General features: G+C 46.4%; 10 protein-coding genes, 4 non-coding genes and 1 pseudogene across 25 annotated transcripts; 4 read left to right on the forward strand and 11 right to left on the reverse strand.

The window, feature by feature from the left end:
• Positions 1-9,792: 9,792 nt before the first annotated feature.
• LOC120660630 (NAD(P)H-quinone oxidoreductase subunit L, chloroplastic-like) lies at positions 9,793-12,718 on the reverse strand. 3 transcript variants are annotated; one of them, XM_039939229.1, is made up of 5 exons: positions 12,346-12,718; positions 12,109-12,218; positions 11,921-12,028; positions 11,712-11,806; positions 9,793-10,096 (listed from the first exon to the last, which is right to left on the reverse strand). In XM_039939229.1, the coding sequence occupies exons 1-5, from the start codon at positions 12,701-12,703 to the stop codon at positions 9,967-9,969; spliced, it is 801 nt and encodes a 266-aa protein (XP_039795163.1). In that variant the 5' UTR covers positions 12,704-12,718; the 3' UTR covers positions 9,793-9,966. The 3 variants fall into 3 exon arrangements, with proteins under 3 accessions (XP_039795163.1, XP_039795165.1, XP_039795164.1); XM_039939231.1 differs by having other exon boundaries at positions 12,141-12,218; positions 12,346-12,587; XM_039939230.1 differs by lacking the exon at positions 9,793-10,096 and adding an exon at positions 10,199-10,767 and having other exon boundaries at positions 11,680-11,806.
• A 2,910-nt stretch (positions 12,719-15,628) lies between these two features.
• LOC120660632 lies at positions 15,629-18,011 on the forward strand. 2 transcript variants are annotated; one of them, XM_039939233.1, is made up of 7 exons: positions 15,629-15,845; positions 16,101-16,373; positions 16,471-16,526; positions 16,820-16,898; positions 17,009-17,147; positions 17,242-17,355; positions 17,460-18,011. In XM_039939233.1, the coding sequence occupies exons 2-7, from the start codon at positions 16,183-16,185 to the stop codon at positions 17,649-17,651; spliced, it is 771 nt and encodes a 256-aa protein (XP_039795167.1). In that variant the 5' UTR covers positions 15,629-15,845; positions 16,101-16,182; the 3' UTR covers positions 17,652-18,011. The 2 variants fall into 2 exon arrangements, with proteins under 2 accessions (XP_039795167.1, XP_039795166.1); XM_039939232.1 differs by having other exon boundaries at positions 15,631-15,845; positions 16,465-16,526.
• Positions 18,012-18,095: 84 nt separating this feature from the next.
• Positions 18,096-20,450, reverse strand: LOC120662661 (annotated as a pseudogene).
• On the reverse strand, positions 20,368-22,723 carry LOC120660633 (fructose-bisphosphate aldolase-lysine N-methyltransferase, chloroplastic-like). 2 transcript variants are annotated; one of them, XM_039939234.1, is made up of 6 exons: positions 22,169-22,715; positions 22,041-22,069; positions 21,700-21,917; positions 21,361-21,483; positions 20,827-21,231; positions 20,368-20,737 (listed from the first exon to the last, which is right to left on the reverse strand). In XM_039939234.1, the coding sequence occupies exons 1-6, from the start codon at positions 22,648-22,650 to the stop codon at positions 20,525-20,527; spliced, it is 1,470 nt and encodes a 489-aa protein (XP_039795168.1). In that variant the 5' UTR covers positions 22,651-22,715; the 3' UTR covers positions 20,368-20,524. The 2 variants fall into 2 exon arrangements, with proteins under 2 accessions (XP_039795168.1, XP_039795169.1); XM_039939235.1 differs by having other exon boundaries at positions 20,378-20,737; positions 21,700-21,911; positions 22,169-22,723.
• A 561-nt stretch (positions 22,724-23,284) lies between these two features.
• On the reverse strand, positions 23,285-26,700 carry LOC120660634 (peptidyl-prolyl cis-trans isomerase NIMA-interacting 4-like). Its single transcript, XM_039939236.1, has 4 exons — positions 26,437-26,700; positions 26,080-26,189; positions 23,805-23,947; positions 23,285-23,568 (listed from the first exon to the last, which is right to left on the reverse strand). The coding sequence occupies exons 1-4, from the start codon at positions 26,576-26,578 to the stop codon at positions 23,526-23,528; spliced, it is 438 nt and encodes a 145-aa protein (XP_039795170.1). The 5' UTR covers positions 26,579-26,700; the 3' UTR covers positions 23,285-23,525.
• Positions 26,701-36,859: 10,159 nt separating this feature from the next.
• On the reverse strand, positions 36,860-37,895 carry LOC120662662 (NAC domain-containing protein 92-like). Its single transcript, XM_039941762.1, has 2 exons — positions 37,359-37,895; positions 36,860-37,246 (listed from the first exon to the last, which is right to left on the reverse strand). Exons 1-2 carry the CDS (start codon positions 37,893-37,895, stop codon positions 36,860-36,862), a joined length of 924 nt encoding a protein of 307 aa, XP_039797696.1.
• A 1,925-nt stretch (positions 37,896-39,820) lies between these two features.
• TRNAI-AAU lies at positions 39,821-39,894 on the reverse strand. Its single transcript has one exon. It is a non-coding gene; the product is annotated as a tRNA-Ile (tRNA).
• Positions 39,895-53,974: 14,080 nt separating this feature from the next.
• Positions 53,975-54,047, reverse strand: LOC120663185. Its single transcript, XR_005670404.1, has one exon. It is a non-coding gene; the product is annotated as a small nucleolar RNA Z267 (small nucleolar RNA).
• Positions 54,048-54,151: 104 nt separating this feature from the next.
• Positions 54,152-54,229, reverse strand: LOC120663201. The gene has a single exon (XR_005670420.1). It is a non-coding gene; the product is annotated as a small nucleolar RNA snoR122 (small nucleolar RNA).
• Positions 54,230-54,341: 112 nt separating this feature from the next.
• On the reverse strand, positions 54,342-54,432 carry LOC120663188. Its single transcript, XR_005670406.1, has one exon. It is a non-coding gene; the product is annotated as a small nucleolar RNA R44/J54/Z268 family (small nucleolar RNA).
• Positions 54,433-60,030: 5,598 nt separating this feature from the next.
• On the reverse strand, positions 60,031-61,001 carry LOC120660635 (calmodulin-like protein 7). The gene has a single exon (XM_039939237.1). It carries the CDS (start codon positions 60,821-60,823, stop codon positions 60,263-60,265), a length of 561 nt encoding a protein of 186 aa, XP_039795171.1. The 5' UTR covers positions 60,824-61,001; the 3' UTR covers positions 60,031-60,262.
• Positions 61,002-77,031: 16,030 nt separating this feature from the next.
• On the reverse strand, positions 77,032-89,631 carry LOC120660637. Its single transcript, XM_039939238.1, has 3 exons — positions 89,469-89,631; positions 89,040-89,343; positions 77,032-77,396 (listed from the first exon to the last, which is right to left on the reverse strand). The coding sequence occupies exons 1-2, from the start codon at positions 89,533-89,535 to the stop codon at positions 89,156-89,158; spliced, it is 255 nt and encodes an 84-aa protein (XP_039795172.1). The 5' UTR covers positions 89,536-89,631; the 3' UTR covers positions 77,032-77,396; positions 89,040-89,155.
• A 9,374-nt stretch (positions 89,632-99,005) lies between these two features.
• LOC120660638 lies at positions 99,006-100,755 on the forward strand. 2 transcript variants are annotated; one of them, XM_039939239.1, is made up of 3 exons: positions 99,006-99,495; positions 99,572-99,667; positions 100,333-100,751. In XM_039939239.1, exons 1-3 carry the CDS (start codon positions 99,402-99,404, stop codon positions 100,488-100,490), a joined length of 348 nt encoding a protein of 115 aa, XP_039795173.1. In that variant the 5' UTR covers positions 99,006-99,401; the 3' UTR covers positions 100,491-100,751. The 2 variants fall into 2 exon arrangements, with proteins under 2 accessions (XP_039795173.1, XP_039795174.1); XM_039939240.1 differs by having other exon boundaries at positions 99,280-99,495; positions 99,597-99,667; positions 100,333-100,755.
• Positions 100,756-103,862: 3,107 nt separating this feature from the next.
• Positions 103,863-108,442, forward strand: LOC120660639. Of its 3 annotated transcripts, none has more exons than XM_039939242.1 (9): positions 103,871-104,026; positions 104,686-104,773; positions 104,857-105,220; positions 106,610-106,681; positions 106,771-106,835; positions 106,951-107,101; positions 107,198-107,275; positions 107,370-107,459; positions 107,892-108,442. In XM_039939242.1, the coding sequence occupies exons 3-9, from the start codon at positions 104,963-104,965 to the stop codon at positions 108,015-108,017; spliced, it is 840 nt and encodes a 279-aa protein (XP_039795176.1). In that variant the 5' UTR covers positions 103,871-104,026; positions 104,686-104,773; positions 104,857-104,962; the 3' UTR covers positions 108,018-108,442. The 3 variants fall into 3 exon arrangements, with proteins under 3 accessions (XP_039795175.1, XP_039795176.1, XP_039795177.1); XM_039939243.1 differs by having other exon boundaries at positions 103,874-104,026; positions 104,625-104,773; XM_039939241.1 differs by lacking the exon at positions 104,686-104,773 and having other exon boundaries at positions 103,863-104,026.
• Positions 108,443-110,594: 2,152 nt separating this feature from the next.
• LOC120660640 (pentatricopeptide repeat-containing protein At2g36730-like) lies at positions 110,595-113,991 on the forward strand. 5 transcript variants are annotated; one of them, XM_039939246.1, is made up of 4 exons: positions 110,595-112,376; positions 113,299-113,405; positions 113,485-113,549; positions 113,689-113,991. In XM_039939246.1, the coding sequence occupies exon 1, from the start codon at positions 110,833-110,835 to the stop codon at positions 112,345-112,347; it is 1,515 nt and encodes a 504-aa protein (XP_039795180.1). In that variant the 5' UTR covers positions 110,595-110,832; the 3' UTR covers positions 112,348-112,376; positions 113,299-113,405; positions 113,485-113,549; positions 113,689-113,991. The 5 variants fall into 5 exon arrangements, with proteins under 5 accessions (XP_039795180.1, XP_039795178.1, XP_039795182.1 ...); XM_039939244.1 differs by having other exon boundaries at positions 113,712-113,991; XM_039939248.1 differs by having other exon boundaries at positions 113,322-113,405; positions 113,712-113,991.
• Positions 113,992-140,413: the final 26,422 nt, after the last annotated feature.

Genomic DNA, 140,413 nt, shown 5'->3' on the forward strand with positions numbered 1-140,413 from the left:
AATATTGTGAAGGCAAGCCTCTTAAACCATAATATGATGCTTAGCACTTACATTTTAACACTTAATGCTTATATCTTAACACTTATATACTAAGCACCAAACTTAAACACATAATGCTCAACACTTATGTCTTTAATACTTATTTGTTGAGTACTAAAACTTAAAATCTTAATACATCATTAAGGCCTTGAAACATGTAATGTTTGATTCTGGAATGATTCTTTCACAATGTCTTGGACCTGGCAATATCCTTTGACATGTTACTCGAATAAAAATGCACTATTTGCATAATAAGTTTCGGGATAAATTTCTTAAGAAATCCCTTATTTTCTCAAAATAATATGGATTAGGGACAAAAAAACCCATATATCAGCTTTTGGGATTAAACATGCCACAAAATAATCTACATCTTTAATGATGTTCTGAGTTGGGTGAAGCCATTCCACAATATGGCTCCCCCTACAAGGGTGCAACTTTTGTGGACATTAATTCACCTTTACTAAGAAACATTATTGTCTGAACACCCCATAACTTGGTGGTTACCAGACTTTCTTAAAAGTGAGCATGTAATTTCTTAGTGCTATATTTATAGCACAAAACTTCTTTAGCACTTATGCCAACAGGCAGTGCATTCTAAACAATTTTCTAGGGGTCCAGTCCTAGACTTATGTTTGCCAGATATCCCGGTCTTTAAAATTTAAGGGCATATCATAACTTAGGTATATCCATCACTTATGTCTGCCACAACATAAGAGAACTTATTGTCCTTAATGGGAGTAAACATAGTTTTGGGGATAATACTTAATACTCCCATTTTCTGGACCAATCTTGGTGAATCTTAATACTCAAATAACGTAAGGAACATCACCAAGAATAAACTTAATTCTCTGAGGATAAAACTCATTTCTTATAATATACAATATCCCTATTGCTTGTTGTCAACAAGACGTTGACTAATCCAAAATTTCTTATTGAACTTTATTTCATCATTCTAAATGCTTATACCCTCAAAGTAATGTGCAATAATAAGCATTTATTTTCAATATATTTTATCATAATAATCAATTCCTTATTTTACATGAACCTTATCTAATGAACATAAAATTCTATCTTTCATTATTCCATTTTATAGTAATATTTAGGCATTGTCTCCATTAGAAGAAACTTAACATAACTATTAGAGACTTACAAACTTCCATTCCATGAGATGGAAAAGATTCTTAAAACTATATCTTAGTTAGGAGGCCATTATGTGAGGTTTACCATTAAAAGATGCACAAGTATTAAAAACAAGGCATAACTAAGATTACCATAAAAATGAAACTAATTATTCTTAATCACCCTTGCCTTAAAGCTTCTAATCCTTTTGTTACTATCTAAAACTTAATTCAGTGAGACAATAATACTCCTAAACATAATGGAAGCTAAGTAATAAAACTAAGATACTAATAAATACAAAATCCCCACATATACATAAGTGTCTTAAATTTCAATATCTTTCATAATATAATTATGTAAAGGAATTACTTAAAGAAATGAAATATAGACATACCTGATAAAGTATTTCCTTCTTTTATTCTTAGTGGGAAGTTCAACTCTCCCCCTCGAAATATGGGCTAAGCGATAGAGTCATATTTCGATGAACTTTCATAACAAAAATTTCACATTATTGGGATGAAGGATGCAAAAACTTTATGCTAATGAAAAATATTTCCAATAGCCTAACATTAACCTCCGATCCACTTTTTAACACTTGAGAACTTTATCTCAAAGCTTTTATATTCATGAGGCCATAATTTCATCATACTCATAATATCTTATGAGTAGAAAATTCATTTAAGCTTCAATCATAATATTTTACGATTGACACCATAATAAGATGAACTCAAAAGTTCTAATGATTCTTTATATCTTAGCTTCATACTTATGATCTTTAGGCTTTGAGAACAACTTCTCCATTATTGCCAGAGAAATCATAACATAATTGTATTGAGGAATTTGCTCCCCCAGATCCTTACTGGCATTGATCATAAGATAGATTTCTTTAGATTGCTCCCATTAGATATTAATAGACAAGAAATCTATTAGATTTCTTATCAATTTCTTAATTATCAAGGCTTCTCTAATAGGAGCTTATTGCGTTTGTCCATGCAATCATAATTAATGACCTCATGAACAATGTATTCTTATGAACTTAGTCTATTTCTTATTGAGGGTACTTAAAACAGCCAAGAAAATTATGGCTAAATTCAAACCATCATCAATAGGGACACTTTAATTGATAATTTTTTTTATAAAACTTTAATTATTCTACTTTGCATCACCTGTGGACAGAAACAAAGTAGAGCTTAATATGAAAATAAACATTAATAATTCTTCATCTTATTATAATAGGTATAAAAATTTCTTATGCAAATATTAATACTCAGGGAATGTCATATCAATATAATCAACTTTGATCATGCTTGAGACTTGGAAACTTAATTGATCTGGGAATTAAATAATGACACATGGCTATAAATAGCTTTGGTCATAATATAGTCATAAGTCACATATATAATCATAAAACTTATCAAGTCTCAAGAACACTTTAATCAGAAGCATTTATTTGCGGAAGCATAAATATTTGTTGCTAATATTCACTTATGGTTACTTAAATCTTTTGCCTTTAGCATAATTCTCCAATAATACATCAATTATTCTTGTGGCCTTATATAAGAAAGGATCCATAAGCCATTCATGCATTAAGATTTTTCCAGATCATTAATCTTCTTTTATTGATCCAATCCACATCAGCTTTGGCCAGAAGTAGATAGGAACAATAAAATTCTGTGAACAAGTCACACTTTATTTGACTTTAATCTTCTTTCACTGATCTAGTCCACATCAGCTTTGGCCAGAAATGGACAAGAGTAACAAAATTTTGTGGTCAGATATTCATCAATCAGCTTTGGCCAGAATGACAAATATAAGCCACACTTAATTAAAATTACATGTCTCTATGTACTTCTTTTATTGATCTAGTCCATATCAGCTTTAGCTAGAAATGGATAAGAACAATAAAATTTTGTGAACAGGTATTTATCAATCAGCTTCGGCCAGAATAATAAATACAAGCCACCTTTATATAATTTGAGACATGTTTAATGAAAATAACCTAATTTAATATGCATGGCTTAAGGACATGAATCCATTATTAATGGGTATTAAATTATGACACTCCGTTATACACAACTTTGGTTGGTATATAACCATGAAAAGTTAACATTAGGTATACTTAAGTCCAATACTTTAGTTCAGAACTAAATTTTCTATTGATTTGATCATAATCTTGACATATGATTAATCATAAGAGGCCACTTATTTTTCTTAGGAATAAATCAATTATTAAAATTAAATTTAACAAACTCATTTATCATAAAAGGCATTATTCAAATTATCCATCATTTTGGGCAACAAACATTAATTACTTTATTTTGGGTTATTTATTATAAATAAAAGGATCATGATTTCTTATTATGGAGAATAAGCATACATGGGTCAAAAACCCTAATTTTATTGCCCAAAATAATAATATTTGATCTTAAATCATGAATCATATTAGTCTATGACCCTAATATTCTTATGGGCCAAAAAGCTTATAATTTCATAAAATAATACTCAAAAACAAAATTTAATTTTGTATAATAATATTTAATTAATTTTGAGCATAAGCACAATAATTAATTCCAAAAAAATATGGAAATTTCATCACATAATAAATACATTTATTATTCTTGTCATAATTTACTAAGGTATGACAAAAGATCTTTAAATATAAAATTACAATCAGAATCATAAAACTTAAGAGTGAAACAATATTTATAATCTAAAAGCAGCATTATCTTAGCCCATCAATTCATTTGGCCCATCACTATGAAGCCCAATATTTATTTCATAATTTTTCAGGAAAAATATCAAAGAAATTCGGCCCAAATCCTCTTTTCTGAGCTGGGCCGATTCCGGCCGGCCCATTTGGCCGAACCGCCTTCCCTCCTGGGCTCCAGGCCCAAAAACCTGGGCCTGGGCCGGGGAGGTGGCGCTCCCGCGCCTGCCTGCTAGACCCGTGGAGCGCCGGCCACCGTGAGCCGTTGGATTCTGATCAGACGGTTCGCGTTGCTCCTGGCCGGATCAAAACCCGGCGCTCAGCCGCCTCCCCCGAAACCCTAATTTTATTTCTTTCTCCTCCCCTTCTCTCCTCTCCCGATGGCGGCGGCAGGCGAGTGGGAGGCGACGGCAGGCGACGCGGCCGGTGGCAGAGGATGTGGCGGCACCGCCGAACTCTACTCGGCGGAGGTGCGCGCGGCCGTGGCTGGCGCGCAGCTCCGTCGAGCACCGCTCGTTGGTGCCCTAAGGCATTGCTCCCGCGTGCGGGCATGGTCCGCAGGCGGCGGCGGCGGCTGAGCCAGCGCGCGGTGCGGCAGTGCGGTGAGGCCTAGCATGGCGTCGACTTCCTCGGCAACAGCAAGTGCACGAGGAGGCCCCCGGCCCCGAGCCAGCGCGGCGGGCTGCGAGGCCGCTCGGGGACCAAGTCCTCGAGCGTGCGCTCACCTTACGTGGCGTCCATGGTGACACGGTGGTCGGTGCCGGCCACCGTGGCCCTCAGGTAAGCCCACCGCGCCCTTTATTCTCCTTGATTTTAGGGTTAGGGTTTCATAATTTTGGGGATTTCACTGTAGCTAGGGTTTCGGATTTTGGGAAAACTTAGGGTTTTGCTTTAATTCGATTTTCCCCTTCCATTTAGCATGCATGGACCGAAACTCTAGATTCTTATGCTCACTGATGCGGCATGTTTACATAATTTGGGCATGAACATAAGCAATTTTGGACTAAACAGGGGCATGTTTGCATGTACTTGTTGAATATGATGAACAACATGAACTTGGCCATAAATTGCTCAAACAGAACACAAACTTAGGGCGAGAACATAAACATGATCACATAGACATGAACATGAACACTAACAGTAGCTTGTTGACATGAAATTCAACACTTAGAGGGTTCAATCTTGAGACTAGGTGGCTCTGGTGCCATTGTTAGATGTGCAGGATCATCTAGCCCAAGAAGGAACCACAAAATTAATATGGGATGTTAAACATACCTTGATTACTTGAGCCTCTTATCTTTCTTCTTTGTTGTTCTTGTTTCTAGTGCTAGAATTAAGTAGAGAATACAGTCCTCCTGTGATTTTTGTGATTAGCTGAGATTGGGCAGCTAGGTTTTTTTAGGGGAGAGGCTAAAACGTAGAGCTTTATGTCCATAAGGACTCTCTCCTATTTATATTCACAGCATCACAGGTGGGACAACACCTTTCAAGGGCCTTCTAGTGCCCTCCAATCAAGAGGTCAAGTCCAATTTGGACTTATTCATTAGCAGCTATTGATTAGCTATGATATTTTCTAAATGTTGACATCATCGCTGACATGATCAACCCAACATACATCTCATGTGGTGGCAACATCAGGGAAAAAAAAGAGTGAGAGGGCATGCAGAGTAAAAAACTAAAAACTACGTCATTTCAATTCAATTCTGGAAACCATCGTAAAACTTCATTTTATTTTTTTCATGACTAATGTTTTTAACTTTTTGCAGTGATGTGGTTTGAAGGTCACAATAAAAATACGCACGGTTTACAACCAAATCGAACACTAGTTGAAAAAAAAGTAAGACGCTGCCTACGACAATAATCTTCACTTCGCATATCCTTTGTCTTTTTTTTAAAAAAAATAAAGGATGGAAGAGGGCGAGGTAGATGCCTGCATGCCCAACCTGATGGTTTGGATCCACATATTATGCAACTGATGTTTAAAAGGCATCATCTAGATGTCCAAAAAGACCCAACTCGTCTTGGGCAACAATTACGCTTAGTCACCTAGGTGCCCAACCGTATCCAACTCGTCTTGGGTCGCCTTGTTATTTTTAAAACACTTTGAACAATAGTAAAACATCCAATGTTTACATTAACAATGCATATTGATAAAGTAGAAGATTCAGATTAGAAGCTTAGGTTCGCTTCCTAGAACCGGTTAACTCGAAATAAAGCTAGTATATATCTCCACTTAATGTGGTCTCGCTAGGCTCTTTGTGCCACATCTTATAAACATCAAAGTTCAAAAGACAACAATATGTTACTTGTAGAAATACTAGTAATATTCTTGCATTGTTTTTGAATGTGCAAACTGCCTGCTAAAATTGTGTTTTCTCTATTTGTACACTTTATTTTGACGAGCTGAGCTGCTATACAGTATGTCCATACGCTGGGTGATGGAGCAGCTGAGTGTCAGGTCCGGAAGCGGAGGCCGAGCGAGCCTGCGATTTGACAATTGAGGGGGGCAGTTTGAAACCTCCGGGACGGACCAGCGCGGCGGCCGTGGACCCGACCACTGCGCCCCTCGCCGAGCATAAAGCCGACCAGCGCTGCGGAGCAGTCAATGGGAAAAGGCGGCCCCGCTCCGGCGTGCCGCCGCCGCGGGGAACAGCGCGGCGCTGCGTGCCCACCGCAACCCAGCCGCGAGCGCCGGCTAGGCCACGCAGGCAGGCTGAGAGGCCTACTAGGCGGCTAGGCGCGCCGCGAGCCGAGCCGGCGGTCGGCCGGGAGCAGCAGCAAAAGGCGCACGTCTCGCCCTGCCTGGGGCCCGTCCCGTGCGCCCGGGCTGCCGCTGGCTCCTGCGTGGGCGCGTGATTGTGTCTCCGCCCGGGCGGGGCGCGGCCTTTTGGCAGGCCACGCCGCCGCCCTCCCCCTCGTGCCGCAGTCATTCCCCCCCCGGCCGCGCCTTTCCTCCTCGTGCCGTGCCCGGGCGTCGGGCGAGCCGTGCTGCGCGCGCGCGGCCCGAGGCGCGACCGGATGATTGCGTTGGACGTGTTTGGTAAAACTTACAAAAAAAAGACGAATACACGCATGGAGTTCTAACTTTATTAGCTACAGCACATACTACAGTACCATAATAATAAAGATTGTTTCATAATTAGATTTTATTTAATATCTTTAATTAGTGGTCAAAGAGGCGACCCCTAACTAAACACGGCCGTTGTGTCCCGGGGGCTGACACACTGCCGCTGCGGGCTGCCGCGGTGCCGCCCCCGTCGCGTCCGTGCCTGCCGCGGCAGGGCAGAGGGCACGCACGCACGCACGCGCCCTGAGGAATATCGCCTGCCGCTGCCGGGGGGCCGAGGAGGCGCGATGCGAGGCCGCCGCGGCCGTTGCGGCGATCTCCGCCGGCGGCGCGCGGCAGGCGGCCGACCGGCTCTCCCCGTTGGCTGGTTGGTTAGGCTCGGCGCCCGATGGACGACGGAGAGCTTGGCTTGGAGAAAAAGATCGCGCTCGCGAAAGGGCGGCCGTGTCGGGCAGAAAGCTGGCTGCTGTGCGTATAATTTGCTGGCCCGTCTCGTGCTGGCGCGCTTTCGCTCTTCTTTTTGTCCAAACTCGTATCGTATGCGTGGAGCATCTTTGTCAGGCGATCGAACCACTGGCTCGTGACGGTGTCGAGCTTTTGCTCAGCACGTCGACCGTGCCCCGGATCGGACCGGCCGGCCGAGACTGACTCGAGTGAGTCTCCGGATCCTGCACCCACCACAAACGTGACAGCCCAAGCCAAGAGCCAACACACTCACCGTACCGCCACTGGCAGTAGTATGGAGGAAGAGATGAGGAGCGTTCGTTCGTGTGGGCACTAGTGAGAGACGGACGGGACCTCCTGACGGGATGGATCGTGGAGTGTGAATCGGAGGTGATGAATGATAGCCACCACCGCATGCAGCACCGAGCGGAGCCCTCTCTCGTCTGGTGTGTCGTGAGTCGTGACAAGGTTCACCAAACCGGTGGGAACCGGTCAAACCGGTCCGGCCCGGTTCCGGTTTGGTCTGGTACCCAACCGGCCAAAATTCAAAATTTAAATTTAAATTCAAAAAATGAAAAATTCCCAAAAAATTCCTAAAAATACTTCAAGGTGCAATGAATCTAATAATGTCAAATTTTCTTAAAAATTCGTTCATTTAGTATAGTTTGCGGGGATTTAAAGTTAAATCAAAAAAGAAAAAGAAAAAATGGGCCGGCCCATTAAGGCCCACCGGTCAAACCGGTTGGTAAACCGGTAAAACCGGCCGGTAAACCGGTTGCACGGGAGCTTTTGAATTTGAATTTGAATTCAAACCGGTCAAACCGGCCGGTAAACCGGTCGAAACCGTTGCACGGGATTTTTTCAATTTATTTGAATTTGGATTTGAATTCAACCGGTTTCCACCGGTTACCGGTCAAAACCGGTCCGGTAAACCGCTACCGGAGGGCGGCGGTTTGACCGGACCGGTCGGCTTGGTTAACCCTAGTGTCGTCTCGTCTGGAGCGCGGCGGCCGTGCCGGGCCCCGCGTGCTGCGCTTGAGATCATCGCCACGCGATTATGACGCGGCGGCCTTTTCCCCCTTGCTCTGCTCCTCCCCGCCGGAACAGGATTTCCTAGAAAGCGTGCTCGCCTTTTCTCGGCCAAAAGAGACAGCGGGGCGGGCATCAGAGCGACGAAAAACAATCACGTACGTACGCACCAGCAGCTACGCTCATGTGACGAAATTATAATGCCCATAGGTAGACCCCCCATCCATCCATTATATATTGTGCACCAGCCATAGTGTAAAAGAGCTTGCTAATCTGTTTTTTTGTCATCCTCTTAAACGTAGTTCTCCTACGTTTTCGAGAAAGAAAAAAGAGCTTGCTAATCTGATCTTGCTTAGTAAGCATGTTATAATCTATTAAGGCTCTGTTTAGTTCCAAATTTTTTTTTGCACAATACTCGTCACATCGAATATTCGGACACATGGATGGAGCATTAAATGCAGTTGAAAAAAATAACTAATTACACAGTCTAACTAATTAGCACGAGCTGAATCTTTTAACCCTAATTAGTTCATAATTGGATATTATTTGTCAAGTAACAACGAAATATGCTACAATAACAAAATCTAAACTTTTTCACCAACTAAACACACCCTAAGAATATCGATTTCCATGGCTTAGCTGCCATGACAGTTATTTTCTTTCAACCCATAACAAAGAATCACGTAAGCTGCTAGTACTTTCTTTAGATAAATCTATCGCATACTTTGACTAAAAATTGTAACATTTCAATTCTCTTGGAAAAAATTATAAAGCTGCATAGTTATTTGACAAAGAAAAAAAAAAGATGTCTGATACACTGTTGCAACCGTTTGTTCATAACCACTGGCGAGAGTGTACTGTCTAGAATATACTCCTAGACGAGCTGAGGTACACCATGTACTAATATATAATTCAGCACGTTTCTGTGACCAGGAGTGCAAAGCTCAAGAAGATCATGAGCCTCAGGTGAGCAGTACATCCCGTAGGGTCCATACCCCAATAAACATAGCGGCGGCGTAATCTTTTGTCAAGCACAAAGCAGTATGCTTCGACGCCTGCGTGTACGTACTGCACAAGAAAATAAAAACGCACGCTCCTTCCCCTTTATATGCAACTGCAATAGACTCGAGAGTCGAGTCTCCAGAGTTCCCTTTTACATGCAACCACGTACTAGTACTGGATTGTCATATTGTTTTTTTTCTTCACATACTCGAGAGTCGAGTCTCCAGAGTATTCAGGTAAAGGCTGTGTTCCACAAAAAGTTGGTAAAAAGAGTGACATTGGATTCTGTAGCACATTGTAGCACTTTTCGTTTGTTTGTGGTAAATATTGTCCTACCATAGACTAACTAGGCTCAAAAAATTCGTCTCGCAACGTACATCAAAACTATGCAATTAGTTTTTTTATTTACCTACATTTAATACTCCATACATGAGGTAAAAAATTTGATGTGATAGATAAATAGTGAAGTTTGGAGAGAAAGATTTTGCAACTAAACACAGCCAAAGAAATCTTTTGCTGCAAGCCCATGAAGAGCCTATACGAGTACAGGTATTTGTCTCTAGGAGTCTATAGGCGGGTATCTGTCCTTGAACAACGGCGTGCCTTCCTTTGGCTTGGACCAAGGGTACTTCATGGTTGGGTCCCTCGGGAACTTCCTATAGTTGATGAATGGCGCCCAGAACATCATCCTGTAAACACAAATCATGTATAATTAAAGAACATGGAGCTGAATCTAACTGGATAAAAAAAAACAAGTAGTTTACTATTCCTCCCTTTTGACTATGAAACTAACTGGATTTAGTTTGAAACAGAAATGAAGACTTCTAAAGTTGATAGAGGAATAAGGAATTATGAATACCGATCTTACTGCCAGGCAAGACAACGAAAAGGAAAAGGAAATGTGAATTTTTCTGTAAACAGTCGTTCTCTAGTTCAGCTGTGTGTGACAGAAATTGATGCAAAGGAGCACCTGAAACAGAAGCTCGCCCTGGCATCTTGGAAAGAAGTTGGACCATGTGTCTTTGCGGCTAGAGCCTAGAGGTTAGATTCGATTCAGACCCACTACGTTCTTAATCTAGATTAGCAGACTCATTTTGGTAACCCAACAAATAAACACTTTGGGATGTCTGCGGCTCAACTCAATACGGGATGTTTGTTTTTTTGTTGTTGCTAGTGTTCCAATCCCTAAACGGATTACTATGTGTTACAAGAATACTTATATATATATATATATATATATATATATATATATATATATATATATATATATATATATATATATATATATATAATGGATTACCTTAACTAGACTCTAGATTCTAGAAACATTGCCTGAGGTAGGTGACGTGTCATGGTTCCAGTGGCGGAGCTAGCCAGGAATTTTAGCTGGGGCAAAACTCACCTTTGTCCCTGCATGCCAACCACAGCCGCCGCTTCCTAGCTCTCCCTTCCCCTCCATCCCTTGGTTTAGTGTCACCTACTTTGCCAAATTTATCCTAGGCATTATTATCAACCTGAAATTGCTTCCTCTTGCTCAATTCCATAGTTTCCCATTTGCTTCCGAACTGAACGGAAGGCTTTGACAAGCATTGCACCAAACACAGTGTGCACTTGTTTGCATTGGCATTTCAACGAACACTTGAGGGACACACTGTGTAGCAACTAGCAAGCGACTGCAGCAAAACGAGAGGTCGAGAGCTCATATCTTCTGAAATGTTTTTGGCTCGGTGAAGATGGAGGAGTAGATAGCCCGGCTGCATTACCCTTGCTGCCTGTGCTGTTGCCGCCGCTGACACTCCACGTCCCCGGCCGTGTCCAGCAGGAGCATCCACGCCGCCGCCGGCACCTTGCTCTGCCGCCTCCCCATCCATGAATCAGACCGGGGCACGGCCAGCGCACAATGCGGAGGCGCGGGGCAGCAGATGGAGGGACCGAGGGAGGGGATGCAGGGAAGGGAGCATGGCCGCAAGGAGCCGGCAGGCGGCGGCCGGTGAGCTATTGAGCGGCCGAGAGGATTGACTGAAAGGAGGAGAGGAGGTGTCGGGCCACGAGCTTCATTCAGCAGTCACTGGGCCAAAAATAAATGGGCCTACTAGCCAGGCACCGGCCCAATGCCGTATCGCCGTCTTCTACCTCTAGCAGCATATAGCGCCGCTGCTTCCTAGAACGCCATGGGAGGGACCGAGGGGAGGTTCTGCGCTTCTGCTCCGCCAGTAGCTGGGGCAGCTGCCCCACCCTGCGTGATCGGGAGCTCCGCCTCTGCATGGTTCCATGACACATCAGCAAGTAAAGCAGTGCACTCACGCGGGGTAGAAGAGGTAGGTGAACATGAAGTGCAGGTACGTCTCCACGAAGTCGCGCTTGTACCACCTCGTCCTCAGCCAGTTCATGATCAGCGGCTGCACGAAACAGCAACACCCAATTCAAGAGCACAACATCCAAGATTAAAATTCAGTGTCGCTTCGCGAGCAAACAAGGAGCTTGATGAGTAACCAAGTAGCCAGCTCACGCACAGGAGCGACGAGGAAGTAGAAGAAGGAGAACGCGGCGATCGGCGGCAGGATCCCCAGGAGGTCGATGTCCTCCTCCCCGGTCACCGCCAGCGCCGCCGGCGCCTCAACCTACAGCATTCGCAGCGTCACGTTCGGTTCAATTACTCGCAGGCATCCGAGCAGAAGCCCGCAGGAGAGGAGGGGCATACGGTGTCAGATCGAGCGAGGCTCTCGTACGTACGGCTGCCCAGACGGCGCCCCACTGCAACGCCGCCGCCAGCCTCTGCAGCGGCGAGTTCTCCGTGGCCGGCGGCGCAGGCTAATACGCGCGCAAGAAGGAAACAAACAAGGGGTCGATCAGTAGCTAGCCCGGACCGATGCAAGCTGAGAAATGGATGGAAAACGCAAGCAGCAGCAGCAGCAGCAGCAGCTTGCCAATGGATGACCTTGCCGTGGGGCAGGCAGTGGAGCCTGAGCCTGGACGTGGACCTGGCCAAGGTCGCCTTCCGTTTGGGCGCCTGCCTGACGCGCAGCGGCGGCGAGGAGGCCGGGGCGAGGAGGCCCCACGAGGCGGCGGCGGCGGTGTCCATCGATCGACGGCCGCGGCGAGGTTCCCTTTTGGTCAGGCACGGGGGGTTTGCGCGGCGCTGCGGGCCTGCGGCGTGGCCGGTGGCGCCTTATCTGGATCTGGATAAAGGCAGCAGCAGCGCCTGGCGGGGTTGTTCGAACGTCTGGCGGCGACGAATGCAGCGCGCCTGCACCGTGGGATGTGGATCCAGAGGACGGGGGTTGCCTGCCCGTCATCGGACTCCCTGCTAGTGCTAATGAGCTGCACTGCTACATGCCATGCCTTGCCAACACAACCAATCCCGAGATTACCCTGATGTGCACAGCGAATCCAAAATGCTATGACCCCTGAGGTGATCTCTGGCAAAGGCGCCTCATGCGCGGACTGAAAACTCATCGCTGACGGACCTGGGCGGAGTAAGAAGGCATCAGCATGAGGGAGGGTAGTACAAACAAGCAAGCAGAGGAAGAGCAAGCAACTTTTTGCTGTCGAGTTGACATGTCAAGCGAGCCCGGGCCGGGCCACAGAATATATCCCCTCAATTAACTAATTAAACTTAATATAGGAAAACTGCTGGGCAGCATGTCAATGGAAATTCTACCCTCCATGCATCCAAACTCCAAAGCCTTACAACTACATTATATCCAAAAAGATCAGTGACTATTTTTCTGTAATTTTGCTGATGGAGATGTAAATCAACAAAGTCAAATTAGTCGTGTGGATTTGAATTATAACAGAGCTGTGCTGTTTGATGAAGGGCAATTATTCTTGATGAAAAGGGCCATATCAAGGTTCTTTAAGGCCCTGTTCTATGTTTAAAATGGGCCCTGCCACAAAATGCTTAACCGACAAAATTAGAATTCATTTTATTTAGTGCTATGGCCATCATGCATTTTTTACTTACTACTCCCTCCTTCCCAGTTTATAAGGCATACACGTATATCAAGATTCAAACCTTCTCATCTTTGACCAATAATTTGACTATTAAATTTTTGTTTTTATAATGCAAATTTCATATGATTGGATTCATAATCAAATATAGTTTACAATGATTATAAGCTTATAATCAAAAGTGATATAATATATGATAAATAAATGGTCAAAGTGTTGTTTAGAAGACCGTGTCATGTTCCACCATGCCTTATAAACGGGGAAGAAGGGAGTAGGACAGACTTTATGCCAAAAAATCCCAATTTTGTTAGTAATGTATCAAACAAATGTCATAAGTTGAATGGGGTGTCAAGTTCAACACAACAGGAAGGACCCCAATTAAACAGCATAGCGCGCAAGCTAGAGTAGTAGAAAAACGGTTTGCTTGATGTCAAAAAAGGTAAGCACAATAATGATGGACTCCTTTGTTTCGTTATTAGTAGATGTTACATTAGGGGGACTCGGGAGAGTTAGCTAGAAAGGAAAATAGTAATTTCCTAATTGGAGTTGTTCTTTTTGTTGCACAAAAGAGAAGATTTTGAGTCCCTAGAAACTTGACAAGACTAGAGAAAGAGAGTTTGAGACTGAGAGGTGTACAAAGTAAATTAAAAAGCTTCCAGGCAAAAAGGACAAGGTCATGCTCACATTATTACTTTAGATAAGGCATTAATTATTGAATGTTAACAATAAAAAAAGAGTGGGGGGGGGGGGGGGGGGGTTGGAAGGAGCATTAGGCTACACCTACACCATTGTATGGCCCTGGCTTGGAACCTGGACTTCACAGTCTTGAGTTTTGAGTTTTTTGAAGAGCTTCTTCCATGAACTAAGCAAGCAGTGATATTCATGAAACATGAGTCCCTTGACCTACATAAGAGAAAGCAGTGCAGTTAGAACATAAGAGTTACACAAAAAAATGTCAGTAACTGAGGTCCAAGCGCCTACCAACAATAATGGTTGCAAAAGGTGAATAAATGATCTAGATCCCCTTTCTGTAGTCATGGATATGGACAGTGTTGATAACAGCTCACATGTGCTGCTGCTGACAGAGTACATAACAACGGGGTAGAAGTCTTCAGACTCGAAGTAAATGACATTGCTGATGATGGAAGGCACATTGTGTCGACTGTCGAGACACAGAGAGGCATCGGTCGCGGCTGAGAAACAGAGCTTGGTCATCAAGGCTACTTACCGGTGTAAGCTGTTGGTGGCTGTAACACTCATGTGTTAATCCACTAGTTAGTTAAATTAATCTCCGATCATTAGTTTCAAACCACGTGACGAAGCACCAAACTTGTTTCTGTCAGCCCTGAGCCAGTTCAGCCCGGACCGGTCTGACCGGTATGGGCGATCGGTCTGACCGGTCTAGCCCGAGTTGGTCGGGTTGGGCCCCACAACGTTTAAATCTTTCTCTCACTCCCACACCAGAACCCATGTCCTCAGTGCCCAGCTCCCTCCTCCCCAAACCCTCCTAAATCCCTCACCCCAAATCCATTCCAAGGCTAGGGGAGCTTCAAATTGGAGTCAAGGATCATCCCCTCCATGTTCTCCTCCATGGGGTGACGCGGGATTTCAAGTTCTTCGTAGGGAATGAGCCATTCAAGATAAATTAGAAGTTTGGATTGATCTCTTGTTCTAGAAGGTTTTAGGTGGTGTTCTCTGGTCAAAAGCGTCCCCATGAACCCTTGAATTAATCCTAGAAGCTATTTGGAGTTGGTAGTCAATTTTCGCCGCGCCAAGGAATCCTAGGTTTTCACTGGTTAGGAGGCCGGCGCGACAATTACCAATGGGAGGCGCTGCCGGCCGTGGGCGAGCGTGACCTGACACCTCCAGGTTTGCCGGTCTGCAGGCACAACGTTGCACAACCTTTGCTTTCACTGGGAACAGTCAAACAGGTTCTTTGCTTTTTGCTGCAGGATGATTCCCTGGAGCCCTGGAGATGAGATGAGGGGCCAACTTGTATTTTCCCCCGATTTTAATGGGCCGGCCTATTATTGAGGCCAGCCTTCTTCTGGTTTCAACATTTCGGCCCGTCACTTTAATGGGCCGACCTCGCGCTATCGGCCATGGGGCCTAGCACTGCACCGCCGCGGCGGCGAGCAGCGGGCGGGAATATTCGGGCGGCACGAGAGAGGCTGCCCCGCTTGTGCGCGTGCGAGCGAGGGAAGATCCCCACGGAATCGGCATCCCGCGCTCCCATTTTCTTGGCGTCTCGCGACGCGGCGCGGCGCGACGCCGTAGAATTCCAAGTTTCCAGCCCACCACCACTCCCCGCCGGCACACGCGAATGCCTATTTATCGATCGACCTCCTCGCCGGCCGTACGTGCGGGCAGCCAGCGACGACCGGCGGCGAGGTGGGGCGGTGACCACGCGCGCCACGGCGCAGGCCGTTCACGTCCCGGGGCACTCTCGCCGTGGCTAACAGCCTAGCTAGCGCCTGCGATCTTACGGTGCGCCTCCGACAATCCTACTAGATCGAGTACTAGCTCATTTCATTCTCCTGTCATGGACAGCACACAGCACACAGCACACAGCACACAGCACCCAATCTTGCGTTAGCTTGCCTTAGGACAACTTGTTTATCAAAGGACAGTTGGTTTGTCAAAGTTTTTTGAGGGAAGAAAGTTTATCTACTGTAGCAACCTTCGAAATTCTTCACGAGTGTTGTTCAGAGTTGGTAATAATCAACTGCATCTGATCTGCAGGGCAAAGGGCGTAATACATATCGATTGCTCCGTTCAACATACCTGCTAAACGGGAAAGCACGAAGTACACAGGATAACACAGATGGGAGCCCGGAATGGTAGAAACCGTTCTGCCGTCTTGGATGACCTCTACGGAGTACAGCTTTGGCGCCCGTTGCCACAGTCGGCACAAGTAAGTGAGGACGAAACTCCACGAACCACCGCTGAAGGTGTAGAGTCATCGACTTGTCAACTCCAGAAGGGTGGTAGAACACAACAAAGGCTGCTGATCCGGTGAGCAAAATATTTGCAGCAATGAACTCAACATCCACGGCTCATGCCTTTATGGCGCTAACAGCTGCTTCATGCCTTTTTTTTTTGGTAGCTGCAGAAGACTATGGCAGCACAGGCCTTCTTGCTTGAAGCCCATCCACTGCAGCATTACATGTACGGCAGCTTCCATCAGTACAAAATCTTGGCATCTATCTGCTAATCCAAATAATATGACAATATCGATCTACTCCCTCCGTCCCTAAATAACTATCGCTTTTGCTTCCCGAGAAAAAACTTTGATTAATTTTATATAAAAATATATTAACATTTATGATACACAATTAATATCATTAGATAAAAATATATTAACATTTATGATTAACTTGTGGCGCACACACCGACGACGACAGTTAAAAAGGGACAGAGGGAGTACCTTCCAGTAAATAGAACAACTTATTTTTGAGCAGGTGACAAGCATGCTGGCGAAACTATTGCGAACGTTGTCACCTCACTGCCCTTCATAGTTCTTGGACTGCAGACTCCAAGGCAAGGCATTTCCTGATCCTGAAGCAAAAGACGCGTTCTGCTTTGTTTGCTGACAGCTGAGTATTAGGCTATAAGGCACTTTACTAATGGGCTGTGAAATGATGCTGCAGGAAGAACTTGAACACTGCTATTTATGCGAATTCGCTGGTCGGGGTAGGAATAGCCTCGAGCTTGTACCATTCTTCCAAAGGAGAAATCCGAAAGTTTCTGCGGTGGGCCGACTACACAATGATCGCTACCACCACACTGGTAAGTGAACATGTCCTTGCACTAAGGATAACTATCACTGATAGACTGTCGGGATTTGCATATCATGACATGATGGCAACTGTGTTTCATGCAGTGTCTATCAAGAGCACTTAGGAATGAGAACCCAAGATTACTAATGGCGGCATCAGCGTTGCTCCTGCCATTTCAGCCATTGATGGTTTCAGCTGTCCATACTGGATTGATGGAGGCAAGTAATTCAAATTATCCAGCGTATCTTTTCTAGATTAAAGAGAACTCTTCAATAAACTACAGAACAATTTGTTTGTAAATCTAATGATTCCTAAATGCCAGGTTTCCTTTGCACGAAGGGCATCAATTGAACCAGAGCTCAGGATGGCACATAACCTGCACAAGATGTCATCTCTGCTGGGAGGCGCACTGTTCATTGCTGATGATTGCTTCCCTGACACTCCCTATATCCACGCCGCATGGCATCTTGCCGCCACAATTGGCATTGGCACATGCAACAAGCTTCTTGAATGACACTGCAAACATTCCTGCTGATATCAACGAGTAGTTGATTTCAGTGTTATCCGGAAGTTGAAGTGCATCCGATGATAGCAACTTGTCGACAATTAAAACAGTAAACACCATAGGTCTATAATGGAGAGGAGATTGAAGTTTTATCAGGTTGATGCCCCATACTGTTTTCCTTCTTACCTCTCATAAAAGAGTTGTAGGTAAGTGTAGATGAACTAGGTGTCTAGGTTGGCTTATGTATGTATTTCTGCTAGGATTTTGCATTGATTTTTCATCATTATTGTGACAATGAGGTGAGCTGTTGACCTGTTGTAGGGAGTTTTCACCACAGAATAAAGATGAAACAAGAGATTTCTCGGTGTAGTTACAATATATTTAGCCATAACTGTTTCTACCAATTTTACCATGTAAGTGCTACCAAAAAAAAGTAAGGCAATGGATCATGTGTTAACCTGGAATGGAGCAACAGCGGTGCATTAGTATCACATGCTGACCTGAAGGTGGTGAAGATTGTTGCAGACTATCCTTGATCATCTAATCTATACCCGAAAATTTTCAACTACAAGCCTCGTACACTGTTGTGGCAATAATGTTGACTTAACACCTGATGATCAAATAATTGCTTTGCTTGTTCAAGTACGGTGGCTTAGTACTCGACTAAGGTTGTGAGTTGGCTTAGTGCTCGACTAAGGTTTTGAGTCACTGATCAATCAAATGGGTTTATGCTACGACCATGCTGGACTCATTCTGATTCACCCAGCTTCTTCCAGCAGGCTTCTGTGCATTCAGTGTGGCCACTCTTTCCTCACCATCCGAGCCTGCTCCCACTGTTCAATGCCAGCATACATGTTGGACAGCAGCACAAGGTGCCCAGCTGCTCGTTCTGGCTGCAGTTCAACTAATCTATCTGTCACTTTGGCTGCAAGCTCAAGATTACCCTCCCTTCTGCATCCACTCAGTATTGCACCCCACGCACCCTCATTTAGCTGGAATGGCATTTTTTCCACAAGCTCAAGTGCTTTGTGCAATCGTCTCCAGCGACAGAGCATGTCAACCTTGCATCCATAGTGCTGTATCTCTTGAGTTATACCATAAACTCTTTCCATGCTCTCAAAGTACCGCTGTCCATCATCGATCCTCCCTGCATAACTGCACGCCCGCAGAACTGCGAGCAGCGTTGCACTATCAGGACGCTCCTGCATTCTGTGGAACAAATCCAATGCCTCCTGGACACGACCATGCATTGCAAGACCTGAGATCATAGTTGTCCACGAAATGGTACTCCGCTTTGGCATTGTCAGAAACATGTGGAGTGCATCCTCCACTGCACCACACTTGACATACATATGGATGAGAGTATTGTCCAGCAACACTGTCCGCTGCCGCCCTTCCCTGTCCACACGTGCATGCACCCACCGCCCAAGCTCCAGGTCACCCAGCTCTGCACACGCCGTCAACAAAGCAACCATGGTCGCCGCATCATCTTTGACCCGTGACTTCCTCATTCCCATGAACAGCTCAACAGCCTCCACGGCCCTCCCGGAGTTTGCGCACCCACCAATCGCCGTCGTCCATGCCACCGCATCCCGACTAGGCACCTCATGGCCAAAGAACCGCAGCGCAGCGTCCAGCTCGCCGCACCACACGTACGCGGAGAGCATGCAGTTCCAAGCAGCCACCGACTTGAACGGCATTTCGTCGAACACCTTCCGGGCGTCCCAAAGCTGGCGGGCCGACGCGTACACGTCCATGAGGCTGGTCATCACATGCCCGTTCTCGCCGGGCGGGGCGAGCGCGCCGCGCGCGAGAGCGTGCGCGTGGAGGGCGCGGCCGTGGGGGAGCGCCCCGGCGCCCGCGGAGGCGAGCGCCGCGAGGAGGGTGGAGAAGGAGAATGCGTTGGGGCGAAGCCCGTGACGGCCCACGAGGCAGGAGAAGAGCGCGAGCAAGGCCGACGGCGTGGCGCCCGACCGGGCGGCGGCGCGAAGGAGGAGGTTGGCGAGGGTCGGGGACGCGGGGCTGCGCGGCGAGGCGGAGAGGAAGAGGGACTCGGCGCGGGGGAGGTCGGCGGCGGCGACGAGGGAGAGGAGCTTCGCGAGGAGGAAGCGCTTGTGGGTGAAGCCGTTGAGGAGGAGCTGCGCGTGGAGCTGGTCGAGGCCGCGGCGGGCGGCGGAAGGGGAGCCCGCGCGGCGGCTGAGGAGCTGCGCGATGAGGTAGAGGCGCTGCTGCAGCGCGCGGGAGTACGGGATGAGCGGGCGCGGGAGGGCAGCGGGGGGGGGGGGGGGGGGGGGGGGGGCGGGTTTGCCGCCGTCCCAATGCCCGGGGCCATGGCACTGGTCCCGTTTTTTTTTCCAGCGTGCAAGTGAGTAGTGACAGTTTAATCACTAATTACAGTGTCAAACAAAGTCAGTTTATAAAACCAACTTCAGAACCCCCGCACTAGCGACCCTGAAGAATCTAATGAGACCTTTGATCACGCGATTAGATGATGGTACTATAGCATCACTGTGGCAACCATCGATTAATTACCGTCGTTAGATTCGTGGCGAAAAATTACACCCATCCCTGAAAAATTTTTACAAATAAACTTCATTTGGTCTTTCATGTGGAGACTAGAAGAGGCACGCTAGAATCCTAGCGCGCCAAGCCGCCAACCAAACAAGGCCCTATCTCTGCCGCCTCCACCTCGTCGACTAGGTGAATGTGACTATGATTGATGGTATTCTTTTGAATGCAGATGATGGTTTATTTTTTCTCAATCTTTTTGCTGATTATGTCACAGAAGTGCACATAACATTTTACCATGCAGTTCTTGACAGTATCAGGATGGATTTCTTGCAGTAGCGTTATTGGACAAATAAGAGTAACAAAAAAAATCTCTAGGTCTCCCAAAAAATAATTTCACCATTGTCACCGACTAAACCAAGATCCTTGAGTCTTCTCTCCTGGTAGTACTCTAGGCCATCCAATTCCTCCTCCCTCTGTTTGAAAATATCATCAATCTGCTGCAGTACTTTTTTTTCGCCGACCCTTACTCCAATTGCGATTTTAAGTCTTGACTGCAAATTTTCTGTTTCCAATAGTTCTTCATCCTGAATATTCCATGCAGTTTCATAAGATTGATTATGAGATAGAATAAATAAGAATGAAATGAACAGCACTACCAAGTTAATAGGCAAACCTCTTGTATTGTGGTGTGATAGGCATCAAGGGCAGATTTGCAAGCATCTCGCATGACCTTGCATATTGATTCCTCATTGTCAGGACTGACCGGCAGTTCAAGGTGGCCCCAAACTGAATTCCTGAAGAGTGCTTCCATGAGAAATGCATCTGTTCCGCCAATGCAAAGTAATCGCAGGTAAGTGATCATTTGAGGCGGAAGGGGTTCATTGAGGACGATATCGAAATAGGCACTCTCCCCCAGCCCATTTAACTCTGCAATGTCAAGCTTGTCTCCGTAAAATGGATCAGATTCAGAGATCTCCAGGGTCACAGTATATGAGTCCCTTGATGGATTTGATTCGATGAATCCGTAGTCAAGTGCTAGTTCAGCATTACTCTTGTCCAGGTCGTACTGAATATATATCTGTCAATGCAAAGCTCAGTTATAAATTGCATTTTTTTTAGCTTTTTCACCTGAAACATCCCATGTGGTCTATAAATGCTGAAAGCCACATAAACACTACACCTAGTGCAGAAAAATAGTAATCTGTACCTGTTCTCCAGTTTTAACGTCCACTGGTGTTCGCAATGAGAACATGACTTCCCTACCAAAAAGGCCCTTTCCTTTGATCTCCCAACTGGACCCTTCTGAGGTAATATGAGCACTGTGATTAACCTGATTTGGCAAGGTAGTGAAACAATTATAAAAGAATGCAGTCCCAATTTGCCGAAAAGCACTGTCAAACTGAAGTTGTTGGATCTTTTGACATGGTAATTTAATAAAAGAAGTCACAGGAAGTCAGAAATGTCCATTGCAAAAGTAAGTAGAGGTTCGCGGACTGTTGGACATAAACTAGAAAAATGCCGATATGCTTGCATTTTGAGAACTTACCAGATCAGCAAATGGTATGAGAGCAAGCTTATCTCCACGGAGCTCTGGAAATACCCTGGACCTTAGTATTCCAAATGCCCATAGGAAATCATCAAATGTTATGGTACCGGGGAAGAGGTCCTTGTTCGCATTTATGATCTCAGCTTCAACGCTTTCAAATTCACTCTGCACATAGTCTTTGACACCCATTGTTGTGCTCAGTAATTGTGTTCCTGCAAGTGATAGAAGCACAGGATATTAATCCAGCAAGCAACAAATCCACCAGAGCTGCTGGAAATTACAGAAGAAACGCATGGATTTTGGTCTCAAAAAATGCATGGATTTTTGCATCGCACACGCACCTTGTATCTCTAGGAGCTCTTCTTCTGACCTGCACTGGAGGCACGAAGCACCATCCAAAAGCATAAGAACGGCGCGGAAGAACCATTTCAGCAAACACAGGGAGGGCGATCAGCGTCAGCTCACTCACCAGAAGATGGTGGAGTCGGTCTGGCGCGGGAGGACGGCGAGGTAGGGCGCCCACGGCGAGTCCGCCCCGCGCGCGACTTCCCGTAGCAGCAGCAGCGCGACGGCGACCCACGGCCGGAGGCCCCCATCGCCGCCGCACGCGCGGCCGATGTCGGAGGCTGCGACGGCGTCCGCGTCCATCCAGAGCTTCTTGGGCACCTCCGCGACGACCTCCCCGCGCGGCAGGTCCCGCGCCGCCACGAGGCCGAGGCCCTCCGGGACGGCGGCCGGGGAGGCCTTCCCCTCGACCGCGCCGTGGGAGGACAGCCACCGCCGGAAGTCCTCCAGCGCGGCGGTCGACGCTGCCGCGCTGACCGCGCGCGCGCGGGGAAGCAGGCGGTGGGACCTCGACGGCACGCGGAGGCGAGGAGGAGGCGGTCGAATGGAGAGCAGACGGTGCCGCGGCAGGAGGAGGCGGTGGTGTTGGGGTTGGAGCGCGGCCATGGTCGCGGTGGCGCACGGCGAGGAGCGCGGGGCAGGCTGCGGCGAAGGGGATAGATGGATTTGGACGCCCACGACCGTTGGTTTCGTTATTTCCGGCGGGAGTGGATATGCTAGCGCAGCCTCCCAGGCCCGCAGGTTGTGCCGAGTGATCTTCGGCAGTAGAACTTCTTTTGATTGAAGCTGAATTCCTGGCAGAACTAATCAGATTTTTAAAAGCTGGGTTTTCAACTTCTAACGTGTTTGCCAGAAGTTTGCATAATTCAGTTCAAATTGGAACACAATCAAGATAGAATTAAATTCCGAGCATTGAATAACAGGGTAGTGCTAGACCTCTAGTCTGGCTCAAACAGTTGCTCATGCATCGTCAGTTCATAACGTGCGATGCACATCTACGCCTCGTTCGGTTTGCTGGCTGGCTAGTGGCTGAGCTGATTTGGCGTGAGAGAAAAATACTGCTGGCTGGCTGATTGGCTGAGCTGATTTGACGTGAGAGGGAAACACTGTTGCTGCTGGCTGAACCAGCCAGCCGAACAAGGCTCTAGCTTGAACAACATATGGCTCAGAACGTAACCATATCGCTCAGAAATGAAGAGGCGTGGCGCCCCTGGTCGTTACAACATAAATGGCACAGAAATGCTAGAACCGCGCTTTTAACCAACCCTGATAGATATGGCATATCAGCATCATAGTTAATAGGTTAGTTACAGCGAAGCACACTTCGTTCTGTTTTGGCAATTTCTTTGGGACAGCATGCCAATAGCCAAACACAAAATACACATGTCCAGCCCTTATTAAGCCAACAGAGAAGAAGAGGCGTTTGCATAGCATCTCATATTGCTTGATGAGGTCTCCCCAACCCCGAGCACACTTCCAGATCAATTCTTCCTTCCTTCACAGAGGATAAAGTGGTACCCGTGCCTTCACCAGAAGAGAGAGCAGCGTAATGAGTACCAGATAAAAGATGAGGTAAGAGCAAGTATCTTCAGGAAAGCGAGATTTTGAAGAGCGTGTCAGTGTTTTCCTCATACATGCATCAAAAGCATATGAACCTAATTGTTAAGTCCCAAGGAACAATGCAGGACTTATGCATTGCAAACTACTGCTAGGATATTCAGTAGGCCAACAATGGAAGAAAAGCAGTGGCAATGACATACGTGGACTTGAATGGTGCGCTAACAGCTCCCACGGGTGTGTTGAATGCAACCTCCTGGAAAGGGCCAGCCATCTTGCCACGCGGGAACCAGCCAAGATCGCCACCTTTCTTCCCTGATGGGCATTCAGAAAACTCCTGTGCTACCTGCAGCATGAAGAAGGCGCCAAATTACGCATCACAATTTGGTGTCTAGTAGTACTGAATTTACAAGAAACTATCCAGACCAAATAGTTGGCCAGATTGTACATGACAGAACACTATCCAGACAAAATTGTTAGTATACATGGCAGATCGCTGAACTGATATTGAAGTTGGTGACATATGAGGTCAATACATGGACCGGAAACTCTACTGAATCATTTAGAAAGTTCATCAACCTGAAGGAATATTCACCACTATTGACTATTTTTCAGCACTTGACTCTATGCAAACTGGAATCGCTAATTGGTGCTATGAAAACCAACCACCAATCGCAATTTGCAGGTGCGGGTGCGGATCTTGATTTCCACCCGCGGGTGCACCCGCACCCGCCCGAAACTAACAAGGCCGAGCCCAAATGGAGTAAGCCCAGCCCAATATGCGTGATATATATATATCAGAAATCCTAGTCTATCTCTCACTCTCATCTCACCCCTCCCTCACCCGGCGGCCGCTCGGCGGCTTGGCGCCCATCACCCCCATTCCCCATCCCAATTCCCTCCCCTAACCTCTCTCCCTCGGCTTCCCGCCTTGCCCCTGCGGCGCGGGATGGCCAGCGCACGCCGCTTGCCCCTACAACGCCGGATCTCCCCACCTCAGGCGCGACCCGCGGCAGCCGGCGGCTTGCACCTACGGCGCGCGGCGGCCGGCAGCTTGCCCCGGCGGCCAGATCTCTCTACCTCCGCCAGGACCGCCACGAGCACGAAGGCGTGCGCGGTGCGGGAGTACCGGCACATTCGCTCCTTTATGTCGCAGCCGAACTCCCAGGGGACCATGGCGGCGAAGGCGCCGGGGCCACCGTGAACCTCTCCTCCTTCCTCTTCCTTTGATCCTTTCCCCTTTGGCGTCCTCCTCCTCCTTGGCCTGGTGCTGGTCGGCGGCGTCGAGCTGCGGCGGCAGTCGCCCTCCTCCTTGGCTTCCCTCTCCTCTGTGGTGGAGAGATCCGGCCGCCGGGGCAAGCTGCCGGCCGGATCTCCCCAGTCCCCTCACCAGCACAACCGACCGCGTACACGGCGCGGTGGCGGAGGTGGGGCCTGCGGGCACGGCGCGGTGGCGGCGGCCTCCAACACGGCGGAGGCAGCGATCTGCGGGCATGTCGCAGCGGCTGCGGCCTCGAGCACGACGAAGGCGGTGGCCAATAGGCGCGGCGCGGTGGCGAAGTCGACGAAACCCGCGGGTGCCCGAGACCCGCCCGAAACCCGGCAGGTGCGGGTGCGGGTCCAGAAATCCACCCGCGGGTCTTGCCGCGGGCGGGTTTTCCCCTGCTCCGCGGGTGGGTTTTTGCCAAACCCGCACCCGCACCCGCGGGTGCCATCCCTAGCTGCAACCAGTGTGTGCATAAAAATGCGGCTCAGATAGCTATAATAGGTGGGATAACTTCAATTTGCTTCAAACTAAATGCTAGAGCTACTGCATTGATTTTTCATTGCATGTATTTTGTAGACATAGCTTGTCAAAGCTTTGATCTCTCATGCTAGCCCAGTTCTTCGGACAGTAGTACCCAAAACCAATTCGCAGTCCAAAACTGGCTCAGTCAAGTATATGTTTTAAGATTATGCCATTACCATTTTTTTTTGGCCCTGCCAACTACAAGAAAAATTGCCCAAACCTATGTAGTCTCATTGTCTCAATAGATCTGCATGCATCATCTAGAGCCAGCAACGCCACCCAGTCTTTAAATAACTGTTCAATCATATATTCATATGTGCTTGTTATGAGACAAAAGGACTTAAGGCAGTAAGGGTCTTTAACAAAGTGCAACAAAATCATCAAGAGTTCATTCATAGTCACAGAACAGAATCAACAGAAGAAAACAATGATGCATACTGCAAACATAACATGTAAATAAGGACAAGGGTCGAATGTCTGAATATCATTGTATCCCTAAACAATTAATTCCCCTCAAGGCCCAAATACAGACAGGAAATTTCACAAAAAAAGAGACATAAAAAACTTTGAAGTTTTATCGGTATCTATGTGCAAGATGCCAAGATTCCTCACTACCCTTTTCTTTTGAGCAAACCTAACTAAGTTTTAGCTAAGCTGTATAGAAAAGTGCTCATCGATCGGCCCTTTACCTTAGCGAACTCAGCTGGAGGAACCTTATCCCCATTGTCCAGCCATCCATCCTGTAACTTCTTATAAGCCTCATTGATCTTCCCCTGCTTCTCACACAATACGTGCCTAGCTGCAGATGCGGGGCAACACACACAACAAGTCAACAATCCAAACAAAAATCTTTGAACAACTAAACATGAATAAATGGAATTACTAGTAAGAATAATTGCAAGTCAATTTCACAACATATCCTAGAGGGAATCACAATCAGTCACGGACGGCCCATCCACTCAGAACCTGGGGAACCCCCACAATCGCAAGATCTCACCCAAATTCAGTGAGCTTTCACCCAATACTACAAGAACAACACGTGGTACCTTTGACGTAGGTGCAGGTGCCGAGGCCATCTGCGGACTTGCCTCCCTTGCCCTTGCCCCCCTTGCCGCCGGCGTCGTCGCCGCCCGAAGATGCGGCCTTGCCCTTGCCCTTCGCGTCCTTCGGCTTCGAGTCCTTCCCCATCGGCGGCCACGAGGTGGATCGGATTGGTTTGGAGAGACCAAAACCCTACTTCCAAGTAAGACTGGCTCAGCTCAGACACGACGGCGACGATGACGGCGACGCGAGGACGACGAAGATATTTGGCCGGGACGGAGAAGGGCCTTATTGTAAAGGCCGTATTGGGCCGATTTAACGGGCCAGTCTAATTGGGTTGAAACTGGGACGACTGATCTGTGTTATCGCTTTCTCTCCCTTTTCAGAAGCCCGTTAACTCCATGATACGACTCATTTTTGTTCAATAAAAATTTGGTTCCTCAACCAAAAAAATGGCGCGTAACTGGCGGCAGTTAAGAAACCGACACAGGAATTTTTCCGCATTCATAACTGCATGTTGTATCCAACTACACGGTGGAGCCTAATGTTTGAAAGTTCACATATAATTCGCCTCAAATTTTTAATACCTGTGAATGCTCTGTCGAAACTTATTGAATTATGCTTTCTCGTTATTTCGAATTAGTATTGAAGAAAATACATCAGGTTTTCCTTGCTTGTGAAGAGAAAGGACATTTCAGTTCCTTTCCTCCTAGTGTTTTTACCTTGGCATGATATTTTTAATAGCAGATACTAGTATCAACTTGCACTAAAAATAAATTATCAACCTATAACTATGTACCGACTTTTAGGTACTATATCTCTGCTACTAAATTCCTTTTCCCACTGTCTGGTGCTTGTAAATATTCAAAGGATCTTCATAGTTCCTTCTGCTGCCTGCCTGCATCAAATACGCATGCATGCATTGCATGACCTGATGAGTAGAGTAGCAGCAGCACTTACCTGACCGTGCACTGCACCGCATCTGCGTGGTAGCTCGTATAGTTTGGTAGAGCTGTCTCCATCTCTCCTAGCTTCATCAAATGTTAACCCCCATTCTTGTTGTGTGCCTGGGGGAGAGAGAATATTCTGACGCCAGCCGCAATCTAGCGAGATCTCGTGATCTGACCGCCGCCGCATGCAGGAGCTTGGCCGGGGACGATGAACCTCGCCCGCTGCTCCTGCTTGTGCTGGACGGCTCCGGCGCGGGATTATCAAAGGCTGGCAGCCGCCGCCGTGTCCCCCGAGCCACTGTGCAGCGGTCAGGCAGGCCTCTCGCCTGGCCCAATCGGACGCCGCCATCGTATCAGCGACGACCGGGCCTGACCGGGCCGGGGGAGAATAATATGGTTTATTCTGCGAGGGGAATGGAATGAATGTATAATAAACCTGTTTAATTGCGATCAGCAAGTTGCTGTGGTAATTACTAATCAGCACCTGAAGGCTAAAGCAAGTTGGTAGTATATAAATCTACACTGGAAGAAGTAATTAGCCAGCTACTCCCTCCATTTTTATTCATATATTGTATTAGGTTTGTCTTAAGTCAAATTTGACTAAGTTTGACTAAGTCTATAGAAAAATATAGTAACAACTGTAATATCCAATATATGCACTATTAATATATACATCATAGTTGATTCAATGAAACAATTTGATATTGTAAATATCATTATTTCTTTCTATAAATTAGATCAAAGTTTGCTAAATTTGATTTAAATCTAATACGACATGTAAATAAAAACAGATAAAAGTATTCAACAGTACATAATTAATATAATTAATGGATGCCATCCAGGGGTCGGATTAGGTAGGTGATGTGGTTGTCCTTCCGTGCAAGCCTCGCTCGGGGTCTAATACACTGCATGCATGCAATGAAGCCTAATGATATGATACCAAACTGGAAGAGGCTACTTACGGTGCATGTGATTTGAATTGTGATCCAACATTATTAGAAGGACCATATACAGGGATTTCAGAGCTCGATCCGTGATCCGTGAGCTACGCCGAGTTTGCTAATCCTGATTATTTTCTGCGTCGATATTAGGAAGGTAATATGTCTGCAGCATTTCCTACTTTTTTCAATCATTGTAAAATTTCTCTTCATAGAATTATTCTATGTGGACATCATCAGTAGCACCCTAAAAATTTACTTAAGATCTTTTATTCCTTAATCTTCTGTTCACACTATTTATTTCCGGTTGGTTCGTTGTCCTGCTGCATCAACCGTAAGCTTCTGCTTCTTTCCAGCCCATCTCTTTCTGCGGCTATATTTTTGGCATATATTTTTTTATTTGATCAATAAATTCTATACTTGTCTATTGGCATGTTATGTAAATGGTGTTATAAACGTATTTCTTTTACGTATATTATACCGTTTCCCTTCTAGCTCTAGCCACCATTAGTAAGAGCTGCTAACACAAGAGTGCATGCCTACCCCAAGATTAAAACAGATCAACTATAGCTGATGACAAAATCTTGAGAGAGACAACCGCATACCCATCAAGATCTCCATGCATGATGCATAGACCATTCAGGGTAGTACAGTGCAATATTTGTAATGCCTAAGGATCTCTTGCAACAAAGGGGATCGAACGAGATGTTGTGTGAAGTGTTTTATTAGCTAGTAAAGTCGGCGACAACACATCTGCCATCTTTTAGTTTAGGTTTGAATTAGTCGTCTCTGTCGCTCTAGTTTAGTCTCTCTAACTAGGCGGTGTGTCGTGAAGTCACGCAAGTTGAAGTTTAAGAAGCCGTTCCAAGGTGATGAAAGCAGAATTAGGCTGCAGTGCCAGGGCTATCTTAATCCACAGCTCGCCCGGAAAGAAGCAACAGGCCGTAACCACAAATCCCTATAGATACTAACGTGGCCATCAGGACCCAAATAAGTCATACCAATCTCTCTCCGCCTACGTATGCAATGTCTACTGACTACTACAGATGTGTAGGATCCCATTGAAAGTTGCTTAGATGCCCTTGAGAAGTTGAGATACAGTAAAGAGTCCGACACTGCAATCCCTTGACATTATACAGTGAAGAGCTGGAATGAGACCAGGGTTGTTGGGAGGAAGCTAAGCTTTAGGCCCAGTTTATTTCAGCTTCTGTTAGATTTTGAAGGTTCGATTTTAGCAAATCCAAAAATCAGATGACTCCTAGAATCCAGAATCTAGAATTGCATTATGGATCCTCATGATTCTAAATTCTTGATTTTGTATTATGTGAGTCATCTGACTTTTGGATTTCTCAAAATCAAGCCTTCAAATCAACTAGAACCTGAAACAAATAGGGCCTTAAACCAATTGATGAGCCTATGGAACTCTGTTTGACCAATCTTCTTTATCAAGATTCAAACATCATGTATAAACACTACTGCAGAAACGGTTTTCACGGGCGGGTAGAATGGCATTTGTAGGGGCGGACGCGCCACCCGTAGCTGTCTCCCGCAACTAGAAATCATGCTTTCCAGGGGCGGGTAAAGGGCCCTGTGGCGGAACCACCCAAAACTACTGGGCCCGGGTGCACTGATCTTTGTTGCTAAGCAACTCTGACCCAAATTGGCACTCACTGGTAGTTCCTCGAGTGAAGCCTCGATAAAAGCCACGTTCTTCCAGGATCAGCAGACAATACTCACACGAAGGTGAGCCCAGAGATTACAACACAGAACATTTCATACATCTCAGAGTTTGCAGCGGAAAAGAAATTTATTACAAACCATGTTCAGAGTAGTGAAAGTACTATAGAGTTCCTTCTACTCAAATTATTCAAGTCTCATTGTTCAGCGGAAGAAGTAAAAGATAACTAGTGAAATAACGTGACGCATCGATAAAGCCCGTACGAAAGCGTCATTCAGCGGGAGGGTGGTCAGCACCAGCTGAAGGGCCATCCCACTCAACAGACCAGCCCGGAGGCAAGGTACACGGCCAAGTAAGACTTGCAAACAGATCTTCAAAGTTAGTACCTGAAAAACAGTGCCACAAGCAAGGCTGAGTATATTAATACTCAGCAAGACTGACCCGTCAACGGATATAACATAGTCCGATAACTAGACATGCAAGGCTTTTTGGTTGGTGGGGTTTGTTTTGCCAAAAATGCCACTAAATGTTGATCCTTATTTTCAAATTTTATCTAGCCATCTTTTAGTTGGGTTAACCGTTCTAAGTTTGCATCTAACTCTACACAAACATGGTAGAGCAATCATTTAATCAACCAGCAGTATTATCATCATCATGTTCCACTTGTTACTCTGTGTGACCGAAAACATTAAGCAATCTCATGCCGTGAGAGGCGGACGATTCCGAATCGAATTTCAACCTGGCCAGGGGAACCTAGACCACATGTATGGGAACCAAGTCACCCACACAACATTTCCCCTTTCTTTCCAGTCCGTGGATCCGGAACACCCTCCCCGACTACAGAGCCCGACGTCTCTGCACCCGTACGTCCGGACAAAAAAATAAACCTACTTCTACCAAGAGGGTGCGAGATCGTTCCACTCGCTGGTCCAATCAGGTACTTCAGCTTACCGATTACCATATTTCTCGGTATGTGGCTAGTACTTTCAAACGCTTAACGAAATGAGCCACACACCGCAACCTTAGCCATTTTTGACTACACCAGCGGGGTATCACAACTACACAACCCCGCCTGTTGTCCTTATATTTCAGCAAGAAATTAAAGTCAGTCGACTCCTATAATCTCGCGAAAGGCAGGAAACCTCTCGACTTTTACCGTACCTAGTTAGTGGGGCAACTAGTCGAGGAAAAAGGTCCGTATAACAAGCATAGGTACCTAGGGATCATGCACCTAAGGTTTTCGATCAACTCCTAGAAAACGTAAATACGCAATAAAAATTATTACAACATATATAAATAGTAAGATGAATATAATGTGTAAAATAATGGGATTATGCACCGGGGCTTGCCTTCTTGGGCATTGTTCAAAGGTAGCCTTGGGCTCTTCCGAACATTGGTTCGGGTCTTGATTCAAGTCAGTATAAATAAGAGAAACACTCTCCGGAGTGGTAGTATTCGCGGGCACCAATTCGTAATCACCGTCGAGTAGATTTACCGTTTCTATATGCATGCAGAAATGATATTGTTACAACATGATATAAACATATTTCTTTCCTTCACTATAAAGTTGTAGTCCGGTATAGCATGTGTTTGTTGTGGTGGTCTTAGTTAACTTTATTTTCTGGGCAATCGTTTATAGATTAGTTCTTAAATTCACTTTACTTCATAAAAGAGGTGTGTGGTTTGGTTTTCATTTTTATCATTAAAACATAGCATGCTTTCACTATTTCCTAACAACAAATTTACTCATGAGCTAGTGATGAAAAATTAAAGTAACACAGATCCCAAACTTTAACATCTATGGTATAAAATTCAGCATCTAACCATAAAGCAATTTACCATAACTATTCATGTAAGTAGATTACTCTAGTTGCTTCACCTTTTTGCACAGAACGTTTGACATGGTTTCTGGTGCTACAAATTTTATGGTAGACTCTACAAAGCATCTACTCAGTACTGAAAATTTTCCAGATTTTATATACTTATACATCAGAGGTGATAAAATGAACAAATTTAGCAAACTATTAAATAATATTAATTCTACAGAGAGTTATACTAGTGATATGGTTCTCAAATTTTTACCAGAACCTAGTCATGGACTAAACATGTTCCATAAAAATTATTAAGCTTCATATCAACAAGATAAATTAGTTATGCATTTAACTTATCATGAGTTAGCATAAATTTTTTAAGGTCCATTTGATCAGTACTGCATGTGAACTTTTTATTATAGTGAGAATATACTCTAACTAAGAACATGTCCAAAGATGAAGACCAAAACTAACAGATTTCTTCCAGAACAAAAATAGAAAATCTAAACATGATATCTCAAGCATGGATTATAAATGTAAGAATATTCAGTAAATGGTGCTCAAACTTTGCAGGCATGTTCATATGACTAAAAAAAAGTTTCAGAAATAAACCTAGATTTTTCTAATTACAGAAACTATATATACCAAATAAAGCCTAGTTATCAAGCATTAACTCAAATATATAGTTAGACTGATCTAAAATTTCTCAAACTTTCGCAACAGTAAGTATTTAGTAACATGCATACACAGAAAAAGTTTCATACGCAGATCACTAACAGTTCTACCAGAATTAATACATGAGCAATACTAGTAGATTTAGGAATCTTGATCATTTGAGCAAGCAAACGATTTCAAACAGAGCTCATATTTTTACCAGGTTCTTATAATAGTACTAAGTTCAACCTATCCAAAAATCAAGCATAGTTACTGAACCAAACTCCTAGAACAGTTATGTGCCATTTAAACTAGTCTTTTTCTTAGATTAAAATAAAAGCAAAAAATTAACATGTGACTGTAACAAAAGTTGTAGTTCTTGTTCTAAGGATTCCAGAACATTTTAGTTTGCATTTTTATGATTTTTATACGATTTTCTAGGAATTTTCAAATTTTGCTGTTTTGAGGTTCATGTACATTTTGCAGTTTGACCCCTGGAAGTTTTGGTTCTTTTAACTTGGGATCCCTGGCAGAAATACAGAACAGGGGAAGGTAAAGGCGGCCGGATTCCGGCGAGTTTCCTTGCCGGCGGCGAGGGGAAACAGGGGGAAAAGAGAGAGGGGGTCAGGGCGGACCTTAGGGTGGTCTCGGATGGGTCGGGGGTGGCCGGGAGGTGGGTCACCGGCGATGTACAGGGGCGGCGGCCATGGGAGCTCGGCTCCGGCGAACTTCGGTGAGGTAGGGAAGGGGTGGGTGGGCTTGGGAGCACCAGCGTTCCGAGAGGAATCCATTCAGGGGCTCGGTTTGAGCCGAGGAAGGGTGGATGGGGGTTGTCCACGGAGCTCCGGCGGAGGCTGGCCATGGAGGCGTTGTACTGGGTGGACAGGGCTCGGGCGCGCGGAAGGAACTCGAGTTCTGCCTTTTATAGGCCCAGGGGGGAGGGCGAGTCTGGGCTGGGCGAACTGGGGGCTAGCTGCCCGGGGAGGGGCGGCCAGAGGTGACCGGCGTCCTGCCGTGACGGGCTTGCGCAGGCGCGTGGCGAGCTCGGGTGCTACCAGTGAAGGCCGGGTTCAAGCAAACCAGGGGCGCGGGAGCGGTTTGGAGCTGGGGCGCGACGCGTGGGTGGCCAGGTGGCCGGCGCCGGCGTACGGACGCCGTCGTAGGCGCGGTGCAGGAAGGAGCAGAGGTACGAGATGAAGGCAGGGCAATTTCGTAAATAAATTGAAGTTCCAAAATCAGTTCTGTAATTTCAAATTTTCTCCCTCTTCTTGGCCTGAAATGAAAAAATGTTGAATACCACTTTTGCTCAGTTTTTCGAGATCTACAACTTTTGTGTTATGCCTTTTTCATTAGAGCAATGGTTTGAGAGTTATTTAATTATTTTAAAAACTGCCATTTAAAGTACTTATCATTTCATGTGAATTTTAGCACTTTTACTCCTAGGCTTCAACTAGGTTTTTGTTTAACATGACATGGTGAATATGTAGATTCATTTTCCTATGCATAAATGCATTGGTTTGAAAGTTATTTTTAACTTCCTTATTACTAGAAATTGAACTCTTGTTGATTTAATTTGTTTGAATTAGTAGCTCTTCACAAATCAAAGAATGGTTCCAATAATCATTTCATGTGATGGTTTTCCAGTTTGAATTTGATTTGCATAGAAAGTTTATAAATCATTATGAAAGGTGTATTTTATTGCCTTATTACCACACATGGCAAGTCAAGCTTAAAAGGGTACCAATTATTATTTTTCAAACACATTGCACTCAAACACATGCACTCATACATTTACACATAAGTTTGCAAAAACTAGATATAGGATTTCTTATTTAAGTTTTCTTAGCTCATTCGTGTGTGAAGTTATGCTAATTTCCTGGCTTTGGTTAAACTGACACCAGAGGTGACCTGCCCCTGAAATTCTTTTCCCGCCAAGTCAAAATTTGAAATTCCAGATCTGTTTCCGCTGTATTAAACCATTCAAATTTCTGTTTCCCGCCAATTTATTCTAATCTATTTTCTGCTATATTTAATTATTTAAATTTTTGTTTCCTGCCAATTTTCACCTGTAAAGCTATTGCGCGATTCGATTCAGCTTTTCAAAATTCTATTTCCGCTTTATTTAAATTTCTATTTCCCGCCAATTTTCACATGTCAAGCTAGTGCGCTATTGAGGATTTTGTATGATCGATGATGAATATATTTCTTAAACATTACTAATCATAAATTCAACATAAAATCATATAAAAGTATCATTACATGCATCATTAGAGTACAACCATCATGGAAGTGCGTAGAGTACAGACATCATTTGCGTTGAGTAACGCTACTAGTGCCGGCCCGAAGTTCCTGATTCTCCCAATGATGGAGGCTTGCATATTTTGGGTCGGTTGATAATTCATGCTCAGGGTGAACAAATTCTCCATTTATATTGACCACTTCATGCAAAATGAAGCGACATAAATCGTTGACTATAAAAAGAAGTTGTTGCCGCCTTAGAAGAGCATATGCCGCCTCAGATATTCTACTGTTGGGTAGTTGTGGAAAAAAAAAGAAGTTCAATGCTAAAAGTGATCGATAACATGGTAAAGGGGTTTGCATGTGTGCTATTTTGCACGGACCACTTAGCTAGTTTCGAGATACTTTTTTGCAAAAAAAATGTGTACGTGTAGGAACCCCCAGGTTATAGATCAAATGTTTTGAGGCCAATTCACTAAACTGATGTATCTCCTAAAATATCAAGTTTGCTGAATGAATTGTATGCATGTGATTTATTCAATAACACATATATAATACGATCATCTATATTTAGTTGCTTCCATGGTCTTCTCCTCTCACGTTGCCACCTCGCCGGAGACATAAAGTGCTAAATCGAGAGCGAAGGTGATGCGTGGGTCATTCCTTTTTGTGAAAGAAATATGGTTGCCGCGTTGTCCAAAACCACTTACTATACAAAAGCAGCCAAGGATGAAATTTACACCGGCATATAGATTGGGACGGATTATACTTGGTTTTGAAGTTGAGGTGCTAGAGTATTAAATTCAATAATTGGAGGCCAAGAGATTTTTTTTTTGTTTCGTATACTGGCATTGCAAGCTAAATACATATACAGTGGTAAGTTCCATACCTCTGAAGAATAAAAAGACGTGCTCCCTCATCTACATTGTAGGTCGTTTAGATTTGTCCCAAATCAAACTTGTCTAATTTTGACATATAAAAATGTATTAACATCTACACAGTATCAAATAAAAGCACTACGAAGATATATTTCATAGTCTATATAGTGAAACAGTTTGGTATTGTTGGCATCTGTATATATTTCTATAAATTTAGTTAAAGATAAAGATTTGACTTAGCACAAATAAAGCTAAAACAACTTAGTATAACAGAAATACATGACAATGGTCGTCCATGAAATCCATTAACATACGGCTGAACCCTGCCACATATGGCAGCCGTCACTACGGGAGCCGTCTAGTTTGCCGTGTGCCAAAAGCATACGGCAAATGCCGAAAAACGGCCTTTGCCGTGTGTAACGCGAGGCGTGGCGGCGACCACGCCGGGAGGGGTCTGTCCGCGCGCCAGAGGCATTCCGAGCTGCCGTCCCCGCACCGGATCTGGGCAGCGGTCGGGCCGGCGGTGGCATCGGAGAGGAAGGATTGGTGGCGGCGTGGGCAGAGAGGAGGAAGAGAGAGGGGAGCGGCTGTGGGGTGAGAGATGGGGGCGGCGGGAGTGGAGTGCGTGTGAGGGGGTAGGGTTAGGGAGAGGGTGTGTTGGGCCGGGCCAGATGGGGTGTTCGGGCGAGGGGGAATTTTGTTTGCGTGTGTTGTATAGGACACACGGTAAATACATTGTTTGCCGTGTGCCCTGATCTGTAACACACGGCAAAAGTTTTGCCGTGTGTTTTTTGATAGGCACACGGCAAACAATGTGTTTGCCGTGTGCTCGAAATGCTGCACACGGCAAACAAGAAGGCACACGGTAAACACATATTTTCCGGTAGTGCGTTCACAATACATATACATAATCATATCAAACTAAGCGTATAAACATATATACTACTACTATGTTGTACACAAACGTATTACACTAGGTAGTAGACCCAATGCGTCTGAAGAAGCAGACATGTTGACGTAAATACGTATTATGTACATATGCATGGTCGACAACAGATCAACATTCAACAACGATTAACTCGGCAGCATACCGTACGTTGAACTAGGTTCACAACTTCACAACAACATGCCACTCGTCAATCATTACTACTACGTGGTTGACATGTGGGACCTGTGAGCCCATGTGTCTTCTTGCGCAACAACTTAGTATAACAGATATACATGACAATGTTCGTGCATGGACAGAAGGACTTGCATTTTGAGTATGGCATCAGGATTCGATCAGAAGTCCTGAAGGAAGGGAAGGCCTTCGTAGTCGAGCAGCTGTGGCAGCAGATCATCAATGGAGCCTGAGCACAGCTCGTCGTAGCAGTTCTCTGCTGCTGATGCCGCCGCCGCCGATGCATAGTCCGACACCGAGTAGTTCATCAGCAACTCCTCATGGTTCAGCTGCAGCACACTCTGACATGCACTCTCGTGCTGATGATCGGCCGGCGCGACTGCGAGAGCACCGGGGAAGTGGTTCGTCGCCGCCGGTGTCTCGCCGCCGTTGCAACTGTCGATTGACGGCCTCAGATGAGGAGGAGGGCGAAGAACTGTCTCCTCCTCCAGCAGGCTCGTTTCGCCGGGTGGCTTCCTCATGAACATCCTGCAAATCACCCACTCACTCTGCCAAACCAAAAAACAATCACACAGGCAACCAGAATTTATCATAATAGATCGAGCCAGAATATACGTAGAATGGATGGTCAAATGGACAAGTAGTTGTGCAAAAAATTACTTGCGTTCCTGCTGCAAGCAGAGGGGACGTGTAGCATCCATGGCCTTGCACCAGCCGGTACTCGTGCATCACCCAGTTAGTCTTCTCCCCGGTGGGCGCGCGGCCCCTGTAGAACACGAGCGTCTTCCTCATCCCCAGCGGTTCGCCGTGGCCGCTGCCGATGCCGATGCCGCCGCCGCCGCCGCCGTGCTGGCGTAGCACCACCTTGTCCTTCCCCGTGGACTTCCAGTACCCGGCCCGCGTGGCCCGGTTGGTCCTGAGGCCGGACGGGAACTTGACGCTCCTCCTGCAGAAGAAGTAGCCGCCGCCGCCGCCTCCTCCGGCCGGCAGCAGGTCCCACGGCTCGGCCCTGTAGAGGTCGACCTCGCGGACCGCGGCGGGGGCGAAGCCGGCGTCGGCCGCCTTCGGTGCTAGGTAGTGCGTGAGCAGCTCCTCGTCTGTCGGCCGGAACCGGAAGCCCGGCGGCAGCCGGCCGTCACCGCCTCCCGTCCTGAAACGCACGGACATTGTCACACATGCAGGATGCAGCATGCTCATCGTCAGGCACCGAACGTGCCCGTACATGGCATCAATCGATCGATGGATCGATCACAAACATGCATGCCAACTGCCCAACTCACATGCGATCGATGCGCTTGCTGAAGCAAACCAGAGAAGGAAGCGTGCCTTCGTGTGTGTGGCCGTGCCTGCGAGGATTCAACGAGGAGATCAGGAGAAGCTAGCTAGGCGGCTGGCCGGCCCGGCAGAGTCGTTGCCGGTGGATGGACGCGTGAGACCGGTTGGCTAGGGAAGAGGAAGCGATCGAGGCACTACTTTATAGTGGCGGCCTGGCGGGCAGGGGAATATGGAGGCAACAGCAAGCAGTTTCGTAGTAGCTTGCTTGCTTGTTGCCTAGGTGGTCGGCGGCCTTCACGTACCTCGCAAACTGAATAATTATCGTCGCAATCCCTTTGGGCCCCGCAGGAGAAGAATGTACATATCCGTTTTCTGTAGGCGTTTTCAGATAGAAAAATTTTGATTTTCACCCTCAACCTAGCATAATTGTTTGATATTCAATCTTTAATTATATATAAATCGAATAGCAGAGACTATCCAACGGTCAAAACGAGACAGATTTAATAGTTTCAAATATATATGTAGTTTTATATTTTTTAAAAAAATCTTCTTAGATCTAATTCATATTAATCAGAAAAATATGAAACTATTTTTTCTTAAAATGCAACCTATCCATCTATTGCTTCTCTATTTGAAGCTTATTATTTCAATAACAATAGGTATAACTATAAGCATGAAAAAATTGAATCCGAATAACTGATAAGTAAAGTGCCACATTATATTTTTATACCTATAATGTATTTTCTAATCTAAAATAAATTATTTGTAAAGTTTTTAGTATAAATTTGAATATTGTAATTTTCACAAAATGAAAAAACCCATCCAAGGGGACAAATATACCTAATTCCAATAGTTGGATGGCCTCACTATCCAGTTTTGCAGTAAAAATTGAAAATCAATTTTTTTTCTAATAGTTCGAGGATGTAAAGTGGACTTTCCATTTTAGATAGTACTCCCTCTTCTCTTTCAATGGATCTATTTTTCAAAACTGAATTTTTCTACTTGTATAGTTTCATTTGAGTCCCCTTCTCGAAAGCACATGGAGAATCATTTCAATTCCTGTGCAGATTAATTCCTAGAAGAAAGATTGGTGCGTGCATCTGGTAACGCTATTGCCAAATCAGCAATTTTGCTGATGTGTCATAGTCTTTAATACCTATGACACTAGCACTGAGACTGACAGTAAAAACAAGTAAGATGATAGTGGGATTCTTCTCCTTAGTTTTTGTGCCTAGATGAAATAATAGATATATCAGCTGGTGCTGATTTGTTGTCAGAGAAAAGTACTACTGACTTGTGGCTGATGCTGATTTGGTACGAGAAAAAAAACACTGTTGGTTGGCTGACAAGCCAGCTGAACAGAGCAATTAAAATAGAATGAAGGGAGTAATGCATATTCTATGCGTGACTTGCGTTCGAGTAAATGTATCCTTTCATTGTTGTCTTTCCCACGTCGATTATTACGTACTTACGCCGCATGCACGTCGGTATTATACGGGTGCTAATCTTCCTAGGGCTTTGGATGTTACTTCTGGCGGCTCAGCATTAAACCAAGAAGATATGCTTTGCCTTGATGGTTGATTTGTTGTGGTATAGCGGCTACAGACTGTGTTCTTGTCTATCTCCGTTTGAAATTGAAATGAAATTGTGGTGACACGCAAAATCTGAAGAAGCCAGCCAGGGCCGCGCTCTCCAGATTTTCGCTGCTTGAAAGGCCCATGAAAACGAGCAAAGGGACTGAGTGGGTCGTAAAGCCCTAGGCTGCCCAAGTATGCATGGGCCCTGGAATGAAGGCCCGTGGGTCGTAAAAGAAAACAAAGAATAATAAAGAAAAAGTAAAAAATTTGTGGCCCATGCAGGTCTCGAACCTGCGACCTTCGCGTTATTAGCACGACGCTCTAACCAACTGAGCTAATAGGCCTTTTTACTGTCGACGTGTTGTCCATTCTCATACTCTGTACCGTCGCCTGTCTCAAATTCATCCTCCAGCTACATCCTACAGAATCAATGGCCGTTGTGCCAAATAGGGGCTTTTTATATACTGGTAATAGATTTCCCTGGGAAATGAGATCAGTCAAATGAAAAAAGAAGATGATGTACTTTTTTTTTTGAAACAGAACCAATCCTGCTTATATAGAAAGCATATAGTGTTTACAATCATCCACGAGCTGGGGTTACCAGCTTAACCAAAACAGTACAGGAAACAAAGACCAAACAGAACAGCACCCTAAATCAACCAAAACAGAGAAAACTTAGAAGGAGCAGACGTCTGTTGCCGAATTCTGCTCTCTGGTCTTGGTGAAATCCTCCGTCCACTGCTTGAGCACATCGCAATACTTGTTAATACGCTCCCTGCCCTCCACCTGCAATAACACTCCCCAGTTCTGCAGTTTGTAAATGATAGAGAAAAGGACATCAGTTGGCTGCGAAGGGAATTTCTTTTCTAATCTCATTTTGTCGCGGGATAACCAAAAGGACCACCAGATGATGGCAAAGGAAAACAGTTTTATGTCATAATTGGAACACCCCAACAGGATCCAATCTGAGAACACCTCCCCTAAGCTACTCGGAACTCTATCCCACCCCAAGGCTTCTTTGAAGCACGCCCAAACAAAAGATGCTAGCACACACTGAAAAAAAAATGTGATCAACCGCTTCAGGTTTATTGCATATCTTTTTAAGTACCACCCCACTTTGTAGTCTGTTGTGTAAAGCTTGCCAAACAAAGACTCTAAGTTTTAGTGGCATCTTGTTTTTCCAAACCTTCTTAGCTTGTCTGTCAATCACTCCTCCAAAAGTAATGAATCTGTACATCGATTTCGTCGAGTAGTGGCCTTTCTTTTCCAACTTCCAGATCACATGGTCTGGAGCATTTGTTAATTTGGCTCCATTTAATTCTAGCAGAAGTTCATCCCATTGCAGAGTCTCTGCCTTTCCAAAGGTGCGTCTGAAGATGATGTACTTGATCCAAGAGTTAAATGTGAAAAGTGAAAAACATATATCATGACGAAATTAGATAGCAGGTAACCCAACGTTGTTCAACGGAAAGCACAAGGGAAAGCCGGAAAGGGAAAACAAAGCAACTTCCTCGTCTCAGCTGGAACGGTAATCTGTGTGTTTCTACCACTTCTCCCACCGATTGCACTCCGAATCACTCTCACACATTCCAACCCAAATGGCATCTTCAACCGCTCTAGCATGAGAGGAGGAGGCAAACGCGTAGCCTCGGATGACTTGCCGGCTCCCTCTCTCCATCTCCAGACTTGCAGTTCTCCGATCCAAGAGCTGCCGCAGGCAAGTCATCCTTGGCTACGCGATGCGCAGTTGCGCGCGCGCGTACACACAGAGAGCTAGCTGCTAGCCTCCTCCCCACATGCAAGAGCTAATCAAAAGATGGCGAACGCGATTGTCGTTGCGCAAAGGAGCTTCAGGTTCAGGTTTCTTCAGAGCGTGCTGGGAAGACGATGGCTGGTGGCTTGGTGCGGAAGCGCGTGCCTCTGTCTGCAGCTCTGCTTCTTATAGGGGGCGTGCGAGCCTTCCGGCCGGCGGCATCAACTGGCGGTGCATGTGACATGAACATGCCATGGCCTCGGGGTTAATAGGATTGGACGCGGGACGTGGGGAGCAGGGGGCAAACACGTGTGACGGAACCACCAAATTAAAACTCTAATTAATCGTAATGGTCGTCATTTGAACACATCGGGTGCATTAGCTTAATGATTTAATTTGGCGATCCTTTCTCAACCCACGGCCCGATCGAAACAACACCGGTAGTCCCAAGCGAAGGTGGACGCAGATGGTACAAGCACGACACATTACTTAAAATACAAGAGCGAACAAGACATGAAACATTAAATTTTACAAACCGAATTCAAATACATAAATAATTTACAAACCTAACTTTACAATAGATACGACTGAAGTTCAAATATAAAAGATCCTACCACTACTCTAGCTTTCACCAGTTCTATCTATCAAGACCGGTCAGACCGGTTCTCCCAACCGGTCGGACCGGTCGGCCCTACCTGCCGACACCGCCGGTTAGACCGATCCCACGGACCGGTCAGACCGGTCTGCGCAAAACAGAAATGCTACACACTCAGCCCCAAGTGTACAACTCGACCAAGCCCTAGCCTAGGGGTCTCTCTCCACCACTTCCCACCCCTCTGCATCTCTGCGGATGAATTTAACGCAGCAGGATCAGAAATCGACGTCCGGGTGTCCTGAAATAATAATTGTGGCAACAAACCCTGAGTATACTAATACTCAGTAAGACTTACCCGACCAGTGGGTATAACTTAGCCCACATATCTAGACATGCAAAGCTTTATGGCTGGTGGTTAGTTTGCATAAAAAGCTTCTAAAATAAGTCCTTATTTTTCCACTTTTAGCTCCAAATTTAATATACCAGAATCATTAACTAGTATTTGCACCTGCTAAGCAAATCATGACAAACATGGGAAATAATTCAGGATAGTCATTTCCAAACATCACTTAAGATTTCATATAACATTACTACGATGCGGTGCTGCGATCATGGTGCTCATATCCGAGAGCGACTGACGGCGAATCGATCCGTTTTAACCTTGCAAGGTGGACCTAACCAACACGGCACGCAAAAGCCCCGTCGGACCACACGCACCAACATTTCCCCTCCTCACCTCGAACTACAGGAACCAGCCCAACGACATATGGTCAGCCGAGCTCAACGTGAGACCACCCAAAATAAACATATGCATCTCAATTCTCCGCGACTACTCGACTCGCCCCAGGAGTTGGGTGCGGGTTCCTGTACTTTCGAAGCAAAGTAGTACTCGGCTTACCGGTTTCGACTACCTCCTACTCCCGGTATGCGGTTAGTACTGTTCAAACTCAATCACAGGGCCAGACAACGAACGGTACTTAACCGACACAGACGGGGCTAACTTTTCCCCGCCCGGTCTCCAAATTCTTTTCCTTTCTTACCTAATTCAATATTCCATATATTCAAAATAACTAAATACCCTAAATCTAATGAGTGACCCGAATTCACTCGTCTTCTACCGAGTTCTATTAAGCATAGCATTTCTATCGTCCTCTACATACTAGTACAACTCGAGGGAACCTAGGGATCATGCAACTAAGGTTCCAAAAAATTCCTAAACCTAATGCACAAGTAATAGTAACATAAATATAGGAGTCATAGTTTGAAATAAAAGGATGTGCACCGGGGCTTGCCTTGCGTCTGCTGCTCAGTACTCAGGTGAGATGGGCCTTGGGCCGACTCCCCACGATCCTCCTGCTGTGGGGCTTGCCCCTGCAGCTCCTGTGGCTCCGCAACCACCTCGTATACGACCTCCTCTGCCGCGGCTGCTATACGTATGCATAATGATATGAGAATGCATGCATGGGTTGCAATCTTAAAATAGCCAATGACTAGATGCAACCGCAAGTAATTTACACAAAAATTGCATTCCCTGGCCCAAAACATTCCCCAAAAATCTGGAGTATCCGGACGAATACCCGGAGTATCTGGACCCCCAAGTCTGGAGTTTCCGGGCCTATACCCGGAGTTTCGCCCGGAGTATCCCAAACCCGGAGTATCCGGGCTTATACCCGGAGTTTCGCCCAGAGTGTTCAAAACCCGGAGTATCCGGGCTTATACCAGGAGTCTCCGGGCTTGACAGCATTTTCGCCCCAAAAACTGAAATCTTGATTTTGACAAAACCAACCCACCAAAATCAAAACCCTTTTAGATCCAAGTTGAGGGATGCATATAGAGTTGATTGACCAACAGAAATCACTTAAAACCTCCTAGAAACATAGATCGGGGCGGCACAAGTTGATTACCTAGAATGAGCTTTTCTTGGATGAAAAACTTGAAATCTCAAGCCACCCCGAGGAGGAGCACATGGGGGAAAGGGTTCTCCACGCCGATTGAAGCTTCTTTAGCCTTGGAATCAAGTTGAAAGGGAGGATTTGCACTCTAGGGCACTAGAGAGAGAGGGAGCTCAAGAGGGAGAGGGAGAGAGTGCACGTGAGGGGAGAGGGAGAGTGAGCTGTGAGGGAGAGAGAGAAAGGGTGAGATCCCTGTTTTAATGATTGTGGGTCTAGAGGACAAAAATTACATGGACTAAGAACTCCATGTCCGGAGTATCCGGGCCTACGGCCGGAGTATCCGGGCAGGGTGTTACAATCCTTCCCCCTAAAAGAAATCTCGTCCCGAGATTTAATGGAGGTGCTAAATTAAGAAAAATGGAAATTGGTGAGTACCTTGATATGTTTGTAGTAATTCCGGATATTTAGACCGAACAAAGTCCTCCGTCTCCCAAGTAGCTTCTCGCTCGGAGTGATTACTCCATTGCACCTTATAGAAATTGCTAGCTTGATTCTGAGTGACTCTGGTCTTGTGATCCACAATTTTGATTGGATACTCGGAATAGACAAGATCGGGCTCCACTTGTAGTTTTTCAATGTCAATCACCTTTTCTGGAACACGGAGGCACTTCCGGAGCTGAGAAACATGGAAAATATTATGAACTGCGGATAATTGGGCAGGAAGTTCCAGACGATACGCTAGCAGCCCACATTGCTCTATGATAAGAAAAGGCCCAACATAGCGAGGTGCAAGCTTTCCTTTTATGCCGAATCGTTGAATCCCCTTCATTGGAGAGACCCGCAGGTAGACATGATCTCCCACTTGAAACAGGACGGATCGACGTTTCTTATCCGCATAGCTCTTTTGTCGGGATTTTGCAATCTTTAAATTTTCTTGAATAACCCGAACTTGTTCTTCAGCCTCATAGACAATATCGGGTCCGAAAAAGTTCCTTTCTCCGGCTTCCGACCAATTCAGTGGGGTCCTACACCTTCGTCCATACAATGCCTCAAATGGAGCCATTCTGATGCTCTCTTGATAGCTATTGTTATAGGCGAACTCGGCTAAAGGTAGGCATTCATCCCATTTTTGACTGTATGTGAGTGCACACGCTCTAAGCATATCTTCCAAAATTTGATTGATTCTTTCTGTCTGACCATCTGTCTGAGGATGATAGGCTGAACTGCAGATCAGTCGAGTACCCAAGGCGGCATGAAATTGTTCCCAGAACCGTGCAATGAATTGTGCGCCCCGATCCGAAATAATTGTCCTGGGTACCCCATGCAAACTCATTATACGACTGATATACAGCTCAGCATAGTGTTGTGCTCTATATATGATCTTCACAGGAAGAAAATGAGCTGACTTCGTAAGGCGGTCCACAATAACCCAAATAGAGTCGTACCCCTTGGAAGTTTTGGGTAAGCCGACAATGAAATCCATACTGATGTCCTCCCACTTCCAGGATGGAATACTCAAGGGCTGTAAAAGGCCGGCTGGTCTCAGTGGCTCGCCTTAACCCTCCGACAGGTGTCACATTCTGACACATACCTAGCGATTTCCCGCTTCATCCTTGTCCACCAAAATCGTTGTTTTAGATCCTGATACATCTTGTTGCTGTCAGGATGAATAGAATACCTAGAGAGATGAGCCTCATCGAGAATCTGCTTTCGAAGCTCCAGATCTTTAGGCACCACTAGTCGGTCCTTAAACCATAGAACACCCTCGTCATCTAGATGGAAACATGCCACTCGAGGGTCATTTTCTCTGAGCCTTTGTCTAATCTTCTCCATGCCTACATTATTTTTCTGTGCATCAACAATCTGATCTCTGAGTGTAGGTGTGAGGGTAAGATTAGTAAGCGTGCCTTCAGATACAATAGCCAGATTTAATTTTTCCATTTCTTGGCACAAGGTTTCATGCACCACTGAGGCTGAGATGCAACTGCAACTTACCTTGCGACTCTGTGCATCCGCAACGACATTCGCCTTACCCGGGTGATAATGAATCTCCAGATCATAATCCTTTATCAACTCTAACCACCGCCTCTAGCGCAAATTGAGCTCACTCTAGGTAAAAATATACTTAAGACTCTTGTGGTCCGAGTATATGTGAACAGGATTGCCCAGAAGGTAATGGCGCCAGATCTTTAATGCATGTACTACTGCTGCCAGTTCCAGATCATGAGTGGCATAATTCTCCTCATGTCGTCTGAGGGCTCTAGAAGCATAAGCAATCACCCTTTGATCTTGCATGAGAACGCAGCCTAGGCCTATACCTGATGCATCACAACAAGTATTAATGGCCGAATAATATCCGGCGGAGATAAACAGGGATGAATACGGGGCCAAGACCCGTACCTGATGCATCACAGTACACATCAAAAGGCCGGGTAATATCTGTCTAAGCAAGGACAGGGGCAGACATCAGAAGTCTTCTCAGAGTCTGAAAAGCCTGCTCACATTTGTCATCCCAATTAAATCTCACCCCTTTCTTGAGTAGTTCAGTCATGGGTCTAGCAATTTTTGAGAAGTCCAGAACAAACCGCCGGTAATACCCTGCTAGCCCAAGGAAACTCCGGATCTCTGAAACAGACTCTGGAGTCTTCCAATTCAGGACATCCTGAATCTTGCTAGGATCAACAGAAATCCCCTTGTCTGAGATGATGTGGCCCAAGAACTGGACTTCCTTGAGCCAGAAATCACATTTACTGAATTTGGCGTACACCTTGTGCTCCCGCAGGCGCTGAAGCACAATGCGGAGATGCTCTGCATGTTCTTCTTCATTCTTGGAAAATATCAGGATGTCGTCAATGAAAATCACGACGAACTTATCTAGCTCGGGCATGAACACCGAGTTCATGAGATACATGAAATGAGCAGGGGCATTCGTTAGCCCGAAAGACATGACCAGATATTCAAAAAGTCCGTATCTGGTGGAAAAAGCTGTCTTGGGAATATCCTCAGCTCTAATCTTTATCTAATAATAGCCAGAGCGGAGATCAATCTTGGAAAATACTTTGGCCCCGAATAGCTGATCAAACAGAATATCGATCCGGGGAAGGGGATATTTATTTTTAATTGTGACGGCATTCAGAAGTCTATAGTCCACACACAACCTGAGGCTTTCATCTTTCTTTTTCACAAAGAGTGCAGGACAGCCCCAAGGTGATGTGCTAGGACGGATATAACCCTTATCAAGCAATTCCTGCAATTGTTTCTTTAACTCCGCTAGCTCATTGGGTGGCATCCGGTAAGGCCTCCTAGAAATCGGTGTCGTACCCGGTTGCAATTCAATTGTAAACTCCACGTCACGATCAGGTGGTATTCCAGGCAAATCATCCGGAAAGACGTCCGTATATTCACACACCACTGGTATGTCTGCTAACTTTTTGCCCTCAGCCTGATTGACCGTGGGAGTTACTGACATGTGATCCCTCAAGTTCAAGGTCATACTACCATGGATAGAAGATTTGATGTGCACAGATTGTGAGGTCGTGTCCAGATTAACTCCCTGACCTTCCATCCAATTCATGCCCAATATAATATCTATCCTTTGTGTTGGTAACATTATCAGGGCTGTAGGAAAAATTTTACCATGCAATTGCAGGGGTACATGCTTGACAAACTGATTGGTGATTAACTTTCCCCCTGGTGAGTAAATATGATACGGTTTGGGCATGCTCTCTATCTTCAGCCCTAATCTAACCGCACATTCTTTGCTAATAAAAGTATGGGATGCCCCTGAATCAAATAATACTGTAACGGGTCGATCGTTTACTGAGAACGTACCCGCCATCACTGGAGCGCCCTCAGGAATACCCTCGAGGGTGGTGTAGTGCACCTGCCCCGGCTTGAAATGAGCCACGTGCTGCTTCTGGCTCTGCTGACCGGACTGCTGGCCCTGTTTTGGTGGCATCGGGCAGTTCCGTGCAAAGTGCCCCGGCTGCCCACAGTTGTAACACGGAAACAAATTGGGGCGTACCCCCGGCTGCTGCACCCAGACCTTCTGCTCGCTCTGCTGAGGAACAGGAGGCCTGACCGTCCCCTAAGGCTGTGTGTACTGGGGTGGCCGATACCCCCACTGCTGTTGTGGCTGGTGCTGAAAGGGGGCTCTCTGTGAGCCTGACTGGGCAAGGTGAAACCGCTGTGGGGCACTGCTCGAAGATCCTGCTGCCGGTGCTTTTCTCTTTTTCTCTGCCTTATGAGCCAGGTGGGCGTCATCCTGAATGATAGCCCCATTCACCAGCTCACTGAACGTGTTGAACTTGAACATTGCCAGGCGATCCTGGAGCTTGCTGCTTAGCCCCTGCCTGAAGCACGCCTGTTTCTTCTCATCAGTGTCTACATGATAACCAGCATATTGGGATAGGGTGTTGAACGTCTGGGCATACTGCATCACACTGTTGTTGCCCTGCTTTAGGGCCAAGAACTCAGTCAATTTTCTTCTAATTACCCCTGCTGGAACATGATGTGCCCTGAAGGCTTCCTTGAACTCTGCCCACGTGAATTGAGTGCCAGCAGGAAACATAGCCACGTGGTTGTCCCACCACGTACGTGCGGGACCTCGGAGCTGCTGTGCTGCAAAGGCAGCTTTGTCCCCATCATTGTATGGGTATAGCGTGAATTTGGACTCGATGGTCTTAAGCCAGCTGTCGGCTTCCAAGGGCTCGTCTGCTTTGTGAAAGAGCGGCGGCTGGGTCCCCAGGAACTCTTGGTACCCAGGAAAAGGTGGTGGGTGGTGTCCTGGCCGTGGCGCTGCCCCCTGCTCCACGAGCCGACGAAGGAGTGCCGTTTGCTTGTCGCGCCCAGTCAACATGGCCGCAATGGCCTGAGCCAAATCCGGAGGGTTCGGTGGTTCCCCCGTTCTGCATCCAGCCATGGTTGGATTAGTCCCATAATTTTGATTATAAAACAATCAACCATGGAAGAATGCAGGAAGCGTAAATTAAATCAAAAAGCCAGGAATCTATTGCAACCAAATCCGGATTATCATCCGGAATATCCGGACACCCCAATCCGGACTATCCGTATTCTATTCCGGAATATCCGGACAACCCACCAGAACTATTCGGACCTATGTCCGGAGTATCCGGTTACCCTTGTGATGGTTCGCACCGTTCCCACCTCCAAAAATGCATGAAATTTTAAAACAATGAATGACATGATGCATAATCGCCCTACGGTAACCTCTCAGCCTAACCCCACCGTCTACACGTGACTCTAATACTAACTCTATAGGGCTTAGTACGAATAACCCCACCCAATTTACATAAAATCAGAAATTCACTGTGAACTTAAGAAATTTTAACAAAATAGTCGTACTCGTACCACCCCCAGTGCGTTTTGGCTCTGATACCAGCTGTGACGGAACCGCCAAATTAAAACTCTAATTAAGCGTAATGGCCGTCATTTGAACACATCGGAGGCATTAGCTTAACGACTTAATTTGGCGATCCTTTCTCAACCCACGGCCCGATCGAAACAACACCGGTAGTCCCACGCGAAGGTGGGCGCAGATGGTACAAGCACGACACATTACTTAAAATATAAGAGCGAACACGACATGAAACATTAAGTTTTACAAATCGAATTAAAATACATAAATAATTTACAAACCTAACTTTACAATAGATACGACTGAAGTTCAAATATAAAAGATCCTACAACTACTCTAGCTTTCACCATTTCTGATCTATCAAGACCGGTCAGACCGGTTCTCCCAACCGGTCGGACCGGTCGGCCCTACCTGCCGACACCGCCGGTTAGACCGATCCCACGGACCGGTCAGACCGGTCTGCGCAAAACAGAAATGCTACACACTCAACCCCAAGTGTACAACTCGACCAAGCCCTAGCCTAGGGGTCTCTTTCCACCACTTCCCACCCCTCTACATCTCTGCGGATGAATTTAACGCAGCAGGGGCAGAAATCGACGTCCGGGTGTCCTGAAATAATAATTGTGGCAACAAACCCTAAGTATACAAATACTTAGCAAGGCTTACCCGACCAGTGGGTATAACTTAGCCCACATATCTAGACATGCAAAGCTTTATGGCTGGTGGTTAGTTTGCATAAAAAGCTTCTAAAATAAGTCCTTATTTTTTTCACTTTTAGCTCCAAATTTAATATACCAGAATCATTAACTAGTATTTGCACCTGCTAAGCAAATCATGACAAACATGGGAAATAATTCAGGATAGTCATTTCCAAACATCACTTAAGATTTCATATAGCATTACTACGATGCGGTGCTGCGATCAAGGTGCTCATATCCGAGAGCGACTGACGGCGAATCGATCCGTTTTAATCTTGCAAGGTGGACCTAACCAACACGGCACGCAAAAGCCCTGTCGGACCACACGCACCAACCTTTCCCCTCCTTGCCTCGAACTACAGGAACCAGCCCAACGACATATGGTCAGCCGAGCTCAACGTGAGACCACCAAAAATAAACATATGCATCCCAATTCTCCGCGACTACTCGACTCGCCCCAGGAGTTGGGTGCGGGTTCCTGTACTTTCGAAGCAAAGCAGTACTCGGCTTACCGGTTTCGACTACCTCCTACTCCCGGTATACGGTTAGTACTGTTCAAACTCAATCACAGGGCCAGACAACGAACGGTCCTTAACCGACACAGACGGGGCTAACTTTTCCCCGCCCGGTCTCCAAATTCTTTTCCTTTCTTACCTAATTCAATATTCCATATATTCAAAATAACTAAATATCTTATATCTCGCGAGTGACCCGAATTCACTCGTCTTCTACCGAGTTCTATTAAGCATAGCATTTCTATCGTCCTCTACATACTAGTACAACTCGAGAGAACCTAGGGATCATGCAACTAAGGTTCCAACAAATTCCTAAACCTAATGCACAAGTAATAGTAACATAAATATAGGAGTCATAGTTTGAAATAAAAGGATGTGCACCGGGGCTTGCCTTGCGTCTGCTGCTCAGTACTCAGGTGAGATGGGCCTTGGGCCGACTCTCCACGATCCTCCTGCTGTGGGGCTTGCCCCTGCAGCTCCTGTGGCTCCGCAACCACCTCGTATACGACCTCCTCTGCCGCGGCTGCTATACGTATGCATAATGATATGAGAATGCATGCATGGCTTGCAATCTTAAAATAGCCAATGACTAGATGCAACCGCAAGTAATTTACACAAAAATTGCATTCCCTGGCCCAAAACATTCCCCAAAAATCCGGAGTATCCGGACGAATACCCAGAGTATCTGAACCCCCAAGTCCGGAGTTTCCGGGCCTATACCCGGAGTTTCCCCCGGAGTATCCCAAACCCGGAGTATCCGGGCTTATACCCGGAGTTTCGCCCGTAGTGTTCAAAACCCGGAGTATCCGGGCTTATACCCGGAGTCTCCGGGCTTGACAGCATTTTCGCCCCAAAAACTGAAATCTTGATTTTAACAAAACCAACCCATCAAAATCAAAACCCTTTTAGATCCAAGTTGAGGGATGCATATAGAGTTGATTGACCAACAGAAATCACTTAAAACCTCCTAGAAACATAGATCGGGGCGGCACAAGTTGATTACCTAGAATGAGCTTTTCTTGGATGAAAAACTTGAAATCTCAAGCCACCCCGAGGAGGAGCACATGGGGGAAAGGGTTTTCCACGCCGATTGAAGCTTCTTTAGCCTTGGAATCAAGTTGAAAGGGATGATTTGCACTCTAGGGCACTAGAGAGAGAGGGAGCTCAAGAGGGAGAGGGAGAGAGTGCACGTGAGGGGAGAGGGAGAGTGAGCTGTGAGGGAGAGAGAGAAAGGGTGAGATCCCAATTTTAATGATTGTAGGGCCTAGAGGACAAAAATTATATGGACTAGGAACTCCATGTCCAGAGTATCCGGGCCTACGGCTGGAGTATCCGGGCAGGGTGTTACAACACGCCACCTATGGCTACGGGGCCAAGCGCCCGTAGGAGCAAGCAGCGCCATCACCTATGAACACGAACACGCCGGTAGGCTCTTCCGTTCGGACACACAGTACAGTTGGATCTAAAAATTGCTCTGGTACACATGTGATGACCAGGTATGCTCATGGCTCATCACTAAGCAGCAGCTATCCGGAACCAGATGTTGCAGCACATAGAAATCTCAGAAATGAATTAACTTGGATCGGAGAACATGGATTCGAGGCTTTGAGTAGTTAATAGTCTTATTACTTCCCTCTGTAACGATCAATTCAATCAATGAAATGGTACCCTTTACTCAAAAGAAACTGAAGTCCGAACAGTGGCAGCCTGTTGCTGGGACACTCGTAGACTGGTCGCCGGTACATGGAGGCTTCAGCTCCGACTGTTCCTCGGTAAGCCCCTGCACCGGTGCAGGTACCTCTCGCGCTGTGTTTGCGTGCGGCGAACCGGCCGGTGACTGCACGGCAGCAAATGTTTCGGATGGAAAAGCCGCCGAAGCAGGGGCCTCGCCCTCGCCGCCTCGCCCTTCCGCCGGTTGGCCGGTCACAGGCTGGGCAAGCACGGAGATCGGTCACGGTTCTCGTCCGCGCGCGGGCGGATCGGATATTCGGATCACGGCGCCAGCCCATATCCTCCGCTGTCCGAACGAACGAGAACGACGGTGGCACGGTGCCGTCCCGTCCTCGGTCCCCTCTTAGGGCGGCTGCACTGCGCGCGCCGAATTCTTTCCAACAACGGACGCTTGGTCAGGAAGAATCCGAGGATCAGTTGAGTTTTTTTTTTACGCCTCTCATCTGGATACCGAATCTGTTCATGTATAACACAGCCCACACATGTACACCTCACTCACACCGTATATACATGACCAAATCTGCAGCTATACATAAATAACATCAATGTGTCCTTGCTGTGATCACCAGAACACTCCAACGTCTTTTGTAGCTCCACATGTGACAAGCTTCATAGACGCTTGGGCGCATCACTACCTCCACTAGCCACCCGAGCTCAACTCGGTTCTCACTTGGGCATTTTCTTCAAGTGCTGCATGCACCACGAGGTCCAGAGTTGAAGATTCTGAGCTGGAGTACGATTCAGCACTTAAGGTCTAGGAGCGTGATTGGTTGGCTGCCAAATTGTTGGCATTTAGTTAGGTAAAAGTTGCCATTTTTTTATCAGCACTTGGTTTGCTACCAATAGTTGGTAATATCTCACATTTAACTTATCAAAATGGTGATAAATTTTTTTACCTATATTTTGGCTTGCTAAAACTTTGGCAGCCAAAATTTAGGTACCCAATCCAATCAGGCTCTAAGTATTTTCTCAAGAATAGTAGCACAACATATTGCATTGTTCAAACCTTGTAATGAGTTTTTTTTTTGAATAATAAGTTTTTGTAATGAATTTGAAAACAACGGTTGCAAACCAAATACGTTTGTAAATTGATCTCCACTAGATCGGAAATCATACACAAAATATGATACTAGCTTGCTCAGCACAATATATTTAAATTATTTTGAACTGTCTAAAGTCCGATTGAAGCATTATTCACACCGTTCGGCTGCTTGACCAGCGCAATTTATTAAAATTATTTTGAACTGTCGTCCGATTGAAGCATTATTCACACCGTTCGGCTGCACTTTTTTTTTCCTGATCTCGGCTGAAGCTGTTTCAGCCAGCTAAAGAAGCTGCAGCCGTCTGCTGCCGTCCAGCAGCACGGTTAACTACTTCCAGCCATCGACTGTAGCAGCTATTCAAACATTAGAGGCCAGCTGAACGGCTGCAGCCCACCAGCCGGACAGCTGGAGCTGATCAGCCCAGTCCAGTCGGTGGCTTGTGCAGCCGGCTTCAGTGCTGATCAAGTGCTAACTTCGATCCCCATGGATAATCAGTAATCGAACCGCCGAAATAAGCTCGTCTTGGCGCAGCAGTATGATCATCACGATGGCTGCAGGACTTCAGGTCCAGTTCGAACGATGATCATTTATTGCTGGTTCTAAACACGGTACGCTGTTGTACTGCTCCCAATAAGATTAGATCTTGGGCACCTCGCAATCTTAATTTCATAGTTTTAGTTGTTAGTTATTGTGTAAAAGTCTTCAGGAAACAGCTAAAACTAAAACCGACGAACCAGATGAGAATTTGCACTGACACAAACAAATTTTTGTGCTGCTCAAAATCGATGCGAAGATACTGGGAAAACGAGAATTGAACTGCCAATGCCTCAGCTTTAGGTTTATTTCACAGCGAAAACGCTACAAAGTATATTTAACACCATCATCGGCGATTTGCACCTGAACAAACATAATGAGGAAAATAAAGGTTTTAAACACCACAAAGCGGTCCGATAGATTCAACAAGTCCTAACAAAGAAAGATTGCAGATATAAGAATCTGCCTCAGTGGTAGTGACAATTTTTAGATCGTCATGGAACAATCCAATAATACGTGCGTTTTTTATGCATCATCGGCAGCCAATAAAAAGAGTTACCTGAGAACAGCAGATTCAAAGAGACTACAGAACAAACATCAAGCGAACCAAAAAGACGCAAAAAAAAAAAGATCGATTCGGTTTTGGGAAAGCAAAAGCATCAGAGAGATTCCCATTGAAGACTTCAGTCTATCATGCCCAAAAGAGGGTTCTGATGTCCCTGTCTTGTTCTCATCACCTGCTCCCGGCGAATCCCATCCAGATCGAAATCGAATCCCTTCCAGATCGCCAAGAAATAAGATCAAACGAAAAGCAAGATGCGGAGCAAAATCAGAGGAGAGATCAAGGGAAAGAAAACCAAAGCCGCTGCTCGACTCGAACTGAGAGCAATCAAAAGCACAGCAGAGCAGAATGGCGCAGGCCCCGCGGCGGCGACGGATGAGGTCGGCGATGCTAGGCGAGGGTTTGGGAATGCTCCGCCCGCCGTATATATAGGTGTCATCGAACATCTAGGGTTTTCTGGTCTCGCCTGGGTGACTGGGTGTTCTGTTCGTGGGCTCGGCCTTCTTTTTCTGTTCATAAAAAAGAAACGGGCCCAAGGCCCCCTAAGGACCTCGTGTTGGGCCGGTTTGGCAAAATCGTGCAGGCAGCAGCATTTCCAGGGGTTCAGTCCAAAAGGGCCCTTCCTACTCAATATTCGCCGGTTGCATTTGCAAGAAGCACGAATTGGGTCAAATGACATGGTGGGCACGATGGTTTGGGTTCTGGCAGAAGTTATGTGTGGGTTGCAGTGCACCGTGCAGAAGCTCCGCGAACATGCCGCCATCGGCGAGTCGTTTTTTCTTTTTTATATTTAAAAAATCAAAATTTCAAAAATATATGTCCGTTTTGAAAAATTTCAAAAATACCCCCGGTCGCCCTATGGGGGCGACAGGCCCTAGATATAATTTTTTTCTTCAAATTTGCAACGAGATCCATGGTCGGGAAAAAAAATGAAAGAGAGGCCTGTCGCCCCCAGAGACGACAGGGTCCCTCCCCCCTATATAAGAGCCCTGGCCGCCATTCGCGCCTATTCCTGAGGCCCTTATCTTCACTAGCTCTGTAGTCAACTGATTAACCATCTGTCATAATGCATTGAATTTTCTCTGTTGATTTTGGGTGCACAACCTCTTAAACAGGTTCTTAAGATCCTTGTTCTTGAAGTGGTCATAGAAGTTTGCACCCATATGCCTAATGCACCATCTGTTTTGGACATCGGGCCACAATGGAGGCGTTGTCGCAGTTTCACGTTGCAATTTCAGTATTGATTGCAGCAGACCTGCATGCCTATCACTAATAAGGCACACATCTGGACGTGCAGCAACAACATGAACCTTCACTCGTTCAAGGAACCAATACCAACTGTCTAAGTTCTCATTCTCAACAAATACAAATGCGAGCGGAACTATTTGGTTATTGCAATCTACCCCGATTGCAGTGAGTATCTAACCTTTATACATTCCAGTCAGAAATGTGCCATCAATGCAGATCACCGGAAGACAACACTGAAATGCTCTAACACAAGCACCTATGCAAAAGAAGGCTTGTTGCATAATTCATTGCCCCCTAGTCACGGCTGGTACCAGGTATGTGTCATAAAAGCTTTCAGGATTTCTAGCAGCAACCTGCGATAACATACGATGTAGGTTATCATATGATGCCTCGTATGTGCCGAACCGCATCTCGAGCACCCTTTGTTTAGTCCTCCATGCCTTCAAATAACTAATGGTGTACTGGTAAATCTACTTAATGTGTCGAACAATCATTTTTTGCTCATAATTTAGGTTGTCCATAATCAACCCATATATTTTCTTTGCAACAAGTCGCATGATATATTGCGATGCGAGGGAAGAATTTCTGACAGCAAACAAGTGTGCTCTGTCACAATAGAACATTTCCAGTTCGACTTCCATTTTCCCTTGAATGCATGTACCCGCCATAGACATCCATCATTCACACACTTCACCTCATATTCTTTACTGCCAGACTTTACGACTCTGAATTCTCGTTTCAATGATATTGCCCATAGTCTCACAGCATCTTTTACGGCTTTAATGTTTGGATATGTTGCACCTTGCACTACCTCATTCCCTCTGTACTCCCAATCCTGATTTCGTACGTCTTCTGCGACATGACTGTCAAAACCATACTCCTTCCACTCTTTTGGCAATGAGTACTGCTCGTCATCAGATGAGCCCTCATATTCTTCCATCTCTATTGCGGTTTTGTCTTCTGCCTCCATCTCGTCCACAATGCTATGTATCCTCTCTCCCTCATCAGCAAGGCCATGTGGTCCCATGTTTTGGTTCTCTATCTCTTCTGACTCATCTTGCTCAACATAATTGGTCTCTCTTCGAATACTCGGAGTTGCTTGATCTGCACCATGTTGGATTTCATTTTGTGTCTTCTCCCGGATTTGAACAAGAATGGCCAGAGGCCACCCACGCTCTAGAGCTGCTTGCATGTACTTCTGCCAGTCATCAGTGTTGTGTATTATCATCAATTCCCATAAATCACTTTCTATCTCCCAATTAACAAGAGACTGGACGGTCATGACATGTGTCAACGGATCAACACGGAACCCTCGCTGCAGCCACTTACATATGGAACCAAAACTGCTTTCCAGAGGTTTATCTATGGCGCGAGATGTGCACTTAAATGCAGAAAGGTTTACTCCATTTGGCCCATACAAAATATTGTAGTCACCATAAAATACTTGAAACTGCATCTTGCTCGACATATCTGTATATCACAGAATACTTATACTCTTTACTTCACTACCTTATTCAATAATCCGTAAAAACTAAGTATGGAATTCAACTACAACGTATAAGTATTCATAACTACGTGATGACACTCAAATTCTATACTGCATATGCTAAATTATATTCTAAATCGTAATTAATTTATAAACACATCTCTAATAGTACTGCAATTGTAATAATAAATGTGTAGTACTAATTTTCTAAACTAATTTAGTACTACGTAACTAAAGTATCATTAAACTCCTACTTAAATGGTTCTACTATAACACTAATTAAATTAAATTACTCTACAATACCAATGAAAAAATACATAAACTAAATGTCCTGACCTGCATATCACAAGTGCGGAATCCGGCAGGGCTTCGACGCTTTCCTTCTCCTCAATCCTCTCTTTTTTTCTGGATTTTTGGTGAAATTTTCAGACTCAAATAAGGAGAAAATGGGGTCGGATGCTTATATAAGGGGGTATAGCCTAGTCGCCCGAGGGGGGGCGACAGGCCCCCCCCCTGTCGCCTGGGGGGGAGGGTGACAGACGCTCTTTCATTTTTTTTTCGGCCATGGACCTCGTTGCAAATTTGAAGAAAAAAAATTACATCTAGGGCCTGTCGCCCCCCATAGGGCGACCGGGGGTAGTTTTGAAATTTTTCAAAACAAACATATATTTTTGAAATTTTGATTTTTTTTAAATATAAAAAAAACGCCATCGGCGACGGATGCGACGCTCAATGTCCTATCTAGTCCAGTGTGCATGCCCGTCGCCAGCGGAGCACTGTTGTTTGTTCATTTTTGTAAAATGGATGTGGCCACAGTAGAGACAAATATGTGTTGTCGAACTGAAGAAAACAGGATGCAGTGAGATAGCAAGTACATCTGCATAGACTGTATTATAAACAGAGGAAAAAAGATATAGACCATGTTTAATTCCCAAAAAATTTCCTAAAGTACCCGTGACATCGAATCTTCAAACATATGCATGAAACATTAAATGCAGTTGCAAAAATAACTAATTACACTGTTCAACTGTAAACGACGAGACGAATCTTTTAAGTCTAATTAGTCCATGATTGAACATTAATTATCAAATAACAACGAAAGTGCTACAGTACCAAAATTCAAAAAAAATTACGAACTAAACATGTACCCCACAGGGATCTCAAAATTTACATGGGGTCGAAGAAGGATTGTCTTCGTGGAGGCTACATGTCAAGTTCGTATAATCTAATATTCAACTGAATGAGCTAAATGACTAAACCACCAAACCTAGCTGATGGTCTATCAGAACTAGGCCTGATCATAGGTCGGCGCGGGCCGGGCCGGGCTCGGGCCGGGCCAACAGAAACCCGATATTCTTTTTGTCGGCCCGTGCCCGGCCCGACCCGAGCATCGGGCCAAAAATCTTGGCCCGCGCCCGATGCACGGCTTGATGGCCTGCGGGTCGGCCCGGCAGCCCGACCAAGGAGGACGCCCGCCGCCGCTCCCGGCCCCATCCTGGACCCGCTTGGTGACCCGCCGCCGCTCCCGGGCTCGTCCTGGCCGCACACGGCTCCTCGGTGCTGCTCCAGGCCGCCCGCCGCCGCTCCCGGCCCCATCCCGACTGTGCTTGGCGACCAGCCGCCGTTCCCGGGCTCGTCCTGGCCGTGCACGGCCGCCCGCCGTCGACCCTGGCCGCGCGCAGAGAACACAAGCGAGTAGACGGAAGGGGAGGAGTCGCAGATCGGAAGGGAGGAGTTGCGGCAGCCGCCGATCGAAGTGGGGTGGGAAAGGGAGGGATGGAGTGGGAATTAGGGTTAGAAGCTATTTATGTACCCTGTTGTTGGGCTGGGCCATCAAATTCTCATGGGCTGCATAGGAAAAGGAGGAGGTTTTTATATAATTTCGGGCCATCGGGCCGGCCCGCGGGTTTAAATTACGGCCCGAGCCTGACCCGAATTTCTGGCCGGGTCAAAAAAATAGGCCCGTGCCCGGCCCATGCATTTTTCGGGTTGGTCCAGGTTGGGTTTTTTTTGGGCGGGTCGGTTCGGGTTCATCGGATCGGGCGGCCCATGATCAGGTATAATCAGAACTCTTGAGCTCCGTGTGCAGCAGAACCTAGTACAGTAGTGTTTGATGTGGAATTTAGCAGTCTACCCTTGGCACATACAATCTGGGGTTAGGATAGGTATGGATAGACTGCTTTGGCTTCCTCAGCCTGATTTGCCCGTATCTTCCTTTGAGCCCTGCCTGTACAATGAAGTTCTGACCACTCCATGCTCTTGTTCACATCTGACCACTCCATGTTTGGCCTTCTGGTCTTCAAGTTCTCGTATGTCCGGTGAGCCAACTAAAATGAAAACTTGTTAGTCAAGACCACAGATTAAAGGAATAATCTAGCTAATGCTGAGGCCTTGAGAATTTACCAAAGCATTGTGCATATTCCCAGGAGGTGCAGAGATGAAAATATCCCTATGCATGTTGATGTAATAGTCAAGAGCTGCTAGCATAGAAGCCTTCCCTTCAACATCAGCAAGCTCCTCTTCGGATGCAAGACTCCTTTTGTCCTCCATCAGTGGGAAAAGTTTGCGCAAGCTAGAGATCCTGGCTTCCCCACCATATACCTGAACATGTGTTGCATGTTAAAACCATGCTATTCCTTGGACGAATGAATTAGTTCAAAGAGAGTCAAATAAACTTTGTGAGAAGCAAGATAGAGTCGAGTTCAGCGGTTGAAGCTAAGGGCTACCAGTAACAGCCCAATCTCTTCTGGGGTCAAGGGGCAACGTCCTGTGTTCCGAAGCTCTTCATCAGTTAGCTGTGTTCCCATTACCAATAAAATTGGAAGGTTGTTCGCTACTTGGAACAAATGACTTGTACAAGAATTTATACGAATTTCACCAGAAGAAAATTAGATCCTCAGTTCCTCACAAGATGTTAAAACATAACTTCTGTGTTCTGGTTGGAACTGGGAAACTTCAATTTGAGAATCATTTGAATGTAACCATTGAGCATCCTATGTGCACTGCATATGCGTAATCCTGGTGTTCTTTCCCTTGCGATTGAGAATTGAACCACTTCCTGATGATCTTTGTATCTTTTGAAGAACAGTAAAAATGATCTTCAGAAAATCGTGTATCCATATCTAGATTTTGAGTATACACATGTACTGTATGCATCATTCGGCTCGATTCCGGCCAAGAAAAACATAGAAAGAACAAACGAACAAAGAATCTCTGAACAAATCCGACCGAGTCATCCGGGCCTCCGGCCCGGCTGTCCAATTAGTCCCTATTCTAACTCACGAGCTCGTCTCCATGAGCTTGACGAACTCGCTGAAGTCGATCCTGCCGTCCCTGTCCTCGTCGTACGCGTCGATCATGCGCTGGCACTCCGCGGCGCCGGCGCCGGCGCCGAGCCCGAGCGACCCGAGCACGCTCCGGAGCTCCGCGGCGTCGATGAACCCGTCGCCGTCGCGGTCGAAGACCGCGAACGCGGCGCGGGCCTCCTCCACGGTCGCCTCCTCCTCGTCGAACAGCGCCGCGGCCTCCTCGAAGCCCACCGACACGGCGGCGCCGCCGGCGCCCATCACCCCGAGCACCACGTCCATGTCGATCGCGCCAGCGGCCGCGGCGGCGGCGGGCTTAGCCGGAGCCGGCGACGCGGGTGCGGCGGCGGCCGCAGGAGCAGGAGCGGGGGCAGCCTCGCGGCCGCGGGACGAGGACGATGAGGAGGAGGTGGCGGACTTGATGACGGCAGTGAGGAAGACGAGGACGGCGTTGATGGAGAGCGTCAGCACGGCCTGCGCCAGGGAGATGTTGTGGGAGGAGGTGCTGGGCGCGGACGCGGAGGCCATGTCCATGGCGGTCGTCGGAGCCTATGAGAACCTCGCTCGCTTGCCCTGGTTCCTTGCTTCCTTGATCCCGCCGCGTCGGCGTCCTGCAGCGCGCCGCCTTGGATCGACTCCCTCTGGCCTTCCGCGACACCGATGGTGGCCGGAGGGTTTGGCGTTCGATGGTTCGAATGGATCCGTGGGCGGGCGCGGCGCATATATAGGAGGGGACGGCGGGAGGGGACGGCGCGGGGCGGGTGCGACCGCGCGGTAGGCGAGAGGAGCCGGGTCGGAGCAACCGGGGGGGAGACGCGAAAGCGACCGGGGAGAAAGCGAGACGGTTCGTGACGGATGCGCGGGCGGGGGGCAGCTTCGCGGAAGGAGGCGAGGGCCGAGGGCCAGGCGGCAGGTCTGGGTGCGGGACGGCACCGGGGGTTTTCCGCGCGGCTTCGCGGCGTGGGTGGTGGGACGGGGCGGGGACTTGACCGACGGCGTCCGTCTCCCGTCTCCGACCCTTTTGGAGTTGGAACAGATAAATTCCACGCAGCCGCAGCACCCATTCGCCGCCGCTGCTCCTATGGTTTCGTTTTGCCTTTCCCGTCTGCGCTTTGGAGTTGACTAAGGGTGTGTTTAGTTCATTTTGCAAAATTTTGTAAAGATGTAAACATGGCATTTAAAGTATTAAATGAAGTCTATTTGCAAAACTTTTTGCATAGATGGGTTGTAAATCGCGAGACGAATCTAATGATGCTAATTAATCCATGTTTAATCAATAATTAGCGGATGGTTACTGTAGCACCAATGTTGCAAATCATGGATTAAGTAGGCTCATTAGAATCGTCTCGCGATTTACAGCCCATCCATACAAAAAGTTTTGTAAATAGACTTCATTTAGTACTTCAAATTAACAAGATACCGTTTCACTTTAATGCGTTTACGGCTTTTTTGTGTTTACATGTAAAGAACTAAACATGGCCTAAGTAAATTGCGCACTACGCCGCGCCCATTTGAAAATATGGAGCAAGAATGGTTGATACATTGATGGTTACGTATATTTTGGTTGTTGCGTATGAGCCAAATCCATGTCCCGTGTCGGCTTCCTCTCTCCAGGACACGAATGGGCTGACTATTGTGTCGGAACATGTATTATATGGGCCACGTGTAGTATATGGGCCGTAGGTTTTATTTGGTCGGTTCGGTAGGTGGGAGCGGCAAATTCATGAGCCACGTCGGGCTTCTCTCTCCAATGCTGGGGATATGTGTCGCTCCGAGGGCAGTCAGTTGCTCCCAGAGCTCCTTCTCCATGGTGTATAGTATGTAGAATATTTGATTTGATTTGGTACGGCGGCTGGACGGTCGTGGGTGGAGTGGAGCACGGTTCGTGGTCGGGTGGTTGACCGGATTTTTCGGTCGGGTGGACCAAGTAGCGAGGTAAATTTCTTCGTGTCCACATCTTTGCTAAACAGGGGTTACCTCCTCTTCTGGTAATGGAACCATGCGAAACGTGTTTACTACATTATAGCTGGGGTCGTATTAACTTTTAGCATCGTCAATGTATTAAATTTAAAATACCATACAAAACCTTATCATGCAAATGTTTTGTTTTGGCTGCACATGATCAACATCAAGGAGGACAAAGGAGAGGAGTGCCATTCACTCGTGGGTGAAAATGCCCCAAATGTGGCGATAATGTAAATTTGACAAGTATTTGTAGACTTCGAAAAGAAGAACTTGCACAACTGGAATTGCGTCCCGCATTTATAAATTTGCAAACTCAAATTTCGACCCATTTTGAAGATACAAAGAGAGCAAATTTTGAGGGCAATAGGACTATAGCATAAATAATGTATTCTGCACCGATTGCCCTTGGATTTTTTTAATATTCAAAAAAGGTGATTGAATGTGAACTTGAGAATCTGCATATATGTACAAAAATGGCCTCACCTAGCGCTGGGCAAATGCTTAGATTTTTTTATAAATCTTTTAACAAATTTCAACATTCAAAGCATTTTCATCTTATATGCCCCACGACCACTAGATCTTGGAAAGTCTAACATTATCGGTCAAATACACACCCTGTTTGGTTGCATTCTAGGTGCGTCTTCTCCCTACTAGAAAACTCTACATTCGTCCGCGGCCATTAGTACCGGGCTCAATTTCAGCCGGTACTAACGTGCTCATTTAGTACCGGGCCAAACCTACAGTGCCCATAGGAGTTAATTAGTACCGGCTGGAGGCACCAACCGGCACTAAAGTGCTCCACCGACAGCCGCCTGCAAAACAGCTAGCAACCATTTAGTACCGCCTGGAGCCACCAGCCCACCAGCCGGTACTAAATGTTTTGGCTCCAGCCGTTACTAAATGGCTCCCAAAACATTTAGTACCGGCTGGTGGCTCCAGCCGGTACTACATTGGGAGATTTAGTACCGGCTGAATTCAAGAGCCGGTACTACTCTCCGTCGTCCGCTGCCTGCGTGTCTTTTTATTTATCTGTCCACCGCACCCATCCATATTTCTCTCTTCTCTCTTATCCTATCTCTATCTCACTTAGCTTCTCTCTCTTCTCTAGGCAGGAGCTTGGGGGGGGGAGTGCCGGCGCCACCGTCGGCCGTCCCGCAGGTCGAGCAGGGGCGGACACAGCAGATCGAGCAGCGTCCCCGGCGCGTGGCGGGGGCGCGCGGCCTCCCGGCGCGGGGCGGCCTCCCCGGCCCGGGGCGCGAGGCCTCCCGGCGCGGTGCGGGGCGCACGGCCTCCCCGGTGCGCGTGGGGCAGCGGCGCCGAGTTGGTGGGAGCGGCGGCCGGTGGGATTGTGGAAGAGTTGTGCTTGCGATTGTTTCTAGATTGTGATTGCAAAAACTTGTTTCTTGATTGTGCAAGACTTGTTTCTTGATTGTGATTTCAAGACTTGTTTCTTGAGTCGATTTTGATTGTGCAATACTTGTAATTGTGATTGTACAAGACTTGTGAAATATGTGATTGCAATTCATGTGGTTGTGATTTGTGATTGTGTGAGAATAGAAAAAGAAAAGAAAGTGAGAAGAGAAAAGAAAATAAAATAGAAAAAGGAATTGAAAGCTGTCGGGGTGCTGGCAATTTAGTACCGGTCGGTACCACCGACCGGCACTAAATAGTCTTTTTGTACCGGGCAGCTTGGCTGGTACTAAATAACTTGGCATTTAGTACCGGCCAACCGGTACCGGTCAGCTGCCCGGTACTAACCTGGAGTTGCTGCCCGGTACTAGAAGTCATTTTTCTAGTAGTGTCTAGACTCCGCATGAAGTACTAAATGAAGTCTGTTTGCAAAACCTCTTCAGAAATGTGTGTAATTTTTCACGATGAATCTAGTGACGGTAATTAATCTATGATTTGCTACAGTGATGCGACAGTAACCATCCTCTAGTCACGCGGTCAAAGACCTAATTAGGTTCGTCAGAGTTCCCAGCACAGGGTTCTGGAGTTGGTTTTGTAAACTGGCTTTGTTTGACATCGTAATTAGCGGTCAAAGTTCCTTCTAGGGACTTATAGAGAGTAACCAAACATGGCGAATCTTCTTTGCTGTTTACCACCGGAAAATAAGATACAAAATATCCGAATCCTCATGTACGTGTAGCATCTGTGGCTGCTTAATTTAACTTCTTCGAGAGAAGATTAACTTTGTTTCTCCAAAGGACGAAGAAAAGGCATTGTTCTTCGTTCTGAAGATTGTCGGGGAGAAGCCGAGAAGGAATTGTGCTTGGAATCCTGGACACAATGAGGTGCCGACGATGCTTCGCTTGCAGGTTTGCGTGTCCGATCCAAAGCAAGAAGTTTCTGGTGCATAACTTGCATGTATAGTTTTGTTTCTGGTGCATAACTTGCATGTGAAAAAACTTTGCATGTTGTCTTGTTGCACAAGTATATATTGTTTCACACTGTTACTTCGCCTTGGAAGAAAATTTTCACCGTCTACAAAACAAACGCATACTTCGGCTGAAGATCAATATGCATTTCAACTAGTAGGGAAAGAATTAGATTATTAGCCTCGAATGGTCATGTCTTGTTGCCCCCGTCAAGAGTCTTCACTCATTTAGTCGTTTTATTATATATAAAAAAATAAAAAGAAACTCGATGATCTGAAACGCAACCACATGTTTAACTCTATACAGTAGTAGTTTCATGCACACAGCCTCCTCACCTGCTGGGTAAGAATGAATGCAAGACCGGGTCAGCATTCAGCAGTAGACCTGCTTGGCATGTTAGCTCTGACTGCAATATTTACTCTGATAAAATAATCGTAACTATTATGGAACTATGGACTAGTAGTCACAAGATTAAGTATAGGGTCTTTTACTCCTTTTAATTTAGCACTTTGATGTCCCCATAAAAGATTGGGCGATCAACTGATTCGATCGACGCAGCAGCCGCGTTCAGATTTGGTCCATGGTCGCTGCGCTGCTGGGTCAGATTAATGTATTTAATACTATCTTAATATGTAATCGCCAAAAAAAATCTTATATTAGGAATGCATGCTTCGGACCAAGCAACTTAACAAAACAGAAAAGTAATACTTGTCTACCCGCTGTGACGTTGACGATCAAACTGACCGTATTTTTTTTCTACTTTTCTTTTTCGATGATGAAGACTGATTTTTTTTTTTGAGAAACCGGGTTTTTATTCATTCATAATATTTGGTGATTACAGCCCAAATTACAAAGACACCATAAAATGAATTGGAGATTACATTCAAGTCCTTGTACATTCCCGGTCGTCCTCGCCGCTGGCGGCCGGAGCTCCCAGCTTGATGCCGACCTCCTCCCTGGCGAAGAACATGAATTTTTGGCGCCGTCTTGAGTAGCACATCGGGATCAACATGCATTATAAACGCTGAACGAACCGGCTGAAGATGATGGTCAGAAACCATCGCATCGACAGGCAACGAGGGATCCGACGCCTCAAGGACCTCTAAGAACCCCGTATCGCCGGGCGACGAAGAACCCCGAAGGGGAACTGAACCACCAAAAGTGGGATCAAGCAACCAACCCGATTTCGCTTCGTGTTGGTACATAAAACTCCTCCGATGAACAAAGGAGTACCAGAAGAACCTTCCAATGAGCACTTCACCGGCAAAAGCACCGAAACTCATCCGAGCAGCAGGCATGTTATAGGTAACGGATTTGGCGCCACCATTGATGAGAGAAACACAGACAACCGAAAGAAGCACACAGGTGGTTTGAGCATCAACGCAAAAGAATGAGACCAAGAAAAGACCGTCGATGCCAAACCCCATGTATAAGACATCGCCATGCATCTCCCGCCCATGGAGCAACTCAGCAATCCATCGCCCAACAACAATACCCATGCCGGAGAAGCTCGGGAAAGATTCAAACCCTAATCCTAACTGAAGCTGTTGCCGATGATGGAGACAGGGAAGCCGAAAACAACGAAGAAGCTCCCATCAAAACTCGATTGGAAGACACCCTCGCCTTCTCGTCGTCGACAGCCGAAGCCGCAACAGCACCAGTACAAGAACCCACTCCGCATCTCCGGAATGGAAGGATCCAACCCTACTCTACCAAATACACACCTAGTAGATACGGGTATGTACACCGCACGACGAAATCGAGATTCCCCCCAACCTCCGGTGCCGTCGAGGCCACCGGAGGCAAGGGGGAACCAGCGAAATCGTCGCCGGAAGAGCAGACGCTCTCGGTTCGCCCTCTTTTTACTGTAGATGGGGAAAGAGTCGAGAGGAAGGAGGAAGACCGAAGACTGATTTTTTTTGAGGGGTACGATGATGACTGATGAGGAACGGTATGGGGCCGGATGGGACGGCCCATTGTGAGATGATACTCACGGGCCTTGAAGCAATGGGCCGAACACGATCATGGCAGCCTTAAAGCCCAAGCTGTTCTCCTAGCTGGCGAGCGGGCCGTGTCGGAGAAAAGCGCAGCCCATCTTCTGCTGCTACAACGCAACACACATGAGCGTCCTTATCGTGATCTGCATATGTCGAGTGTCCATCAAATGAACAGGTCAGAGAGAGTCAGGAGAACAATTGCAATCAACAGTGCTCCAGCGGCTAATCAATCCGGCTCCCTCCTGCCTCCTCGCCGGGCCGTCTCAGTTTCCGGCCACGTCGATGTGGTCATGTGGATAGGATAGGATGGGATAGAATGGAGACTCAGAGCTGACCGGCGCCACCGCCGCCGGCCGGCCTGCCGCCCGCGCGCTGAAAGCGCGTAAGGCGGTCAGAATCCCGAGGTTCTGTTTAGTTCACAAAATTTTACACGGTACTCGTTATATCGAATCTTCAGACACATACATAAAATATTAAATACAATTGAAAAAAATAACTAATTACACCGTCTAACTAATTAGCACGAGCTGAATTTTTTAAGTCTAATTAGTTTATAATTAGATATTATTTATCAAATAACAACGAAATATGTTACAATACCAAAACTCAAACTTTTTCACCAACTAAACACACCCTGAGTAAACAGCGAGATGCTGAAATTGCAGTCGCCCGTGACTTCCAAAAATTACGGTCGATTTATTCACCTCGCGCGCGGCCCCACCCATTCATGCCCGCGCCCCTCCCTTTTCTTTTCTTTTTTCTTCACTCTCCCTCTAGATCTGACGCGATCTGCGGGACGGGAGCTTCGCCTCCCCCCAACCAAGGCGAGCGGCGCGATGGCGGGGACCGCGAGCGGCGACGGCGGAGCGGACGAAGGGGAGCGGCGCGGCGGCGGCGGAGCGGATGGAGGGGAGCGGCGCGGCGGCGGCGGAGTGGATGGAGGGGAGCACCGCGGCGGCGGGCACCTCCGCCTCTCTCCGACGGCCCCGGATCCGCGGCCCCCGGCACTGGGGCCGCGGCGGGGAGGCAGTGCGGCGAGCTGCCGCGCCCAGGCAAAATTTTTTTTTGAATTTTTTTGGATTTCTTTGATTTTCGGATGAATATTTTTTAAATGATGCAAAAAAATTTCTCTCTCCAATTTTTTTTCTTGAAAATTTTTTCTGCTCTTTATTTTGATTGAAATGTTTTTTTGGTCTCCAAAATTTTTCTTGTTTTTTTAATCAGAAAACGAATAAAAATTCTATAAATGGAAAAAAAAAACACGGTCCGAATATCAACCGTAGGGAAGGGGTCCCTACGGTTGTCCGTAAATTAGCGTGGCCCAGTAAACAGGGGCCCGCTGGACTTAGTTGCCTGCCCAACTGGTTCGGTCCACTGGCACCGCGCGCGGCTTGTCATCGCCTCCGCTCCGCCGCGACCACGGGCAGCCGCCGGCTCCTATCCCCGTGCTTTGGACCCCGACGGCACAGCACAGGCGCAGACGTCATCAGCTGAAAAGCCAGCCGCGTGCGCCGACCGCCGAACCGTGGACTCGCGCAACGTCAAACGGCGAAGCGGAAGGCGGCGTGTAAAGTTGCGGGAACTCCGATCTCAGAGCCACATGACGTATCCTCCCAAAAAAAGAGTCCCCTCTCCATTTAGCACCTTTTTTTAGTCAGCCCAACGCTTAGTTGATCCGCGGGTGCTTGGTCTTCGAGTATTACTGTACGTGGGACGTGGTGACGAGCAACAAGCTAGCACACCGCCGGTTGTTTTCGCTACTACTAGTCTACTTGTAGACAGGGGTGGATTCAGGAAAAAAATATAGGGGGCTGACCACAATACACTAACTCATCAACACATGTCATATTTCCAAACTATATCAACGTGATAGTCTATAGTAGTTTCATGTGATAACATGGAATTGGGGATTTGAGGTCAGAAAGTTTAAGTTCCATACCTGGACGGCCGCGGCGCTGCGTGCCGACGTGCCGCATCTTGTTATGCCGAATGCCGAGCCTCCGCGGCTCCGACTACCCCGGACCGCCGGTCCATCCGCCCTCCGCCCCTGCTCCGGAGTCCGGAGCGCCCGGCCACCCGGGGGCCGCGGCCACGCCGGGACGCCCCTCCGCCCCCGCAGACCGGGACCGCGGGTCCCTGCAGCAGCGCGGATGCGCAGCCGAGCAGCCAACCGAGCCCCTGCCTGGCTACCTGTCGCAGAGCAGCCCCCCGCCCCGCCCACCGGTCTCCCGCCGCCGCCGCTGGTTGTCTTCCGCACGGGCGCCGCCTTGCCGTCCGCTCGTGAGCAGCCGAGCGCCCGAACCAACCTCCTGTCTTTGCCTCCAGGGATTTCGATTGGGGGAAACCAGTGGTGGGTGGGCTGCATCCTAAATGGGCCATCGGGGCGCCATTTGGGCCGGTCAACGGGGCGTGATTTGGGCCAGTCGGCCTGGGCAGCTGGGCTGGTTGGTTGTTTTGGCCCATGTCACGAAGAAAGAGTCTTCTTCTACCTCCAGCATCTCCATTGCTCATCCATGGTGGCTAAAAATTAGAGGGGGGGGCTGAGGGGGGATCCATGGATTCCCAGGCAGTAGGGGGGCTCGAGCCCCCTTAGCCATCCGCCGCTGCTCGTAGATGATAGTAGTTGATGGTCATCGTCAACGGCACGATGACGACATCGATGGCTCGATCGATCGAGAGTCTCTTCTCCTGCTGCTAGTCCTAGCGGTAGTGAAAGAGTCAAAAGCTATCGCTCGTGCCCAAGCCAAAGTTTTGACCAGCTGTTGACCCCCACACCCACGGGCCACGGGCGTTCAACTCAGTTCCTTCCCTCCGATCCGGGCTGTATATATGTCCACCATCCTGAGCCATGATTCGGTGTGCCAAGATAATAACTAATTAAAACCATCGTGGTTAGAAGTGCGCATGAACCAAACATGCATGCAAATCGAAGGCGACGGACGGAAATGGCTTTGTCGGGTTCCTTGGTTTGGCGACGCATCCAAGTCCAAACCGATCACGCAAACAGCTCAACCGCCGCAAAGTCCAAGCCTTGCCAACCTTTTGTTCGGATGCTGGGACGCATGCATGTGACTAGCTCCTCCACACGTCAATCAGGGTTCCACAAGTACTGATCGAGCTGATGCGTCCATCGCACAGCCTATAGATGGCCAAATGGGCGACCCAGCCCAACACGACACTAACTCGATTGGGCACAGCAGAATTTGGGCACGGCACGGTTTGGCACGGTCGGCGAATCGTGTCGTGCCGCCGTCGCGGTCCAGGCACGACACGACGGGCATTCGGTCATGCCGTGCCGGCACGAAGGCACGGTCGTGTGACACCTCGGGTGTCAGTTTAACCAAAGCCAGGCAATTAACATAACTTCACACACAAATGAGCTAAGAAAACTTAAATAAGAACCCTATGTCTAGTTCTTGCAAACTTGTGTGTAAATGTATGAGTGCAATGTGCTTGAAAAACAATAATTGGTACCCTTTTAAACTTGACTTGACATGTGTGGTAAATAAGGCAATAAAATACACCTTTCATAATGAGCTATAAACTTTCTAGGCAAATCAAATTTAAACTGGAAAACCATCAGTTGAAATAATTAATGGAACCATTCTTTGATTGGTGAAGAGCCACTAGTACAAACAAAATAATAAAATAATGCCACAAATATTCAACGCACAAGTAGTTTGAAATCTTGAAATTTCTCTAAGGAAAAGAAGACATAAAACATACTTACTTCGGAGGTCTAGTGAGACAATATTTAGTTCTTTCCTAAATGACAAATTGGAGTTGTGAACAAATTGAAATTTTGAACAAGGGACCATAAACATTCCTTTAGTACATAATAATAATAAATATTTATAGGAAATAAGAATGCATCCTTGTATATGAGGATGTGTGGATATAAAACTTGTTCCTTTAATATTCTTGAAACTCTCATGCTCAATTTGTCACAAAAATGTAGAATAAAGACACACTCATATTTTTGTGACACATAGTTTAATTTAAAAGACTTTTTGGAAAATTCAAATTTTAAACAAATCAAATAAACAAGAGTTCAATTTCTAGTTGTTAGGAAATTGAAATAACTTTCAAAACAATGCAAACATGCATATGAAAATAAATAGACATATTCACCATGTCATGTTAAACAAAAGCCTAGTTGAACCCTAGGAGTAAAAGTGCCAAAATTCACATGGAATGATAAGTACTTTAAATGACAGTTTTTGAAATAATTAAATAACTCTCAAATCATTGCTCGAATGAAAAAGTGCATAACATGAAAGTTGTAGATCTCGAAAAACTGAGCAAAAGTGGTATTCAACACTTTTTCATTTGGTGCCAAGAAGAAGGAGAAAAATTGAATTTACAGAACTGGTTTTTAGATTTCGAGAAAATTACAAAACTGCCACTGACCGCTTCTCCTACCTCTCGCCTCCCTGCACCACGCCCACGACGGTGCCGTACGCCACCGGCGCCACCTGGCCGGCCACGCGCCGCGCCCTGCTAGCTCCACACCTCCCCCAGCACGAGCTCCCCCAGCCCGCTTCTCCCTGGCTCCGCGTCGAGCTGCCACGCACCCCCGCACGCGCCCCTGCTCGCCACGGCGTCGACGGCCGTCGCCGTTCCCTGGCCATGCGTCCACGCCATCCCGATCGCCCTCCCCCAGCTCGCTCTCCCCAGTTCGCTCTCCTCCCTCTGCTTGTGCCTATAAAAGGGGTAGGGCTCCCCCTGCACGCGTGGACAGCACGCCCCCGCCATTCCCAACTCCGGCGAGCTCGGCTCACCGTGGTACCACCCCCACATTCTCCAATACAAGCTGTGCACGGCCTCCTCGACCCCGTACTGCACCTCCCCGACCCATCCCTCTCCGCCCTGGCCCGCCGGAATCGCCCAGGACGGTCACCGGACCCCATGGCCGCCGTCTCCCCTAGCTCGCAGTGCAGCTCCTAGCTCGGGCCTCTCTCCTCTCAAATTGACTAGCCACAGAGTTTCCCCACCTCCCAACAAAGCTCCACAGCCCAGTTCTGTCCCTGCTCGCCCACCGGAGCACCGCCGCCGCCGCTCACCGTCGCCGTCGTTCCTGCTCCACGTGGAGAGGCCGCCTCTGACCGGCCCGCACCCCACCGAGTGGCTTCCTAGGTTCGCCTCAACCCCCTTGTGCCCCTCCCCCACCTAGCCCACGCCGACGGCGAGGGAGCTCGGCGGAAATCGGCGCGCCCTTCCCTCCCCTGCTCTGAATCCCAGCCAGGGACCTCGTTTGAGAAGAACCAAAACCTCCAGGGACTAATCTGTAAAATACGCTTGAACTCAAGAACTATAAGCCAGTGAACTTTAAAAATTTGTAGAAAATCTTATAAAAATCAGAAAAATGCAAACTAAAATGTTTTGGAATCCTTGAAACAAGATCTTCAAGTTTTGTTACATGCACATGTTCAAAATCTGTCCACATTTTAATCTAAGAAAAAGACTAGTTTAAATGGCACATAAATGTTCTAGGAGTATGATTCAGTAACTATGCTTGATTTTTGGATATATTAAGCTTAGTAATGTTAGAAGAGCCTGGTAAAAATATGAGCTCTGTTTGAAATCGTTTGCTTGCTCAAATGATCAAGATTCCTAAATCTACTAGTATTGCTCATGTATTAATGCTAGTAGAAATAATGAAGTTTTGTGTATGAAACTTTTTCCTTGTATGTATCGCAATAAAACCTTACTGTTGCGCAAGTTTGAGAAATTATTAAACTAATTAACTATATAATTGAGTTAATACTTGATAAGTAGGCTTTATTTGTGATATATAGTTCCTCTGCTTAGAAAAATCTAGGTTTATTTCTAAAACTTTGATTTAGTCTTTTAACAATTCCTGCAAAGTTTGAGAACCATTTACTAAATATTCTTACAGTTATAATCAATGCTTGAGATATCATGCTTAGTTTTTCTATTTTTGTTCTGGAAGAAATCTATCATATCTGGTCTTCATCTTTGGACAGATTACTAGTTAGAATGAGAACTAGCTATGTTAGAAGTTTCACATGAAGTACTAGTAATATTAAAGTCCAAATGAATATGCAATTTCATATCTAGTTTAATGCATGAGTAATTCATCTTCTAGAAATAATGCCTGAAAATTTTACTGAAGCATGTTTAGTTCATGTTTAGAATCTGGTCAAATTTTGAGACACATAACCTGTGCAGAACTCCCTGTGGAATTTATTATTTTTGCTAGCATGATACTTTTGTTAATTTTATACCTCCTGTTATATGAATAGATAAAATATGGAAAAATTTAAGTACTGAGTATGCCATGTCCAGATACTTCTGTAAAAATTGTAGCTCCAAAAACTAATCCTAACTTATGAAGTTAAATAGTCAAACAACTAGGTGTTTACATTTAATATAAAACCCGCCACACAGCTCTTTTATGAAGTAAAGTGAATTTAAGAACTACTCTATAAACGATTGCCCAGAAAATAAAGTTAACTAAGACCACCACAACAAACACATGCTATTATGGACTACAACTTTATAGTGAAGGAAAGAAATATGTTATATCATGTTATAACAATATCATTTCTGCATGCATATAGAAACAGTAAATCTACTCGACGGTGATTACGAATTGGTGCCTGCGAATACTACCACTCCGGAGAGTGTCTCTCTTATTTATACTGACTTGAATCAAGACCCGAACCAATGTTCGGAAGAGCCCAATGCTACTTTTGAACAGTGCCCAAGAAGGTAAGCCCCGGTGCATAATCCCATTATTTTACTCCTTATATTCATCCAACTATTTATATATGTTGTAATAATTTTATTGCGCATTTATGTTTTCTATGAGTTGATCGAAAACCTTAGGTACATGATCGCTAGGTACCTATGCTTGTTATCCGGATCTTTTTCTCGACTAGTTGCCCCACTAACTAGGTACGGTAAAAGTCGAGAGGTTTCCTGCCTTTCGCGAGATTATAGGAGTTGACTGACTTTAATTCATGCTGAAATATAAGGACAACGTGCGGGGTTGTGTAGTTGTGATACCCCGCTGGTGTAGTCAAAAATGGTTAAGGTCGCGGTGTGTGGCTCATTTCGTTAAGCGTTTGAAAGTACTAGCCACATGCCGAGAAATATGGTAATCGGTAAGTTTAAGTACCTGATTGGACCGGCGAGTGGAACGACCATTCACCCTCTTGGTAGAAGTAGGTTTTATTTTTGTCCGGACGTACGGGTGCAGAGACGTCGGGCTCTGTAGTCGGGGAGGGTGACCCGGATCCACGGACTGGAAAGAAAGGGGAAATGTTGTGTGGGTGACTTGGTTCCCATACGTGTGGTCTAGGTTCCCCTGGCCAGGTTGAAATTCGATTCAGAATCGTCCGCCTCTCACGGCATGAGACTGCTTAATGTTTTCGGTCACACAGAGTAACAAGTGGATCATGATGATGATAATACTGCTGGTTGATTAAATGATTGCTCTACCATGCTTGAGTAGAGATAGTTGCAAATTTAGAATGGTTAATCCAACTAGAATATGGCTAAGTAAAACCTGAAAGTAAGGATCCACACTTAGCGGCATTTTTTGCAAAACAAACCCCACCAACTAAAAAGCCTTGTATGTCTAGTTATCGGACTATGTTATATCCGGTGACGGGTCAGTCTTGCTGAGTATTAGTATACTCAGCCTTGCTTGTGGCACTATTTTTTAGGTACTAACTTTGAAGATCTGTTTGCGAGTCTTACTTGGCCGTGTACTTTGCCTCCGGGCTGGTCTGTTGAGTGGGATGGTCCTTCAGCCGGTGCTGACCACCCTCCCGCTGAGTGACGATTTCGTACGGGTTTTATCTATGCGTCACGTTATTTCGCTAGTTATCTTTTAATGCTTCCGCTGAATAATGAGACTTGAATAAATTGAGTAGATGGAACTCTGTATTACTTCGCTACTCTGAACATGGTTTGTAATAAATTTCCTTTCCGCTGCAATCACTCTGAGATGTATGAAATGTTCTGTGTTGTAATCTCTGGGCTTACCTTCGTGTGAGTGTTGTCTACTGATCCTGGAATAGCGTGGCTTTAATCGAGGCTTCACTCGAGGAACTACCGGTGCGTGCCGATTTGGGTCAGAGTTGCCTAGCAACAAAGATCAGTGCACCCGGGCCTAGTTAGTTTAGGTGGTTCCGCCACAGCTCGGCCCGAGCGAATTGTGCCGCCCCATACCCGTCGCCCGCCGCCGTGCGTCGTCCTGCAAGTCGCCCTCCGCGCGTCGCCGCTTCCGGCCACCCCTGCGTCCGCTAGTGGACCCTGTGCACGCTGGGCACGTCTCGCCGGCTGTCCCCTGCCCACGGCCGCGCGCCGCTCGCCGGACATCCGCGGCCGCGTGCCCGCTGACCGCCTCCGCTCGCCGGCCCTCCCCTGCGCCGGCCGCCGCCGCTTCCTAGCCCTCGTGTGCACGAGAGAGAGAGGGATCGAGAGATTTAAGAGTGCGGCGGCTGAGTGGATGGAGAGTGAGGGAGAGATAGGGATTAGGGATTTAGGGTTGAGTGGGGAGGTATGGGCTATTAATGGGTCAAATTGTTTCAGACACAAAATTAGTCGTGTCTGATCGAGTTAGACCCGTTAGTCGTGTCGTGTCCGGGTCAGCACTATGGGTCGGAGTCCAGGCCCAGACACTACCTATGCATCGTGTCGGGTCGATCCTGACCCTATAGGTTGTGGGCTGAGCTGGATTAGGATAGTTATTTTTTGTGTCATGCCTAGTTTGGCCCATTTAACCGAGCCCATTTGGCCATGTACAGAACAGCCGATCTGTTGCGTTAGCAGTTCCGATCCTCATATATGGATCTTTTCAGCGGAGAGTAGTATGTGACTGTGCTGACTGCTGAGGCACAATAGGAGTACTAATCCTGCTTGTCCTGGTGCAAGTCTTTGTGCACGGATACTCTGTGTTTGCATGGGATGCGATTCAGGTTTTATTTAAATGCACTCAAAATTCCAAAATTTTACAAGATAATTCATCACATCGAATATTTAAACGCATGCATGAAGTATTAAATATAACTAAACAAAATAACTAATTATATAGTTTGACTATAATTTGCGAGACAAATCTTTTAAATCTAGTTAATCTATAGTAGGACAATAATTATCAAATATAAATAAAATGCTACAGTACTTTGCATTCAAAATTTTCGCATCTAAATAAGGCCTCAGACGATAGAGCTAACTAGCTACCGCCGTAAGCCCGTAGCCTTTCATTTCATCAGAACAGAGCAAGTCGAGATTTGGTCGAATTCTTCTAGTGTCGTTGACCATTCGCATGATCTGGCATTTCCTCCTTAACCCTGAAGTGACCAGCACGCATGTCGGCATGTGCTGATGTGCGAGCGAGATGGTGAGTAGGCGACGCAAAGGCGGTGGTGGCCTCCTGATGGATCACGAGGCCATGTTCCAACCGATCCGTCCCAAGAGAATCTGCGCACGAACAGAACAGGGCTACTACTCTCCTGGTTCCTGCTGCTACCTCTTTGCCTGTACCAGCTTTGCTACGCGTCGATCGCCGGCCGGCGGCACGCACGTCGCTCACACCTTCCTGCCGGAGGCCTGGATCGGAGTCAGCTAGCTAGTCACACCTTTATGGCTCGGTTGTACGGCGCGGAAAAGCTATCGGTTTGGTTGTTTGTTTCGTGGGACTAAACAACTTTAGACTATTTTACATAAAAAAGAATCTTAATATTTATTAGTATTAAATGAAATCTGATCTAACTATAGAATCTTAGGGCTAAACTACGATACGAATCTAAGGAGGTATATTAATTTATAATTAGATAATAGTTACTGTAGCATAACTGTAGCAAATTTTAGATTAATTAGGTCCATTAGATTCGTCTCGCAAATTAGCACTCATATAACAAAAATGTTTTATAAACAAATTTTATTTGATGCACCTAAATGATAAGATTTTTTTGATGTGATGGAAACAAACAGCGTCAGCACTAGCAGTAGTGTGCATGGAACCCATTGAGTTGACCCGGACGTCTCTCTCTCTGGTGTTGTATGGGAAATAGGACAATGATGTTGTACGTTACTAGTTGCTAGCATCAAGGTCTAGGAAAAGATGAAGGGATGATTTGCTTGACATGAAAGCGAGAATGCAAGGATGATTTGCTTGGCATCAAGGCAGTACAGAGACTAGTATAGGAATAGTAGGCACCAGGAAATCTGAACGCATCTTCCTCGAGTCTTCGGGATGCACGGTGCCACGGTCACCCCAGCTGTAGTATTTTGGTGGACACCCATTTTTTATACTCCAAGTTAGGCACTGGGGGGGGGGGGGGGCGTGCATGCTGCATTCATTCAGACGCCAAACTCGAGCTCATCACTCCACATGCACAGACAGAACACAGAGTGGAGCTGTGGAGATCACTGGCGCATTATTGCCGACAAATTTAATTCCACGAGAGCATTCATCCACTGATCGTATACAGATGGCATATAAACAGATTCGTACAAAATTCATCAAGTCACCATAAGTACGTACGTCCAAACTCCCCGAACAAAACAAACACAGGCGATCGAACAAGGTGATCACTGATCAGAAGTTCAGAACGAACGAAAACGAAACGATTTGCGTTGACATCTCACCCGATACACATCGCTCTACACCCACTGTTCCACGAACAACTCGAATTCCGATCAACAAAGCACTGCAATCCTACTACGCGCTTGCGCTATGCGGACGCCAAGGAGGGAGAAGGGCAGCAGCTTACTCTGATGATCCCTTCCACTGTTGGAGAAACGCTTATCGGTACCAGCACGTTAGTGCCGGTCACAAGGGAGCCGGCACTAACGTGTATCTACAGTACACCACAGTCACTTTAGTACCGGCTATTCTCTACAGCCGGCACTAAAGTGTCACCCCCAACGGTCAACAGCCTGCCCCCTAACGGTCAGAGCCAATTTAGTGCCGGCTGGAGCCTCCAGCCGGCACTAACTTGGCATGGTGCAGGTTAGTGCCGGCTTAAAGGTCCAGCCGGCACTAACTGTCTACAGTTTGTGCCGGCTGAAATAACTGGCCGGCACTAAGTTGCCCCGTATATACTGCCCCCCACTTCTTCCCCAGCCCGACCCATCCATTTGGCCGAGCTTCTCCTCTCAACCATGGCGTGTTAGAGGGGAGGTGCTGCCCATTTTCTTCAAAATTTGTGAGGATTTCGCCCATCCAAGTGCATTAAAGGTTAGCAGCTTCTTCCACTCTTCTTTCACAGTGTTTATTCTTTTGTTTCATGCTTTCTAGGTAAAGAAAATAGTGATTTTAAGGTTGAGGAACAATGAGCATAATTTTTCAATTTGTTCATTAATTTGAATAAAATAGAATTGATTTATTGTGTTTTAGAGAAGGATTACTATATAGTTTGAGTATGACACATTTAGATTATTTTTTTTGAATTATTTCATGGGGACATGTCTATATGTTATTATGCAAAATTTTAAGGATGAGGGAAAATGAACATGATTTATCAATTTGTTCATTAATTTGAGCAAGGTAGAATTATTTGTTGTTTTTTTAGAGAAAGTTAACTATATAGTTTGACTATCACATATTTAGAATGATTTTTTCGAATTATTTCATGGTGACATGTGTATATATTATTGTGTCAATTTATTTTGCTATTTACTTTAGGTTTACTAGATAGGTGGCCTATGACACATTTACAATTTGTTTTCGAAATACTTCATAGTAACTTGTTTTGATATATGTAGAATTGATTTTTGTTTTTATACGGTAATTAATTACAGATGGACCGGCAATGGATGCACGGCAGCCGGAGCACCTCGACGTGGATTCAGGGTTTAGATTCTTTTCTCAAGGCGGCAATGGCAAATAGGTCGCCAAAGGGTTTAATGTGTTGTCCATGCAGTATTTGCGAAAATAAAAAGGAATTCCGGAAAAGAGATACTCTATGGAATCACCTAGCCTTGAATGGATTCATGAGTAACTATACCCTTTGGACCAAGCACGGCGAAGTTGGAGTTATGATGGAAGATAATGAAGAAAATGCCGATGATGATAACAACTTTCCAGATTGGGCATGGGTTCATGAAGCAGGTGGCTTTCAAGATGAACCAATGGACGAGGGTGAAGCAAATGTTGCACAAGAGGAGCCACCTGACGAGCTAGGTCAGGCGTTACTTGATGCACAGAAAGACAGTGAGACTGTGAAGGAGGCATTAAAGTTCGAGAAGATGTTGGAGGATCACAAAAGGCCGTTGTTCCCTAGTTGCAAACCGGAGCAAAAGAAGTTGGGTACCACGCTGGAGATGCTGAAATGGAAGGCAACTGATGGTGTCACCGATAAGGGATTTGGTGAGCTATTAAAGATTGTAAAGAACATGCTTCCTGAGGGTAATGAACTGCCGTCAACAACATACGAAGCTAAAAAGATGGTTTGCCCTCTTGGATTGGACGTGCAGAAGATTCACGCATGTCCTAACGACTGCATCCTGTATCGCAGTGAATACGAAAACTTGGAAGCTTGTCCTGTTTGCAGCGCATTGCGGTATAAGATTAGGCGAGATGATCCAGGTGATGTTGATGGGCAGCCGGTAAAGAAGAGAGTTCCCGCAAAGTTGGTGTGGTACTTCCCTATAATACCACGTCTGAAGCGCTTTTTCAAAAACAAGGATAACGCTAAGTTGATGCGGTGGCACAAAGAAGACCGTAAGGAGGATCACATGATCAGACACCCAGCAGATGGGTCCCAGTGGAGAAATCTTAACCGAGAGTATCCTCAATTTGACAACGACCCAAGGAATATAAGATTTGCTCTAAGTACTGATGGAATGAATCCGTACGGTGAGTTTGGCAGCGCTCATAGTACATGGCCTGTGACCCTATGTATGTTCAACCTTCCTCCTTGGTTGTGCCTGAAGCGTAAGTTCATCATGATGCCGGTGCTTATAGAAGGGCCAAAAGAACCTGGCAACGACATTGATGTGTTCCTGCAACCCTTGATGGATGATCTATTACTACTCTGGAAAGAAGAAGGTGTACGTGTGTGGGATGAGTATAAACAGGAGTCCTTCAACCTCCGAGCTTTGCTTTTTGTATGCATCAATGATTGGCCTGCACTTGCAAAACTTTCGGGACAGTCGAACATGGGATACATGGCCTGCACCCACTGTTATGATGAGACCGATAGCATTTATTTGAAACACTGTAAGAAGTGCGTATACATGGGCCATCGTCGATTTCTTCCTACCGATCACCCCCTAAGAACCGAAGGGAAGCATTTCAAAGGAGAGCCCGAAACTCGTCCTAAGCCTCTATTCCGTAATGGAAAGCGTGTGTTCTCGATGATCAAGGATGTGAAAGTAGTATTTGGAAAGGGTCCCTGTAGGCAACCTGTTCCCAAGGATGACCAGGGACATGTTCCAATGTGGAAGAAGAAGTCTATATTATGGAACCTACCTTATTGGCAAGTCTTACAGGTTCGCAACGCAATTGATGTGATGCATCTGTCGAAGAATCTTTGCGTGAACCTACTAGGCTTCCTGGGAGTGTATGGTAAGTCAAAAGACACATTGGAAGCAAGGCGCGACATGCAACAGCTAGCTGGACGACAAGGCTTGCAACCCGAGAAGAGAGACAAAGGATGCCACTATTTAAAACCTGCCAGTTATAATCTGAGCAAAGAGGAGAAGGAAAGTATGTTCGATTGCTTGAACAGTATCAAGGTCCCGTCTGGATACTCCTCAAATATACAGGGCATAATAAATGTGAAAGAGAAAAAAATCCAAAACTTGAAGTCACATGACTGTCACGTCCTGATGACACAACTACTTCCGGTTATACTGAGGGGTGTTCTACCGGAAAATGTGAGATTGGCAGTTGTAAAGCTTTGTGCGTTCATGAATGAAATTTCGCAAAAAGCAATTAATCCAAATAATCTAATAAAACTGCAGAAAGACATTGTCGAATGTCTTGTCAGCTTCGAGATGGTCTTCCCACCTTCCTTCTTCAATATTATGACACACCTTCTAGTTCATATTGTGACAGAAATAACTATCCTGGGTCCTGTTTTTCTACACAATATGTTCCCTTTCGAGAGGTTCATGGCCGTATTGAAGAAGTACGTGCGCAAACGTTCTCGCCCAGAAGGATGCATTGCTACGGGCTATGGAACAGAGGAGGTCATTGAGTTTTGCATTGACTATCTTCCTGATCTCAATCCGATTGGGCTCCCCGTGTCACACCATGAGGGGCGACTAAAGGGAAAAGGCACACTAGGAAAGAAATGTAATATGAACATCTCTTGTAGTGAATTCAGCAAAGCAAACTTCACGGTTCTTCAGAATTCATCCAAGGTGGCTCCCTATATTGATGAGCACATGAATATTATACGGTCCGAAAATCCACAGAAGAATTTTGCTTGGATTACACGCCAACATATAAAAACTTTTGACGGCTGGTTCAGACGAAAATTATTGGGCAACAACACAGTTGATCAAGAACTTCAATGGCTGGCCAGGGGACCATCAATAACCGTCCAGCAATACCAAGGGTACGAAATCAATGGGTATACATTTTACACGAGAGCTCAAGATAAAAAAAGCACCAACCAAAACAGTGGTGTCCGTATGTGTATAGTAAACAGTAATGGAGAAAAGAACAACTACTATGGTGTCATAGAGGAGATATGGGAACTTGAATATGGACCCATAGTTGTCCCTCTGTTTCGTTGTGAATGGGTGGCTGGAGGAGGCGTAACGAAGGACCGGTATGGGATGACCATAGTCGATTTTAAAAAGATTGGATATAAAGATGAGCCATTCATTCTAGCCAAGGATGTGACACAAGTGTTCTATGTGAAGGACATGTCGAGCAAACCGAAGAAAAAGTCGGATAAGACGTCTCAAGCAGACAAGGCTGGAAATGAGCCGAAACGGCACATAGTTCTTCCAGGTAAAAGAAAAGTTGTTGGAGTCGAGAATATTTCGGACAATTCGGAAGATTATGACCAGATTGATGACCTTCCTCCATTCTCAGTTGACGTTGACCCCAGCATCCTCTTATCCAAAGAGGACACGCCTTACTTACGCCGTGATCACATCCAAGGCACTTTCATCAAAAGGAAGATTATCAATGTTCCAGTAGATAATGATGATGAGTAGTACTTTTATATAAATTATATATTGTATTTTCTCATTAAGTGATGTAATGTAACGCACCGCGTCGTATTTGTCTCAATTCTCGATACTATTCGTCCAATTAGGACACAATATCATCTTCAGATAATATTATATTTTTGCATGGTATAAATATTATTTACTTTCGCTAATTTTGCATTACTAGGAGTGTTGAAACATTAAATTACAAACAAATAATCAAGTAATTTGCGAATTGATTACATCATTGTATAGGCTATTACTGAAAAGACTTTTGAATATTTTTGCATGGATCAATCTGAAATTTTTTCGATTTATTACGAATAATAGAAACATATACATATATAAACCCTATAAGCTACACATAATTGATAATGGTTTCATATTCGTGTATTTACTTCAAAACGAAATGTTTTCAATTTATTGTGTTGATATAATTAATAATATGCTAAAAAATTAAGATATTTTTTTTTCTATATTATTCTAATTTTTAAGCCTATTACGAATAAATTAATCAATATTAAAAGTTTATTGTAAAAGAGAATTGATAGGGCAAATTTTTTGTTCCCGCCGGATGGAGCACGTTAGTGCCGGCTGGTAAAACCAGCCGGTACTAACTTTGCACGTTAGTACCGGCTGGTTTTACCAGCCGGCACTAACCTGTACTGCTGACGTCATCGAGGGCACATTAGTGCCGGCTGGCCTTGCCAGCCGGCACTAACCTTACCACAGCCCCCCACTATTCCCCTTCCTTCTCTCCAACGCCTCCAATTTCAGATCGACGTCGTGGGTGTGCCCCTGCTCCCGCGCTCGCCCGCCTGCGCCGCCGCCACCGCCGTCCCCGGCCGCGCGTTGGTCCCCGGCCGGCCCTCGCCCAACGAGCTCTGCCGCGCGTCGCGTCTTCATCGTGCCCCGCGGTGCCGCACGCCTCATCGTCCTTGCGTCCCCCGCGTGCGCTGCGCCAGCGCCTCGTCCCCGGCGGCCCCGACGCGACGCCTGCCCCCGCCGCCCCGGATCCTTGAGGTCGTCCTCGCGTCCCCTGCCGCGCCGGCGCCTCGTCCTCGGCGGCCGCCTCGATGCTCTGCCCCGGCCGCCGCCCGGCCTCAACCTCGCTCGTCGCCACCGTCCCCGGCCGGCCAGCTGCCCCCGCGCCGCCTCGGCTTCGCCGTCCTTGGGCCCGCGCCGCCCCTCGCCGTGCCCGGTCCGCGCTGCCGCCCCTCCTCGTCCCCGTCAACTTCCCGGCCGCGCCCTGCAAGGTGATATATTAATCTACTAAACTTCTACATGATAGTAATTTAATTTAATTCAAAATTTAACACTCATTTGTCTGGTCATGTATTGGCTAGTGTCAAAGTTTCTAGGACATCAGTTTTGCAGGCTCAGTTTTGTTTCATATACATTTTATTTTTTTGTACTAGCTAAAATTTTCTTTGAGATCAATTTTGTACTTCTTAATCTTAACTGATGTTGTATCACCTGGCTACTATTGAAATACATGATCTATGCGGTAATGCGGAGTGCATGTTCACTAAACGGTCAAATTCCAAGATAAAGCATCGCTTCACATCTTCTTTAGTTGGCTTGCAGCCACACCTATCCCTCCTTGAGGTTAGGTCCGAGAATTTTGTGTAGGTGTAATGCAGGATAGCAGCCTCCTCCAATTTGATTTCGCTACAAAAAAAATAAAAGAAAAAGAAATAGGTGAATAAACTATCTGGTTGAAACAGACAGAAATTTGTTGAGTGCAGATTTGTTTTAGAAAAATGTCAGCATATTCAGATGTCTTACTTTGGGGTTTTCATGTAATTATGCCATCTATGAGCACCATTGGGACGCAAATGCTCCTGAACCCTTGCAGCTGATTTTCCATTACCATAAGTGAGGAAGTAATTTGGATTACCACGTGTTGCTTCTTTGTATAGGCCAAAGTATGTATCCTTTGGGAGATGATCGTAATTTTTCTTAAACATTGAAACCTGCACGCATAAAACTTGGTGAAAATTTATGCTATGATTTCTTGTGCCATCTGCAAGTGTCGTCTTCTCCAGATTTACCATTACAAATTCCAAATTTCTGAATTATATAGGATTCGATATGCTGATCTTGTTGTTATCTTCCATTTGCCCTATGCCCTTTTGATTAACATAATAGGTATAGCTCAAAGTAGCACTATCAATAGGGTAGTAGTAGTTTTGATTGCACATGTGGTAGTTAATGAGCATTTTAACTTGATCTTAACATTTTGGGTCAGTTCTGAAGCACAATCATATCTGCAGGATAAAAAAAACAAAATAATATTTTTTTAGACTTCACAATTCCTTCCTAAACAGTGTGATGCACTGCTATACTGTTTCCCCCCTTTTGCATCTGGTACATGCATTTTGAGTCTGTTCTTCAAAATTTAAAGTTATATAGACCATGCTCTCCTCTCTTATATGTAACTTTGAGAACTTTAGCATCTAGCCTTTGTGGACGATATTTAACATTTATCTAATTTGAACTGTGTATTTACCCAATAAAGTTTAGTATACGCTTACACCTTACACATGTATTACAATCATATTATTTTGTTTCTCAACAGGTACTGAAAATTCTCGTATTTGGTTGACATCTAAACTAGGCATAAGGTTAGTTTTTTACGTTTCTTAATCCAAGTAATTTCATAATCCAAGTAATCTCTGTATTGATCAGACAAGATATGCATTCTTAGAGTACAGGTTACTGAGTATTTACAGTACTCGAGACTTCACATACATGATTTTTATTACCCATAATTTCATAACTAGGCATAAGGCATTTTGAAGTCTTTTACCAGAATCCGCTCGACCGCATCATCAATCCGAGACATAGGTATCTCCCCTGTCTCCACCAAGAACACTAGATCCTCAAGAAACTCCTCAAATCTGTAAGGTATCATAATTTGTAGATTGTTCAGTCTAGGCAGTATGATATAGTATGTGGCTTTAATAGATGCTTTGTAACCTCATATATTATGTGGCTTGCTGTTTTTTTATTGTTTCAGGTAGTGGAAATGGATCCTACGGACAACCAAGACGAGTTAATGCACGACCTCATTCGTGATAGTACTGCGTATGTAGCTCCAGAGTTTGATGAGGACGAGAACGATGGCAGCCAATTTTTAAACTTGCATTATCATGGCGACGAGGACCAAGATATTAGTGGGGAGGAAGAAGGAAATGTCGAGGAAGCCGAGGTATAAAAGTTTAGTGATTCTTTCAGGCATCAGGATAAACATTTTCTCAATATATATGTTAGGAGCAAGATATTGTTTGTGACACATGCGGCCCAGCTGCGAACTATTTGTATTATGTTGCTAGCTTTGTTGATGATTTTAGTCTTTATGTAAGGAGTCGTGCTCCAGCTAAAAATTCTTATGAATGTTTCAGTCAATAAGTTACCTAATATCATGATAATTTTCGATCTGGAACCCTTGCTTGCGGGTTATGCAGGTTACGCATACATGCCGCGACGTCCACTAGTTGCTAGCAACCCGCTTGATAAATTTGCGATTCTTTCAGGCATCAGGATCGACGAAGCCTAAACGGAAACGTGGCTCCAAGAGGAAGATGGTAGGATGTACGACCATCACGGAGATCAACGAAGCAACCGGCGAGCCACTAGCTCCTGGTCAAATTAAGACAACATTTGTAAATCAATTGGGATATCTTGTTAGGGAATCCGTCCCCATAAAATATAAGCTTTGGAAGAGAAATAAAGCCTCTGATCGACCTGAAGATATCGTGCCAGATTCAGAGAAAGATTTGTTATGGAAAGAGGTGTCGTTACACTTCAACTTTCCCCCAGGCAAAGCTGACAAAATAAAGGGATGGGCATTTAAGAAGATGGCAATTCAGTTCGCCTCGTTCAAGAAAAAATTGGTGGCAAACTTTGTCAACAAGGGCCTCACACCAGATTTTGATAAAGTCTGGAAGAAGCAACGAGAGTGGTGGAATGAATTCGTGAATTACAAGCACAGTGCTGACAGCATGGCAGCCTCGATTCAAGGCAAAATGAATGCTAGCAAAAAGAAAAACTTCCATAGACTTGGGCCCGGAGGTTATAAGGTTGCCATTCCGAAATGGGAAAAGATGGAAAATAATTTAATTGTAAAAGGAATCGTACCGCAAACCTTGAGTTGGCCCAAACGAGCAAGGTATTACTTCTATGCTCATGGAGGCACACTAGACCCCGACACTGGAATGTTTGTGACTAGCGACGTACTAAGAGAGGCTGCCCAAAGACTCGAGGACGCAATGAGGCGTACCGAAGAAGGAACCTTCCAGCCCAACAGAGAGAATGACGAGCTGACTTACGCTCTTGGGAATGCGGAACACACTGGACGGACCCGAGGCGTGGGAGTAGTTCCATGGAAATTTGGCTTTTCCGGAGATCTCGAAACCTACCGAAGCCGATGCAGAAGCAAGGCAGTAGTGGCTGAGAAGATCCATAGCCTAGAAAACCGGATAATGTCACTTGAGGCAGCAGTTGGGCAACGCTCGGACCAACCAGCTGCCAATATGGAGATCAGCCCCTCTTCTCAGCGTCGTAGCAGTGTTGCTTCCACGGAGCACCCTAATTTGGGTGCCGACAGGCCGAGGGACCCCATTGACGACATCACCGTTAGGACCCAATGTGAGCTTCTGGTTCTTTATGGGAAAAAGCTCAAAGTTTGTGCTGAGGGTTATGCGGAAGTCCAAGAAGAGGGCGGGACAATACATTGCCAGCCGATTCCTGAAGGATTCGCCAGAGTCTTTGTTGACCGAATTACTGAAGAACGTTGGGAAGACATGGACCTCCCGATCCCTATAAATCCTGAAGAAACAGAACTACAACATGCCGTACACACATGGATCGCGTGGCCAAAGCGCGACATAAGATTGGTGCAAGCAGACACAGATTCCGCTCGGTGCTCAAGGCAAAGATCACCAACGCCAGCTGACAGGAATCCTAGTGTTGGCCCACCTTCTCCACCGCCTGCACGGGACCCCAGCATGGATCCGCCATCACCAGCCGCACAAAGCGAGCCAATTCCGGCATCATCACCAGCCGCACAACAGAATCAGAGTCAGCGACAGAAGTCATACACGGTACCTTCGGTCCAGCCATCTCATAAGCAGCAAAGAAAGAAGAAAGCAAAGGCTCCAGAAGAGGAAGAGGCAGAAGAATCGTTTCAAACCTTCTTGCTGAAGCGCAAGCTACTGAGGGAGGCTGCGAACAAGAAGCCAGAAATAGATCCGGTTGCAAAGTCACACTTCATTAAACACTTCATTAAAGATCCCACCAAGGAGAAAGAAAGAGAGTCGGATTATGATCGGCAGATCAGAAAGTGCTACAGCAACCCCAAGAATCGGCGGATTAATGCAAAGACCGTTCCCCAGCTCGGAGAGCAGTCCAAACAATCGATCCCTCCGTTGATAGTGCCGCGTGAAGAATGTCCCGATGAATCAAGAGATCCGTTGACCATGGCTGGGATGATATTGCAAACTGATCTAACAAGGGCTCAATTGCTTGGGGAGGCCCTACAGAATGCCCGCGGCAAGAAAAAGTTTGTACTTGGTGAACCTTTGATATGGCCAGAGTTGCTACCATTCCTACCAACGAGAATGGCCGAGTTACACAAATGGTATGCCGTGCAATCTAAAGCTAATCAATTAGAGATGTTCCCAGCTCGGATTAAAAATGAGCATTTCTGGCGGGGGGCAGATGATGTATATATCGAGTTTGCAGCACTTTACGATTTATACCATCAAGATGCCCTTCACAAGTCCCTCATGAGTGTATGGTGCATGTAAGTATTGTCTCTCGTTTCATTATTTTAGCCTTGTGTGTTGACTGATCCCCGTTTTTCTTGTGTCCCGTAGGTCAAAAATTCAAATTTGCCGAAAGAAGAACTTCCATAACGTCGGGTTCTTCGACCCCGATATTATACACGAGAAATCGCTAGCACTAAATCCTGGAGACGTAGTCAATGTTATATACAGGGGGTTGCGTAAAAATAGCATGTGTCCCTTTATTCTCTTGCCATACAACCATCAGTGAGTCGTTCTTTGTTAGACTTTTTTTTCAATCCCTTCGTATTAATAATACTATTTAATAACTATTATAATCAACATTAATTGGTTATGCGTATGTATATGCACAGCTTTCATTGGATATTGCTTTGTATTCGGATTGAGGAGCACAAGGTCTTGGTGTACGACTCGTTAAGGCAAGATAAATCAAAGTACCAAGATATCATCGAGACAGTAAATACTGCATGGAGTCGCTACCTCCACAAACATATAGGCTTGCCCATAGGTGAAATCGAGCCTCTTCATTGGGTGACTGATTTTCCGGTATGAATATACTCTCACTACTAATGTCATTCGCAATAAACATCAGAAAAATTCTATATCGTAACCCACATTTGTCCATAGTGTTGGAGACAGGGCCAAGGAAACAACTTATGTGGATACTACGTATGCGAGTGGATCAACTCTTTTGCAAGTGAAAAAGGGCAAATGACAGTGGAGGCATTCAATGTACGTGAGCACAACCACATCTGCTCATTATTTTAATTCATTATTTTTTATTCTCATGTTTTTATCGAAAAATGTGACAGCGTTGGTGGATGAAAGAAGAACTCATTGAAATCGCTCGGATCAGGGCAATTCAAGAAGCTATATGCGGATTTCTACTCGATGAAGTCATAAATCCTAAGGGCGAATTTCATGGCGATCTCCGTCTAAGCGTCGCCCAAGAAGATCCGACGACGAGGAAGCTGATACGTTATTATAGTTGATGTGCGCAATAATTTGTAATATCTCATGTACTTTTGAACTCCTAAGTGTTCCATACATGACAAATATATATATATATATATATATAATATTAGTGTAATATGTCCCAATATTACTGTGCAATGCAAAGAGTACGACTATGTAGTCACATACGGTAGAAATACGCATAGCCATACGTATAAAAACAAAAAAGAAAAAAAAACATAAAGAAGAAAAAACATTTAGTGCCGGCCAGTTATACCAGCCGGCACTAACCTTGCTGATGGGAGGTGGGCGGGGTCGGGCACGTTAGTGCCGGCTGATATTACGGACCGGCACTAACATGCGCACGTTAGTGCCGGTCAGAGTAGCCGGCACTAACGTCTGTCACGTTAGTGCCGGCCATTTAGTGCCGGCCACAGGGACCGGCACTAAGCCGTCCTGTGACCGGCACTGATGTGCCTTTCTGCAACAGTGTTCCCCTTCCAGCCTTCAGAGACAACACACTCCAATCCCCAAATATATGTGTGTGTGGAAATATATACGCAGATACTCATACTACGCCGCCGCCCGCCGGTCGGTCGGTCGGTCGGTCTATCAGTGCGTCGGCGGCGAGGAGGGGTCCGGCGTCGGGACCATGCCGCCGTGGGTGTTGGTGTTGGCCGTGGGCGGCCCGTAGTCCATCATCGTGTACACCATCTCCTCCGGCAGCAGCCGCCCGCGGAGCGCCCGCCCGTTGCGCGGCGCCGCCCGCATCACCTGTACCTTCCGCGCCTCCACCAGCCCTGCACTCGATCCCCCGCCGCGGAAATAACAAATCACTCTCGATTCATACCCACCACACGCAAAAACCGAGACGAATCGGAACAAACAGAGCGAGATAGCCGGCCGGCCGGCCGGCCTTAATTACCTTGCGAGAGGGAGAGCGCGAGGAGGGCCGTGACCAGGAGGAGAGCGAGAAGCCTCTGCTTGGCCATGGCGGCGAGAGGAGGGGAACAGGGACTGGGGGGTGGTAGGATCGAGGAGGACGAAGGGTGTGGGGTGGGATCCGTGGGCTTTAAATGAGGCTTTCGGAGGCTTCGAAACTGCCGGGGCGCTTGAGTACGCCCGGCCGGGGCCACCCGCCTAATTTAACGTGCCACCCCCGGCGCCACCGAGGCTGACGGGTGGGGCCCGTCTGCCCAACTCTGGTCCCTCGCTCGCTGTCGCCGTTCCCGGGAATGGAAACGGAATGGAGGGGCGCCGTGTCATGATGGTTGACGGGTTTGGGGAAGAGGAGATTTGGATTGGATTCGCATCATTCTTTATTTTAGTTTACTGGTCCGACTGGAAGTTTTAAATTAGTTTTATTTCCCGTAAGCTGTCCATAAGAATGTAATTATGAAATACTAGTTAAAATTTATTCAAATTTATAATAAATACTCCCTCTATTTTTACCTACATGTCGTATTAGGTTTGTATTAAGTTAAATTTGGCAAAGTTTGACCAAACTTCTAGAAAGAAATAATAATATTTACAATACCAAATTTGTTTCATTGAATCCACCATGAATTATATGTTGAAGTGCATATGTCGGATAATATAGTTGTTGCATTTTCTATAAACTTTGTCAGAGTTAGCTAAATTTGAATTTAGACAAATCTAATACAACATGTAAATAAAAAATGGAGGGAGTAGTGTTAGTGCTTATGTCTCTAAATAAATTTGTAATGAAAATATATTTTATAACTAATCTAACCGTCCTTATTTTGTACCATGGATGTTCTTACTTTTTATATAACTTTAGTTAAACTTCAAATCATTGAACTCATTAAAAAGTGAAATTTGCACTCTGTTAAATCAATTAAGCTCACGGTGTCTTGATTTAGGGGTTGTTTGGTTCTAGGGGCTAATCTTTAGACTATGTCACATCAAAGAGAATCTTGATATTATTAGTATTAAATGAAGTCTGATTACAAAACTGAACTGCAGAATCCTAGAGCTAAATTGCGAGACGAATCTAACGAGGTATATTACTCCATACTTAGCAGGTGGTTACTGTAGCATTATTGTAGCAAATCATAAATTAATTAAACTCATTAGATATGTCTCGTAAATTAGCAGGGTCAGATCATACCTAATGTAGGTATCTACCTCCCCGAGCCTGTCTTTTCACACGGACAGTTGTACGTGGCTCTGTCAAGAGGTGTATCTCGTGAGAGTACGTGTGTTCTTGCAAAGAGAAACATGAACATCAATCCTGCTGGAAAGAGTACGAAGAATATTGTATACAGAGATGTCTTGAAATCGTGAAGTGTGTTTGTGTAGAACTTTAAATATCTGTAGGATGTAGTAATTGCATTTATGCACTTATAGTCATGTGCATGCATGCTCTTCTAAGCATATATGTTGTACGCTTGGAGATTAGGACCTCTCGGATTATCTGAATATTTTTCAGCTGTTATAATGCACTGTGATTGAATAAATGTTTGTTGTACTCGTGTAAACATACCTTTTTTTTATCTTGATCTGTGACATATCTATTATGAGATTATTCTTATATATATTCTTGTTAGAATTTTGTTGAGTGTGAATAAGATTATATATATTGTGAAGTATTTTTAAGTTTTATTATTCTAAAATAATATTTGTGGCTCAGTTTATAATTACTTTGTATTGGTATTACTCCTTATTATTTTGTACTTTATACTATAATAGCTACTGCATAATAATATTTTTAAATATAATTATTTCTTAAATATGTGGTATTTTTAAATATAATTATTCTTTAAACACGTGCCTATGACACGTGCACATCCACTTCTCTCAAAAAAGTTTTATAAACAGATCTTATCTGATACTCCTAAATGGTAAGATTCTTTTTGATGTGACAGGAGTAAAAAAAAGCTGATGGAAACAAATAGGGTCTTAGACCGTGTTTGGTATGATTTAGTTTCTTCCATAACGGTTCAAGCTCTAGCGTTTTTGAAGAAATAGTTTTATGGTGAGATGACATTTCAATGACAATGTGGGTAGTTTTAAGGGCAAGAAATGCTCAGGGGGAGAGAGGAGAAGCCGATAAAGGTATTTTATCTGTCGTCTACTAACAAATTATTTTAATGCTTTTAGGGAGCTTCTTGGTGAAACTGTTTCATTTTTATCTGTCCGGTAGGACTTCACCATAAGCTGGCGAAAAAGCTCGTAGTTAGATTGAGTTTTTGTGTATAATGGCAGTGACAGCTGAAAGGAAGTCGACGAGAAACCTTTGTAGTGCAACCTCTAAAAAATAGGTTTTCAACTTAAAGACAACTTTACTTATCAGATTACAGGCTCTTGAACTCAATCTGATTTTCCACTGTTCATTTCAAATAATATCTTTGTTTAACCAAACTAGTAGAATTCAAGCCCTTTTTCCCGGCCTAAAAGTCGCGACATTCAAATTGCCGGGTTAAAGATTAAGGCAGCCTAATCTTGAAAGCCCAAACTCGCTCTAAATTTGCCTGTGTTCTAGCCTAGCCCATCGTTTGTGCAGTTGTGCTCAACAGTGCCAGCCACCTCACTCAATGCGATCAGTTTAGGCCCTTTGGGCTTCGGCCAGACTTCCACTCGGCTAGGCCTGCATTTCTTACAGGCCGCGACCCGCTACTCTAAAAGGCTGGAGAGCAAGTGTGCAAATACATCTTCCATTTTTGTAATTACGCATTACAATTAGGATAGCAACGGCTACGTACCCGACAGATGTGGCCACCCATACCTCACAAGAATAAAATTTTATCCGTCAGGTTATCTGTACACATACATGGGTAGAAAAATGCTTCTGTACCCGTTCCCGCGCGGTTAATTTATACTCGACGGGTAACCCGCACCCGAAATCATACTCCAGAATTACATATAAATATTAGACACTCTCATAAAAAATAAATCTTTTCAAGCTTCATTGCAACAAGCTAATAGGTCATATGAGTTAAAATGAGCCTGAGAGAATTCATATATACTAGGAGGGTTTAATTAGATTTGAGCCAAATTCATGGACTACATGGGCTAAAATAAGCTAGACATTTAGGCTAGCTTGGTTTTTTTTTGTATGGGTGTTTCTTACTTGTGGGTAGGCGGGTATGTGTAGTATACATACGCATCCGTACATGCCATACCTGATGGGTATAGAAGTTTGCCCAATAACATACCCACAGGTAGAAAACTCATTCCATATCATCTTCTTATCGGGTAAGTAAAACCTATTGGGACTCGGGTTTCGGGTACCCGTTGCCATCCATAAGTGCACAGTCACTCACAATGCACGACACTCGTTCCCCTATGAACACACATACGCAAACTCTACCCATATGAGCATCTTTTAAGATTGAGCCAGCAAATTCTCCAGATTGACGAAATCACTATAGGCGACTCGCTATTGATGGTAACGTCGCTACTACTGAAAGCACAATGCCGTTAAATCCTAGAATATTCTCTCCCACTGGGAGTCAAATCCAGGACTTGAGGTGCTACTAAGACTCTTGGAACCACTAGGCTACATGCCCTTGCGCTATATCTTTCATGGTTAATTTACACACTAGAGCATCTTCAAAAGTCTTTCTGAATTTCACTCTCTAAATTATCATTTGGAGGGGCTTCTGCATAAAAATCGCTTTCTATATATTTTCACTCCTCAATAGCTTTTCTATATTTTGTGTACACTCTAGAAAACTAATTTGTTATTTATTTTTGGCTAGTGAGAAATATGAAATGGAGAATGGCTCTATTTAGACAACCACCTTTTATCGTATCCAAAAAAAGACCTTGCATAGTTCGAGGTTCTAATTAGTGTCGTAGAAGATGATTTGTTAAGATGAGGCTGGAAGCAAACCAATCTGCTGTATCCATGGAAAATAGCGTAATTCGTTATAGGCAGGGGTGGATTATAACTCTAATACTTCCTTCACAATCCAACTATGAGATTGATAACTGAGATAATGTGATTAATTATTTTGAGTCTTTGACTTGAAATGCGATTTCTATCAAAATATGCATTCATTTTCAATACACCCATCTATTACTAGAAAAATAATTGTCAAAATCATGGTTTTCAAAGCGTCGCCTAGGCGTCCAGGCGGTAAAAAAAGCTAGGCGTCGGGGTCGCTTAACCAGCATCCGCCTTGGACATCGACGGGGTCGATTTGAGCCCGCCGAGCAGAGAGGGAAGGGAGGGGAAGTGGTATAGAGGAAGCTGTGGACGGCAATAGCTCATCTGGAGGGGAGAGAGGGAAGGGAGAGATGCTGAGCCCGCGCCGGCCGCCGTCCTCCGCCGCGCCCACGCCCGCGCCGGCGTCACCGCCTCCTCCCGCGCCGGCCACTGGCCTCCACCGCGCGCTGGCCTCCGGCCGCCGGCCGACGGCTGTCGTCCTCCGCCCTACGCGCATAGGCCTTTCCATCCGAGAGGGAAGAGAGAGGGGGAAGAGAGATGGGGCGTCAGGAGAGAGGGGATTAGGAGGCTGGAAGCAGAGCACGCCAGCGGAAGAGATAGGGGGGAGAGAGAGGAGGGGAGGAGTTGGGCTGGGCTATTCCATGGGCTGGTTACTTGCTTGTTTCAGTATTTCACTATGCTGATTAGTGATTACTTGCTTGTTGCATGTTTTATGGATGTAAATTTGAATATTTGCATATTTATTTGTAAAATTTAAAAGCAAAAAGTCTATGTTAGTTAGTATGTAAGGCGTCGCCTCGCCTCGTGCCTTAAACGCCTAGGCGGCTGAGCGGTGGTGTGTCGCCTCGCCTTACCGCTTTAAAAACCTTGGTCAAAATACTAAACTAAATTTACCAAGTTGAACAATTTTCAGTAATAGCTCGCCGATTACTAAACTATTAAAGATTAATTTAATAGTTATGCTTATTCTAGCTATTGGTGTAGAATAAACTTTTACACCTAAAGTGTAGAATAGCACATGAGTATATACTATGCATAAAAAACTATGCATATAGAAAAATCAAAACAAATTTGGATGGAAGGAGTATGACTTGATGAGCAGTTTAGCCTAGACACGTGGAAATTGATGGATGACTGATGACATCAATCATCTAACCTGCATCTATCCTCATTACATGATGAACTAGCTAAGCAACTCCAGTCAAGTAAAGTAATTAACCACCGTTGGTCAGCCGAAATGCATCCGTGTACTGTCCCCATTGCCGAGGTTGAAAAAAGAGCCCGGTTTTTCCATCACAACACATGTGTTGCACTGCTCCTAGACACCTACGTACCATACTGATCAGCCCACAAACTACGCCTTTTTCTGTTGACTTGGAAGGGAACCAAGCGAGAGGATCCTCCACTTTGCAGAGGTTGCCTCGATACGTCTCCACTGCCGCTAAAACAAGAAATTTCAGCCACTGATGGTTCGCACCCTCGTTGTGCACGCCCCACTACGGATGATCAATAAGTCTCCGAGTGAAATATCTCGGACATCGCGGTGCGTTTTGCATACATATAGTCCATCAAAATGCTGTCTAGTTAATTTCTCTGACGGCGACCGCCTTAGGTCTAAAACCGATAGCTCCCTGTATCTGAACTGTTTTATGGAAAATTGATATCTAGTTCATGCCAAAGCCAAACAAATATTTTCAAGTGCGAGCTACTCCCTGTATCTTGAAATTTGCCCCTAGCCATTCTGTTTACAGCGCCCAATCGCGAATCTGTTATTATTAGAAGCAACATATATAAGAAAAAAATAACTTGCGTGGACACATAAATAATAATAAAGCATTTTCCTCTCAATGAACTCTTTTGAGAGGAAGAAATATAATATGGTGGCGGCCCGCGGCTGGACCAAAGTTAGTGCAGCTCGCCTCTTCCCTCCTTCCCCTTCCTCTCCACCCCATTTCTCAGCTCTAAACCTTGGTGGCTGCAGCTGCCCCTTCTCCGCCCGTCGTTCGGGCTCCAACCGCCGCCATGGTCGCTATTGCTGTTGCTGCTTTTACTTCTATTGTGACAGTTCTACTTGTGCTTTTCTGGTCGTGGGATGAGCTTCCCCCTGTCGCTGCACACCTCTCCTTCTACACGGCTCCGCTTCAGCCTATTAGATCTGTCGATTTGTGCCCGTTGCTCGCTGATGGCATTGTGTTGCATGGAGTTGGGTCTATGATCTTTGGGGAAAGCCTTGCATGACTTCGGTTGGTGCTAACAATGGCGACGCCTTCCTCGCTGGAGGCATTGTTCGACTCTGATCTTTTTCTTCATGTGAAAACCTTTTCTGGTTGTCAGGCAGGCGGTGATGGCGCTTTACGTCATGTCCTTCCGGGAGGTGTCATCTTGAAGTTCTTCCGTGCTGCTGGTGCCATTGGTGTCATCCTTGGTGCTTCGACAGTTTGCTATTTTTAGTTTGCAGGTGTCACTGCGGGAAATGGACGACTACTAAACTACTCGATTGCTCGTTTGTTGTGCGCTTGATCGGATATGGTCTAGCACGCAAAGACTCGAGGATTTAGACTAGTTCAGGCCGAATATGCCCTACGTCCAGTATGGGGGTGGTGTTCTTGCTCTATTGCTCTCGAGCCCGGGTGCTCAAAATTCAGAGGGGAGCTTACAAGCTGGTCAAGCAGTGTCGAATCTCTAGGAGTCCAACCCTTTCCTACGTTGGGGGCTTTTCCTTTTATAGTCCAAGGTGAGGCCCCCTTTTACATGTATCTAGCACTGTGTCTTGGCACTGTCGGGGTGTCCTTCATCCTTGTCAGTCGTCGGGGCCCACTCAGTCAGTCGGGAGTGGGGTGGCTTGATCCTGGTTGGTTTTCTTGGGCAATGGGTTGTCCAGGCGCTGTCCCATCCTTGGCTAGTCGGGACGGCCTGGTCACTCGGACGGGCGCTCGGTGATCATCTCCAGTCTTATCTGCCTGGGTCTACGTCCCTTATCTGCAGGGCTACCTTGTGTCTCTCTTGCGTAGCCCCTGCCCGTAGGATAGCATGCCCGGAGAGGGGCGGCTTACCAAGGTCAGACAGGGGGTGTCTGGTCACACCCGCTGGCGTAATGGAGTGGTGCGCAGGGGCGACCATCATTACAGCGCGGGAGGGGACGTCCCCCTCTGTCAGAGAGCCCTGTAGCCTATGTCTATGCCGCAAGATAAGGAGAGCTGGCGTCGTGGAGCCTGTACGGGAGTCTGTCTTGGCCGGTACGCCTGTCAGGGGGAGCGGCATCCTTGGAGCGCACGGCCCGGGTCGCCCGGCATGGCTCTGACCCGGGGCGCCAGGTCGGGGAGCCGCCACGTGTCCCAGGTGGTCGGGCTCCCGGATACGTTGGCTTAGGAACGAAGGCAACTGCCCAGGCGGGTTGGCCGGCCGCGTCGCGCTCGGCCCAGGGAGCTTGTTGGTGTAAGCATCTAGACCCTCAAGGTATGTTTCGGTGATTAATGACAACTATTATTGTGACTAATGAGTTTGTGCAGCTTAATAGATCATTATCGCTCATTTGGTCATATGTCAAAAGAGGCCCCTCAATTTCGTTATTCAAAAAGGCGATCTCGGTATTCAACTCAAATATATAACAAGACTAAGGATCTTTCTAGTCCTAAGTGTCGTAAGGTTGAGAAGGACACTTAGGTTAGTATAGGTTTTATAGTTTTGTACTGATCGCACTATTAAGAGGGGTTAAGGTCAAGTAACTTGAGCATGGACATGGTCATTTGAAAATGGATGCACACTATGGTCACTCAGGTTCCTAAAAGTTCAAATAAGTGGTTTTCAACTTATATCTCAAGAATATTTGGATTTCACTCAAGACTCAAATCAGAAAAGGCAAAATCAGAAAAAAGTCTATACACCGGTTTAACCGACGCTTCCACTTTTCTATACGTCGGTTAAACGCAGTCAGCAGAGTCTGGACAGGTTCTATACACAGGTTAAACCGATGTTGTTTGAATTAACGTCGGTGCATTAGTCCAGAGTTGGTTTTTCCAGGGCATTTCAAGTTCAATACACCGGTTAAACCGACGCTGTTTGAAATGAGACGTCGGTGCAATTGACCAGTGAGATGGTTTTTCCAGGGATTTCAGAAGTTGTACTCACCGGTTAAACCGACGATGGTTTTGAGTTAACGTCGGTGCAGTTGTCCAGAGACTTGGTTTTTCAGTTGATTAGTGGACAACTACACTCACCGATTAAACCGATGATACGTCGGTTAATCTGACAAAGTTGTAACGGCTAGTTTTCAGAAAGGGCAGTTTACATTCATCGGTTAAACCGACGTTGGCTATTGGAGGTACGTCGGATTAACCGGCGCTAAGCAGTTTTCTGGCAGCTTTTCTCCAACGGCTCTATTCGTGTGAGCTGCCTATATATACCCCTCCAATGGGTCATTTTGCACTCTTTTAACACCAGACAACATTCATACACTCATATATTGTTGAGAGCCACCTTGAGCTTCATCATTCACATATTTGCTCATTCAATCATTCAAGGAGCAAGACTAATGACTTGAGTAGATAGAAGCTTGTGTGCATTCGTTCTTGGTGATCGGTTCTTGCTCAAGTGAAGACCCTAGCTTGTTACTCTTGGTGATTGGCAGCACCTAGGCGATCTTGGTGATTGAAGGTGTTTCTTCCGGAGCTTGCCAACGATTGTGGGAGCCCGAAGAAGTTTGTACGTGGCTTGAGCTCCACCACGCCGGGACGGTGAACGGAGACTCTTAGTGAGCGCCCTTGTCTCGGTGACTTGGGAGGTGACAAGACTCTTAGTGAGTGTCACAACGTGGATTAGGGGTGTGTGACAACACATCGACACCACGGGAAAAAAATCCGGTTGTCTCTTGCCCACTCTTTACTTTCAAGCACTTACATTCATGCAATTATTCATGTGCTTGACCTTAGAGATCATAGCTTAGCTCTACCTTGCTTAGTTTCTTATCTAGTTGTATCTTCGTAAGCTTGTGTAGTTTGCTTAGTTAGCCGGTTGGTGAATTGAGCCTTACTAGTATTGCATAGGTTAAAGTTGCTTTACTTTGTTTTAGAAATTTGAAAAAGGCCCAATTCACCCCCTCTTGGTCCATCGATCCTTACAGTTGGGCTTTCCTTCATACGAGTCAAGTCCGTTAGGGACCCCGGGTTTACACCCCTGTCAGCAGGGTACTTGGTGCTAGGGTTTGCTTTAGGCTGGTTTAGTCTAGCCGTTTTGTGTGGTGGAGGTGGAGTTTGTCGTTTGTTGTGTTTAGAGCTAAGGTGGTCGCTTTCTCTCTGTGTTGCCAGTTTGCCACTATCTGCGTGGTGTGTTTGTAACTCTGTATTTCGGGGCTCTCTCGAAGTCGCATCGCAAAATTCTTTTGCTCTTAATGAAATACATGCTCAGACATGTTCACGAAAAAAATAAACTCTTTTACTAAGTTTTAATGCCTTTTGGGTTAGGGATAGAGGTAGAACCTTATCATATAAGCAAATCCACGTTTGAAACTTGAAAGTGCATAAGGCCCATCGATTAGATAGGTACAACAGTCTTAGTCTCACTAGTCTTCTTTTAATAGAAGAAGAGCACGCACCGTCTCTCCTCACCCGACAAATGGCATTATCACATCCCCAACGCCAAGTAGAGATATACATGGACTATAATAGGAGCACTTCAACGCCTAGTGGGAGGGGAGAAACTAAAGGCAGCAAAAGAAGTTGGGCCAGTGTCCAATTCCACTGAACACCGATTAGACTTTGCCAATTCTATTGCCTTTTTGACTTTGGTCTCTAAACGAATGATCTAGGTTGCATAACATGCGCAATAAAAAGGGGTCCAGGGCATCGCCATTCGCCAAGGAGTGCAAGGCACATGAAGGCAACAGACGGGATTCCATTATCCATTAAGAGCTTGAGAGATAGTGCTGCACTGTTGAAGAGCTAGGCCATGGCGGCAATGAAGAGGGCACCGGCTCTGTGTCTTCTGATCATCTTGTTGGCATTCTACCTCTTGGTTTCCTCCAGTGCTGTACCTCACTCAAGTGAGCTCACACATCTCTCAACTCTGCATGCTTCGATTCATTCTTCTGTGGCTTTGCTGTGACACCACGTGATCAGGACCATTTGTTTCTGTGGCTTGCAGGACTTCAAAAGATGCCCATGGAAGAGACTGGGCAGATGCCATCGGTGAAAAGCAGCACTCTAGAGCCAAAGGTACCACAGTCCTGTCAACCTGACCTTCCTTTCAGCAAATCTTACCATCCAACACCTCTTGACCCGGCCATTTTCGCCAGAAACTGCATCTTTACTGTTCAGACAGAAACTAAGAGGATGTTTGGATCGAAATGCTAGTATCCTAAAGTGCTAAGTTTTAGCACAAGTTCATCAAACACAAGAGTGCTAAGGCCGCCTCCAACGGCTCCAGCGACATCACTATCTGAGGTGGAGTTCGGATGGATTAAAAAAAACAGAAGTTATTTTTGTTCTTCTCGATCTCTGCATCCTCCCTCTCACACCACTCTAGTACTTGTGTCATGCGCTAGTGGTGGAAGAAGAGCTAGCGAGCATATTTGCAATTCCTCTCTCTACCACGTCAGCTCAAGCCAGCGACATTGTCGATTGTTGGAGGAGGCATAATGGCTAATTTGGTAGGCTAAATTTTAGCTAAGACTCAAAAACCTTAGCAAAAATAGAAAATGCTAATAGGTGCTAAAGTTCGTACAAGTTCGTGTAAATAGGATTCCCGCGGTGCAAAGAAGCCTTAACTTCAAACTTTACCTGCTCTTTCTTATCAGATCGTAATCTTATGATGCTTCACTTTGTTTTAGTTTCAAGAAGACCGATGATCATTATTTCTCATGCATCGTCTCTCTCATCAGATGGAAATGAAGAGGTTTGTGCCGGAAAATGTCGAATCCGTAATCTCCGAGAGGATGGCCTTCGAGACTCAGGACTATGGTCCCCCAGGGCCCAACAACCACCACAAGCCACCGGGCTGGAGATGAGCGGCATCACATACTCACAGCGATCACTTTGACCAGTGCCGTGCTCTTGGTTGATGCTGAAGAAACGTGATGTTTAAAAAAAAGAAATGTGATGTTTGGTGTGTCTAATCTATATCTATACCTATTTCTAAAGCAAATAAGATTTCTATCTAAATTTTTAGTTTGATCCTGTGTTATTGACAGGTGGGTCTTAGTCCATCCCATATGCAAGTCGGACTAGCCCTCCGTCCACCACTTGAACATGTAGATCACTACAAATTAACGCACGAGCAACTATATATATATCCGACTTAGACCAATTTTGTCCGTAGCAACTATATATACCCTGTCCACTCCCTCTCCTCGACTCCCCCTCCGATCCCTCTCTCTACGCCCCTCCTCCCCGGCGCCTCTATCCCTCTGCTCTCTCCCTTTCCTCCCCTCTCCCGACGGCCGCAGGGCACAGCGACGGACCCCGACGTGCTCTGCCGGCTGGATCCAGCGCCTTCTCGGGCTCCACCGCCTCTTTCTCAGGCTCCCCTACCCCCTCCCCGCTCCCTTCCACCCTCCCTGCTCCCATCCTTGAGCTCCGCTGCCTCCTCGAGCGCCGCCTCTCAAACTCCAGGGGCACAGCCTCCCCACGGTGGTGGGGTGGAGTGGCTGCGGCCGCGAAGGCATGGTGCGGCGACGGCACGTAGCGGAGGCGCGGGATGGAGCGACGGCAGTGCCCTCGGGGCAGCTATGGCGGCGGCGCGGCGGCGAAAGCGCAGCGTGGCGGAGGCGGTGGCATGTAACGGAGGTGCGGGATGGAGCGACGGCAGTGTGCTCGGGGCGGCGGTGGCGGCAGCGCAGAGGCAGTGGGGCAGAGTAGTGGCACGTGGCGGGATGGGTGAGCCACGCCACGTCGCAACGATAGTGTTTTCCTCGACGCCCGGTAGGAATAGCGGACGGAACAACAAACGGGAAGATAGCGGGCTTTCCATACGCTAAACGCTGGAGGACGGTTTACCATCCCCCAATGCGTACAGCCTAAGGTAGCAAAAACCAGTGCTCCTGCCGGCCTGTTTAAGAATATAACATGCAGAATAAATACATCGACAACAAACTCTTACCAGCCTGGCATCGAACGGTCTGGTCGGGCTCAAACCCAAACCAGACTCTTAGGCTATGTCCAACGGAACCCCGGAAACGGCCCTCTCACCCTACATAGCGGCTACAGTTCTCCCCGTATCGCATCCAACGGCACCCCCCATTTTCTCCCCCCTGTCCGGTGAGCACGTTCGTGTCCCCAAATGTGGGGGGAGGAATCCGTCCCCCTACGCTCTGGTCGTTGCTCTCGTGCGGTCGGAGCGAAACAGTTGCCGTCTCAATTTATTGCTCGTATATTGTATAGTAGTACAAATACAGTACTATTTTTTCGGAATTTAAAAATGATAAATAAATAGTTAAAGAGTGAGGTATAGTGTATAGGGGAATAGATATGGGGGGAATGGTTGGAGAGAAGGAGTTATAGGGGGAGGAATCTTTTGGAGGGAGGTAGTAAAATATAGTAAATAGTACGTTTGGGGGGAGTTGGATGGGGGGAATGGTTGGAGAAAGCCTTACCATCTCCATATACTATTGATGAAACTAATAATAAAGCCACCTGAATGTAAACATCAAACTGTTGATGTTATATACAAAAAATGGTTAGTACATTGAAAATTCATACAACTTCATAGTAAAAGTGGTGACTGACTGACGATTTGTTTGTAGAAGTATGTTAATGGAAGCAAAATTTTCCATTAAGCTATAACGCCAAATTCAATAATTTAGTCAAGTTCTAACAAGACGTGTGGATGTGAAATATATGTGATAAGAACACTTTGTTAAAGGGGCACCATGCAGCTGGATATATAATGTGAAGCGAGCACATTTGGGGTGGTATAGCGTCTCATTCAAAGTAGTATCTCTACAAAACCAAACCATACGTTTGTACACAATGATTTTGAACCCAAATCCACTTTTAGATGATTTGAATAAGCCGATCTAATTATACACGTCGACAAAAACCATCTATATAAGCTAATTTCAAATTTCAAATTAATTCTCATAACAGACCAATATAGCAAAGTTAACAACGATGAGACTCAAAATAATATTGGTGACACGGACGCTACCAGAGATGACCTCTGGTGGTCAGGAGCGAGCCTAGGTGCAAAAGCGTGTTCGTCACGAAAAGAAGCATGAAAAAAAAGGAAAACGACGACATGACCATCCTCAATCGTGAATTCACGGTTAACACCATTAAAAAGCAATGTAGTTTTACTGAGAAAATTGCAAAACCACTTTATACCACTTGGAGTTTGATATTCATCCCATAAATCGTTTCTTTTTCTGCAAATGCCCACTGTCACTCAATTTTGCTGCAAAACCATCATAATGTGCAAATGCATACCCCCTACTCAATTATACTTTTTTGACACTCATGGTGATTCAATCCAAGTATTAGTCGCCGATGGGAATTCAAATGTTGTCGCATCAAGTTTTAAATTTGTAAAAAGGTTAAAAATCACTAATAAACTTAATTGAAGTACTTGAACAACCTTGATTCAGCTAGCTGGGTCTTTCACATCTCTACAGCTGTCCATCAAGTGCACACCAGGAAGTTTTTGAAATAAAGTCGAGTAGGAGTAGACATTTGCAACAGAAAAAAAACAGGGAATCTCAAACTTCAACTGAGATATACTCCATCCATCTTGAAATAGTATAAGATATATGAGGATTTGAAATTTGTACTCAAATGTAAGACATCCTAGAGCCTTTAGATGAAAAAGTTATACTTAATGTCCTTGAAATTTGGCCGCAATGATGAGCGCACGAGTCAGGTTAAGCGAGGCTGGGTAAAAACGAAGCGTTTTGCATAGCTGCATGCTCATCAATGCGTGAATCACGCATGCATGCATGCACATGCAAATCCCACGCACTCAGCCAATCCTGAAAACACAGGCGCGGCACCCGGTGCTAGAATTAAACTCGCGCACACTCCCAATGACTCATCTTGGGATCTTGGGTTCCTATACTTTGCTGGCTCCTAAAATAACAGCCTCAAGGGAGTAATTGAGGGTACATGCGTCTTTTTTCTATCTCTATAATTTATCTAAAAAACTTAGAACGCCCTATATTTCAAGATGGAAGGAGTAAGGTGTTTCTACAATTTCGTCTATATAAATTATCAAAGAAACATATATTTGGACTAGCTTGTCCTCTTTGTTATAATTAATTCAGCTAATTATCGATATAATCTGGAGAGTGTGTCTTATATATTGGATTAAAATAGTCTGGCCTGTGAATTATTATGATCTGGCCTCTTGTTTTAGTTTACAGCTGGATTATTTGCTTTAATTGAAAAAAGTAATTACGAAAAAGGAAAAGAAAACCGGCCGTAAGCTCCCGAGCGCGTCGCCGCCTGTTGCGTTCGCCCCTCCTTCTACTTTCGCCCATTCGCACCGCTCTCTCCCGTGGCCTTCCTTTTCCTGGCGGCGACAGAGCGGCGCCGTCCTTCATCGGGTCTTCGTCGGTCTCTTCGCCGACGACGAGCACCCACCAGGTATGCCCTCCCCTTCTCTTCCGTTCCTGCTGTGTGAAACCGAGCATGCGAACCCTAACCTAAACTATTTGTGTTCGGATCTGACACGATTACAAAATTTTACGTGTATATGCCAACTGACTTCGAATTTTTTGCAAAACTTATCGGCGCGCCCATATTCCGCCCCTGCCTGCCAGGTTTTGGGATGATTAATTTTTGTTTTGGTGGCAGATGTTGCTTGTGTTGCACTTGCAGTATTATTCAGTTTTTCCTGTTGGTAGCTTGTATTGAGAATTTATCTTGAGCTATTAGGACAGGAAAATCATCAAACTTACGAATGTGCATTTTGGATAAAATGTATTATTGTAGTATCTGTTCGTTCTGTTTATTACCAATTTGTGGATCTATGGATACAATTGTGAGGGATATCTCAGATGCTAGATTGGCACTCTTTGTGGAAGCAAACTTATTGCTTGGAAATGTACAGATTGAAGTAATTGTTTCATTTGCAAAGGAAATGCATAATTGTTTTGTGGGAGGAACATTATTGTACTGTTTGTGTTTCAGAACAAATTCTTTATTCATATCCATTGGACTTGTCTCATCCCTGCTGTTTTAGTGTTCAAATGTCTTCAGTGTTCAACCAAAAATGTTTATGAAATTGTTTTGCGATATATAAGATATTGGGCAGATAAGGTGGAGCTCAGATCATTGGTACCTCTACCTCTTTTATTTTTCACCAAGGACTCTGGTGCCTCATTTTGTGAGGTTAGATAGGTATCTTCGGCTGCTTCAATTATTCTATATGTGTTTCTAACGCCTGACCTGTTCTTTTCTCTTTTCTTTTTCAGCGGGACAATAAGCTTGGTCTAGCAAATAAATTATGAGCTCTGTGCTGATCTAATAGCATTTCTACAACAATTCTTTTACTGGAAGGTTTATTAGTTGTTTGCAACAATGAAGGATCATCTATTGCTCAATGTCGATGACCTAAGCATTCCTGAGCCCAATGAGGTCACGAGGGCATTAAAGAACACATCATCTGGGGGAACCATTGCACACCCACCCTCCATGGCTCATGCCATTTTAGCAATGGGAGAAAGCATGGTTTCGGAAGAAGAACCTCTTCTACAGATGGTGGAGTGTCGCATTTGTCAGGAGGAGGATAGTATTAAAAATCTAGAGAGTCCATGCGCTTGCACTGGCAGTCTAAAGGTTCACATTACTCCATTCCTCCTCTTCTTCAGATTATTATGGATAGATATTGTTATACTCCATATCTAATTATTATTTAAGGTGTCAAATGTTTTGTCATGGATATAGTTTTTATGTCCCTGTACCCAAGCAGTGTGACATGAGAGGTAGGAATTTATCCTTATATCGATGGAGTTTCTTACTCGTATAAGAAACCAATCTCTAGATTAAGGAACCTATTCAATCTAATGTCATCTCTAAATCCTAATCCTAGGCCATCCGTGAACAGTGGTCATTATTTGCATGAAACAGTCTCACGGGTTATCTGGCCCTAGCATAGCCTGGGGATGCTCCATGTCATAGCTCTAATGAGGTGCACATACCATGTTTCTCATTCTGTACTCTGGACCTAAAACATTCTACTGCCTAGAGCTACAATCAGTTAGTCACTCAGCTATACTATCCATCATGTCCTCAATGTTATATTTCTGTTTTGGGCTTTCGGTTTTAATATGTAGTAGATCAAAGACTTTTGGTATTCTGTCGTGGCTTAGTTTGGGTCTTCTCTTTCCTATCTTTATTCAGTTATGCATTGAATTTAAGTAACGACAGTTCTGCTTGGCATTGACAATTGGTATTTGGTAAATGTCTACTGTATAGATTGATTAGGTCTCAGTTCATACAAAATAGATTGGATCTAATCTTATATAGTGGACACTGTAGCTAGGAACTAAAAAAAAGTATCATAGGCAATATCTAGGGACATAAGATGATTGTAGTTCAAGGCATTTTGTCAATCTCATAATTTTACCATATGAGAAAATGGTCAATTGCTTAATGAAATGTGTTCCATTTCAATGCGTCAAGATATTATAATATGTCATCCAGGCAGCAATATGCCAATATTTGCAGTTTGCAAGAAACTACTAGCCAAGGAATAAAAACTTGTTTCTATTGTAGAAAATGGCAATTGATTATATGTTGATGGCATATTAAAACAGCCAACCTGAAAATACCCAAACATTGACCTAAATATAATTTTTCTGTCATAATAGAGCTTTATCTCGAGTTATGAGCAGTGCTCCATGGGATAAAGCTATCTTTACGATACAACTTTTGCAAGTATGTAGCAAGCAAGTATGCGGAATAGACCAAGTGTGAAGTAATAAGTGTTAATTTGATCTTTGAATCACCTCCCAGTAAATAGGGCACACTTGTTCTTTCATCTAGCTGAATAGGTTTTAATTTCGAGTTGACTCCTTTTGTCATGCTTCTCAGATTTGTTTCTGAAAAGAAAATATTTGAAACTGTGTTTCTTATGTGTGCATTATCATACATTTTTATGTGATTGTTATCTAGAGTGTTTTCTGTGGATACTCTTTTAACATATTTTTAGTTTTTGCTATGCAGTATGCTCATCGGGCTTGTGTACAGCGATGGTGCAATGAGAAAGGAGATGTAACATGTGAAATATGTCATGAGGTGATTCATGCCATGAACAAAGAATTTTGATTTCATTTTTCACAGATGACAGTTACCCTGAATTGCGTTGGAAAAATACCTGTCTGCAGCCTTACGAACATGGGTACACTGCACCTCCCAGAGCTCATCCTGATGAAACTACCATTGATATAAGGTAGGGAATAATGCTTGTTTCCATTCATAGCATGGATGCTAGAGTATTTTTAACTGCTTAAGTTTCTCTTCATCTAACTGCTTTTCACCACCTCTTGTTTCTTTGTGGTTTATAGTGGCGGTTGGACCATTACTGGTACTGCATTCGACTTGCGAGATCCTAGAATCCTTGCAGTGGCACAAAACCAAATCCTGGAAGCTGAGTATGATGATTATTCTGCCACGAATGCCAGCACTGCTGCCTTTTGCCGCTCTGCAGCTCTTGTTGTGAGTTTCCAGAAAACAGAATTATTATGTTGTTGCTAGTTAAAACAGGATGGCTTTCATATACATGTAACATCCTATTTACCCTTTTATGTTCAGTTAATGGCTCTCTTATTATTGAGACATGCACTGACTCTAACTGATGAAGATGATGATGATACTTCTGCAGTATTTTCAGTAAGTGAAGGAACCATCTTGAGAGTAATACTATTACCATCATACGCTTAGATGTTGTCATTCACACTTGGTAATGATGGTTCATAATTGGCAGCTTTTTCTATTGCGCGCTGCGGGTTTCCTGCTACCATTCTACATTATGGCATGGGCAATTAGTATCTTGCAGCGCCGCAGGCAGGGACAGGTCAGTATGCAATTTCTAATATGAACATCTGCATCTTTCTTTTCTTATATATATATTTTTAAATATTCTGAACACCTTGTGACTCATTCACCACCATACTCCATATATATCGAAGTTGACTTGACCCTATAGTTAATGAGTTGTTTGAAACTTTGAATTTGAGTAGTAGTACTCGTTTTTGAATTCATGATCAGGAACTAAGCTATGCAACCCATCTATTTTCTTGATTACTTCTCAGTAATAGCCTAAACATGTTTGAAGCTTGTGTTTGGCTTGTGACCTGTGCAATCGAATATGTTGGAAACAGATTTGACGAAAATTCAGTTTTATAATGAAAATCTGCACCCTCATTACCATTATTTGGTTACTTGCGACATCTAGTGTTGCTCTAGGGCCTTTGTAAATCCCTAATTGCGTTGTGTCTGTGTTCAGGAGGCAGCTGCTCTAGCTGCAACAGAGGTGGCATTCATCCTGCAGTCGGGGCAAGGGAGGGGAGTGCATTTCACCATCGCACCAGACTCCCCTAGCACACCTCAGCATGAACCACCACACCCTTAATGATATCTATCAAGGAGTGGCTGGCTGTGGCAATGGTCGCAGCAACCGCAGATTGCTTATTTGCACAGGATCCCCCAAGGATTCATTTGCCGTGGTTGCAGTCTAGTGCAGAACCGGATAATTTCCACCTGAAGTTTCATTGCATATCAGTGTACTGAGTGCAAAGATGCATGTTCGTGCTTTGGATTTCACTAGTGCGTTGTGCATGTCGGCTGGGAAGTAACGGGGTGTATATAACTTAAGAGATATCTGGGGCCTGATCGCCCTAATTGTCAAAGTTTGAAAAACAGCGCTTTCTGAGGCGTATGTTTGATGTGGTCTCTACATATGGCTTACCAATACTAACCCAGACGATGTAGAAATATTTGCGCGATAATCTTGTACTATATTCTGGGGATGTCAGAAATGTTTACACTAATGTTCTAGTGACAGCGGGGCTTTTCACTGTTTTTTCCAGACCCACCTGCGTTAACCGCACAAGACTACAGGCTACTACAGCCCACATGAAACAGATTGCTGCTTTAACTTTTCTTCAAAGTTCAAACTGCAAAGGAAAACAAACTCCGTATGGATTGCAAATGTCTTATGATTTTATTTATCGGACCCCAAGAGTGAAAAAGTTGCCCACTTTGTCTACAAGGGACACACACTTTCAACAACCAAACGATGCATCGACTCAACCAGTACTAAATGTTGAAAATATAAACAAGATAGATGGAATAGCCCCATTTCCGTCAACATCTATGAATGATGAAAATATGAACATACTAGGTGGAATAGCCCTATTTTCGTTCTCGAACATGAGGGATGAAATTGAGCCTCAGGGAAAGTTTAGGGACGAAAATGTTTATCCCGCCAACAAGATATACCAGCAAAGTAACTGACACAACACCAGGCCTCCTTGTCATTGCTTTAGCAAATCATAAATCACTCTTTGCCACCTTTTTCATTGTGAGCTGTGACGTAGTCCCTTGGAGCTCCTAAAATGATGACTCTTCTTGTGAAACTTATCAGCCTACTAGAACACCTCAAATGTCATGCACCAAAGTTCATATTAGAAGATAACACCACAGAGCAAAGGAAATTGCATACGCGAATCAGCATAACCGAAATATAGTGTGCACATGTGAATGGTGCCTATAGAGACTTTTCCCTCCATAGTTACAAGGGAAGCCCACATGAGCATAAACCATGGCAGCTTGAATTCGATTCAGGTTCAATTAAAGCCAAAACTAACATGGAAATGGATCCTGAGTATTATTTTAGATTTGATAAAGTTTATAGAAAAACAATAATTTTTATGATACTAAATGAGTATAATTAGACTCAATGGAATATATTTTTGTAGTTTACTTCTTTTTGTAGTATAATTAGTTTGATTTAGGATAAACTGCAGATCTCTTATATTTCAGGATGGATGTATCATGGCGCACTGTAGGGATATACTAGCTAGTCATATTATATGAAGCAAATGTTTGTATAATTTAGTAGTATATATTTTCTGTGATTTGGATTTTATGAATGGTGTGTGTGAATCATTTGTTGAACTGAAATTGAATGGGTTTCATTTTTTTTTCTCAAGCACTTCATTTAGTATTAGCTATTCACATAGTGATATTGCAGTTACTTAAAAATCTTTATAGAAGGAAATGGCTTCCTGTTCAAGAAGTTGATGTTGAAAACAATGACGAAAGGATCTAATTAGAGGGACGCATTACATTGTAAACATTAAAATACTATGCATTAGTTAAATGGTAATAGAAGATATGTGACCAAGGTCTAACTAAACTTCAAATATTACCTGAAATACGAATGAGAATGACCATGAAACTCACGAGTCCCTGGGTTTATACCCGTTTCTGAGAACTTGTTTAGCGGGCGCACTTAGAATACGCTTCAAACTATGCTTTGAAACTGCTGTAACCTGAATCATTTTCTTCTCCCTATTGGGAAATTAAAATTAGGGGCAAGCCCTTTCCTCTAAAAAAATGACCATGAAGCTCATTTTGGTCAGCTCGATTGATCGCCACAGGGCACGCAACAAACTGCGTCATGGGAACCAACAACGAATTAACAGGTTCCGTACGCAAATAACTGAAGCATATTTATGTGTCCGTTATGAAAAAAGAGCATATCTTAGATTTTGGTTGCAAGTTTCAACAACCACGGCATTTTTTTTAGTATTACCACTGTAAATGAAACCTCAAAGAACTATGGCACCCGTAGCAATTTTTAGCTGGCCGATAATGCTGCCATAGTAAAGGGTAAATAACTTTTACCTTCTCTTACTACCAAGTAGCAACACAACTGGAGCTTGCTTGTGCAGTTGTGTTAAAGCCCTTCCTTTCACGTTCGTCACATCAATTCATGGAGTGGGCACCAGCTTCAACAGAAATTTTGTTGTGTAGCTTCAGAAATTTTGTGTAGTTTGAGGCGACGATGATGGTCACGGCGTCTGGAGGCTGGAGCCGGTGGCAAACGCACTGGCTATATGGGTCGCGTGGGCTGAGAGAATTGGGCTAATTCAAGCCCAACTCGCGGTACCTTTCAAGCCCGTTACCCGGCGATCCGTCCATCCCAATTCCCAACCCGCGCGCCGCCACGCTCTCGGCTCGCGTTCGCGGCGTCGCCCCACCGGCGGAAGGCGGCGTCGCGGAGACGTCAAGAGCAGCAGAGGCATGCTGCAGCACACCACCTGATCGGGCGGTGGATCCAGAGGCCAATGCTTGGCGCCGCGGCGACATTGGCTGGTGAGACCGTGAGAAGCAAGCAGTAGTGCGCTGTCCTTGCGCGGGGCAGGAGGGCGCTCCGTGGCATGGCCACGCCCCCGGCCGCCGTCCGCGCCCTCATCGCCGCCGCAGCCACCGTCCGGCACCTCAGGCAGATCCACAGCCACCTCCTCACCTCCGGGCGCGTTGACTCCCTCGGTCCCGTCCTGCTCCGCCGCATCATTTCGCTGCCCTCCCCGCACCTCCACCTCCCCTTCGCTCACCGGCTCCTCCTCTCCCTACCATCCCCGCCGCTGGACCTCTTCAACCTCCTCCTGCCCCCGCTCGCCTCCTCGACCGACCCATCCACCGGGGCCTGCCTCTTCGTCCGCCTCCGCCGCGGCGGCCTGCGCCCCGACGCGCACACGCTCCCGCACGTCCTCAAGGCTCTCGCGCGTCTCGCGCCGGGCTCCCTCCCGCACGTTGCTTGCACCCACGTGGAGGCCATCAAGAGCGGCCTCGAGCGCGCCGTGGTGTACGTACCGAACGCCATCATGGCCGCGTATTCTGCCTGCGGCCACCTCGGGCGCGCCGTGCAGGTGTTCGACGAAATGACACGCCGGACTGTGGTGTCATGGAACACCGCGCTCACCGCCTGCGTGGACAACGACTGCCACGACTGGTGCGCCAGGATGTTTACGGAGATGGTAGAGGCTGGGTTCGAGCCTGACCACACAACGTTCGTGGTCATGTTGTCCACTGCTGCCGAGCTGGGAAACTTGGCGCTTGGCAAGTGGGCTCATGGGCAGGTCGTTGCCCGGAAGCTGGACATGACGCTTCAGCTTGGCACTGCAGCAGTGAATATGTACGCCAAGTGTGGTGCAGTAAGTTATGCATCACGCTTGTTTGGGAGGATGACAGCAAAAAATGTCTGGACATGGAGTGCGATGATCGTGGGGTTTTCACAGAATGGGATGGCACAGGAGGCGCTAGAGCTGTTTTATAAGATGAAGGATGCATCTGTCATGCCCAACTATGTCACGTTCCTTGGACTGCTTTGTGCATGCAGTCATGCTAGGCTGGTTGACGAGGGCCGCCAATTCTTCCATGAAATGCAGCATGTCTATGGAATCAAGCCGATGATGACACACTACAGTGCCATGGTGGATGTCCTGGGACGCAGTGGTCACCTCCAGGAAGCTTATGACTTTGTTATGGACATGCCAGTCAAGCCTGATGCGGTTGTCTGGAGGACATTGCTGAGCGCCTGCCAGCTTCACAGCTCCATGGACTGCATATACATTGTTGACAAGGTGCAGAAGAGACTGTTGGAGCTGGAGCCCCGAAGAAGCGGGAATTATGTGATGGTTGCAAATATATACTCTGACATTGGGTCATGGGATAAGGCGGCCATGGCGAGGAGGGTGATGAGGGAAGGGAGGATGAAGAAGATGGCAGGGGAGAGCTGCATTGAGATTGGTGGGCAGATTCAGCGGTTCATCTCCGGGTATGATTCTTGCCTTGGATTTGACGGTGCATCCAGGATTCTGCATGAGCTGAACACCATCATGAGAAAATGGGAACCTGTCGACAAAATTTTGCTTGTTGATGCTGACATTTGAGGACAGCATATTCCGAGCAAACTGTTCAGGTTGGTGCCACATTTCTTTCTGGTTGATTTTGCTGTGTAGAGGCTGCACTTCTGTTTTTCCCCCCAATGGCTAGTTCAGTTTTGGCATTAATATGTGCTTTATGTGGGTCCTGTGGAACTCTATTTTGCCTTTTTTCGGGGTCTTCTCTTTCCTGTCTTTATTCACTTTGTGCATTGGACATATAAAACATGTCAGTTCTACTTGACACTGACTATTGGTAAATGTCAATTTAACATAGATTGATTTGGCCTCCGTTTCAACAAAATAGTTTGAATACTAATCTAGGGACATAAGATGATTGTTATGTAATGTAAGGCATTTGGCCAGCAATATGTGTACAACTTAATAATTTTACTACCTGACAAAAAATGCCCGTTGCTGAATGAATGTGTGACATTTCAACGTGCCAGAGATATTATATTCTTTCATCCCAACAGCAATATGCCAATATTGCATTTTGCAAGTAGCCACGAGCCAAGTCATTAAAAAAATATTTTTATTAGAAGAGAAGGTTAATTTGATGGTATGTCGTGAGCATATTTCAAACATGCCAACGCAAAAATACAAATATCCTATTATAAACATAAATACAAATATCCGATTATTATAAAACCTTATCTTCAGTTATGGGCAATACTCCATGGGATAAAGCTAATGATAGGACTAACTGCAAATTTTTAACTAGCCGGTATGTAGATTTGACTGAAAAAGTACCACCGGATATGTCAATCACCTCCTAGCATATTGGTTACACCTGTTATTTCTTCCATCTGAATAGGTTTAAATTTCGAACGGATTCCTTTTTTGTCATGCTTCCCAGATTTGTTTTGGAAAAAGAAATATTTGAAATTGCGTTCCTTATGCACTGTGCATGAGGCTCATGCATTTTTATGTGATTATTTTTAAGATTGTTTTCCACAGATACCCTTCTAAAATGCTTTTAGTTTGTGCTATGCACTATGTCCATTGGGCTTGTGTACAATGATGCTGCAATGAGAAAGGAGATGTAACATGTGAAATGTCATGAGGTGATTTTATGCATAAACAAAGAATTGTGATCCTATTTTCACATATGACAATTACTGATTGAAAAATACATGTCTGCAGCCTTATGACTATGGGTACACTGCACCTTCCGGAGCACATCCTGATGAAACTACTATTGATATGAGGTAGGGCATAATGCTTGTTTTCATACATAACTTTGATGCTAGAGTACTATTTTAAGCTTCTTAAGCTGTTCTGTTACATATTTTCTGATATTTTCTTTTGTAATATATTTTCATCTAACTGCTCATCATCATATCACAGTTCTTTTGGTTTTGTAAGTGCAGGCCCAGATGACTTTGTGCTCAAGTTTTTCGTCAGATCAGTTGTACCAATTGTAAAGATAGATCAATAGTACCAATTGTAAAGATGCGTGGGATCCCGCCCAGTTAAGCTACGGATTTTGCTAGTGCGTTGGTGTCGTGAAGGCAGGGAGTAGCGAGGTGTACATAACTTGACACATATCTGAGTCATGTGCTGCCAACTAAATCTTGCCGATGTAGAAGGCATGTTTCAGTGTAACGACCGTGCCAGCGCCCCCAGATCACCAAGTGCGACTTCACTGTTTCTTTCCAGCTCCACAATCGGCCTCCTAGTGAAAGAAAGAAGCATAGTTGCTTGCTTCATCTAGGACTGGTAGCAGATTACAAGAGACACCCGCACACTTTCAACTACACCTCGATGCATAAAACCAGCATCGGTTCAACCACAGCTGAATGCTGTAAACATAGGCAACACTGGCAAAATAACTCGCCGTTGCTCTAGCAAGTCATGAAACATTCTCACTGTGATCCTTGGAGCTCCTCCTTTACCACCTTTGTCATTGCGAGCTGCGACTTGAATCCCTTGGAGGTCCGAAAATGCCACTGTGTTTGTGACACTAATCAACCTGGCAGAACAAAAAGCATATTTCAAAATCACAATTGTCGAAGTGTAACATGCACAATGATCCATGTAAAAAAACATCACAGGACAAAGAAAATTAAATTGCAAATCAGCAAAAGAGAAAACAAACTTTTTTGCTTGTTTGTGCCTATTGTGATTTACCCTCCATAGTTTTACAAGGGAAGTGCACATGCACATGCAACATGGGAAGTGAAGACTTAATTAATACCAAAAGGAACATGGAAAGTATAATAAATTTCCCAAGTGCAAATTTGGAGCAAGCTTCATGCATTGGGTAAGCTACGAAGTTATGATGGAAGCTTTATAAGCCCAGGTTTATACAACCAAACTACACAGAATATATCCCCTCAATTAACTAATTAAACTTAATATAGGAAAACTGCTGGGCAGCATGTCAATGGAAATTTTACCCTCCATGCATCCAAACTCCAAAGCCTAACAACTACATTATATCCAAAAAGATCAGTGACTATTTTTCTGTAATTTTGCTGATGGAGATGTAAATCAACAAAGTCAAATTAGTCGTGCGGATTTGAATTATAACAGAGCTGTGCCGTTTGATGAAGGGCAATTATTCTTGATGAAAAGGGCCATATCAAGGTTCTTTAAGGCCCTGTTCTATGTTTAAAATGGGCCCTGCCACAAAATGCTTAACTGACAAAATTAGAATTCATTTTATTTAGTGCTATGGCCATCATGCATTTTTACTTACTAGGACAGGCTTTATGCCAAAAAAAATCCCAATTTTGTTAGTAATGTATCAAACAAATGTCATAAGTTGAATGGGGTGTCAAGTTCAACACAACAGGAAGGACCCCAATTAAACAGCATAGCGCGCAAGCTAGAGTAGTAGAAAAACGGTTTGCTTGATGTCGAAAAAGGTAAACACAATAATGATGGACTCCTTTGTTTCGTTATTAGTAGATGTTACATTAGGGGGACTCGGGAGAGTTAGCTAGAAAGGAAAATAGTAATTTCCTAATTGGAGTTGTTCTTTTTGTTGCACAAAAGAGAAGATTTTGAGTCCCTAGAAACTTGACAAGACTAGAGAAAGAGAGTTTGAGACTGAGAGGTGTACAAAGTAAATTAAAAAGCTTCCAGGCAAAAAGGACAAGGTCATGCTCACATTATTACTTTAGATAAGGCATTAATTACTGAATGTTAACAATAAAAAAAGAGGGGGGGGGGTTGGAAGGGAGCATTAGGCTACACCTACACCATTGTATGGCCCTGGCTTGGAACCTGGACTTCACAGTCTTGAGTTTTGAGTTTTTTTGAAGAGCTTCTTCCATGAACTAAGCAAGCAGTGATATTCATGAAACATGAGTCCCCTTGACCTACATAAGAGAAAGCAGTGCAGTTAGAACATAAGAGTTACACAAACAATGTCAGTAACTGAGGTCCAAGTGCCTACCAACAATAATGGTTGCAAAAGGTGAATAAATGATCTAAAAGCGTGAAGGGCCACACAGAGGGCCGGATCCCCTTTCTGTAGTCATGGATGATGGACAGTGTTGATAACAGCTCACATGTGCTGCTGCTGACAGAGTACATAACAACGGGGTAGAGGTCTTCAGACTCGAAGTAAATGACATTGCTGATGATGGAAGGCACATTGTGTCGACTGTCGAGACACAGAGAGGCATCGGTCGCGGCTGAGAAACAGAGCTTGGTCATCAAGGCTACTTACCGGTGTAAGCTGTTGGTGGCCAACCGTGTCAACCTCAAACAGTGCAAACTGGCAAGGCTGATATCTCTCGACGTCCTTGTCAAAGTGAAAATGATGGAGGACAAGTATCAAGCGCGCAGCGGATTCCACGAGGAAGAATGCGTGTGTTTGAGGGATGCCGAATGTGTTCGGGATACGAGCAACACAAGGATTCGGACATTGAAGGTAGATCTGCAGAACCTGCCTCTCGTTGTTCATGACGCCGTAGATACGGAGACGCGGCCATGGAAGGGGATGGCTGAGGCAAGCTTCAAGTTGTGGTGCACGATATACCAGGCTACCAGCAGGGGAACCTAGGCTCGGCGACGACCACCCCGGGCATGGTAGGGAACCATGCGACCACGGCGATGGAATCGGGGGACTCCGGGGACGCGCACACGGCAACTCTCATCCAGGCGCGGGACTGCTGCTCCTTGACCATGTAGTTGAAGATGGCGGCGATCGGCGGGAGGTCGACGGCGACGCGGGTGAAGGGGTGCAGGACGCGAACGGCGGTGGTGTCCTTGTTGATCAGGATGACGAGACCATCCATAAAGCCGACGATGCGGTGGCCCTGGAGCTCCGGCAGGCGGATGCGCAGGCACCTGCCGGTGGCGGTGTGGATCCGGTGCAGTAACTGCACGTGCAGTTACTGCACCGAATCCATCTCCGAAAAAGAGAGGCATCCATATCGGAGGACTTCTGTTTATGGCTCGCGCGAGTGCGATGCGAGCCATCTCAAACATCCCGTTCCCCCGCTGTAGGCCTATTGGTGTAGGACACTTTTCGGACTGAAGAAGTGTCACAACAGCTCGATTCGACAGGGGCGAAGCCTAGGAAAAATAACCACAACCAAAGTGATAGCACGAAAATCAAAGCAACAGTGTAACTGCTCTGTATTTAATGATCAATGTACAGTTAAAGGGGGTATTTATAACTCAATTGCTCACCTACCCACTTGCCAAAATCCCTATAATGCCCTCTAACTGCCACAAATACAGAATATTCCGTGGGCTTTTAGGTAACATCAAGTCTATAACCATTTAATGGATTACAGCTGGCCCGACATGTGGGCCTCAGTCTCGCTCTAGGTCCTTTGCCGCCTGACGCCTTCGACCGGGGCTTCGGCCCTGGCACTTCGTTAGGCGAGTCCCTCGCTCCTCTTATGCTCGGTGTCCCTTCGCCCTTGTACCTTCGCTGTGTACCCTTCACATTTGTGCCGGGCAAGGGCCGTTCGCCGTTTCGGTGGTGGAGGGCCTTCGCCGAAGCCGCCTCGTCTCGAGACCACCGCCTCAATGTCTTCGCGTGACCGCATCGTGTCTCGTCGCGTCCCGACGGCTTCGCACTCAGGCCGAAGGTGGCTCCCCCAACAGTAGCCCCTCGAGGCTTCGGATGATCTTCGGGGCACCCGAAGCCTCGACTATCCGGCTCGTGAAACGCAGCCTCAAGCGCCACCCTTCGGGCGTGCGAGTGCGCGAGGACGACCTGAAGATCTGTGGATTCAACAAAAGAGTAAGGCCTGTTGGCGAAGTTAGTTTATGTTTTTGTTTTTTTCCGCCAATTTGATGAGAATAATATAAAGTTAAAAATGATGAGAAAAAAGGTTTTTGGCAAAACACGCCGTTGCCCCGCGCCTCTTCGGATTCCTTATGCGCTGAGCGAGGGCAAAATCGACATTTTATGCTGCTGGCTCACCCTCCCAAGCGCCGTGAGCTAGGGGTTGGCACTATATAAACTAACCCCCTAGGGGGCCAGAGCTCACTTCCCCCACGCTTCAGCCCCCAGCCCCTTGCCTTTTGTTTATTCTTGTTCGCCAACATCTTCGTGAGGTGCCTTCCTATTTTTGGGCGCGATGGAGTCTTCCGAGGAGATGGCGTCCCGCGACAGAGCTCGTTTTCCTCCGACGAAGGTTCTCAGAAAAAGCTACATGACTCAGGGCATGATCGAAGACCTGGAGAAACGAGGTGTCCTCGAAGCTGGTATGGCACGGCCTCCTCCGGATGGTGAGATTGAGGCGAAGCCTCATTCTGACAAAGTCATGGTCTTTCGCGACTTTGTAAGGATCGATGGATCAAGAGGGGGGGTGAATTGGGCCTTTTTCAATTTCTAAAACAAAGTAAAGCAACCTTAACCTATGCAATGCTAGTAGGGCACCAATTCACCAACCGGATAACTAAGCTACCTACACAAGCTAAGAGAGATAAAACAAAGTAAAGCCTAGCAAGGTAGAGCTAAGTTATGATCTCTAAGTCAAGCACATGAGTAAATTGCATGAAAGAAAATACTTGAATAACGAGAGTGGACAAGAGACGACCGGGTTTTTTCCCGTGGTATCGATGTGTTGGCACACACCCCTAATCCACGTTGTGACACTCACAAAGAGTCTTGTCACCTCCCATGTCACCGAGACTTGGGCGCTCACTAAGAGTCTCCGTTCACCATCCCGGCGTGGTGGAGCTCAAGCCACGTACAATCTTCTTCTCCGGGCTCCCACAATCCTTGGCAAGCTCCGCGAGAAACACCTCGATCACCAAGATCGCCTAGGTGATGCCAATCACCAAGAGTAACAAGCTAAGGCCTTCACTTGAGCAAGAACCGATCACCAAGAACGGATGCACACTAGCTTCTCTCTACTCAAGTCCTTAATCTTGCTTCTTGATTGATTGAATGCACAAGTATGTGAATGATGAAGCTCAAGGTGGCTCTTGACTATAGTATGAGTGTATGGATGTTGCCTGGTGTCAAGAGTGGGCGAAATGACCCATTGGAGGGGTATATATAGGCAGCTCACACAAATAGAGCCGTTGGAGAAAAGCTGCCAGAAAACTGCGTAGCGCCGGTTAATCCGACGTCCCTCCAATTGTCAACGTCGGTTTAACCGGTGAATGTAAACTGCCTCTTCTGAAAACTAGCCGTTACAACTTGGGCAGATTAACCGACGTATCATCGGTTTAACCGGTGAGTGTAGTTGTCCACTGATCAACTGAAAAACCAAGTCTCTGGACAACTGCACCGACGTTAACTCCAACCTATCGTCGGTTTAACCGGTGAGTACAACTTTTGAATTCCTCTGAAAAAACCATCTCACTGGTCAATTGCACCGACGTCTTGATTTAAACAGCGTCGGTTTAACCGGTGTATAGAACTTGAAACACCCTGGAAAAACCAACTCTGGACTAATGCACCGACGTTAAATTCAAACACGTCGGTTTAACCGGTGTATTGAATTTGTCCAGACAATGCTGACTTCGTTTAACCGACGTATAGAAAATTGAGAGCGTCGGTTAAACCGGTGTATAGACTTTTTCTGATTTTGTCTTTTCTGATTTGAGTCTTGAATGAAATCCAAATATTCTTGAGATATAGTTTGAGAACCACTTATTTGAACTTCTAGAAACCTGAGTGACCATAGTGTGCATCCATTTTCAAATGACCATGTCCATGCTCAAGTTACTTAGCCTTATCCCCTCTTAATAGTGCGATCACTATAAAACTATAAAACCTATACTAACCTAAGTGTCCTTCTCAACCTTGTGACACTTAGGACTAGAAAGATCCTTAGCCTTGATATATAATTGAATTGAATACCGAGATCGCCTTTTTGAATAATGAAATTTAGGGGCCTCTTTTGATAAATGACCAAATGAGCGATAATGATCTATTAAGCTGCACAAACTCATTAGTCACAATAATGGTTGTCATTAATCACCGAAACATACCTTGAGGGCCTAGATGCTTACAATCTCCCCCTTTTTGGTGATTGATGACAATACAAACATAAATAACGAGAGAGCGAGAAAGATAAAACAGGATAAACACAAGCAAAACTCGAAAGCAGGACCAAAGAGCTCAATGGCTCAAACGAAATCCATAGATATGTCACAAAGAACGGCATACTCAAGCGGCAAAAGTACATATCCATGAATTAACACCAAATGATACAAAGAATCAAAGTCCTGATAACTACGAGCTCTCTCTAGCTCTACCCTCCCCCTAACTCTGAGGCTCCCCCTAACACCTCTCCCCCTTTGGCATCAAAGCACCAAAAGGCGAGCTATGGGTCGTGCTGTCGTGGTACGGCGAGGAAGCGGTCCGGGTCGTCGTCGTCATCGTCGTCGTCGGACGGAGAACCCTCACCCTCGGTGACAGACGGAAGCTGCCGGTCTGGGTCTGAGCTTACTGGGGGAGTGACTGTCGTGGAAGCTCTCGTGCTGGCACTGCCTGGTAGAGGATCCGTAGAAGTCGTAACCGGGTCAGCAGAAGAAGTATCAATATCTGAAGAAGTGACCGCTGAGGCTGCCGGCTGCGTCGACTGTGGAAGCAGGGACTCCTCTACTGCTCCTCCCTCTGAAGGTGCTGCCTGAAGTGAGGAAGGGAGGGCGACCGACTGAACCGCTGACGGTGAGTCCTGAAAGAGTGTGGTCGCTGGCAGTGGTGAAAAGAGCGGACGACCGGCAGACCCAAAGAGTGCGGACATCGTGAACGTGGTCTCCGGTGTCGCTGTGGTAGCTGGAGCTGCAGTAGGGGCTGGAGGAGGAGGAGCTGGTGTGACTGCAAGCTGAGGTGCTCCTACACCCTGAAGTCCGGGCTGCTGCTGCTGTGGGGCGAGTCTGGTGTGAGAGTAAAGCTGGGAGATCATCCCGAACATCGCCATCATGCCCTGCTGCATCTGCTGGAACTGAGCATCTGTCCTCTGTGAAACTCTGTCAATGAGGCCGACAAAAACGCTCCTCTGTCGCTGCACGCTCCCGGGCTGCCTCTCTCTGAATAGCTGCAATCTGGGCCTCATGGGCTCTCCTGGCCTCCTCCTGAGCAAGTCTGTCCTCCCTCTGCTGAGTCACGAGCTGCTGTAGTAGAGTAGTGAGCTCGGACGGCTGAGTCACCTGGGACTCAGAGACTGTAGCAGCTGCTGAAGTCGGAGGAGCTGGCTCTCCGGACCCTCCTGCCTCGTGGTCGTGACTGGCTGGGGCAGCTGGAGGAAAGTACTCTACGTCGTCGGAGGAGTCTGACTCAAGCTCAGACCAGTGAATCTCATCATCTCCCCCGGGAAGCTGTGCCTCGGCTGCCAGGAGTGCCTCATCCTCCTCTGCCACTCGTGCCTGAACCTCCGGTGACAGTCGAGCCATCGCTGCTCTATCTGCGTGTCTGCCCCTCCTCCTGTCCTATGGAGCTGTGGGTCAGTAGACAGGGAACCTGGGAGCCTCGTCGTGACGGTAAGGGGCACTGATGGGTGACTCTGCTGGCACTATCATAGAGCATATGTAACTGATCCAGTGCGCATAAGGAAACTGCCGCACCACACCCATCCCATCGGTGATCACATCCTCGATCTCAGCCAGAATAAAGTCAACTATATCAAATGGCTCGTGAGTGAGGATGTGTAGGAGCAAGAGCTGCTGCAAACCTGTGAACCCCTCTGGGTAGCCACTCCTCGGTAACAGAGTCCTCCGGAGTGCCATGTGAACAGCGTAAGCCTCTGGAGTCAGCAAGCTCGGCACTCTGGCGTAAGAGGCTGGGAACGGCTGGCGGAAGCACTGAGTGATCGCCTCGTGGGAAGGAGCAATCCCGCCAACCATCGCCCTGCGGGGTGGATCTGAGTCCCCGTAAACCCTCTCGTGCAGTGAGACGTCGACCAGGTCAACTCCAAGTATACCAGCAATGGTCGCCCTCGACAAACCAAAGTCCTGCCCTCCAAACATGAAGTGCACGGCTCTGCGCTCGGGAGCTATCCAAGCTGTGGCGTAGAACACTCTGACCCAGTCCTCGATATAATGGTTCTGCTCCATCTCTAGCAGCCTGGGCAGTCCTCTGAAGTGAGCAAAGTGTGCTCTCACATCTGCTCCCCCTGCGGCTATCCTCAGTGAGACCCAGTCAAGAACCCTGTGCTGGAAGATCCGGTGGCCCCTCCGCTGGAAAGTCTCGTAGAAGCTGGCCTGTAGCAGAGTCCAGAACCTCCTGTCAACTCTGCTGTCTCAGGTCACTGGGAACCATACCTCCTCCTCAACACTCCACCTGAGCCTCTTGACCTTGGCCGCATTGGCTCGGGTCAAGTTCTGGAGCATCACACCTGGCTCCAGACGCACAACAGTGTCCATACGGAACACTGCGCGCTCGGCCTCTAGGGCCTCGGCTCTGCGAGCTGCTGCTGCTGACCTGCGGGGCTCCTGTGGCTGGTGTCCTCCCCGAGTCCTCGGTCCAGTGCGACGCTCTGTCGCTGCCGGGGAACCTCCCTCTGACGACTGCTGTGGAGAACTCTGCCCCTCTGACTGTGCTGCCTCTGAGTCAGAACCATCTGAATCTGTCGCTGCTGCTGCTGCTGTCGCGGCTCTGGTGGCCCTGGCACCTCTCACTCTGCCCATACCCATGCCTCTGCCTCTGCCTCTGCCTCTGGGGTCCTCCCTGATCTGGAACGGACGAGCATGGCCTGATGCCTGCTCCTCGGCGGCCTTGGCCACCATCTCGGCCCTCTCGGCCTCCTTCTCTGCACGAGTCCGCTTGCGAGCGGGCTTCTCGACAACTACCTCTTCCCCCTTCCTCTTCTCGCGACCCATCTCTATTAGACAAAAACTCGAACACCTGGTGAGCGCTGATTGGGTGCTGTTGCAGTGTGAGAAAGCGAAGGCGGCGCGGTTGCGTGGGCTGCTCGATGTGTGGAAGCTGCGGCTCTGAGCGCGTGGATGGCGTGGAGTACGGCGGCGCTTGGCGATGGAGACACGTGCGGGCGGCGCAGGGGCGAAGTGCAAGTGGCGGCGGCGGCTACGCGCGCAGGCAGCGCGGTGAGCGTGCGAGACAGGCGCACGGTGGTGGCAGCGCGGGCGCACGGCGGCGGTGTGGAGGTACGGCGGCGGCGTGAAGGCAAGCGGCGGCGCGAGATCGAGGGCAAGCGGCGGCGGCTGGAGTCGGGCGAAAAAGAGAGGAAGAAAGCCAGGCGTCAGCGGGCAAGACACATATATGACAGGTGGGCCCGCGATTTTCTTTAACACCGGTTGATCCGACGCGTAGGGTTTGAACGCCGGTTGATTGCGTCGGTGTAGTTCACCCGAGACTTCTGCAGATCTGTTTTTGAACGCCGGTTGAACCGATGATGCCAAAAGTGAACTCGTCGGTTGATTGATCAAAACGCCGGTTGATTGCTAGGTCTGATCTGTATTTATTATCACCGGTTGATCTGATGCTCTGACTTTTGAATACGTCGGTTGAACGCCTGAAACTTGACTGAGCTGAGCCACAAGTTAGTAACGCCGGTTAAACCGATGGGTATAGATCCTTTGAACGTCGGTTTAACCGGTGAAGCCAAAAACCCCACACTCAGCTCACTCTTCTATGCTAAGTCCAGTAAACTTATAAAACTCAAATAAACTCAAGTTAATGGACTTGCATAGGCGACTTTACCCCTCAAAATAAATAGGATAGCACACTTGCTTAAATAATTTTCTTTTCAAACACAAGGAAAAGCCGCAAGAGAGACAAAACGCCAAATAAAATGTATGAGCCTTGTCATAGGAATATTGAAGATAGAGAGCTTCAAACTCATTATGACATGACTCACTAGGCAATTACGCACCTAACACTTTGCTCTTTTCATTTTTCATGAATTAAGATCTTGTATATGAAACAAGTCTCATTTTCATCAAGTGACCTCCTTTGTGACCCTTACGCATGCAATGATAATGCAAGCTACAACCACATGCGAAAGTAAAGTAAACATGAAGTGCACATCTATATGACAATAAATGCATAACAAGAAATTAAGATCTACTTGTCAAGTTTGAACCCACGGGAAGCTTCTTCATGATGATCCTTTCTACAAGCCTAGAGGAAAACAAGTGGACCACCACCTCTAGCTAAACCCTTGCTCATCACTATCTTACCATGGTTAGACAAGTGTCCTATATGTATGCATTTTTCTATATGACATGGCAACTTTGTAACACCCTAATTTTAAATTTCAGTATTTATTAATAAATTAATTGGCTTTAGTTAAATTTTCTAAGGTTTATTGTGTTTAGTTAAATTAATTAAAGTTTATGTGTACCTGAAGGTGTCTCCGATGAGAGGAATTCGCAGATTCAATGTCAAGGGAAAGTTAGCACCCCGTTATGTGGGGCCATTCAAGGTGCTAGAGCGGAAAGGCGAAGTTGCTTATCGCCTGGAGTTACCTCTCAGCCTCTCAGGAGTTCATGATGTCTTCCATATATCTCAGCTGAAGAGGTGTTTGCGAGTACCCGAGGAGCAGGCACCCCTGGATGGAGTCGATGTCCAGGAGGATCTGACTTATACTGAGCATCCGGTGAAGATTCTGGAGACATCAGAGAGGGTCACTCGGAACAAGTGCATCAAGATGTGCAGAGTTCAGTGGAGTCATCACAGTGAAGCTGAGGCTACATGGGAGCGAGAAGATGAGTTGAAGAAGACATATCCAGATCTCTTTGCTAGCCAGCCCAGCTAAATCTCGGGACGAGATTTCTTTAAGGGGGTAGGGTATGTAACACCCTAATTTTAAATTTCAGTATTTATTAATAAATTAATTGGCTTTAGTTAAATTTTCTAAGGTTTATTGTGTTTAGTTGGCATTTAATCTAATTTTTGTTCCTTAATTAATTAAAATTTATCATAGGTTTAAATTTTTTTTGTTGCATTCATGCTGGTGCATACTTTTATTTGAGTGTGGTTTGAATTCAAATTCAAATTTGAATTCAAACTTTGTTTGGATTAGAAATAGAAAAGGAGAAATAGAAAGAAAACCCAAAACAAAAACTCAAAACCCCACCCACTCCCCTCCTTCTCCCGCTCGGCCCGACCCAGTCAGCCACTCCCCCGCTCGGCCCAGTCCCGCGTCACGCACTTGGCCCAGCTTCGCACGGCCCGCCCTGCGGCCTGCCTCCGCCTCGGCCCAGCTCGCTCCGCAGCCCAGCCCCGCCTCCGTCGCTCGCCGCGCGCATCGCCCCGCTGACAGGGAGACCCCACCGGTCATCCCCCTCCTCTGCCCCGCCGCGCAACGCACCGCCGCGATCCCCGCCGGGGATTTCGCCGCGATAGTCACGGGCGCGCACGCCCAGACCCTTCCCCGCCGCCCTATAAGTCAACCCCGAGCCCCTGCGCCTTTCCCATCCAGCCGCGCCGCCTCTCCTAAACCCTAGCGCCGCCTCCATCCCGCTCCGCCGCGCTCCGCCACGCCGGTGAGCTCTGACCTGAGCAATTACTCACCGCCGTTGCCGCTCCGAGCCTGCTGACCTCCTTCTCGCCCTCGCAGGTGCCCCACGAGCCGACCCGCGGAGTCCAGGCGCCCGGAGAAGCCCCGCCACGTCTTGGTCCCGTGCGCAGCGCCGTCCGCCGCCGCTCGCCATCGTCTCCGGCGCCGCCACGCCTCGTCCCGCCGGTTTGAACCCTCGGTGAGGACCCCTGCATCTTCCCGATTGTTATGCGCTAGAAGTTAGAGGCCCGTGAACCCGCTCCGAGGCCAGAACGGGGCTCGCCGGCGGCATGCCGCCACGCCCAGAGCCGCCTCACCGTCGGTGGGCATGCCCCCAGCCTTGCAGCGCATCCCTAGGCACCCTAGTGCACTACCCATGCCGGAGCGGTGCTCCAGAGCCACACCGCGACCCGAATCGAGCCCGGGAACACCGGATTCGGTTTGCGCCGGCGACCATCCGCCGCGGAGCAGAGCTCCGGCGACGGCGCCGCCGCGCCCCGAACGCCCGAACCGCCCTGGCCGCCCGATCCGAAATAGATGGCCACGATTAGATCCCGCGCCGATCTGATCCAAGCCCTCAGATCTAGATCCAGCGGCCAGAAACCACGCATACCGCTTCGGGCTGTTAATTTTGCTAAAGAGCCCTCGCCTTTCTTTGAAATCAACCCGCAGTCCAGGCGCTTTCAAAAATAATTACAGTTGGGCCCAGTTTTTAGCAGATAACCCCCTGGCTTTTCTTAGAATAGAACCCGCCGTCCAGTTAGGGTCTTTTTATGCGTTGACCCTCGGATCTTTCTGGTTTTTACGTGTTAGTCCCTCGGTTTTAGCAGAAAAGTCCCTGGAACTTCAGTTTTCTTAAAAATAAGCCCCTAGAACTTGTTTTTAGCCTAGATTATGTGTTTTAGATCCGTTTTTAGCGTTCTTTATATCCACGCGATCGTTGTAACGCGTAGAATAGTTTTAGCTTAGTTTTTCTTGCTGTTGTTATGTATTGATGTACTGTTCTTTAGCTTTTTGTTAGAGTTTGCTTGTATGCTTATTGTTGTGCATTGTTTTGGCCATGTGTTCGTGAGTAGACGCTGATCCAGTTGAGGAGCCCCAGTACCAGTACCCGGAGCAGCCGTCTTCCGAGCACTTTGAGCAGCAGTCAGAGCAGTACGAGGAAGGCAAGTATAACATGAACAACCTATCATCTTTAAATACATTTTCATACTGCATTTAATACTGTATGCCTTTAAGGATTTCCTAGCCACTTTATATCCTTTATATACACCTCTGGTTTGCATTTTGGTTAGTTGTGCTAGGTTGCTGCGCTATAACACACTCTGGTCCTTTTTAATTAATTTGATTAATGGTTTACTTGAATTTAATTCTGAGAGTGGCACTCTGTGTGGCTTGAGTGGCTCACGTCTCGTTAAAATTGGCTTTTGTTAGAAACATGGTTTAGGGGGCCAGCACGGTGCTTACTGCCTGGTTGGCCACTCTCCATAAGGACCGGTTCATAGAGCGACAACCTGGGACAACAGCGCTACCACAAGGCTAGAATGGGATAGACTTGGCGTAATAATTAGATCTTTTTGGTTTGGAGTAACTTACCTGCGGGGCAAGAGTAGTAAGCTTCAATGGTCCCTGCTCCTCCGGCTTGGTCTGTGCTTGGATTGCGCTCCTGTGCTTGTACCCCCGGAGGTGGGCCCCATCGTCGCCGACCTAACTCTCGCGGTTACGCCTTACCAACGAGATTCTTTTTAAAGGCCTCGTAGTGAGTCGCTAGTCATCTCACCTAAGGAAGTGTGATGAACAACTGGCGTAGCTCACGACTTGTGGGTAAAGATGTGCAACCTCTGCAGAGTGTAAAACTGGTATACTAGCCGTGCTCACGGTTATGAGCGGCCCAGATCCTCCTTTTGATTAGTGAAGTTATCTCCTTCCGACGAGGGAGGTGCTTCTCGGGGTTTACCTTGGTGGCTTGGTTTCGGTTTGGTTCTCAGTAGTTTCTTAGTTAATTCTGATTAATTACTATGTAACTGGGTCAATGGTAATTCATCAACTCGTAGTAAATAGCTTTAATAAAATTTTGCCAACACTTAAAAGCTAATGCAGTTGAGTCAGCCAGCCTAGAGCCTCATAGTTTGTGTTATACTTGTTGAGTACAAGTTGTGTACTCACTCTTGCCTCTTCTCTACTTTTTCCTCTTGGCTACGCTACTACTGCTCAGTTCCTGCCGACACGAGGGAGTTCGTCCAGCGCTACCAGGACTACGAGGACTTCTAGGTGCTTCGTCTCCCAGTCGGCGTCCCTGTGGCGCCCTGCTTCAGCTTCGGAGAGCTTTATCGTATTTTGTACTTCGCTTCCGCTGTATCAGACATTTTGTCATTATTGTAATAAATAACATTCGTATTCGCTTTATTATGTCTTTTTACGTGATATGTGCTATGATATACTGTTCATTCTGTTGTATATACGTGTGACTTGATCCTGGCACGTATATGATTGCTCGGTTTATGTCCTTTTGTAAACCGGGTGTTACAGAGTGGTATCAGAGCCATATCGACTGTAGGACGAAGCCTAGATAGAACTGGTCGAGTTTTAGGACTTCTCCTCACCAATCCTTGTCTGCTGAAACTATTTTACTATTATACCCTTGACTTCTTTGACTTTTTACCCTTCTTGCCTTGATTTCTCTCTCTGAAGAATAGTTTCGTAGATTTTGGCCTGAATCAGTCATCTGACCACTATGAGCATAGCTAGGTGACCTTTTTATAATAATACGATAGCACGTTCTGCGACGCGTTGTGTTAGTCGAGTCTTTTGCTAAACTCGGCTAAGTCGTGAAAATTGTCTGCTTGTTATTATGCTACATGCTTGATTTGGATTTTTGTAATGATTGCATAGTTTTGTAGTATAAATTTGTTTAAAGAAAATCACTCAGATGTTAAAGTTAACTAATTAATAAAATGAGTTAGATCGTTGGGGGTAAAACAGTCAACTCTATCCTGTCTACTTTATCATGGCTGAGTCTTTTTCCGCAAAGAGTTATCATATCCATCTGAGTTTATTCCTGCAATATCCTTACTCGTGAAATCTTTTGTTCAAATCAGATGGTGAACACCAGGAGCACCGGTTTCGGTTCTGGCCAGCAGCAGGGTCAGAACAACCAGGGTACTGGGATCCCGATGCCTCCGCCCTTGACTCCGGAGCAGTACTTCCAGCTCCAGATGCAGATGATGGCTACCCTGAACAACACTGTTCAGGCTCTTCAGCATGCTCACGCTCAGCCTCCGCCTCCTCCACCGCCGCAGCCTCGCGACAGGCGTGCTGAGTTCCTGAGGGGTCACCCGCCGACGTTCTCTCACACGTCCGACCCTCTTCAGGCTGACGACTGGCTCCGTGCAGTGGAGCGTCAGCTGGACATCGCCCAGTGCGATGACCGTGAGCGCGTCTTGTACGCAGCAGGACAGCTGCGAGGGGCAGCTTTGGACTGGTGGGAGTCCCACCCAGTTCACAACCGCGAGTCTCTCACTTGGCTCCAGTTCAGGGAGCGTTTCCGCAGCCACAACGTCCCCGCGGGCGTTATGAAGATGAAGCAGAAGGAGTTCCTTGCACTGAAGCAGGTAATCTTAAGTATAATCGTTCAGCGTTTTCTTTTGAGCTAATGCCCCCTTGTTCTATCCTTATGAATCTTGAGTTAATTTTCCGATATCTATCTGTCTTTGTGAATTCAGGGGACTATGTCGGTCACAGAGTATCGTGATCGCTTTCTTCAGCTGGCTCGCTACGCCCCTGCCGAGGTTGCGGATGACCGCAAGTTCATGGAGGGTCTTGAGGACTACCTCCAGTACGCGCTGCTCAACCTCCGCTTCGACGACTTCAACCATCTGGTTGACAGTGCGCTCAACACTGAGCGTAAGCACCTGGAGATGGAGGACAAGAAGAGGAAGGTTGTCCCCGTTGCTTCCGGCAGCAACACTCGTCCTCGACTCCAGCAGCCCCAGCAGTACCAGCCTCAGTACCGGCCTCCTCAGCAGTACCAGCAGAGGCCACCGCAGCAGTACCCGCCTCGACAGCAGGCAGGTCAGGGCCAGAGGTTACCAGTCCCTCCGGCTCGTGCTCCACCAGCTCCACCGGCACCGCAGGCTCCACGTCCGGCAGCTCCTACCGGACAGCAGGCTCAGGGACCTCCTCGCACCTGCTTTCACTGCGGCCAGCCGGGGCACTACGCCAACGCTTGCCCCCGGAAGGCGCAGGCGGGACAGCAGGGACGCCCAGCTCAGCCCAGGGCGCCAGCACAGGGCAGGGTGAACCACGTGACGGCCGAGTCAGCGGCCGAGGCTCCCAACGTGGTTATTGGTACGTTCATGGTTAATTCATATCCAGCTACAGTGCTTTTTGATACTGGTGCTACGCATTCCTTCATTACTCAGTCATTTGTCGAGCATCATGGTATTCATACTAGCACATTAAAGAGGTGCCTGTTAGTATCTTCACCGGGAGGACAGTTGAGGTCTCACACCTACTGCCCGAGAGTCAGTGTTTCTTTGAGGGGAGTAGAGTTCTGTACTGATCTGATGGTGCTAGACACCAAGGGCATTGATGTCATTCTGGGGATGGAGACTCTGGCCAAGTGGGGAGTTCGGATAGATTGTGCTCAGAGGACAGTCTTGTTATCATCTTCCAGTGGCCAAGAGGTTGTTATCAGTGCAGTAGAGCCTTCTGGATTTCTTCATCAGATGGAGGCTAGACCCACGGACGGTATTCGCGTGGTGTCTGAATTCCCGGATGTCTTTCCGGATGATCTGCCAGGTATGCCGCCTGAACGCGCCATTGAGTTTTGTATTGATCTCTTGCCTGGCACAGCTCCTATTGCAAAGCGGCCCTACCGTATGGCACCTATAGAGCATGAAGAAGTTAAGAAGACTATTGATGAGTTGCTAGCCAAGGGCTATATCCGTCGCAGCTTCTCTCCTTGGGCTTTTCCGTTGTTGCTGGTAGATAAGAAGGATGGCTCGAAGAGGATGTGTGTGGATTATCGTGAGCTGAATGCAGTCACTATCAAGAACAAGCATCCACTGCCCCGTATTGAGGATCTCTTCGATCTGCTTCGAGGTGCTCGTATATTCTCGAAGATTGATCTTCGTTCGGGTTACTTTCAGCTGAGGATCCGTCCTGGGGATATTCCGAAGACGGCATTCACCTGCAAGTACGGGCTATATGAGTATACAGTCATGTCCTTCGGCTTGACTAATGCCCTGGCTTTCTTCATGCATCTGATGAACATGGTTTTCATGGACTATCTGGATGTCTTCGTGGTGATTTTCATTGATGATATTCTGATCTTCTCCAAGACAGAAGAAGAGCATGAGGAGCATCTGAGACTCGTATTGCAGAGACTGAGAGAGCATCAGTTGTATGCCAAGTTCAGCAAGTGCGAGTTCTGGATTGACGAGGTTCCATTCCTCGGTCATGTTATCTCTCAGGGAGGCATTGCTGTTGATCCAAGCAAGGTGAAGGATGTGCTCGAGTGGGAGACACCACAGACAGTGAAGGAAGTCAGATCTTTCTTGGGCTTAGCTGGATATTATCGGAGGTTCATTGAGAATTTCTCCAAGATCGCGAAGCCTTTGACTTCTTTGCTAGAGAAGAATGTGGCTTTTGTATGGACTGATGAGCGTCAGATGGCCTTTGATGAGCTGAAGAAAAGGTTGACCACGGCACCAGTCCTGACTCTGCCAGACCAGACGAAGAGGTTCACGGTATATTGTGATGCTTCGAAGGATGGTCTTGGGTGTGTTCTGATGCAGGAGGGCAGAGTGATTGCTTATGCTTCACGGCAGTTACGTCGGCATGAGCTGAACTATCCCACCCATGATCTTGAGTTAGCCGCAGTTGTGCATGCTCTGAAGATTTGGAGGCATTACTTGTATGGGCAGCAGTGTGATATCTACACTGATCACAAGAGCCTCAAGTACATTTTCACGCAGAATGAGCTGAACATGCGGCAGAGAAGATGGCTAGAGTTGGTCAAGGACTATGATCTGGAGATTCACTATCATCCGGGCAAGGCCAATGTTGTAGCAGATGCTTTGAGCAGAAGGAGTTATGTCAACATGGCCGTTGCTTTCCAGATGCCTCCAGAGTTATGCGAGGAGTTCGAGCAGTTGAGTCTGGGTTTCTTGCATCATACCTCTAGTGCAGCTTTTGAGGCAGTACCGACTCTAGAGTCAGAGATCAGGCAGCATCAGAAAGATGATGAGAAGCTGCAGGAGATTCGTGGGTTGCTCAAGAAGGGCAAGGCTCCTCATTTCAGAGAGGACGATCAGGGAACCTTGAGGTACAAGAACCGGATCTGTGTGCCAGATGTGAAGGATCTCCGGAAGTTGATTCTGAGTGAGGCCCATGATACAGCATACTCTATTCATCCGAGCAGCACGAAGATGTATTATGATCTGAAGGAACGTTTCTGGTGGTATGGGATGAAGCGTTCAGTGGCAGAGTACATGGCTATTTGTGACACCTGTCAGCGTGTCAAGGCTGAGCATCAGAGGCCAGCAGGTCTATTACAGCCTTTGAAGATTCCAGAGTGGAAATGGGAGGAAATCACTATGGACTTCATTGTTGGATTGCCTCGTACTCAGAAAGGGTACAACTCCATATGGGTAGTAGTGGATCGTTTGACGAAGGTTGCTCACTTCATTCCAGTGAACACTACTTACTCCGGTGCTAGACTTGCAGAGTTGTACATCTCTCGGATTGTCTGCTTGCATGGTGTGCCCAAGAAGATTATATCTGATAGAGGGTCTCAGTTCACTTCTCGTTTCTGGGAGCAGCTCCATGATTCGTTGGATACGAAGCTGCGATTCAGTACGGCTTATCACCCCCAGACAGATGGGCAGACAGAGAGAACCAACCAAGTGTTGGAGGATATGCTGAGAGCTTGTGCTATTCAGTATGGTACTAGTTGGGATAAGTGCCTGTCATATGCTGAGTTCTCATATAACAACAGCTACCAGGCCAGTCTGAAGAAGTCTCCCTTTGAGGCATTGTATGGCAGAAAGTGTAGAACTCCTCTCTATTGGGATCAGATTGGTGAAAAGCAGCTCTTTGGCCCTGAGATCATAGATGATGCAGAGCAGATGGTTCAGGCTGTGCGAGAGAATCTGAGGATTGCACAGAGCAGACAGAAGAGCTATGCTGATGGCAAACGGAGGGACCTGACTTTCAGTGTTGGTGACTATGTGTACCTGAAGGTGTCTCCGATGAGAGGAATTCGCAGATTCAATGTCAAGGGAAAGTTAGCACCCCGTTATGTGGGGCCATTCAAGGTGCTAGAGCGGAAAGGCGAAGTTGCTTATCGCCTGGAGTTACCTCTCAGCCTCTCAGGAGTTCATGATGTCTTCCATATATCTCAGCTGAAGAGGTGTTTGCGAGTACCCGAGGAGCAGGCACCCCTGGATGGAGTCGATGTCCAGGAGGATCTGACTTATACTGAGCATCCGGTGAAGATTCTGGAGACATCAGAGAGGGTCACTCGGAACAAGTGCATCAAGATGTGCAGAGTTCAGTGGAGTCATCACAGTGAAGCTGAGGCTACATGGGAGCGAGAAGATGAGTTGAAGAAGACATATCCAGATCTCTTTGCTAGCCAGCCCAGCTAAATCTCGGGACGAGATTTCTTTAAGGGGGTAGGGTATGTAACACCCTAATTTTAAATTTCAGTATTTATTAATAAATTAATTGGCTTTAGTTAAATTTTCTAAGGTTTATTGTGTTTAGTTGGCATTTAATCTAATTTTTGTTCCTTAATTAATTAAAATTTATCATAGGTTTAAATTTTTTTTGTTGCATTCATGCTGGTGCATACTTTTATTTGAGTGTGGTTTGAATTCAAATTCAAATTTGAATTCAAACTTTGTTTGGATTAGAAATAGAAAAGGAGAAATAGAAAGAAAACCCAAAACAAAAACTCAAAACCCAACCCACTCCCCTCCTTCTCCCGCTCGGCCCGACCCAGTCAGCCACTCCCCCGCTCGGCCCAGTCCCGCGTCACGCACTTGGCCCAGCTTCGCACGGCCCGCCCTGCGGCCTGCCTCCGCCTCGGCCCAGCTCGCTCCGCAGCCCAGCCCCGCCTCCGTCGCTCGCCGCGCGCATCGCCCCGCTGACAGGGAGACCCCACCGGTCATCCCCCTCCTCTGCCCCGCCGCGCAACGCACCGCCGCGATCCCCGCCGGGGATTTCGCCGCGATAGTCATGGGCGCGCACGCCCAGACCCTTCCCCGCCGCCCTATAAGTCAACCCCGAGCCCCTGCGCCTTTCCCATCCAGCCGCGCCGCCTCTCCTAAACCCTAGCGCCGCCTCCATCCCGCTCCGCCGCGCTCCGCCACGCCGGTGAGCTCTGACCTGAGCAATTACTCACCGCCGTTGCCGCTCTGAGCCTGCTGACCTCCTTCTCGCCCTCGCAGGTGCCCCACGAGCCGACCCGCGGAGTCCAGGCGCCCGGAGAAGCCCCGCCACGTCTTGGTCCCGTGCGCAGCGCCGTCCGCCGCCGCTCGCCATCGTCTCCGGCGCCGCCACGCCTCGTCCCGCCGGTTTGAACCCTCGGTGAGGACCCCTGCATCTTCCCGATTGTTATGCGCTAGAAGTTAGAGGCCCGTGAACCCGCTCCGAGGCCAGAACGGGGCTCGCCGGCGGCATGCCGCCACGCCCAGAGCCGCCTCACCGTCGGTGGGCATGCCCCCAGCCTTGCAGCGCATCCCTAGGCACCCTAGTGCACTACCCATGCCGGAGCGGTGCTCCAGAGCCACACCGCGACCCGAATCGAGCCCGGGAACACCGGATTCGGTTTGCGCCGGCGACCATCCGCCGCGGAGCAGAGCTCCGGCGACGGCGCCGCCGCGCCCTGAACGCCCGAACCGCCCTGGCCGCCCGATCCGAAATAGATGGCCACGATTAGATCCCGCGCCGATCTGATCCAAGCCCTCAGATCTAGATCCAGCGGCCAGAAACCACGCATACCGCTTCGGGCTGTTAATTTTGCTAAAGAGCCCTCGCCTTTCTTTGAAATCAACCCGCAGTCCAGGCGCTTTCAAAAATAATTACAGTTGGGCCCAGTTTTTAGCAGATAACCCCCTGGCTTTTCTTAGAATAGAACCCGCCGTCCAGTTAGGGTCTTTTTACGCGTTGACCCTCGGATCTTTCTGGTTTTTACGTGTTAGTCCCTCGGTTTTAGCAGAAAAGTCCCTGGAACTTCAGTTTTCTTAAAAATAAGCCCCTAGAACTTGTTTTTAGCCTAGATTATGTGTTTTAGATCCGTTTTTAGCGTTCTTTATATCCACGCGATCGTTGTAACGCGTAGAATAGTTTTAGCTTAGTTTTTCTTGCTGTTGTTATGTATTGATGTACTGTTCTTTAGCTTTTTGTTAGAGTTTGCTTGTATGCTTATTGTTGTGCATTGTTTTGGCCATGTGTTCGTGAGTAGACGCTGATCCAGTTGAGGAGCCCCAGTACCAGTACCCGGAGCAGCCGTCTTCTGAGCACTTTGAGCAGCAGTCAGAGCAGTACGAGGAAGGCAAGTATAACATGAACAACCTATCATCTTTAAATACATTTTCATACTGCATTTAATACTGTATGCCTTTAAGGATTTCCTAGCCACTTTATATCCTTTATATACACCTCTGGTTTGCATTTTGGTTAGTTGTGCTAGGTTGCTGCGCTATAACACACTCTGGTCCTTTTTAATTAATTTGATTAATGGTTTACTTGAATTTAATTCTGAGAGTGGCACTCTGTGTGGCTTGAGTGGCTCACGTCTCGTTAAAATTGGCTTTTGTTAGAAACATGGTTTAGGGGGCCAGCACGGTGCTTACTGCCTGGTTGGCCACTCTCCATAAGGACCGGTTCATAGAGCGACAACCTGGGACAACAGCGCTACCACAAGGCTAGAATGGGATAGACTTGGCGTAATAATTAGATCTTTTTGGTTTGGAGTAACTTACCTGCGGGGCAAGAGTAGTAAGCTTCAATGGTCCCTGCTCCTCCGGCTTGGTCTGTGCTTGGATTGCGCTCCTGTGCTTGTACCCCCGGAGGTGGGCCCCATCGTCGCCGACCTAACTCTCGCGGTTACGCCTTACCAACGAGATTCTTTTTAAAGGCCTCGTAGTGAGTCGCTAGTCATCTCACCTAAGGAAGTGTGATGAACAACTGGCGTAGCTCACGACTTGTGGGTAAAGATGTGCAACCTCTGCAGAGTGTAAAACTGGTATACTAGCCGTGCTCACGGTTATGAGCGGCCCAGATCCTCCTTTTGATTAGTGAAGTTATCTCCTTCCGACGAGGGAGGTGCTTCTCGGGGTTTACCTTGGTGGCTTGGTTTCGGTTTGGTTCTCAGTAGTTTCTTAGTTAATTCTGATTAATTACTATGTAACTGGGTCAATGGTAATTCATCAACTCGTAGTAAATAGCTTTAATAAAATTTTGCCAACACTTAAAAGCTAATGCAGTTGAGTCAGCCAGCCTAGAGCCTCATAGTTTGTGTTATACTTGTTGAGTACAAGTTGTGTACTCACTCTTGCCTCTTCTCTACTTTTTCCTCTTGGCTACGCTACTGCTGCTCAGTTCCTGCCGACACGAGGGAGTTCGTCCAGCGCTACCAGGACTACGAGGACTTCTAGGTGCTTCGTCTCCCAGTCGACGTCCCTGTGGCGCCCTGCTTCAGCTTCGGAGAGCTTTATCGTATTTTGTACTTCGCTTCCGCTGTATCAGACATTTTGTCATTATTGTAATAAATAACATTCGTATTCGCTTTATTATGTCTTTTTACGTGATATGTGCTATGATATACTGTTCATTCTGTTGTATATACGTGTGACTTGATCCTGGCACGTATATGATTGCTCGGTTTATGTCCTTTTGTAAACCGGGTGTTACAGAGTGGTATCAGAGCCATATCGACTGTAGGACGAAGCCTAGATAGAACTGGTCGAGTTTTAGGACTTCTCCTCACCAATCCTTGTCTGCTGAAACTATTTTACTATTATACCCTTGACTTCTTTGACTTTTTACCCTTCTTGCCTTGATTTCTCTCTCTGAAGAATAGTTTCGTAGATTTTGGCCTGAATCAGTCATCTGACCACTATGAGCATAGCTAGGTGACCTTTTTATAATAATACGATAGCACGTTCTGCGACGCGTTGTGTTAGTCGAGTCTTTTGCTAAACTCGGCTAAGTCGTGAAAATTGTCTGCTTGTTATTATGCTACATGCTTGATTTGGATTTTTGTAATGATTGCATAGTTTTGTAGTATAAATTTGTTTAAAGAAAATCACTCAGATGTTAAAGTTAACTAATTAATAAAATGAGTTAGATCGTTGGGGGTAAAACAGTCAACTCTATCCTGTCTACTTTATCATGGCTGAGTCTTTTTCCGCAAAGAGTTATCATATCCATCTGAGTTTATTCCTGCAATATCCTTACTCGTGAAATCTTTTGTTCAAATCAGATGGTGAACACCAGGAGCACCGGTTTCGGTTCTGGCCAGCAGCAGGGTCAGAACAACCAGGGTACTGGGATCCCGATGCCTCCGCCCTTGACTCCGGAGCAGTACTTCCAGCTCCAGATGCAGATGATGGCTACCCTGAACAACACTGTTCAGGCTCTTCAGCATGCTCACGCTCAGCCTCCGCCTCCTCCACCGCCGCAGCCTCGCGACAGGCGTGCTGAGTTCCTGAGGGGTCACCCGCCGACGTTCTCTCACACGTCCGACCCTCTTCAGGCTGACGACTGGCTCCGTGCAGTGGAGCGTCAGCTGGACATCGCCCAGTGCGATGACCGTGAGCGCGTCTTGTACGCAGCAGGACAGCTGCGAGGGGCAGCTTTGGACTGGTGGGAGTCCCACCCAGTTCACAACCGCGAGTCTCTCACTTGGCTCCAGTTCAGGGAGCGTTTCCGCAGCCACAACGTCCCCGCGGGCGTTATGAAGATGAAGCAGAAGGAGTTCCTTGCACTGAAGCAGGTAATCTTAAGTATAATCGTTCAGCGTTTTCTTTTGAGCTAATGCCCCCTTGTTCTATCCTTATGAATCTTGAGTTAATTTTCCGATATCTATCTGTCTTTGTGAATTCAGGGGACTATGTCGGTCACGGAGTATCGTGATCGCTTTCTTCAGCTGGCTCGCTACGCCCCTGCCGAGGTTGCGGATGACCGCAAGTTCATGGAGGGTCTTGAGGACTACCTCCAGTACGCGCTGCTCAACCTCCGCTTCGACGACTTCAACCATCTGGTTGACAGTGCGCTCAACACTGAGCGTAAGCACCTGGAGATGGAGGACAAGAAGAGGAAGGTTGTCCCCGTTGCTTCCGGCAGCAACACTCGTCCTCGACTCCAGCAGCCCCAGCAGTACCAGCCTCAGTACCGGCCTCCTCAGCAGTACCAGCAGAGGCCACCGCAGCAGTACCCGCCTCGACAGCAGGCAGGTCAGGGCCAGAGGTTACCAGTCCCTCCGGCTCGTGCTCCACCAGCTCCACCGGCACCGCAGGCTCCACGTCCGGCAGCTCCTACCGGACAGCAGGCTCAGGGACCTCCTCGCACCTGCTTTCACTGCGGCCAGCCGGGGCACTACGCCAACGCTTGCCCCCGGAAGGCGCAGGCGGGACAGCAGGGACGCCCAGCTCAGCCCAGGGCGCCAGCACAGGGCAGGGTGAACCACGTGACGGCCGAGTCAGCGGCCGAGGCTCCCAACGTGGTTATTGGTACGTTCATGGTTAATTCATATCCAGCTACAGTGCTTTTTGATACTGGTGCTACGCATTCCTTCATTACTCAGTCATTTGTCGAGCATCATGGTATTCATACTAGCACATTAAAGAGGTGCCTGTTAGTATCTTCACCGGGAGGACAGTTGAGGTCTCACACCTACTGCCCGAGAGTCAGTGTTTCTTTGAGGGGAGTAGAGTTCTGTACTGATCTGATGGTGCTAGACACCAAGGGCATTGATGTCATTCTGGGGATGGAGACTCTGGCCAAGTGGGGAGTTCGGATAGATTGTGCTCAGAGGACAGTCTTGTTATCATCTTCCAGTGGCCAAGAGGTTGTTATCAGTGCAGTAGAGCCTTCTGGATTTCTTCATCAGATGGAGGCTAGACCCACGGACGGTATTCGCGTGGTGTCTGAATTCCCGGATGTCTTTCCGGATGATCTGCCAGGTATGCCGCCTGAACGCGCCATTGAGTTTTGTATTGATCTCTTGCCTGGCACAGCTCCTATTGCAAAGCGGCCCTACCGTATGGCACCTATAGAGCATGAAGAAGTTAAGAAGACTATTGATGAGTTGCTAGCCAAGGGCTATATCCGTCGCAGCTTCTCTCCTTGGGCTTTTCCGTTGTTGCTGGTAGATAAGAAGGATGGCTCGAAGAGGATGTGTGTGGATTATCGTGAGCTGAATGCAGTCACTATCAAGAACAAGCATCCACTGCCCCGTATTGAGGATCTCTTCGATCTGCTTCGAGGTGCTCGTATATTCTCGAAGATTGATCTTCGTTCGGGTTACTTTCAGCTGAGGATCCGTCCTGGGGATATTCCGAAGACGGCATTCACCTGCAAGTACGGGCTATATGAGTATACAGTCATGTCCTTCGGCTTGACTAATGCCCTGGCTTTCTTCATGCATCTGATGAACATGGTTTTCATGGACTATCTGGATGTCTTCGTGGTGATTTTCATTGATGATATTCTGATCTTCTCCAAGACAGAAGAAGAGCATGAGGAGCATCTGAGACTCGTATTGCAGAGACTGAGAGAGCATCAATTGTATGCCAAGTTCAGCAAGTGCGAGTTCTGGATTGACGAGGTTCCATTCCTCGGTCATGTTATCTCTCAGGGAGGCATTGCTGTTGATCCAAGCAAGGTGAAGGATGTGCTCGAGTGGGAGACACCACAGACAGTGAAGGAAGTCAGATCTTTCTTGGGCTTAGCTGGATATTATCGGAGGTTCATTGAGAATTTCTCCAAGATCGCGAAGCCTTTGACTTCTTTGCTAGAGAAGAATGTGGCTTTTGTATGGACTGATGAGCGTCAGATGGCCTTTGATGAGCTGAAGAAAAGGTTGACCACGGCACCAGTCCTGACTCTGCCAGACCAGACGAAGAGGTTCACGGTATATTGTGATGCTTCGAAGGATGGTCTTGGGTGTGTTCTGATGCAGGAGGGCAGAGTGATTGCTTATGCTTCACGGCAGTTACGTCGGCATGAGCTGAACTATCCCACCCATGATCTTGAGTTAGCCGCAGTTGTGCATGCTCTGAAGATTTGGAGGCATTACTTGTATGGGCAGCAGTGTGATATCTACACTGATCACAAGAGCCTCAAGTACATTTTCACGCAGAATGAGCTGAACATGCGGCAGAGAAGATGGCTAGAGTTGGTCAAGGACTATGATCTGGAGATTCACTATCATCCGGGCAAGGCCAATGTTGTAGCAGATGCTTTGAGCAGAAGGAGTTATGTCAACATGGCCGTTGCTTTCCAGATGCCTCCAGAGTTATGCGAGGAGTTCGAGCAGTTGAGTCTGGGTTTCTTGCATCATACCTCTAGTGCAGCTTTTGAGGCAGTACCGACTCTAGAGTCAGAGATCAGGCAGCATCAGAAAGATGATGAGAAGCTGCAGGAGATTCGTGGGTTGCTCAAGAAGGGCAAGGCTCCTCATTTCAGAGAGGACGATCAGGGAACCTTGAGGTACAAGAACCGGATCTGTGTGCCAGATGTGAAGGATCTCCGGAAGTTGATTCTGAGTGAGGCCCATGATACAGCATACTCTATTCATCCGAGCAGCACGAAGATGTATTATGATCTGAAGGAACGTTTCTGGTGGTATGGGATGAAGCGTTCAGTGGCAGAGTACATGGCTATTTGTGACACCTGTCAGCGTGTCAAGGCTGAGCATCAGAGGCCAGCAGGTCTATTACAGCCTTTGAAGATTCCAGAGTGGAAATGGGAGGAAATCACTATGGACTTCATTGTTGGATTGCCTCGTACTCAGAAAGGGTACAACTCCATATGGGTAGTAGTGGATCGTTTGACGAAGGTTGCTCACTTCATTCCAGTGAACACTACTTACTCCGGTGCTAGACTTGCAGAGTTGTACATCTCTCGGATTGTCTGCTTGCATGGTGTGCCCAAGAAGATTATATCTG

The sequence above is a fragment of the Panicum virgatum genome, chromosome 2N (genome assembly GCF_016808335.1).
Source record: "Panicum virgatum strain AP13 chromosome 2N, P.virgatum_v5, whole genome shotgun sequence".
Classification (NCBI taxonomy): Eukaryota; Viridiplantae; Streptophyta; class Magnoliopsida; order Poales; family Poaceae; genus Panicum; species Panicum virgatum.

Coding starts and splice junctions, on each gene's coding strand:
- LOC120660640 (XM_039939246.1), top strand. CDS start 110,833: ATGGCCACGCCCCCGGCCGCCGTCCGCGCCCTCATCGCCGCCGCAGCC.
- LOC120660635 (XM_039939237.1), bottom strand. CDS start 60,823: ATGGACATGGCCTCCGCGTCCGCGCCCAGCACCTCCTCCCACAACATC.
- LOC120660634 (XM_039939236.1), bottom strand. CDS start 26,578: ATGGGGAAGGACTCGAAGCCGAAGGACGCGAAGGGCAAGGGCAAGGCC. Junction 26,190..26,436: donor CACCTGCACCTACGTCAAAG/GTACCACGTGTT, acceptor CCGCATCTGCAG/CTAGGCACGTATTGTGTGAG. Junction 23,569..23,804: donor AGCGCACCATTCAAGTCCAC/GTATGTCATTGC, acceptor CTTCTGGTGAAG/GCACGGGTACCACTTTATCC.
- LOC120660632 (XM_039939232.1), top strand. CDS start 16,183: ATGGGAGCCCGGAATGGTAGAAACCGTTCTGCCGTCTTGGATGACCTC. Junction 16,374..16,464: donor CAACAAAGGCTGCTGATCCG/GTGAGCAAAATA, acceptor TTTTTTTGGTAG/CTGCAGAAGACTATGGCAGC. Junction 16,527..16,819: donor CATCCACTGCAGCATTACAT/GTACGGCAGCTT, acceptor ATTTTTGAGCAG/GTGACAAGCATGCTGGCGAA.
- LOC120660639 (XM_039939241.1), top strand. CDS start 104,963: ATGAAGGATCATCTATTGCTCAATGTCGATGACCTAAGCATTCCTGAG. Junction 106,836..106,950: donor GAAACTACCATTGATATAAG/GTAGGGAATAAT, acceptor TGTGGTTTATAG/TGGCGGTTGGACCATTACTG. Junction 107,102..107,197: donor GCCGCTCTGCAGCTCTTGTT/GTGAGTTTCCAG, acceptor TTTTATGTTCAG/TTAATGGCTCTCTTATTATT.
- LOC120660637 (XM_039939238.1), bottom strand. CDS start 89,535: ATGGCCAAGCAGAGGCTTCTCGCTCTCCTCCTGGTCACGGCCCTCCTC. Junction 89,344..89,468: donor CGCGCTCTCCCTCTCGCAAG/GTAATTAAGGCC, acceptor GATCGAGTGCAG/GGCTGGTGGAGGCGCGGAAG.
- LOC120660630 (XM_039939229.1), bottom strand. CDS start 12,703: ATGACGGGCAGGCAACCCCCGTCCTCTGGATCCACATCCCACGGTGCA. Junction 12,219..12,345: donor ACTGCCTGCCCCACGGCAAG/GTCATCCATTGG, acceptor CGCGCGTATTAG/CCTGCGCCGCCGGCCACGGA. Junction 12,029..12,108: donor GCCTCGCTCGATCTGACACC/GTATGCCCCTCC, acceptor CGAATGCTGTAG/GTTGAGGCGCCGGCGGCGCT.
- LOC120662662 (XM_039941762.1), bottom strand. CDS start 37,895: ATGAGCATGCTGCATCCTGCATGTGTGACAATGTCCGTGCGTTTCAGG. Junction 37,247..37,358: donor TGCTTGCAGCAGGAACGCAA/GTAATTTTTTGC, acceptor TTGGTTTGGCAG/AGTGAGTGGGTGATTTGCAG.
- LOC120660638 (XM_039939239.1), top strand. CDS start 99,402: ATGGCGGCAATGAAGAGGGCACCGGCTCTGTGTCTTCTGATCATCTTG. Junction 99,496..99,571: donor CAGTGCTGTACCTCACTCAA/GTGAGCTCACAC, acceptor CCACGTGATCAG/GACCATTTGTTTCTGTGGCT. Junction 99,668..100,332: donor GCAGCACTCTAGAGCCAAAG/GTACCACAGTCC, acceptor CTCTCTCATCAG/ATGGAAATGAAGAGGTTTGT.
- LOC120660633 (XM_039939234.1), bottom strand. CDS start 22,650: ATGGCCGCGCTCCAACCCCAACACCACCGCCTCCTCCTGCCGCGGCAC. Junction 22,070..22,168: donor ACCGACTCCACCATCTTCTG/GTGAGTGAGCTG, acceptor CCTCCAGTGCAG/GTCAGAAGAAGAGCTCCTAG. Junction 21,232..21,360: donor ACGTTAAAACTGGAGAACAG/GTACAGATTACT, acceptor TTGCATTGACAG/ATATATATTCAGTACGACCT.